Genomic DNA, 111,711 nt, shown 5'->3' with positions numbered 1-111,711 from the left:
AGCTCCTGCTGGCTGCTGATGGAAAGCAAAGCCAGGGTCAGTGCCTACTGCCGGATGCTGCAGCAGGGATGGCAGCCGGGGGGCCCCCCCAACAGCCTAGGGCCGCTCTGCCCCCCTGGAGAGGCCTCACTACAGCCCTTTCCTCTCCCCCGTCCCCACTCATTGACTGTGGAAACCCAGCCTCATGAGTTCTGTTTGTCTGAAGAAGCATCGTTGGCAGGAAAAATTATCAAACTAAGCTCATGCTGTTAGTCAGGCCCTCCTCCTACTCTGTGCATCTTTATTTTTTTACTGAAAAAAAAAATACAGTAAACACTCGGATGAGAATATTAATCCGTGGAGATTGCCCTCCTCAGCATTCACTGTACAAGGTCTTTTTATATTTGCTTTTTTAAAAGAAAAAACACAAATATATATTTTTTGACGGCGAAAACCTGGACACACACGTTTTTGTAAAAATCACACATGCTTGTTACAAATGCATTCAAGCAGTGAAGAAAAGTACACAAATGTGTGTAAAGAAAATCACTGTAGTCCAACCCTCCAGAAATTAGCAACAGCAGCATCAGGCACACATCCTTCAAGACACAGAAGCAAACAGAAGATCAAAAATATTTCGTAAAAATGGGATCCTCCTCTTGATGCTAATTTTAATCTTAATAAATAATAGTGCATTAATAATTTTACTAGAAACTGAAGGAATTGCTGGATTTCAGAAATATATCTTGTCACACATCAATATCATTTCCCAAAAGGTCTCTTTAACATTAGAAGTGTGTGAAAAGCCGGGTGCGGTGGCTCACGCCTGTAATCCCAGAACTTTGGGAGACCGAGGCAGGCAGATTATCTGAGGTTAGGAGTTTGAGACCAGCTGACTAACATGGCGAAACCCTGTCTCTACTAAAAATACAAAAATTAGCCGGCCGTGGTGGCAGGCACCTGTAATCCCAGCTACTGGGGAGGCTGAGGCAGGAGAATCGCTTGAATCCGGGAGGCGGGGGTTGCAGTGAGCCAAGATCGTGGCACTGCACTACAGCCTGGGGGATAGGCCGAGACTCTGTCTCCAAAAAAAAAAGAAGAAGAAAAGGAAGAAGAAAGAAGAAGACGAAGAAGAGGAAGAAGAAGGAAGAAGAAACATTAAGTCTGAAGTCCTTAATGGATTTTAATGTGATTTTTAACTCCTTGAATCAGTTTTGATTGGGGGTGTCTATTGACAAATATGGACATTGATTCTCCATCACTTCCCGTTGCCTGGCTTCCAACTATGGATTTTTTTTTTTTTTTTTTTTTTTTTGAGATTTTTCAGTCTGTCACCTCAGGCTAGAGAGTAGTGACGCGATCTCGGTTTACTGCAACCTCTGCCTCCCAGGTTCAAGTGATTCTGCTGCCTCAGCCTCCCAAGTAGCTGGGACTACAGGTACACACACCACCATACCCGGGTAAGTTTTGTTTTGTATTTTTAGTTAGCAGCGTTGCCACTTGGCAGCTGTCATCTTGGGCAAGCTAGGTGACTTCTTAAAGCCTTGGTTTTGCATCTGCAAACTGGGAGCCTCTTACCTGAGCTGTGAGTCAGCTGTTGTGGGAGTGGTGGCCTCTTACCCTCTTGTGGGCGCAGCCTCTGAGCTGTGGATTTGTCCTGCAGCAGGGCAGTGGTGGCCTCTGAGATAGTGCCTTCAATCATCTTTAAGGTCTTTGGGTTAAAATGGTGAGAGCTGGCGGGGACAGCAGAGGGTAAGGAAGACTTTTGAAGATGGGTGGGCGAACCCCAAATAAGGGAGCAACGCAAGACTCAAGAGAACAAAAAGCATACGGCCCGGGAGGATGGGCTCTTGGTTCCTTGGTATCCCCTGGAACAGTGCCCAGCCCTGAGCCACTAGTCACTAGTTGTTAGGACGTGAGCCCCGCGTGCTGGGCAGTGCAGGGCTGTGTGGTCAGCCTGCCCATCCACATGCATGAGGGACAGATGGACACAGCCAGAATATGGGGCAGCCCTGGCCTCAGCAAGAGAAGGATGCAGAGAAGAAGGGTGCTCTACAGGCAGGAAGACAACTGAGGTGTGGTCATGCCTCCCTCCTCCTGGATAGGAGACAGTGCCTTGAGTTCGGGCATTAGAAGTGGGAGGCAGCCAGGTGGGAGCCCACAGGAGGCAAATCGTACAGAGTAAACAAGGAAGGAACAATGAAGGATCCTGGAGAATAGTGAGAAAAAACCCAGAGTTGGGGCCGGGCCCGGTGGCTCACACCTATAATTCCAGCATTATGGGAGGCCAAGACGGGTGGATCACTTGAGGTCAGGAGTGTGAGACCAGCCTGGCCAACATGGCGAAACCCCATCCCTACACATAACAAATTATTTATTTGCTCCCACATCCACAGCTTGGAGGTTGCCCCCACAAGAGGGTAAGAGGCCACCACTCCCACAACAGCTCAGGAAAGAGGCTCCCAGTTTGCAGATGCAAAACCAAGGCTTTAAGAAGTCACCTCGCTTGCCCGAGATGACAGCTGCCAAGTGGCAACGCTGCTAGAGTCTGCCTGAGCCCTTGGTGCACTCCCTTAACCAGCAGCGGCTCCAGGGAGAGGAAGAGCTGACACTGGGCAAACCCGCAGCTCCAGCCACCAGCAGCCGACCCATCGCTGGACGCTGTGTTACATCTCCAGCCTGTATCAGGCCCCCACGGCCCCCAGGTCAGGACTCCAGCCAAGACTGGGATCCAGTTTCCCCGGCTCTGGCTTCTCCCACAGGAAGCATCTACCTGCTGAGCCACAGCAGATAGTATTATTCAGTTGGGGCAGGAGCTGTCACCAAGGCCTGCTGGCTGCCACCAAATCTCGGAGACTAAAACGATGTCTGCCAATCCCGAGAGCAGGTCCAGGGGTAACTTTTATTTTTATTGCCTGGGCTGCTCTATTGTCCTCTTGCTTTATTCTCTTTGTGAATTTAATTATGGGGGGCACATAGCTGAGGCTTGTCCACCTTCTCACTTCTTCTCACTTCTACCCCAAAGGGAAGGCAGTTTGTTAAGGGTGAATTTTCTCCCCTTGGATTTCTATTTATGTGTAAAAACTACCTTGGGCCGGGTGTGGTGGCTCACACCTGTAATCCCAGCACTTTGGGAGGCCGAGGCAGGAGGATCACTTGAGGTCAGGAGTTTGAGACCAACCTGACTCACATGGTGAAACCCCATCTCTACTAAAAATACAAAAAATTAGCTGGGCGTGGTAGTGCATGCCTGTAGTCCCAGCTACTTGGGAAGCTGAGGTGGGAGAATCGCTTGAACCCGGGAGCCAAGATTGCGCCACTGCACTCCAACCTGGGTGACAGAGTGAGACTCTGTCTCAGACAAACAAAAAAATTAATCATGTAACCAAAAACAACTCGTTGGCTACTGAAATAAAATATATATGTATATGTAATATTCTAATGAAAAAAATATAAAATAAAAATAAAACAACCCAGTAAGTACAAATTTCTTTGTAATGAAAGACAAATGCTGATATAATTCAAATCACAATAACAGCCAATGGCCTAAGAAAGAAAGGAAGGGAGGGTTTAGAAGACTCAAGATAGCCCAGGCGCAGGTGGAGGCCCAGAAAATCTTTAGGTCAGGAGAAAGGAGTGAACCTCAGGTCACTTGCTATGTAGGCAGCTGCAGGGATGCAGGGCACCCACCTTGAGAGAAAAGAAAGGCTGCCCTGGACTGGAGGCCACGACACCAGACCTCGAAATTCTCCTTCTAGGAGATTTGGGCCCCTGTGTATTAGTCTGTTTTTACGTTGCTGATAAAGACATAACCGAGATTGTGTATTTTATTTTGTTTTGTCTTGTTTTATTTTATTTTTTTGAGACAGAGTCTCACTCTGTTGCCCAGGCTGGTGTGCAAGGTGCAGTCTTGGTTCACTGCAACCTGTGCCTCCTGGGTTCAAGCAATTCTCCTGCCTCAGCCTCCCCAGTAGAGTAGCTGGGACTACAGGTGTGCGCCACCACACCCAGCTAATTTTTGTATTTTTAGTAGAGCCAGGGTTTCACCTTGTTGGCCATGGCTGGTCTCAAACTCTTGACCTCAAGTGATCCGCCCACCTCAGCCACCCAAAGTGCTGGGATTACAGGTGTGAGCCACCCCACCAGGCCCAGACTGAGTAATTTATAAAGCAAAAGAGGTTTAATGAACTCATAGTTCTACGTGGCTGGGGAGGCCTCACAATCATGGCAGAAGACAAGAGGCACATCTTACATGGTGGCAGGCAAGAGAGAATGAGAGCCAAGTGAAAGGGGAAACCCCTTATAAAATCATCAGATCTCGTGAGACTCACAACTGTGAGAACAGTACTGGGGAAACCACGCCCATGATTCAATGACCTCCCACCGGGTCTCTCCTACAACACTTGGGAATTCTGGGAGCTACAAGGCAAGATGAGATTTGGGTGAGGACACAGCCAAACCATATCACCCTGGTTCTAAACTCTCCCTCTCCAAGCCACTAGATTTCCATGCCACACCTCACTTTGATCCTGAATTTTGGCCATCACTTTCTATATTTCCCAGGACTCCTTTGGTTGCAAGGGACAGAAACCCAACTCGAACTAAATTTAAAAATGAAAAAATAAAAATAAAAAAAGGAAATGTCCTGGCCCTTCTCCTTGGAAGCCCCAGGGGTGGAAACAGCTTCAGCAGAGCTGGGTCCAGGGACATTAAGCAACGTCGCCAGGAAACTGTGAGTTCAGCTCCCTTTGCATTCGTGTTGCCAGATTGAGCAAGTCAATCTTCAAGATGCCTAGTTAAGTTTGAATTTCAGGTAAAGAACAAATACAATTTTCATGTAAGTATGTCCTTTGCAACATTTGTGACATTCTTATACTAAAAATTATCTGCCGTTTATTTGAACTTCAAATGTTCTTAGGTGTCCTCTGTTTTATCTGGCAGCTCCACCGTCTGTATCGGCCATTTTCTTGCCTCCTGCGTTTGGCTTTTCTTGTAAGGGAAAACGGCTCCAAACAGCTCTCAGCGTCCTGATGGCCCAAGATGCCAGAGGAAGAGAGGCCATCCAGCTGCATGGCTGCGCCTTGGGCATCCCAGGGAGGCCCTGGCTGGGTCTGTTGTGGATGCCGTGGCTGCAACATTGGGAAGCCCCTGGGGTGCCTTCTCACTTCCCCCAACCCCAGCAGCCTCCTCCCTCCCACACCAATTCTTGGGTAGGACTGGTTGAGAGTTTCTCAGTCTTTGTCGAGGGCTGTGCCAAGGCAATTTCAAGCCTGGCTGTGCTCCCTCTTCCAATCGGATTCTGCCCAGAACCCCTCCCCACGGGGATTCTGGTAGGGTTCACGTCTGAAGCGATCACTTGCTGGATGGGGATGGGGGCCGGTTGTCCAGCCCTGGGGTGTTGCACGGCCCTGGGTGAGATGCTCCCAGAAGGAAATGCTGAGCACAGAACCACACGGATCCATGCAGGGGCTGGAGGTGAAAGTTCCGAGGGATCCCGGGAACTTGTCACTAAGCGTCTACCAGGCCATAGAAATCAGGACGGCCTAGTGAACAGAAAAAACAACTTTAGCAGTTGTGATTCCATGTTCCAGGGAAGGGAATATCCACCCAAAAGTTTTTCTAATCATAAAGTTATTTCAGAAGCAAGTCATGCCCCAAGAAAACCACGCCGAGGGGTGCATTTATAACAGCCTCACAGGGAGTCGGCTCCAACGCCCACCTGTGTTGAGAGCAAAGTTTGCAGGAGACTGAGGTGGGAGGGGAAGCATCTTCCTGCTCTCGAAAATCAGCACGGGCCGCAGTGCTTCACTTCCTCAGCTCCCCCACCGCAGGCTGCTAAAATGACCCCGAATGCCTCAGAAATCTCAGGGCCACCGCAGCCTCTCCACTCTCAGCCATGGTTCGATTCCTTGTAAATATTAAGACTTCATGTGCTGCTGTGGGGGATTTTCACCAAGTCCTAAAATGCGGTGTAGAGGTTCCAGGGAAGAGGAAGCAAGTGACATTCCTGGCCCGCTCGGATGCCAGGAGACGAGCCACGAGCTCTGCAGACGCCGAAAGTTTGCTCATGTGAGGCGGGAGGTGCCAAGGGTTGGGCCTCAGGTCATGCAGAGGCCAACTGTGGGCCAGGGTCCCAGCGTCAGCCTCCCCCACACCTCCCAGGGCTGTGTTGAACCCTGGAGAGAGAGAGCGAGAGAGAGAGAGAGACAGACAGACAGACAGAGCGAGAGAGAGCTAGCATGAAGGCTTGTCGGAGGCCTGACTCCCCAAGGCCAGACCCTGAGGCCTCGAAGGTCAGCCAAGAAGTTGACCAAGCCAAGAAGTGCTGAGACTTGGAGCCACAGGGCCAGTGGGGCACCATCTCCCCAGAGCAAAAACCGTACCCCAAGAATTGAAGGGAACTATTATTTTTACTCTGAAACGTTCTGGAGCAGAACGCAAAATTCCATCCCTTTCAAACAGAAAACACAAGACTTCAAAGCTATTCCCACTTGAGGTGGGTGAGGGTGCTTTTGGGGAAGAGTTTGACAGTCGTTTCCTGGGCATTGGGCAATGATCAGAGGGTGTCTCCCTCGGGAGGGGTCCAGTCAGGCCTGGCTACACCGGGATGGTCAGTGAGGCAGGGCTGGGTGAGGAGCGGCGGCTCCTCCTCAAGTCAACCTTTCATTCATTCATTCATTCAGCAAATGGCAGCCGCGGGGTAGGCAGCCATGCACACATGAGTCCTTGCCCGCTGCCCTCTCTTTCCATTCCAGACCGTGATTGATCCGTGCACGCCCCCGCTCCCCGCCCCGCCCCGCCCCGCCCCCGGCAGCGGGCAAGGACCCACGACTCATCCCCTGGCCTCCCTCTGGCTAAGTGCTTGTCGACTGAGTCAACGACTGAATCAGCCGCGGTTGTCAGGGCTCAGCGGGACTGAGCGCTGCTGCCTGTGGGCGTTTCCTCCTCATGTGTTTTTTATCAGCAGCAGCAGATACAGGATCCCCGTGCCCAGGGGTTGCCTCTGCGTGCTCACTTTGCCCCGCACTCTGCCGACATCCCTGCTCCATCCAACCCGCAGATGGAGCGGTTTCCTTCGAGCCCCAGGCCTGTCCAAACACACGCCGGTGCTGGGCTTTCCCTGTGGCACGTTTTCTACCCTCTCTGTAGGCAGGAAGGAGCAAGCACATGGAGGGAGCCCTGTTGTCCTTGGCCTTTCCAGGACTCCTGGGAGGAGACAGCACCCTGTAAGGCTAAGAGTTGAACTCTGGAGTCAGAAAGGTCTGAGTTCAAATCCCACCCCTGCTGCTGAGAGTGGCACAGGACAGTTTCACCGCTGCGAGCTTCTTCCTCCTCTGTGAACTGAAGAATAAACCCTGCTTTCCAGAAAAGAGGCGCACAGTGAGGCCTTTATCGTAGAGCCCACGATGAGCTCCCAGGGTCTGAGCGAGAGACCCGCAGCACCGCTTGGTGGGGGCAGGGCCATGTGTCTGTGTGTGCACCTGTTCATCTGCTCACCGCAGGCTCTCACATGCCAGAGGCTTTGTCTTCTACAAAGATGACCAAGACATGGCCCTGCACTCAGGAAGTGACAGGCAAGGAGCGCTCTCAGGGGTGGCAGATGTCGTGAGAGCCTTTTTGACGGAACCACAGGGCTCTGGGCAGAGACTGCAGTTCTGTGGTGAGGGAAGGAGATTGGGGAGTCAGGAACGATCTCCATCATGCGGGGGCCTCAAATTAGAAGTTCAGCAAGTGCCACTGACTGATTTCACATCCCACCACAAGTATTTATTGAGCACTTATTGTGTGACAGGCACTGTGCTTGGTGCTGGGATAGATAAGGTGGTAGCACAAAGGAAGACCGTGTCTGGGGCTCCTGGCCTGGTGGGGAAAGTGATGGCAGCCCCAAGGGGCAGGGCCAGGCTGGGCCATGTGGAGGATGCTGGGGGACTGCCTGGCAGGGGCACCCGCCCGCCCTGGGGATCAGCACAGAACATGATTCCATCCTGATGGAAAAGATGTTTCGGCTGGGAGCAGAAAGATGAGGAAGGCGCTGTTGTGTGGCATGCGGCCAGCTGCTTCCCCTCTCTGGGCCTTGGTCTCCTCACCCACAAGCAGAGGGACTTGGAGCTCTGCTCTCTCAGGTTCCGGTGGCTCTGATGGGATGTGACACCCATGACATTCCCAAGGGCTGAGAGGATCTCCTGCTACTTGATAACCTGGTAGCCCTGTGAAAGCTCAGGCCTCTGTCAATGTAGGAATCAAGGCTGTGGAGGAGATTAGCAGCAGTCCAGCCAAGGGCCGGGCCCTGCTCAGCATACCTCCTCTGCACTGGCATTACCTGCATGCCCCAGTCCTGCCACAACTGCACACTCCACCTCCCAACCTGAGCCCCAGGGCCCCAGGGCCCTCTGAGAGGAGGCAGAGCTTCTCTCTTGGCCTTTGCTGCAGCTCCGCGCTCTCCCCAGCTGGCCCAGGAGCCAGATGGGATCCGGCCGAGTTGCAGAACCACCGTGAACCTTCCTGTAGTCCTCAGCCGGGGACCCGAGGAGCACAGGCTGACGGCCTGATGCGGCTTCCAGACAGAGCTCAGCCCACTCTTGGGAAGTGCCAGCTGCCTGGGTGGTCTGGTATCAGAATGAAATCCAGAGGCCAGAAGGAGCCCGGGGTTCAAATTGCCACCAATTTCCTGAAAGTTCCTCTAGAGCTCCAGGCAAACCCACCAGTTGAGTGTGGAAAATAACAGACCCCTCACTTAAAACCAGATGTCAGCATCTGTCTTGAACCAGCCTAGGGAGACAGAGGCCTCCTGCTCCCTCCTTTTCCTCTTCCTCTCCCTCCCCCTCCCCTTTCCCCTCCCCCTCCCCTCTCCCCCTTCCCCCTCCCCCTCCTAGTCCTCCTCCTCTCCCCCTTCCAACTCTGCAACCAGGTCAGCCACGACCTCTGGCCACACAACAGACCCTCTGCAAAGGAAACAACTTCTTAGCTGGCACCTAAAAATATTGACGTGTGTTTTTCTTTAAATAGGAAACTCACTCACTCCACCCCAGTGCTCCTCTTTCTGGATTCTGAGTGGGCACCCTGGGACCTCACCCAGACTCAGCCGCCCCCTCACTGAGCCACCTCGGTTCGGAGGGATGGAGCCATTCAGGATGCAGGAGGGAGTGGGGCTTGTCCACTCCTGAGAGAGGTCTCCTGGGGCAGGGTGGGAGTGGGGCTGGCCGGATATCCCAAAGCCCATTCATCCAGAGAGGGATGGCCTCCGATCAAGGAATGGGGTGTCTCTGTGGCACATATAAATCAGAGGATGAGGTGGTCATGGTTACCAGATGATCCATAAAACAAGAAGAGTGACAGGGGCCAGGCACAGTGGCTCATGCCTGGAATCCCAACACTTTGGTAGGCCAAGGTGGAAGGATCCCTTGAGGCCAGGAGTTTGAGACCAACCTGGGCAACATAGAAAGACCCTGTCTCTACAAAAAAAAAAAAAAAAAAAAAAAGCTAGCTGGGCATGGTGGCATGTGTCTGTAGTCTACAGGCACTAATTGGGATTCTGAGGTGGGAGGATCACTTGAGCCCAGGAATTGGAGGCTGCGGTGAGCTAGGATCATGCCACTGCACTGCAGCCTGGGTGATTCTACCACTGCACTGCAACCTGCCTCTAAACAAAGAAAAAAAAGAAAAGGAAGAGGGTGACAGGGAGGCTCTGATGCCTCAAGCAGGCAGGCCTTGCCCAGATCTTCAGGGCTTACTGAGCTTACCCCGCCCCAGATCCCCACTTGGGCCTGTATGAAAAGCAAGTCAATGGACAGTGGCCAGGGCAGGAGCATCTCCTTCTGGGTTGGGTGCCAAGGCCGTGAGCTCTGCCTGAGAGGAGAGGCCCCTGGGCCCGGTGGCTCTACTCCTGCATCTGTGGCTGGCCTCATAAGGGCCCTTGAGCTCACACAGGCCCCTGCAGCTGGGAGCCCTGCTTGATAACGAGGCACAGCCATGCGATAGGAACTAGGGAGAGACCCTGACGCGCTGACGGGAGCCATCTCCAAGTCAGGCTGTTGGGGAAAGAGGAAAGAGGCAGCCCTGTGTGTGGTGTGAGGTACCTATCTTGGAGAGCACAGGTGGTTCTGAAAGCTCTGGGCAACGCCCAGGAAGCTGGCCAGAGGGTGACCACTGGAGAGGGGAATGGAGATTCCTTTTATACTGTCGGAATCTCCTTTTCTCGATTTGTTTTGCGTTTTCATCCAATAATGCATGCTGCTCAGATCTGAATGTTTGTGTTCCCTCCAACCCCCAAATTCCTCTGCTGAAATCCTAACCCCCAAGGTGGTGGTATTAGGAGGGAGGAGCTTTGGGAGGTGATGAGATCATCACGGTGGAGCCCTTAGGATGGGATTTAGTGCACTTGTGAATGTGGCCCCAGAGAGCTCCCTCACTCCTCCACCACACGGGGTCACACAAAAAGAAGCCAGCCCTCAGGGAACAACAAATCTGCCAGCACCTTCACCTTGGACTTCCCAGCCTCCAGAACTGTGAGAAATAAAATTTATGTCATATATTTATCTTTTGCTTATAAGCTACCCAGTTTACAGTACTTTGTTACAGCAGCCTGGATGGACTAAGACACATACAAATAGTTTTTTAAATGTCAGAGTGTTACAAGTAAAACAAAACAAAAAAAAAACCCCAACCACTTCCTACCCCACCCCTTCCCACACCCAACTGCTACACCCAAGAGGTGACAACTTCCTATTCTTTTTAGCTGTTCTGATATTTACCGCTGTTATTTCTCAATAGTCTGCTTATGCTTCTGTTTCATAATCTTTTCATTTCTGGCATTACCTAAATGTCTGAAATCTAACAGGCTACATAGAATAATGATTAAGATGCTGACTTCTGAGCCAGATTACCTGGGTTCAATTCCAGGTGCTGCCACTTACTAGCTGTGCAACCCTGAACAAGTCACTAATCTGTGCCTCAGTTTCCTTATCTATGACATGGAATCGTAGTACCTACACCATAGGGCTCATGTGAGGATTAAAGGAGTTTACACATGTAAGTATTTATTCTGTGCTTGGAACATAATAAACTCTCAATTGAGTGTTGGCACTATTATTATTATTACTATTAACTTCCAGGTACGAGAGATGAGGAGTCACACTCTTCTTCCAACTTCATGGTATGGTTGTATTACAACTTTTGGTTAAATCAATATTCATCGTATTATTATCAGTATATAAATATTGTTTACAGCTGAGCCATGTAGTGTACTATGATTAAATTTCCTTTCTAGTTTATTTTTTGCTCTGTTTTTCCTGTATGTAATTATTGCTGTGTCTTTTAATTTCCTAACATGAGTTTTTCCCTTCAAATCACTGACAGAATTGTGACTTTTCTGTCAATATAACCAGTACATAAGGTCACCCATTGATTCCACTTCTGGAGCCTGTTGGCCTCCTCCTCCTCCCCATTATGATGCCTCTTTGAGCAGGGGTCTAGCATGGCTAAGGGCCAGCCTGAATGGGCACCCAAATCCTGAGTTCCAAATATCTCTCTCCAGTAAAAGCAATGGGCCGCCCTGACTGTGAGTTGCCTGCATGGCAGAAATCATAATCAAAATAATGGACTCCCATAGGGGTTGAGGCTGAGCTTGGGGCTCACTCTGGAGGAAGGAGAGGGGCTCCCTGGTGTGACATGGGTTTGCTTGGGGTCCATGGCACAGAGAGAGACTTTACGAACAGTTCTACTTCCAGTCTTGGAATTTAAACCTAAAACACTAAGACTAATTTCTAATTTCTGTTGCCCGCTAGTTCTGGGCCTTGAACAAGTCACTTAGGTCTGCATGCCTCAGTTTCCCCACTCAGCCATCATGGGTGTTTCAGGATCATCCACTCCCCCAAGTGCTGGCATTGGAGGATTTTGTGATTTGGGGGCTGCCCAGCTCATGTTCCAGGTGGGTAGGGGAAGCATTGGTCCACTGCTGCCTGCCTCTGGGGAGGGGGTCTGTAAGGAAACTTCCAGAAGCTGGGAATGTATGGTTCTTTTGCTATAAGGAGAGGGAGGGGAGGGCAGTCGATGTTGGGGTCCAGGGCTGATGGAAAATACACTCCTCCTGCCTTTCAGCTCTCGGGTGAACTGCAAAGGTATCAATAGAATAACAGAGTGAATCCAAATACAGTAGAAGGAAGGAATAATAGAAAATATTACAAACAATGAAATGGAATATGAAGAAATAGTAGAGAAGATCAATAAAGCAAAAAATGATGATTTTAAAGACTAAAACAGAACATTCACACTTGGCAAACTTGATCAACTACAAAGACAGAAAAACAAAGAGAGAGAGAAATGCAAACAGTATTAGAAATGAAAAATGGGAGCTAAATATAGAGACAATAGAAAATATAAAGATCGAAAGAATAGACCATGAAAAACTTCTTTATGGCAATACACTTGAAAACATATATTCTAATAAACAGGGATGCCCAGTATACATATGATATACACATTCTACACTTGTGGCATGACTAGAAATCAGCATAGAGTCCAGGTTGAGTCTGGCTTCCTAGAATGGAAATTCATTCAATTAATATTTATGGATACATACTGCATACTTTTAATTGTGCTAGTGCTAACTTTTTTTTTTTTTTTTTTTTTGAGACAGAGTCTCACTCTGTCACCCAGGCTGGAGTGCAGTGGTGTGATCTTGGCTCACTGCAACCTCAGCCTCCAGGGTTCAAGCGATTCTCCTGCCTCAGCCTCCTGAGTAGCTGGGACTACAGGCATGTGCCACCACGCCTGGCTAATGTTTGTATTTTTGGAAGAGACAGGGTTTCACTATGTTGGTCAGGCTGGTCTTGAACTCCTGACCTCGTGATCCACCCACCTTGGCCTCCCAAAGTGCTGGCATTACAGGCGTGAGCCACCATACCCAGCCTAACATATTTTTATAAATGAGATAGACATTAAACAAATCAGTAAAAGAAATAAGTATTAACAATTTTGGTAAGTGCAGTATAGGAAAAGTGAGAGTGTTTGACAGGGAACCTAATCTTACTAGGGCAAAGGGCAGATCAGCAAAGGTTACTTGAAAAAGTGATATTTAAGCTGTGACCTCAGTGAGTAGAAATAATCCGGGTTAGAAGGTGGTACAGAGTCTAAATACAGAGGAGAAAGAAAGCGATATATGAAAGCAGTCTGATACGAAGGATCAACCGGGGATCAGAGGGTGCAAAGGTAGAAAGGTGTGTGACTCGGTGTGATCAGAGGGGGGCCCATGGGAACCATGGGGAAAGTGAGCGGCAGAGGGTCCTGTCCCAGAATCCTCTTCTGTGGCCATGGCAGGGCCAGCGTGTGTCGCCCCATAGTGAAGGTTGGCAGGTACGTGTATGTCCTTCCACAGGAGCCTAATGCCAACCTTGGCAGGGTCCCCTGGAGACGGTTTCCTGAAGGCCACCTCAGAAGGCCGGGGCTGGGGCCCATTAGACCTACAGACTCCCAAGGTCCTCCTTTGGTTTTTCACCTGCTGTCTCTTCGTTTCCACTTGACTCAGTTCTGCTCAAGGAAATGTCTCAATTTGTTCAACAAACATTGTTTGAGGACAGTAGAAGATTATATTAGTGTTCAGATGTTTACTGTCCCCCCACCCAGTGGAACAGCGTTCTTCTCCACCCCATGGCCTGGGACTCGACCACAGGACTTGTTTTGCAAAGCCACTGGAAGTGAATGGATGGGACTGAAGCCAAATTGAAATGCACTCGCTCCAACAGGCTTTTCTTCTCCTCCTCTACCATCGCAGGGAGAGCTTTCAGGCCTCCCACCGCCCTTCAGCCCAAGCCCCAGGATGAACACATGCAGAGCCGTTCTGTGGGCCAAGCCCAGGCAGCCTCCATGCCAAAGCAGTCACCCAGTCAAGCCCAGGGGGACCTGCTGAGCCCCCTCCAGCCACCCTGCAGAAATGAGAGTGAGAACAAATGGTTTGAAGCCACTGAGTTTGGGGGTGGTTTGTTCCACAGCAATGGATGACTGACACAAGGGACTACCACGGGTCACGGTCCCACCCACATAAGCCTTGGGAGTTCACTGGGAAGCAAAGGCAGACCCTCATGAAATGAACAGTCTGGCGAGATGTAGATTAACGAAAAAATCAGACAAGTAAGTGTGAAAATCACCCCTATGACAAGTGCAATGAGGGGGTTCATGGGAGCATGTGCCATAGGAGCAGTGAGCAAGTCAGACCACAGAGAGTCTGTGGCCACAGAAGGTTTTTGGACTCTATTTTAAAAGCGGTGAGTGGGGGTCTGAAATGTGCATTTTGCAAAGATCATTTCTGCTATTGAGTGGGAAACAGATTGGGAGGGGCTGTGAATGCCAGGAGGTGGATGAGGAGGCTCGGCAGTCATCTAGGTGAGAGGCGATGGTGGTACGTGGCTGACAAGGTCAAGATCAAGGTGTGGGCAGGGCTGTGCTCTCTCTGAAGGCTCTAGGGGAGGATCCTTCCTTGCCACTTTCAGCTTCTGATGGTTGTGGGCAATCGTTGGCATTCTTTGGCTTGTAATGCCTCACTCCAATCTCTGTATCTCTTCTCCGTGTTTCCATGTTCAAATCTCCCTCCTCTTATAAAAAGGACACCTGTCATTAGATTAAGGCCTGTCCTAATCCAGTATAGCCTCATCTTAACTTGGTTATGTCTGCAAATACCCTATTTCCAAATAAGGTCGTATTCACAGGTTCCAGGTGGACATGAATTTTGGGGGAACACTCTTCAACCCAGTACAGAGTGGCATGGGGTGGGGGCAGAAGATGTGACAGCGTGAACAGTGTTGGGGGTTACTTGAGAAGGGGAAATGAATGGAATGTGGGAGGGGGCCACCGGTGGGCCATCTGGTGCCCTATTCTTTTCTTGACCACATTCTGACCTTTCTTTCTGGCCACGGAGCCACTCCTTAGAGTCAGCGTCTGCTCATTTCCTTGTTGTGCGGTCAGGCTTGTCCCTGACTTGCACAGATCCTTTATTTGGCTATTGTTCTGCCTATGACCGTCACTGGGGCTGCGAAGGGAGCACCTACCCTTTTCTTTGCCACTTGGTACTCCCGGTGCTCTGGGTTCAGAAGAGTCACTCTCAATCTGACCTGGGCCAACGTGCAACTTGGCTTTTGCGTTCAGGGGTTCAAGTCCTGGCCCTACCACTTACTGGCTTGGCGACTCTGGGAGATCTATGTAACCACTTTGTATCTCAGCTTCCCCACCGCAGAGTGGAGATAATCATAGAACCCACCTCATAGAACCCACCTCCTACGAGGGTCACATGAGATAGTCCCTGTACCATACAGAGCACGGTGCCTGGCACATAGCACTCAATAAATTTTAGCTTTGAAAACGTCTATTGTCATTCTATGGGTTTGGATCCCTTAATTATTTCTTCTTCCAAACTGACATCCCCTGAAGAGAAAGATCCAGGACATCCCCACTGAAGCAGCCCTCCCAGAGTCAGCCTCACTGTTTTCAGCTGGAACGTGCCAAGCTCTGTGCAGAAGGGTGGCAGGACAGACTGGGTGTGGTGGCTCACACTTGTAATCCCAACGCTTTAGGAGGCCCAGGCAGGCAGATCACATGAGCTCAGGAGTTTGAGACCAGCCTGGCCAACATGGTAAAATCCCATCTCTACTAAAAATACAAAATTAGCCAGGCGTGGTGGCGGGTGCCCCTAGCCCCAATTCCTAGGGAGGCTGAGGCAGGGGAATCACTTGCACCCGGGAGGTGGAGGTTGCAGTGAGCCAAGATCATGCCACTGCACTCTAGCCTGGGCAATAGAGGGAGACTCCATCTGAGAAAAAAGAAGGGTGGCAGGACTGACGCTCCAAGCTCCTGGAGGTATTTTTCCAGGAATGAGGCAGAATGGGAGGTGATTCACTCTCATTCTCCAAACTGGTCCTTCATGGGATCAACGCTAACTTTAAAACCCAGCACAGAGCAAGGCATACAACTTACATCCAGTAAATGCTTGCTGAATGAATGAGGCAGTTGATCCTCTGGCTGGGGACGGGGCATCCTGAGATGAGGATGGAGCAGAGAAGCTGGACCTGTCAGTTTGGCCTCTTTATCAAGGTGTTGACCAAACACAGCAAGCTCTGTGGTGGGGAACAGGAGGGTGAGATGTGTCCCTGACTATTGGAAATCTCTGATCTGTTATTTGAGACAGAAAGGTGAACTTTTCTAGAATATTTATATAGATTCTTAAAATTTGAACTGAAGCCACTGAATACAGGTCTTTCTCCCTCTCTAAGTTTTTAAAAAAAGACCACAGAGCAAACTTACATAAAATGATTATTTGTTAACACTGTTACCAACTGGAATGATCTCATTTATTGTTTACTATTGGTCTCTCCCACTGAAATGGAAATTCTCTAAGGCCCAGAGCCTGGTCCATATTGTTTATCGCTCTCCAGCATGCAGAATAGCACTGTTCCATATTTATTTATTAGGTTCCTAAATTTTTAATAAAAATAAATACTGAGGGATCAAATAATAAATACTTGGAGGGGATTTTGCTTTGATTGTTTAATGGAGTTTTACTACATTAATACTACTAAAATTAATTATATTATAACGTATATTCAAGATGTCCCATGGATAAAGATAAACTGAAATACTGTTAAAAGCAACTGGTGAAGATTTAAGATAGGCACCAATATCACAGCCTGCTCACTATTACTTCACTGTGTTTTTGAAGAACTTTGCAATAGTTATTGTCCCAAACCCAAGATCATCTCTTTATTATTTTTTTATCAAAGTCATAGGAACTCTTTCCAAGCCTGTTTATCATCTAATGTCTCATTTAAATCTCCCCAAAACTTTGCTCTGAATCTTTTCCTTTATTCGTGATTAACAATGTCTGATAGAGCTATAGTGCAATATCATGCTTTGCCAGCAGGCGTCGCTGTCTGACAATATGTGATCCGGTGTGAGCACTACAATAGTTTATGACCAAATGATCTACAAAATGAATCAATGTACTAAATTAGGGAATATTATGAGATCAAAATTCTGTAAGTAGTTGGCTGTGATGGCTCATGCCTATAATCCCAGTACTTCGGGAGGCCAAGGCAGGAAGGTCACTTGAGCCCAGAAGTTCAAGACCAGCCTGGGCAACATGGTAAAACCCTGTCTCTATTTTTTTTTAATTAACATATAAAGCACTCTACTTCTGTTTTGCATCATGAGATAAGTATACGTCTTATGCTAAGGATGCATAATAGATGTAAATTTAATTAATATGCTCCAGTGTTCTTTATGTTCTGGTGGATCTTGCTACAATTCTGTGTTGTGGATCCCAGGCTTTAAAAAAAAAAAAAAAATCTATTATCTTGAAAATTCTCAAAATCCTTGATTTCATTCCAGCACAATTAATTGTGCTCAATTAATGTTTGTTGAATGATTGCACCACCTCCCCAAATTCTGGGGAAATGTGTAGAGCAGTTCCACAGATGAGAACAGGAAATCTCAGAAAGGTTAAATAACTTGCTCAAGGTCACATAGCTGATGAATGGCAGAGCTGGGGGTTGCATTGGGTTTGTCTATTACCAAATCCTTTGCACATTCGCTCCAGTTGGCAAAAGGGACTCGGAGAAGATGGCAGCCCTTAACACTTGTGAGGGCAGGAGGATTCTGCGCTAAGAGCTCAAGGCTCAGAACCATCATCAGAAAAAGTAGCTGATGCTAATTCACCATCTAAGAGTTTCTCTTCACCATTTCCCGGAGACAGATTAAAGACAGGAGCAAATTGTGCTGATGCAAGTAATAAAATGTGTGTGGGGGTGGGGTGGAGTTGGGGGGGTTGGGGGTGACATCACTGGGAGCTCAGAGCCACCTCCCTCCCGACTCACCCCTGCAGTACACAGATCCTTGAAGAAGTCCTGAGTCACCCTTCAAACTTTTGGATAGTATCTATCAGCTTATGTCACAATGTTGCAAGATTGTGTATCTTTTTTTTTTTTTTTTAACAAACAATAGTATCAGCATGCTAGGGTGATTCTGGGCCCTTCTGACACATAACCTGGCCTCCAGGATTGCTCAACATTGCCCCATGCCGCAGCAGTCACTGCCGGCTGACCAGCTTTCCATCATCCGGCCAACCTGCCCAGCGACCTGGAGGAGAGGAGGTCCACTCCCCAGGGGTTCTTCTGGGAAATTTAGGTCAGCGGGATCTAATTATTCAACTGGATCAGAGCTGAGATTTCCAGATTAACGCCGAAGGGGGGTGGGGTGGGGGTGCTGAAGACTTTTCATCAGGAACTGTCTTTCAGGGCCTTAAATATCAAAGCTGAGTCTCTAGCTCCAAAGTGCCCCAGTCTGCCCTGGAAGCTTCCCAGATGGTAAGAGGTGAGGCCTGGAGGAGATCCTCTTAGGAAAGCTGACACACCATGGCCCCAGACCACGTGGCCGTAGCACCAGCCCCATGAGATGACAGTGCCTGGTAGAGGCCACACACACAGTGAATAACCCACCAAACAGGGCTACTCTCCCAAGGAGGAGAAATGAACCCATCAGAGGCAGCTGTGATTTTTCAGCAATGACTGCAGTGGGCTGCACCCCATGGGCCTGTCCCAGAGGCTCTCACCAGTCTCCCAAGTAAACAACAGTTCTCAAACTACAGAGTGGCTGGAGGGGGTCATATGCTCTTTTTTTTTTTTTTTCTTTTATTTGAGACGGAGTCTTACTCTGTCTCCCAGGCTGGAGTGCAGTGGCTCGATCTCAGCTTACTGCAAGCTCCGCCTCCCGGGTTTACGCCATTCTCCTGCCTCAGCCTCCCGAGTCGCTGGGAAATTTTTTTGTTTGTTTGTTTGTTTTTAAGTAGAGACAGAGTTTCACCATGTTAGCCAGGATGGTCTGGATCTCCTGACCTTGTGATCTGCCCACCTCAGCCTCCCAAAGTGCTGGGATTACAGGCGTGACTCATGCTGTTTTAAAATTATTATTATTACTGTTTTTTTTTTTTTTTTGAGATGGAGTCTTGCTCTGTTGCCCAGGCTGGAGTGCACAGGTACAGTGTTGGCTCACTGCAACGTCTACCTCCTAGGTTCAAGAGATTCTCCTGCCTCAGCCTCCCGAGTACCTGGGATCACAGGCACGCACCACCACACCCAGCTAATTTTTGTATTTGCAGTAGAGATGGAGTGTTGCCATGTTGGCCAGGCTGGTCCTGAACTCCTTTTGTGTGTGTGTGTTTGTGTGTGTGTGCGTGTGCGTGTGTGTGTGTGACGGAGTCTCGCTCTGCCACCCAGGCTGGAGTGCAGTGGCGCAATCTCGGCTCACTGCAATCTCCGCCTCCTGGGTTCACGCCATTCTCCTGCCTCAACCTCCCAAATAGCTGGGTTTTGCAGGTGCCCGCCACCATGCCCGGCTAATTTTTTATATTTGTAGCAGAGATGGGGTTTCATTGTGTTAGCCAGGATGGTTTTGATCTCCTGACCTCATGATCCACCCGCCTCGACCTCCCAAAGTGCTGGGATTACAGGTGTGAGCCACCGTGCACGGCCAATTATTATTATTATTATTTAATTTTTGTGCTGAGTCTGTGTCTTGCTCTGTTGCCCGGGCTGGTCTTGAACTCTTGGGTTTAAGTGATCTGCCTGCCTCAGCCACCCAAAGTGTGGGGATTAAGGGCGTGAGAGCCACCACATCCAGCCTCAAGTGCTCTTTTAACTGGGAAGCACCCCTAAGCTGCTGGCCATGGCTGCCCACCTGACCAGTCTGGGTTCAGCATTCCTAAACCGCTGGCACCTGGAAAGTCAGAATGCCCACTCAGGCCCGCCCAGCCCAGGGCAGTCGGTTGAGTCTCCGTATTCCTATTCTGAGTTCAAACAAAGCTAAACTAAACTGATTTTCAGCACCGTAAGATGGGAGACATCAAACTTTGTAATCTCACAGTTCAGTTGGGTTCCAAGCTCTGGACAGCTGGCCTCGGGCCAGGCACTGTTTCCTCTTTACAGTGAGGGTGATACTAGTCCCGCCTTCACTGTATTGGGTTATGGTAAAGACCCAATAACTACGGTAGCCCCACTATTTGTTTCGACTTCCCCAGAAAGGCTAACTCCTCACCGTTTTCAATGGACACTACACAGCGAGGGGTGGGGAATGCAAGACAATTTTGCTCTCCAAACAATAATGTCTTTAAAATCTTCCCAGTCCCAAGTGACTGCTCTGCTCGGGGAAGGGGCAGGAAAATTCCTTGGACGAGCTAGAGCCACAGGACAAGTCCTCAGAGGCTGGGACCTGTTCAGGGAGCAGCCCTGCGGATGCCAGGTGCCCGCGCTCTCAGGGTCTCGAGGTCCGAGGCCCTCGTCCCCGTGGACACCGAAACGTGCGGGGCTGAAACAGCGCTGCAGGAGGCTCCCTGGACCCCCTGGCGGCCGCCCACCCGTCCCCGCTGGGCACTTCAGAGGAACCCGGCGAGGCCTTGCTCGGGATTACTGGGACAACCCCACTCTCCGCGAAGATTTCTCCTTCTCGTAAGACCCCCGCCCCCACTCCAGCCTCCCGCGGCTGCAACCCAGGCCCTGCGCCACGCGTTTCCCAAAGACGCCTCCGGAGGGACCAGAGCTTCGGGCTGGCAACACCAAGGCGGTGACTCGGGAGAGGGCGGCGGACTAAGGGGGCGAAGGGGGCGGCAGAGCGAGCGTCGGGCTTACGCGACCCGCGCCCCGCGCCCCCTGCCTTCCATGCAGTGTTGAGTGGTCTGTGCGCCCGAGGCCGGGGGCGGGGCGGGGCGGGGCGGGGCGGGGCGGGGCAGGGACAGGGGACGGCCCCACCCACCGGCGCTTTTCTCTTTTTTTCACTTTAAAGCCGTCGGTTGATTTTCTCCTCCGCACAGAAGTCGCGCTCGGGCAGCCTGCGCGCTCGCAGCAGGAACCAGGCTCCAGGCGCCGGCGCCGGGGCCGCGGGGAGGAGGCGACTTCGCTCCCTGCGGCGGGCGCGGCCCGGGCGCCCGAGCCTCCTCGGCCTTGGAGAGCAGCGGCGGCGGCGGCACCCCGGGCGCGGTAGGCGGCGCGGGGCACCTGGGACCCGATGGGTGGGCGTCCGGCCCGGGCGGGGGGCGCGGGGGCCCGGGCGGGGGCGGACGCGGGGATCGCGGCGCTGGGGGACCGAGTGGGTGGCGCGGGGCCGGGCGCGGGGGAGCGGGTGGGGTACGGGATGGGGACTCGGGGCGCGGCTCCTCCCGCGGTGGCTTCGGGGGCGCCTGCCTGTCCGCGGATCCAGGGAAAGGGGCCCGGGCCCGCTCCTCGCTGCCGCCGCTGCAGGGCAGGGGTCCCGGGGCGAGGCCCGGCGGCGGTCTCAGGGCGCGGGGACCGTCGCGACGAGTTGCGGTCCCGAGGAGGGGCCGGGGCGCTCCGGGGCCGTTGACCCGTCCCCTCCTTAACCCGGGGGCAGCGGGACCCCGCTGGGCTGAGTTAGTTTCGCTTTTCCCGCCAGTCCGAGTCGGGATTGGCGGCGCGGCCCGGTCCCCCGTCAGGGTGCCCCCACCCTCCCGCAGCACCTCCCCCAGGGAGCCTGCCGGGGACACCCGAGCGCCGCCCTCCCCGCCGCCCCGGAGCCGCCGCAGCTTCTCCCAGCAGCGGAGGGAGAGCCGGAGAGTTGTCAGGAAATCGATTAAATCGGAAAAACAAGGGCGGCCTGGGCCCGCGGGAGGACTCGCGGATGGGTCACCGTCCCCGGGCGTGTGCGGGGCTCGTGGCGTCCAGGTTCCGGTGAGGGGTGAGGACGGGACCGGACGGGACAGCCCCCAGGGGAGGGTGCGGGTCTGCAGGAAGAGCGGGTGTCTCTGAGAGTGCATCTGCGTGTGTGTTTGTGCGTGTCCTTGTGAATATGTACCTGCGTATGAGTGTATTTGTGTGTTCATGTGTGTATGTCTCTAAGTGCATCTGTGTATGTATGTGTCTTTGAGTGTGTGTCTGAGTGAGTCTGTGTGTCTGTCAATGTGTGCCTGAGACTCTGAGTGACTGTGTGTGTGTCTCTGTGTATTTGTGTGTGCCTCTGTACGTCTGTGTGTGTCTTGAGTGTGTGTGTGTGAGTTGTGTATATGTCTTTGGCTGTGTGTCTCTGCAAGTTTGTGTCTCTGAGTGTGTGTCTGTGCAAATGTGTGTCTCTGTGTCTTTGTGTGTGTGTGTGTCGTTGTGTGTCTTTGTGTGTCCGCACGTGTGTCTCTGTGTCTCTGTGTCTGTGTCTCTGAGTGTGTCTGTGTATGTGTGGGTGTCCGAGTGTGTGTCTGTGTGTCTTTGTGAGTGTGTCTGTGTGTGTGTGTGTCTCTGTGAGTGTGTGTGGGGACCATGCCGGAGGACCTCTGGTTCCTAGGTGCTGCTCCTCGTGGTGATTTCTTTGCTTTGTTCTGGATAGCTGGGAGTGCTGGGCCACAGACACCTCACTAGGCCAGCCCTGCTGGTGCCCCTGAGGAGAGTGCAGGCTCTTCCTCCCTCCATTTCTCTGAAAATGAACTACACAGTTTGGGGGTGAGTTGGCAGGGGCTGCTTCCTGAGTGAGTAATATTTAATTAAACACTCCAGTCTGTAGCATCAGAAACTGGTCATGAGTTGAGTTTTAACAGGTGTTCATGGTAAAAGCGCCATCCCTGGTGACTAAGGTTTGGTGTCCTTGGAAGAATTTTCTTGTTGCGGGGGGCTGGGCCCACAACTTCATTTCTCATTGTGGGGTGTGAGGAAAACAGCAAGCAAGGAAGGGGATGAGGGCCTCTCCCTTCTGCCCTGCCCCCTCCTCAGACCCCCCTCCCAGTGGTGGAAAGCCCTGGGCTAAGCATGAGCGGCACAGGTGGTGGTCTCTCCCCACTGAGGAATTTTGGAGTCAGAGAAGCCCTGTCTTACTGTCTAGGCCAACCTGTCCTTTCCCAGCAGAGGCCCAGAGAGGGTGGTTCACTTACCCAGATTGCACAGCCAGGGCTATGGACCAAGACTCCCCAGTCCTGAAACTGTTGCTGTTGGTTACTGTCCCCAGCACTGAGGTCATGGGCCAGGCACTTCATGTCTCCCCAGCTGTGAAGTGATGGGCTGGATTAGATCATTTAAAGCACTCCTGCTCTCTTATAGCTGCTTTTCTTCTGCAGGGAGCATTTTACCCAGTAGATGGAGTGTGTGTGTGTGTGTGTGTGTGTGTGTGTGTGTGTGTGTGTGGGTGGGGAGGTGTGGAGTGGACTAAGGCAATCACTTTACAAGTCTTCCTTTTCCAGCCTGGCTACCACCGTAGCAGCAGAAAAAACAAAAGCAGTAGCACATTGGCCCCAGTGGCTCAGACAGCCCCGAGCAGGGAGCAAACCCAGTGCCATGCCGGCTTCAGGGAGGCCAGGCCCTGGGAAGAATCAGTGGGTTTCAGGGCCCTTAGGAAGGAGTGGTCCTGCCTGGGGCCCCGGTGATGTCACTTTGGAGCTGGGTGAGGCCGTTTCTTGGGCTGCTCCAGTAAGGCTGGATCCGCCCTTCAGTGGGTTCCTCTGGGCTGCTGCAAAAAACTCACCCCCTTGGAATCATCACAGATGTTTAATTTCTCCACCAGAGCTGGGGAATGGGGTGGGGTCCCAGCTCGTGGAAGCCAGCGTTGCCCTCCCACCCCCATGGTATGTGCCGTGCTCCCTTCCTGCACCTGCCCCTCCTCCTGGGTGGATGGAAACTTGCCTGCAGACGCATTTTCAAATTTAGCAAAACCTCTGATTCTCATGGTGTTCATGAGTTCATCTGGGCATTTTGCATCAGTTCTTCTCAAGAAATAGGTTGTGGCTGGTGTGCATGATTCAGTTTATCTTTTTGTTCTGAAAAATTTTATCAGACGAAAGCACAAGGTCAGGTACAGGTGTGCCTCAGTCTGCCCCGGGGTGTGTTACCTTCTCCCCAACCCCCAACACTCGATCAATGAAATTCAGACTCTAAGGCACTTTGATTTTGGACTTTCAATGAGTGCTCTCCCCTCCCCCAGTTATCTGATAACATCTCCCCCAGTCTAAAGTTCCACTGGCAGCCAGGTGCCAGGCTCTGTGCTACAGAGTGCTTTATGGACGTGACTTTGAGTCCTAAGCATAATAATAGTGGGAAATGGTTTCATGGTTTCACAGTGCATGTGAGTGCTGGCTCTGACCTGAGTCCTTGACACGTTGACTCATGGGCTTCCTAAGGACCCTGGGAAGTGGGTTCTGCCTCCATGTCCATTCTCCTGAGGCTTGGAATGGGCAGGTAACTTGGCTAAGGTCTCGCTGCAAGGGAATGGTAGAGCCAAAACTCGAATCCAGATTTGGCACCCAAGTCCTTTGCCAGTGCAGTTTGTCACTTCCACCACCTGAGCCTTTTCTTCAAGAAGTATGTGCTTATTTTTTAAATGAAATGTTTTGTTATTATGGAAAATATCAAAAATACCAAAGTTAGAAGCAGAGTATGATGAGCCCCCAGGTTTCCTCACCTTGCATGCACACACATACTCACATATGCACATACATACTTATGCTCGCAGAAGACGCGCACATATGTACACACACATACACAAACATATGCATGCACACTTACATATGCACACACATACATGCACACATACACACACACGCTGGGTTATTTTGAAGCGCGTACAAGATGTCAGGTCATCCGTAGCTTCTTCCTAAGAAGCATTTAAAGGAAGCATCAAGTCTCAAAGAGGTTGACTGTTACTTTATGCAGGGCAAGAGTCAGGAGATGTACATCCATTCTGACTTGGACTTGAGGCTCCTTCCTTGCTTGGACAAAGGGAGGATGGCAAAACCCAACAGCTCATTGGGGGATCTGTCCTGCTGCCAACCCCCTGGAACCTTTGGGAAGCTGCCTGTTTGCTTTGTGTTTTAAAAGTTCTGTTCATTGCCCAACGTTAAAAATAAATGAGTCCAGTGGTCATGAGACAGACCACATCAACAACAGGCTTAGGCTCTCGGGGCCTTTCTTGGAGATGGGGAAGAGAATCCGCCAAGGCACAGCCCAGCCTTGCCCGCCATTGAGGTCCAGACCTTGTGCAATGCAGGCATGGGATTTGTGGCAGGGCTGGCTGTCAGGAGATGTGACTGTGAGAATGGTTTGTCAACAACCTCTGCATCTGATCTGAAACTGAGCCTGCCCCTCTTGAATTTACTGCGTAGGCGATGGGTGGAGGAGTCCAAGAGTCTCTGCCACCTTTGGGCATCTCTTGGAAAACTAGGAAGACACTGGGTGATTTGAGCGCAAGATGAAGAAAGTATTAGGATGCAAACCCCACCCTTGAGAAATGACTGCTGAGTAGGAATATAGGATTCCAGGGTTGAAAAAACCTACCTGTGACAAGGGCTTGACAGGTGCCCCAGTTGTGAACACCCCTTGCCAGACAGTCTGAGTGTGGCCGATCTGGTCACACCCTTTCCAAGGTCAGAGTGAGGAGCTGCACTCCACTCCAAGAGAACCACTTGAGTTTTCTAACTGATACAAGCAGACACCAAGGGAGCGTGTGTGGGAGTGGATATCAGGATGTGGAACCAACATAAAGTTGGATCCGGCTGAATTTATGGATATAGGCCCACTAAGCAGAGATTCTGCACTTAATGTTGTAGCTCAGGGAGTTAAGAAGAGATCCATTTGGTTGGTTGACTGGAACATGGATCAAAGAATGACCTGCTGTGAGTGAGTTCGAGTTGCTGGGTCTCCTTTGGTTTAATGTAGAGGTAGGGATTCATAGGCTTAGGTTTCATGTAGAGTTAGGGATTCAAAGACTTAAGGACATTGGAATGCTGGAGTGGATCTGTCACTTAAAAGCTACTCACCCACACTGGGAAGATTCAGAAGACAGATCTTTCACCAATACGTTGAAAGAGAGATTTGTGAGGGGCCCCAGCATCCCTGAAGAGCTCCGTGATCCAGCCCTTACAGTACAGTCACTCAAATGGAAAACTTAAATGCAACGGGAGTAATTGCATTTGGAGTGCAGGGGCCAAGTGGCAGTACTCAGCCATCCAAGGCAAGGTCAGTGTGGTTACCTAATGGACTGCAGAGGCAAAGCTGCAATCAGAATAGTCTGACTTGTGTGGATCTATGGCATTGGATAGTTAATCGTGGTGTTCTTAGAAGTGAAATAGACAGGAAACCTATGAACTTCTTACTTGATCTTATAAGTTACTTGATTCTTTGAAGTTTTCTATATAAGCAGAAACTTACAGGTCAAATGAAAAAGAAGTCTTGGGCCGGGCGTGGTGGCTCACGCCTGTAATCCCAGCACTTTGGGAGGCCGAGACGGGTGGATCACGAGATCAGGAGATCGAGACCATCCTGGCTAACACGGTGAAACCCCGTCTCTACTAAAAAATTCAAAAAACTAGCCGGGCAAGGTGGCAGGCGCCTGTAGTCCCAGCTACTTGGGAGGCTGAGGCAGGAGAATGGCATGAACCCGGGAGGCGGAGCTTGCAGTGAGCCACTGCACTCCAGCCTGGGGGACAGAGCGAGACTCTGTCTTGGAAAAAAAAGAAAAAAGAAAAGAAGTCTTAACTTGAATAAATGAAACAGAAAAATAATTAAAACAGAAAATCACAGCCCTCAATCAGCTTCCCAGGCTTGAGCCAGTTTACACAATTAAGCCCCCCTGAATGAATGAATGAATGAATGAATGAATAAATGAATGAATTGGAGGCTGGGTCCCTTTGAAGAAGGACCTCAGTACACTACAGCAAGTGTATGCTATTAGTCTTCCTCCTAGCCTTCCCCCAAAGGGACCTGTGGCCTTTTACCAGGGTGAATATGCATTGAGGAAAGGGAAATAATTAGACTTTTCAGGGATAACTGGACGCTGAACTGATACTGATTCCAGGACACCGAAAACATCACTGCGGCCCGCCAGTCAGAGAACGGGCTTATGGAGGTCAGGTGATCAATGGAGTTTTAGCTTCGGTCCAACTTGTGGTGGCTCCAGTGGATCCCTGAACCCATCCTGGAGTTATTTCCTGGTTCCAGGTTTGTAATTGACATACTGAGCACCTAGCAGAATCCCCACACTGGTTCCGTAACTTGTGCAGTGAGGGCTATTATGGTGGGAAAGGTCAAAGGGAAACCATAAGCGTTGCCTCTGCCTAGGAAAATAGTACATCAAAAGCAGCATTGCGTCCCTAGTGGAGCTGCAGAGATTAACGCCACCATCAAGGACTTGGAGGATGAGGGCGGTGGTGACCCCCACCACACCCCCATTCAGCTCTCCGATTGGGCCGGCGCAGAAGACAGACGGACTTTGGAAACTGATAGTGGATTATTGTAAACTTAACCAAGTGGTGACTCCACAAATTCACATATCTCTGGTCCCTGGTACTGCATGCAGCTGTTGATCTGGCAAATGCCTTTCTCTTTATACTTGTCCATAAGGCCCACCAGAAGTAGTTTGCTTCCAGCTGATCAGGCCAGCAATGCCCCTTGACGGTCTTGGCTCATGGGTATATCAGCTCTCCAGCCCTGTGTCACAGTTTACTTCACAGTCATCTTGATCACCTTTCCCTTCCACAGATATGCTAGGGCTGGACACAGTGGCTCACTCCTGTAATCCTAGCACTTTTAGCACTTCAGGAGGCTGAGGCAGGAGGATGGCTTGAGCTCAGGAGTTTGAGACCAGCCTGGGCAACATAGTGAGACATCATCTCTATAATTTTTAAATTTTTTTTTTATTTTTTATTTTAGACAGAGTCTCGCTTGATCTTGGTTCACTGCATCCTCTGCCTCCTGGGCTTAAGTGATTATCTTGCTTTAGCCTCTCGAGTAGCTGGGACTACAAGTGCGCACCACCACTCCCAGTCAATTTTTTTTTTTTTTAAGTAGAGATGGGGTTTCACCATCCCTACAAAAAAACTTTTAAAAAAATTACCCAGACATGATGGTGCATGCCTGTGGTCCCAGCTACTTGGGTGGCTGAGGTGGGAGGAACACTTTAGCCTAGGAGGTCAAGACTTGCAGTGAGCAGTGATTGTGCTACTTTACTCCAAGCTGGGCAATAGAGTGAGACCCTGTCTCAAAAAAAAAAAAAAGGTATCTTGCTGGTTCATTGCATTGATGTCATTATGCTTGATTGGACCTAGTGAGCAAGAAGTAGCAACCACTCTGGACTGATTGGTAGGACATATACATGTCAAGTGATGGGAAAGAAATTCGACAGAAATTTGGGGGCCTTCTCCCTTAGTGAAATTTCTTGGGGGCCAGTGGTGTCAGGCCTGTGAAGGTATCCCCTCTAAGGTGAAGAATAAGTTGTTACAGCTTTCCTCCTACAACCAAGAAAGAGGCACAATGCCTAGTGGGCCTATTTGGGTTTTGGAGGCAACACATTCCTCATTTGGGTGTGTTACTCCAGCCCATTTGCTAAGTCACTGTAACGTGTCTAGTTTTGAACGGGGCCCGTCGCAGAAGACTGCAACAGGTCCAGGCTGCTGTGCAGCCTGCTTTGCCACTTGGACCACCAGCGGATCCAGTGGTACTTGAGGTCAGTGGCAGACAGGGAGGCTGCTTAAAGCCTTTGGCAGGCCCCTGTAGATGAATCGCAGTACAGGCCTTGGGATTTTAGAGCAAGGCCCTGCCGTCATCTGCAAATAACTTCATGCCTTTTGAGAGACAGCTCTTGGCCTAATACTGGGCCCTAGTAGAAACTTAACGTTTGACCATCAGCCACGAAGTTGCCATGTGACCTGAGCTGCCCATCATGAAATGGGTGTTGTCTATGATCTGACCCACCAAACCGTATATTGGGCATGTACGGCAGAACGCTCCTGTCAGGTGGAAGTGGTATATATGGGATCAGGTCTCAGCAGGTCCTGAAGGCACAAGGAAGTGACATAAGGAAGTGGTCCAAAGGCCCATGGTTCTTACTTTGCCCACTGCCTTCTCTCTCCAGCCTGTACCTGTGGTCTCCTGGGGAGTTCCCTATGATCAGTTGACAGTGGAAGTGAAGACTCAGCCTGGTTTACAGATGGCTACAGATGACTCTCACTATATGCAGGCACCACCCAAAAGTGGACAGCTGCAGCACTATAGCCCCTTGCTGGGACGTCTCTGAAGGACAGGGGTGAAGGGAAATCCTCCCAGGCAGAGATTCAGGCAGTGCACCTGCTTGTACACCTTGCTTGGAAGGAGAGATGGCCAGATGAGTGATTATATACTGATTCATGGGCTGTGCCTGATGATTTGGCTGGATGGTCAGGGACTTGGGGACTTGGAAAGAATATGATTGGAAGATTGGTGACAAAGAAATCTGGGGGCCTGACATAGTGGCTCACCCCTGTAATCCCAGCACTTTGGCAGGCCAAGGTGGGAGGATTGCTTGAGCCCAAGGAATTCGAGACCAGCCTGGACAACGTAGTGAGACTCCCCGTCCCCCATCTCTAAAAAAAAAAATTAAAAATTAGCTGGGCATGGTAGCTCATGCCTGCAGTCCCAGCTACTTGGGAGGCTGAGGTGGGAGGATCACTTGAGCCTAGGAGGTTGAGGCTGCAGTGAGCTGTGATTGCTCCGGCCTAGGCAACAGAATGAGACCCTGTATCGAAAAACCCAACCAAACAGAAAAGAAATTGGGGGAATATGTATGTGGATAGACCTCCTGAGTGGGCAGAGGACATGAGGTGTGTGGGTAGGATGACCTAGGTGGATTCTAGTCAGCCTCTTTCCCTAGCCACCCCTGTCATCGCCTGATGGGCTCAGGGACAAAGTGGTCATGGTGGCAGAGATGGAGGTGATGCGTGGGCTCAGCAACATGGACTGCCCACTCACCAAAGCCGACCTGGCTGTGGCTACCACTGGGTGCCAGTCTGCCAGCAGCGGAGACTAACACTGAGCTCCAATATGGCCCCATTCGCCAGGATGATCGCTGCACCTGGTCGAAGGCACATTGGACCACTTCTGTTTTGGAAGGGGCAGCATTTTGTCCTTACTGGAACAGGCACTTATTCTGGATACAGATTCGTCTTCCCTGCACATAGTGCTTCTGCCAAAGTCACCATCCATTGATCCACAGAACACCATACCCACTGTCATGCTGTCCACATAGCACTGTTTCCAAGGAACTCACTTCACAACCAAAGAAGTGTGGCAATGGGCTCATGTGCATGGAATTGGCGGGTGAGCGCGAGCCCACTGGTTTCACCTATCACGCTAAGTGGAACTATGACCTTGTTATTGCCTTTATTTGGAAATTAAGTATGACTTAAGATGCCAGTGGGTGCCTATGGGTGCCAGTTGATAAGGGGTAGACCTGTGATGATTGATTTTGGATGTCAACTTGACTAGATTAAGGAATACCCAGATAGATGGTAAAGCATTGATTATTCTCTATGCTTCAGTACACACTGAGCCTGTCCCTTTTCTGCTGACAGGGAAACCCAGTGGTTTGACATTATGTAGAATGATCGGGCTGCCCCAGATGTGTCTGTGAGGGTTTTTTTGGAGGACACTGGCAATTGAGTCACTCAACTGGGTGGAGAGGATCTGCCCTCCATGTGGGCAGGCACCATCCAGTCAGCAGGGGGCCTGGATGAAACAAAAGGCTGGAGGAAGGGCGAATCCCGGCTCTCTGTCCCAGAGCTGGGACGCTCTTCTCCTGCGCTTGGATGTCAGAACTCCAGGTTTTCTGGCCTAGACTCTGGGACTTGTACAAGTGGTCCCCGGAGTCTTTGACCTGGGACTGGGAATGACCGTGTTTCCCACCATCCCGAAGCAGCTGACTTGAAAGAAGGGCAGTAGAGTCTTTTGAAGTTGCAATTACAACGCCAGCTAGGTGACAGTACTTTGTAGGGCTGGGGCAGGGGTCTTCAAAAGGCTGTATGTACTCTGTATCAGCATCCAATATATGGTGCTGGTTTCTACCATAGCCAGGATTCATGGGTCCAGGAATCAAGGGGAGGAAATGGGAGTGGCACCGTGCATCATATCCCCTAGGGACCCACTAGCGAAATTTTTACTTCCTGTTCCTGTGACTTTATGCTCTGCTGGCTTGGAGGTCTTCGTTCCAGAGGGAGGAATGCTCCTCCCAGGAGACACAACAGTGATTCCATTGAACTGGGGGTAAGGCTGCCACCTGGCCACTTTGGGCTCCATGTGCCTCTGGGTCAGTAGGCTGAGAGGGGAGTGATAGTGTTGGCTGTGGAAATTGATCTGGACTACCAAGGGGAAATTAATGTGGACCGCTCCACAATGGGGGTAAGGAAGAGTGTGTCTGGAGTACAGGATACTCCCTAGGGCATCTCTTAGTATTACCATGCCCCGTGATTAAGTCAATGGGAAATTACAAGGATACAATCCAGGCAGGACTGTGAATGACTCAGACCCTTCAGGAATGAATGTTTGGGTCACTCTGCCACTTAAAGAACCACAGCCAGCTGAGGTGCTTGTTGTAGACGAAAGAAACACAGAACAGGACAGAGGGAGGTAATTAAAATAAATACCAGCTCCAACCACGTGACCAGTTACAGAAACAAGGGCAGAATTGCCGGGAGTACTTCCTCCCTATTTTGTTCAGAATACGGTTGTATGCATTTACTTGTATATTAGGCAAATATCAGTTTTCTTTCCTCTCTTACTCCTTATTCTTAGAACATGTGTTGAGTCTATAGCAGTATTTAGGTATTAATTTTACATCATAGTATTTAAGTTATTGAGTATCAGAGGAGAGAGGAGTGAATGGCACTCAAGGACTGTACCCCCTCTCTGGAGAAGGGATTGATGTGTCTTTGGTATGTAGCATAGTAGTGTCATGATAGGTGGAACTATGACCTTGATATTGTCCTTGGAGATTAAGTATGGTTTAAGGAGATGCCAATGGGTGCCAGTTGATAAGGGGTGAACCTGTGATGATTGATTTCAGATATCAACTTGACTAGATTAAGGAATACCTGGATAGATGGTAAAGCATTGATTATTCTCAATGCTTCAGTATACACTGAGCTAATCCCTTTTCTGCGGAAAGGGAAACCCGGTGGTTTGGCATTGTGTAGAATGATCAGGCTGCCCCAGGTGTGTCTGTGAGGGTGGTTTCGGCATTTGAGTCACTCGGCTGGGCAGGGAGGATCTGCCCTCTATGGGGGCAGGCACCGTCCAATCAGCTGGTGGCCTGGATGGAATGAAAAGCTGGAAGAAGGGCGAATCCTGGCTTTCTGTCCCAGAGGTGGGACGTCCTTCTTCTCCTGCAGTCAGATGTCACAACTCTGGGTTCTCTGGCCTTTAGACTCTGGGACTCATACCAGTGGTCCCCAGGGTCTTTGGCCTGGGGCTGAGAATGACCCCACTGGCTTCCCTGGTTCCGAGGCCTTCAGACTTGGCTGAGCCACACTCCTGGCTCCCCTGGGTCTCCAGCTTACAGATGGCCTGTAGTGGGACTCAGCCTCCATAACCGAGCAAGCCAGTTCCCCTAACCCATCCCTTCTCATCTGTCTCTCCCTCTCGATCCTATGGGTTTTGTGTCTCCGGAGAATCCTGGCTAATGCAGTTATGGGCGCCTTAAGAATCTGGTGGAGAGGAGGCTGGAGCTGGAAGGCCAGAGAGATGGCGGTTCATATCCCTGACCTGCCAGTTGGGATGGACGCTGGTGGCATTTCCAAGGTGGCGTGGGTAGGCTTCGGTAACTAGTTGAATGTGGGGTGTAGAGACGGGTGAAGAACTGCAGGTGCCTCAGGTTCCCAGCTAGTTTGGGAGTCATCGTGAGTGATGACCTACAGGCTAGGGGAGTAGGTCCATGGAGGTGCTTTGAACCTGTCCCAAGTCGAAGTGGTCCGAGTGGACATGTCTGGCAACTGGGCTCAACGCTCAAGCAATCCTCCCACCTCAGCCCCCCTAGTAGCTGGGACTATCGGAGCACACCACCACCTCCAGCTAATTTTTAAATTTCTCACAGAGACGGGATCTCCCTATGTTGTCCAGACTGGTCTCAAACTCCTGGGCTCAAGCAATCCTCCCAAAGTGCTAGGATTATGGTCATGAGCCACATGAGCTCACCCTCTGCCTCTTGGGTGCCGCTGCCCTATCCTGGCTTAGAAAGCTCTGGCCATTCCCTAGGCTGCACCTGCCTCCTGCGCCCAGACCCATCTGGCATTGTCTTCCCTACAGGGGCCTCTCCCACCTCTCCCTCTCGCCCTTGTGGCCCATATGCCCCCTCAGGAGAGTCCCTCTCCGCCCTTGTAGCCTCAGTCACTGTCACCTGTATTCTGCTGACCCCATTTCACACTCTTCATGCTGCCTGGTCCCGCCTCGGCTGGCCTGTTCCCACCGGCTGGCCCACACCCCTCTCGCTTCACTTTCCAAAACCGGGTCCCCTCACACCTCCCCTCTTCCCAGGGGTGTCCCCTTCAGCAGGTAGCCCTGCCATCCGTGGTCCACCCTGTCACACAGACACATGCACCCTCAACCATGCCAGGGACAGCTGCTGTTGTAGGCAGCCCAGTGACCTGTGCGCTCCAGGAGGGCAGGACCCGGCCACGTGGCCGTTGTTCACTGCTGAGTCCCCAGTAGTTAGGTCCACAGTAGGTTCTTGGATACCTGTTGGATGAAGGAGTAACGGGAAGACTGGTGGCATATTGGATCCTAGCAGGGTCTGGGAGAGCTTGATGTGGGCCCGGGGTATGGCTTCTGGGGGTGGGGACTCCCCGTCACGGAGCTGGACTGCCAGGTGTTCTGTTCTCAGACGAGACTTCCTTCCATGCCCCCGTGGGAGGTCAGGAACTCTGAACAAGCCTCCATTCTCAGGAGTGGTTAGTGGACCACTTGTCATTCTTGCTTTCGTTCAGACATTTGCCGAGCACCTACTGTATGCAGCCAGTCTGCTGGGGCCGTGGATAAAAAGAATGAGGAAGCTTTCATTGTCTAGTGGGTGAGACAGGCCCATCTCTGCTGATGATAGTGCTCAGGGCATCAGAGGACACCGGTGGCGGGGGTGGCCAGGTTGGAAAGGCAGGAAGGGTGCTGGTGTGTGGCCGAAATGAGCGCAGAGAGGCAGGAGGGCCCACAGACCTGGGGACATTTGTGCAACTGCAAGTAACGTGGGAGAGGGGTTTGTGCTTTAGGGAACGAAGACGTGTTGGGGACACAGCAGTGGTTTTTGAGAATCAGTCAGCAGGCTGGGTCCCAGCTGTGCTCCTACAGCAGGAGGGACCAAGACGTGGGGGCTCCTAGAAGGTGAGCCTTGCCCTTGATCCCTCAGGGCAGGGACTGAGGGCACCTCGGACGATTGCCTGTTGCTATCAACCACCTTCATTGTTTTGGGTGTGTCGAGGGATGGCGGAGCCCGGGGCCTTCCTAGCCGCGTCCTGCGGCAGTCGACTTTTTCGCTCTACGGTTTCCACCACGGAGAGCCTTTGGAGCACAGCAGAGCTGGGGTGGGAGGGATACCAGTTTTCCTTTGTGATGCCCAGCCTGGAGGAGGTGGAGACGGATGGAGTGGAGGGGGCTGTGGGAGGTACATGGGCTGGGGTCCGTCTATAGTGGGGTTAGTGACAATAGCCACCAACCGGATGTGGCATATCTGAGCACGCTTCCAGGTGCTGTGCATGCATGAAGTCATTCATTCGTCATAGCATCAGTGATACCTATAGGGTAGGTACTACCCATTTTACAGATTAAAAAAACTAGGATGGCTCCGGGCCTCCCAGCCACCCAGGGGAAGAGCTGGGAGCTGAGCCCCAGCAACCTGGCTCCCAGTCTTACTCTTCACCACCATTCCCTGCCACAAAGAAGGAGCGAGGAAGAAATGAGCGATCCGAGAGACAGGTCAACAGAGCGGATGTCACTGTGGCTGGGTGAATAGGATGCAGGGGCTGCTGAGAGTCGGAGGTGGTCCCAGGTACATGGGGATGGGTGTCTGAGCTAAATGGAGAGAAAGTCGAGTCAGCTGCAAGATGTCCTGGATATGCAGATGTGCTCTGTGATATTGGCTAATTAGGGTGTCTTTTTTCTTTTTCTTTTTCTTTCTTATTTTCTTTGAGATGGAATCTCGCCCTGTCATTCAGGCTAGGGTGCAGTGGCACAGTCTCAGCTCGCTGCAGCCTCCACCTCCCGGGTTCCAGTGATTCTCCCACCCTAGCCTCCTCGGTAGCTGGGATTACAGGCACCCGCCACCACGCCTGGCTAATTTTTGTATTTTTAGTAGAGACAGGGTTTCACTGTGTTGGCCAGGCTGGCCTCGAACTCCTGAGGTGATCTGCCCACCTCGGCCTCCCAAAGTGCTGGGACTACAGGCGTGAGCCACTGTGCCCAGTTGTCTTTTTTCAATTGAGGTGAAATTCACATCGTATAAAACGAGCCATTTTAAAGTGAACAGTTCAGTGGCGTTTAGTACATTCGCAGTGTTGTGCAACTATCCCCTCTGTCTAGTTCCAAAACATCTTCATCCCCCCAGAGGGAAACCCCATCCACATCAGGCGTCACCTCCCATCCTCCCTCCCCAACCCCTGGGAACCGATCTGTATTCTGACTCAACGGATTTGACTCTGTGCTGGACAGTTCATATAAACAGAACCATACATTGCGTGGCCTTCTGCATCTGACTTGTGGCTAATTAAGTTTTGCACAGAAGATTGAAGCGTTTCCTAAGTGGAAGCTGGATTTCCCGTCCTGGCTCAGTTGTAGAGGCCACGTGAAGGTGGGATGGAAGAGTTGGATCCAAACAGCTTGTCTAAGAGGTTGGCTGGGAAACACGACCACCTGTCTTTTTCTCCATATCCCTCGTCACCAGAGACTCAGCCACTATCCTCTTGGCAGCCAGTGATCTTGTTACTTATTTATATTTTTCCTCATTGATCTATTAAAAATGCCACCTGTTGTCAGTTCCCTTCTGAAGCCCATCAGCCGTTCCCATTGCTCTTATGGTGAACTTGCAAATCCGTGACGTGGTCTTTGGGGTGCGTGTGGCCCCTCCTAGGCTTACCCCGCGCCACTCCCTCCTCGCCGTGGTCCACCTCAACTGTGATGCCAGAGGTATCCCCATGGGGACTGATCCTGAGGCTGGGGATCTGCAACTCATGGCGCTCCTCCTCCTGGGGGGCAGGAACTGTTTCCAGGATTAGTTGCTGACAGGGTTGCAATTTGGTGCCACTTCCAAATCCTGTTAACCTGTCTGGGACCAGAACTTCAGCTTTAGCAAGTTGCTTTCTTAATTCCTTTCCTTCCGGTTTTCCAATACATATCAGGCTCCGAAGGGGGTGGACTGTTTCATTTGACAGAGAGTGTGACAGAAGTGTGCTTAGGAGCTTCCTGCCTGTGCTCTTGGGGCAGTGATGCAGTTGCGCTGACTGGTGGCACCTAGCAAGGGGGCTGTTTGCCCTGGGCCCACCCTTGGCAGGGTCATGGGCACTCCAGCAGTAGGTGCTGCATAACCAGGGCCCCCTGGAGCCACGGTGCACTGACTGTGGGTTGGGGGACAATTTGCAGAAAGGAGACGGGTGGGGTTGCCCCAGGCACGAGAGGAAACCTAAGCTGTCATCATCTGAGGGGCCTTCGACTCCCAACAACTTGTTCCTGCCTCTTCCCTCCCATGCTGGGGCTGGCGTTTAGTTTAGGGTGTCTCAGATCCCATCTGCTGTGAGTGGTAATCAGGCTGGGCACAGTGGCTCACACCTGTAATCCCAGTACTGTGGGAGGCCGAGACGGGTGGATCACCCAAGGTCAGGAGTTCGAGACCAGCCTGACCAACATGGTGAAACCCCGCCTCTACTAAAAATACAAAAATTAGCTGGGCATGGTGGTGCAGGCCTGTAATCCCACTACTTGGGAGGCTGAAGCAGGAGAATTGCTTGAACCCAGGAGATAGAGGTTGCAGTGAGCCAAGATCGTGTCATTGCACTCCAGCCTGGGCAATAGAGTGAGACTCTGTCTCAAATGGATAGGATAGGATAGGATAGGATAGAATAGAATAGAAGTAACTGGGGACCCTGGCCAGTCTCCCTTGGGAGACCCAATTGAACTTCCTGGTCCTTTTGTTTGGCTGTTCCTGGAGCTCTTATCTGTCTTCTTGGGAGTTTGGCTGTAGGTCCTGGGCTTCTGGCTGGGGTAGTTTTGCCTGCTGCCCAGAAGCTCTCCTCAGGTAGGGGATGGTGAGGGGCCTGTGATGATGCCCCTGCACCTGCCCTGGGAAGGCCGCAGAGTCTAGGCCCATCTGTGATGATACCTCTGCACCTGCCCTGGGAAGGTCACAGAGTCTAGGGACCATCTATGATGATGCCTACGCACCTGCCCTGGGAAGGCCGCAGAGTCTAGGGACCATCTGTGATGATGCCTCTGCACCTGCCGTGGGAAGGTCACAGAGTCTAGGGGCCATCTGTGATGATGCCTCTGCACCTGCCGTGGGAAGGCCGCAGAGTCTAGGGACCATCTGTGATGATGCCTCTGCACCTGCCATGGGAAGGTCACAGAGTCTAGGGGCCATCTGTGATGATGCCTCTGCACCTGCCGTGGGAAGGCCGCAGAGTCTAGGGACCATCTGTGATGATGCCTACGCACCTGCCGTGGGAAGGCCGAAGAGTCTAGGGACCATCTGTGATGATGCCTACGCACCTGCCCTGGGAAGGCCGAAGAGTCTAGGCCCATCTGTGATGATGCCTCTGCACCTGCCGTGGGAAGGTCACAGAGTCTAGGGGCCATCTGTGATGATGCCTCTGCACCTGCCGTGGGAAGGCCGCAGAGTCTAGGGACCATCTGTGATGATGCCTACGCACCTGCCGTGGGAAGGCCGAAGAGTCTAGGGACCATCTGTGATGATGCCTATGCACCTGCCCTGGGAAGGCCGAAGAGTCTAGGGACCATCTGTGATGATGCCCCTGCACCTGCCCTGGGAAGGTCACAGAGTCTAGGGACCATCTGTGATGATGCCTCTGCACCTGCCCTGGGAAGGCCGCAGAGTCTAGGGACCATCTGTGATGATGCCTCTGCACCTGCCCTGGGAAGGCCGCAGAGTCTAGGGACCATCTGTGATGATGCCTCTGCACCTGCCGTGGGAAGGCCGCAGAGTCTAGGGGCCATGCTGGTGGGACTTGCCTCTTGGGTTGATCCCAGGAAGCCTCATGCAAACTCAGGATTAAGCACAGGACTCAGACCACAGTGGTTTTTGTGAGGGGCAAGGCATCTCATGTGAGTTTCTTGGGGTGCCTTCCTGGATTTCTAAGGGATGAGCTCCTGGATAGATCAAGAAGACCTGAGGAGCTGGGAACAGTAGCTCATGCCTGTAGTTCCAGCACTTTGGGAGGCTGGGGCAGGCAGATCAGTTGAGGCCAGGAGTTCATGACCAGCCTGGGCAACATGGTGAAACCCTGTCTGTACTAAAAATACAGAAAAATTAGCTGGATGTGATGGTGCATGCCTGTGATCCCAGCTACTCTGGAGGCTGAGGCAGGAGGATCACTTGAGTTTGGGAGGTCAAGGCTGCAGTGAGTTGTGATCGTACCACTGCACTCCAGCCTGGGCAATGGGAGTCAGACCTTGTCTTTAAAAAAAAAAAAAAAAAAAAGATCTGGGCAGCAGAACCTTGTCATCTCCTTCCTCTGCAGATGGGGGTTGGGGGAGATGAGTGTTTCTCCTGTCTGAGGGTCTTCTCATTTGGAGATTTGAAGAAAGCACTAATGGGAAAGGTCGCCTTACATTTGTGAAGCTTGGGGACGTCATCCTAAGGGGGCCACAGCATGCTTAATTTATTCTAATTCCATAATATATAAATTATATGTAAATGTCAGGGTTCTTCTAAAAGCAGTTCGCCATCTTTGGAAAAATGGAATGTTCAAAAAGATAAATATTTTTCCCCCTTCTTCTAGTTGCATCCTATCGGGCCAACTTTGAGCTGTTCGGTGTGAACAGACCCTTTCTTCCCCCACCTCTAGCCTCCCAGGCTCCCTGAAAGCCAAGTCCTCACCCCCACACCACTCTCAGGGGTGTCTAGACAGCGCGGGATAAAGGTTTTTTTTTTTAAATGCCTTCATCATTCAGCCGGTATTCCCTGAATGCCCGCTCTGTCCTGGCTGTCACAGTGCCTACGCCGAGAGAGCCATGCCCAGACAGGGCCGACCCAGGAGGCTGCGTCCGAGCCGAGTCCTGACCCATGACTGGGGTTTCTTTCTCCCCCTTGATGGGTCTCAGTGCGGCTGAGGTTTTGCTTTGCTGTCCGCATTTATGGAGATTTTTAGAATGGAAAATTTCAAACACAGGGCAGAGTAGAGCGACTGGCGTCCTGAACCCCACACCCACACCACCCAGCACCAATAATGTTCACTCGTCTCTTCACCACACACAGGACATCTTCCTTCTGGAAAGACCGATTGGGCTTAGAAATAGCATCAAAGTCCTGGAAAAGGGTCAGACTTGAACCAACCCTGGAGCCAGAGCAGTCTCACTCTTACCTCTTGGCTTTATTTATTTATTTATTTATTTTTGTGTGGGGCAGAGGAGCACTCTGTAGAAGATTTAACTCCACTGCTTCTGGAAAACGGCAGGAGTCGATTCGGGTCAGCACCCAGGATGTTTCTGCCAGGGTTTGCCGAGTGGTAGACGTGAAACGTGGCTTTATCCACCACGTTTTGTGTGTTTGGGATGGGACCTCTATTTTCTCCCTGGAAAGGTGGGTTTGGTGCATCCCCAGGGGGTATGAATTTTCTTGGTGGCACTGAGCCCTGTTTCATCCTCTGCCAGATGAAATAGCTATGCTCAGACAAAGCAAGAAAATGGGACTTTTTCTCTCCTTAAGCCAGTGGCTAAGTATTGAGATACAGGAGCCTTCACGCAGATGACGTTTTTGTCTTGGTGTAACCGTTGGCCCTGCCTGCCTCTTGTCGCCCAGGCTGGAGTGCAGTGGCGTGATCATAGCTCACTGCCCCTCGAACTCCTCAAGTGATCCTCCCTCCTCAGCCTCCTGAGTAGCTGGGACGACAGACACACGCCACCATGCTCGGCTAATTTTTATTTTATTTTAATTAATTAACTTTTTTTTCGAGGCAGAATCTCACTCTGTCACCCAGGCTGCAGTGCAGTGGCGTGATCTCGGCTCACTGCAGCCTCCACCTCCCAGGTTCAAGCAATTCTCCTATTTTATTTTTTAGAGCCGAGGTCTCACTGTGTTGCTCAGGTTGGTCTCGAACCCTTCCTGGACTCGAGCAGTCTTCCCAACTTGGCCTTCCAAAGCTCTGGGATTACAGGCACAAGCCACTGTGCCCGGTCTCTCTGGTTTTTTATGAGACAAAGCAGGGAGTCCCTGACCTTCCTGAATATTGTAGGCAGTAAGCGCTAACACAAGGTTCTTTCATAACAGCCCTGTGGAGGAATTATGCACACGCCATGCAGTTCACCTGTTGTAAGTGTACACATTGATGATTATTAGTGCACACATATGGTCAGGCAGCCATGGACGCCGTCCTAGAATTCATTTCTTCTTCCTACCTCAGCATGCTCTGCGGGCGGAGACTGGGGGAGGGCCGCATTCTCCCAAGTTTCCTGAGTGCTGCTGGTAACACAGTCAGGTGCCGGCTCGGAGTTTTGCTGGACGAGCAGCTCATGAGCTGAATTTTGCAATGATCAGATGATCGTGCATGGACTTATCTCATTAAATTGGCGCGGTTTTGGTTTTCTTTGGGTTTCATTATTATTATTGTTAATTGATTTTTTCAACCTGGTCAGTCTTATTGCAAGAGGGTCGCAGTTTTGGAAGGCGCCTAGGGAAGGCTGCCTGGTTGGAGTTTGGAACTGTGTGGAAGGAGTGGAGGTGAGGTTGCCAGAGGCAGTGCGTGCCGATTGTCCAAAGCCAGGCCCAAGGCCATGTGTCCCTCACAGACACACCTTTTCCCACCGGCTTTAGAACAAGACCAGTTTGCTTGATGTTTACTGAGTGCTTGCTCTGTGCCTGGCACTGTTCTGGGCACTACCCACACATTAACTTATCGACTGCTGCACAGAACCCTGTGTAATGGGGATTACTGTGCCCATTTTACAGATAGGAAAACCAAAGTTTAAAAAAGTCAAGGCTGGGCACGGTGGCTCACGCCTGTAATCCCAGCACTTTGGGAGGCTGAGGCGGGTGAATCATCTGAAGTCAGGAGTTCGGGACCAGCCTGACCAACATGATGAAACCCTGTCTCTACTAAAAAAATGCAAAAATTTAGCCAGACGTAATCCCAGCTACTTGGGAGACTGAGGCAGGAGAATCGCTTGGCCCTGGGAGGCAGAGGCTGCAGTGAGCCAAGGTCGCACCACTGCACTCCAACCTGGGCGACAGATTGAGACTCCATCTCAAAAAAAAAAAAAAAGTGAACAAGACAACTGGAAAATACCCCCAAATGCCCACCTGACATTTTTAGCGTCTCTGCTGGGCGGGGAGTAGATCTGGCCATGCCCCACTAAATCCTTCCTCCCTCCCACCCCCAAGTATACAAGGCAACTCTCTGACTTGGAAAGCTGGAGGACTGCCTGTTTGGCAGTCATCTATCCTGGTACGTTCCTGATGGGAAGACGGGCACCGGGCTGCCTGCTTGTGGGCATCTAGACCCCGACTGCCCACACACCTTCTGCAGACCCAAAGGGCTGAGATCTACACAACGAGGCCGTTCATCACCAAATGGAGAGAGAGGCAGGTTAGCGAAAGGAAGAGCAAGACCCCAAATATTTGCCTCTGCTCTTCATCTAGTAAATCACACGAAGAATTGCAGAAAGTAGCAGCCTCATCCCTGAGTTTCCCTGGGCCAGACTGGGGCATAGGTCTTCTTACATCGTCTTGTTTTTCTCCAGGAAGAATCAGCCTTGAGTGTCAGACTTGAATTACTTATTCCCAAGGGACACTTCCTGTGGCCATTTCTAGTGGCAAGTGTCTGAGATTGTGCCCCTAAATAAAAGTAGGGTTTTAAATTGGGTCACAAACTCACATGCCCCCAGGGGTCGGGAAGGAGGCACAAATGAGGGAGGCAGCCAGCAGGAGACTCCAGGGCAGGGAGAGGACTGCAGCAAAGGGGAACAGCATGTCCTGCACACAGGAGTGGCCTGTCTTACCTGGGGGAGTGGAGTCCTTGGCTCTGTAGTATCCCCTTTGAAGTCAAGAATCCAGACTTTTTAAAATGTTGGCAGATAATGCAGTGGAATTTTTGTTTGTTTGTTTTTAAAGACACAGCATTGCACTGGTTTAAAATACAACATCTGTGGGATGAATCTCCCCTCTCTGTAGAGGTGAGGAGGGCGAGGCTGAGAAGCTCAATGGTGCTGGGACAAGAGCTGTAGCTGCCAGCACCAGGCCTGGCCCTCTGCCTGCCTCCCCATGCCGCATCACGGGCAAAGCAGTAGGGCTGGGAACCAACTCAGCAGATTCCACTGTGACAAGAGACCCCATACTAGCTCCAAGGGACACAGCCCTGTGCCAGTCTCACCCGCCCACCTTCGCTCTCCCGCAGGAGGGCATCTCAGCAGCAGCCAGGACTTTGTGGCTGTCTTTTGGGTGCCAGGCACAAAGCATCTTGTGTCATTGTCTCTTGCAGTCTTTACAGCGCAATACACACACCTTGTGGTTTCTGCTCTCCCCGTTTTAGAGATGAGGAAACCGAGACCTGGAGAGGCCCGAGTCACATGACGGGGTGGGAGTTGAATGTGAATGTGACTCCTGAGCTACAGCTTCTAACCATCGAGTGATGCACACTCTGAGGCCCACGGGGAGATGTGCATGGCACCCTCGGCCTGATGCCAGTGACCTTGCCCTCCACCTGTGGGATGCAGCCTCGCTTCGACCCTCTACCAGGGCATCACGTGCAGCGAAGAACACTGAGTCGGGAGTTGGTGGGGGGCCTCAGGAGCACAGGCAGCCCCACCTACGGAGGGACCGCACTGCTCACAAGGTTGCTGACTAATTCTCTTTGCAAACGGTTCAGTTTCACATGCTTGAGTTTCCAGTAACTATGTGGGTGGATTTGTTTCATTTAAGGGGAAAACAAAACAAAACAAAACATGGAGTTTTCTTTCCCAAGAAGAGGGCTCGCCAATTACGGGTTTCACGCGTGCGGCTCCGGGCATCCTGGTGCAGTTCTGCAGCCAGCGGGGCCTCTTGGCAGACGGGCTCGGAGGTGGAAATTGCTTAGTCATTTGCAAGCCGGGACCAGGTGCCCAAGGTCAGGGAGGTGGTGGGGACGCAGCGGCACAGTGGTCTCCGGGTCCTGCTGAGGGAACCACGGTGGTCCTGTGTTCTTCCTGACTCAGCCTTGCCCTGGGCTGGCAGGGGGCGGGGACCTGGGCGAAGAGGAAGGTGCCAGGTCAGACAGCTGGCCTCCCTGACCCTGGGGCTCCGGCACCCCCAAGAGACCTGGCCTGGGAAGGAGACCCTCCCTGTGGGCGAGTCTCCTGCTTCGGGTGAGTTGGAGATGGGGGTGTCGTTTGGCATGCTAGACTGTGCTAGGGCAGAGGTGAGAGACAGCCCCTGGGGGACAAGGGAGGGGCATGTGTGCACTTGTATTTATGTGTGTGCATATGTGCTTGTGTGTGTGTCTGTGTGTGTGTCCCCACACAGGCTCAACCAGGTGGTACTGGTACTCACCAAGCAGAGCAGACTTTGATGGGCACAAGGGCAGGGTCCTAGGGGGCTGCTGCTGGGCCAGGCATCACCCCTTGAGGTGCGAGATAGTGAGGAGGTGGGGGCTGATCAAAGCGGGTTCAGGGGCTGCCATTTACGAAAGGCTGGTAGCGTTTTGCTACCTTGGAGCCCACCTGTTCCCGCCACCTCGGGGCACAGGCGCAGGCGGTCAGCCGTGACTCCCGGATTCCTGTGGGGTGGCACGGGCCTTTGTCAGGACCGTGGCTGCTTCTCCAGAGGAGACCGCCCCAGAAGCGGCATTGGGTCTAGGTCCGGGGGCCGAAGCAGCTTCGAGCCCAGCTTGAGAGGTGGCTGGCCTTCCGCCTCGGTACTCCCTGCTCCTATTACCTGGCCGGGCCGTGTGACCTCTCTGAGCTTCAGTTTCCATCTGTGAAATGGGGCTATAAGAGTGACCCCGGGTGGAGGGAGCTGCCTCATGCTCTCTTTCTGGTCGCAGAGATCCCAGGCCTGTGGCAGGGCCCGGCCTCACCTCGGATGCACCTTCCTCCTTCCAAGTGGAAACACACTGGAATTTAGAATCCTTAACCTGGCCTGTGAGGGTTTGCTTCCTGTGCTCTTGGGAAGGAAAGAGAGAACTCTCAAATAATATATTATTCTAGGCAGAGGGTGATAAAGGTGATCAGAGGCCGGGCAACGTTCTGGCCTTGGGGATCAGGGTTTACTCTCAGCAGGTGAATCTGGGAAGGCTTCCTGGAGGAGGTGATGCTGAAACTGGGCCTTAGGATGTAGAAGCACTGGAGAGGGAGGAGGAAGGGAAGAAGGGAGTAAATGTCACTGGTGGAAGGTGGCACGTGTGTGCAAAACCACTGGGAGTTTTGATGATAGCCGGTATATAGTAAGTGCTTGAAAAAAGTCATCGCCAGAATCGATCCGACTCCAGGATTTGGTTTAGGTATCTGGGAGAAGGGGTGTAGGGCGTGTGGTAGAGATTTTCAGACCACCAGGTGAGAACAGACAGGTTTTTTGTTTGTTTTTGAGACAGGGTCTTGCTTTGTCACCCAGGCTGGGGACAAAGCTCACTGCAGCTTCTGCCTCCCAGGCTGGGGATCCTCACACCTCAGCCTCTTGAGTAGCTGGGACCACAGGTACGCACTACCATGTCTATATATATATATATACACACACACACACACACACACACACACGCACATATATATATATTTATATTTTGTATTTTGTATTTTTTGTAGAGTTGGGGTTTCACCATGTTGCCAGGCTGGTCTCAAACTCCTGAGCTCAAGCAGTCCACCCTCCTTGGCCTCCCAAAGTGCTGGGATTACAGGTGTGAGTCACCAAGCCTGGCCAGAAAAGACAGTTTCAGAGCCTTATGTAGGTGATTTCCGGTGGTGAGGGAATCAAATTTTTTTTTTTTTTGAGCCACTTAGATTGGCTGGTTGCTTCGGTGGGAGTTTCTTGCTTCGTTGGCCCCCCCATTCGCTCCTCAAGTTTGTTAAGGGCCCCTGTGTGCCAGGCTCAGCCCGAGCATCTGTGGAGCCAGAGGAAGCTGGGTGGACAGTCACAGGTTTGGTGACGCACCAGGTGGGGAGAGGAAGCAGCTGCGCTCATTCCCCTTTCCGGGCAGGTTGGGGAAACCTAGCAATTGTTTTGGGAAGCTGCAGCTTGGGGAGAGATGACGTTTCCTGTGGCCCAGTGAGGGTGGGGCCCTGGGGTCTGGGCTGACAGTGGGCAGTGGGGGAAGGTGGGTGTGGGCACCTGGAGGCCCATGATGCCCCCAGATCCTCCACCAGGGATGCAGCCGGCAGCAGAACAGTGACAGGTCCTCCGCCCGCTTGGGTCTCTGCCCGCCCACGCCTCCCTTGCTGGTCGTCCTCTCCGGCCTCTGCTTCCTTGCTTTCTTGGCTGACAGTGTAGGACCCTGCCTGAGGCACAGCATTTCCAGGCTGCCTTGGGGACAGACAGGGAATGGGGACAGCGTCCTGTCCTATAGCCCCCCTGCCATGTTCCTCTTTGTCCCCAAGGCCACCCTCCTTCCTCCACTCCCACGTTTCCAGCATCCAGGGAAGACCCTGAGTTTGGAATCTGGCTTCCAACCCAGATCCTGGACAAGTTACTCAGCCTCTTTGAGCCTTGGTTTCCACATCTGTAAGAACGGGCGTGAGACTTACCTTGCGGAATCGTGCAGATTGACCAAAGCTAGACTGTGTGGCCAGTGCCTCAGTGGCAGCTGTTTCTACCATTTAGAGGATTGTTCTTCTATCCATTCAGCAATTCGGGCAGCTCACTCAGATCAGGGCCTCTGTCAGGCTCTGGACATACAGCAGGACAGGGGTCCCTGTCTCCAAGGACTCACTGCATGTAGTGGGGGACAGTCACATGAGCTGGTGATTGTAACACAGGGTGACAAAAGAGGAATCCAGCCTGGGGTGTCCTGCAGTGAGTCCTAAAGACGAGGTAGGGCCGGGTGCAGTGGCTCACACCTGTAATCCCAGTACTTTGGGAGGCTGAGGCGGGCACATCACCTGAGGTCAGGAGTTCAAGACCAGCCTGGGCAACATGGCAAAACCTGTCTTTACTAAAAATACAAAAAAATTAGCCAGGCGTGGTGGCGCACACCTGTAATCCCAGCTACTCCAGAGGCTGAGGTGGGAGAATCGCTTGAACCTGGGAGGAGGCAGAGGTTGCAGTGAGCCAAGATCATACCACTACACTCTAGCCTGGGCAACAGAGTGAGACTCCATCTCAAAAAAAAAAAAAAAAAAAAAACCCAAAACAACAGCAACAACAACAAAAGAGGAGGTAGGACCTGGGAAGTGGGGGGACCAGGGGGGTGGCACAGGGAGGGCACCAAGGCAGGCAGCATTGTGGGCTGCAGGTCAGTGTGTGGACACGTGTGCGCTGCCTTGGCTGTGGCATGTTACTCACCAAGGTGGGGAACACACCCAGCCCTCGAGGGTCAGGTGCTTTGCTTCTCCTCCCTCCTCCCTCCTCCTCCCTCCTCCTCCCTCCTGTAGGATCTCGAAGTACAAGGGTGGGAGGAGGCCCCGAGGCCCTGCTGTCCCCGTGCCCTCCTTGTGGGACTCCTGGGCCCTGTGCTCCCCGCTGAAGTTGAGTGGAGGAGGCGGGGAGCGCTTAGGTCAGGCCCTCCGGCCTGCGTGTGCCGTGTCTCATGGTGGCTGATGTTCTGTACCAGGCTGCTATTCCGTTCTGGCTGATGCAGAGGATGCTGCGGGAGGCCAAGCCTGCTCATCTGGCCTGGCCAGATCTGCGACGCAGAGCAGCCCCCAAAGGTCGGCTCCAGTGAAGGGAGGGGACTACAGGGAAGTTGGCCTGGGGTGGCGGGTGACTGGTTCCATGAGTCTTTGGGTGAGCCCTCACATCCACACCTGCTGTTTCTGTGGCCGCTGGAGCTGCTGGCCCAGCCACTCTCCACCTGGCTTCAGGTGGGAGGCAGCCTCCCTGCCTATCCAGCCCCAGACCTCCTGGGAGGACCATAGCTGGCTCCTGAGCTGGCCACCTGCAGGCCTGATCCCCAGGGTCAGAGGCAGGACCCTCACCTTCTCAGAGGGGTGGAGGGGAGTCTGTGCTTCGAACTCACTGGGCCAGGTGTGTGTGCAGCTGCACTCACCTGCTCAGGGCAGGCCGCCAGGGACCCCAGGTGCCCAGGCTTCTGCTTCTCACCGGCCCCACCACCCACTGTAGTTTCTATTTGTCGTCCTCCTAAATTTGCATGGCAGAAACTTCCTTCTACAAATATTTGCGGAGCACCCACTGTGTGCCAAGCATTGTTCTGGGCAGGGGGTTGCAGCTCGACCAAGACAGACTGCAGGGCGGTCATCAGCCATTATTGCCTCTTGGACCAGGACTGTCCTCTGTGTCTGTGTCACCTCCCCCACCCCAGCCAGATGGCTGAAAGCTCCTGGGGACTTTGCTCCTTTCACCTTTCCTCCCCCTGCCCTGCCCCAGGTGTGTGCAGATAGGGGGTAGCCCCATCTCCCCCATTTGATTGGGAGGCCTCTCGAGGGCTGGGAGAAGCCATTTCCCTTGGCGTTCCACAGCACGCTGCTACTGGGATGTTTTGTATATAGTGGCCTCGCTCCGTGCATCTAAGTTATTCCTTGATAGAGGAAGCAAGTAGCCCTCTCTTCCATTTTACGAGTATTTGGAGCAATGGAGCGGGAGAAACTGACTTGCCCCAAATCTCTGATCCTTTTCTAGACGTTGCCCTATCCTGGTGACTTAGGGTCGTGACCGCACCCTGGGCTCGCCTCTCTCGGCTCTGACTGGCCACGACCTTCCTTTTGAAGGTACCTGGAGGGTGGCTCTGTGTTTCTTGCTTCCTGGTGGGGGATTTTTATTTTATGTCACTGGTGGTTTGGAAGCCACAATGTCCTGTACCAGGTTTAGCAGGATGGAGTTAGAGTGAGCTCTGGCCATGAAATGCTGGCCTGATGGGGAGGGGCCAACCCCCCCAACCCCCCCCAGGCCCCAGTGGAAGGCCCCCCTCCCCTGCTTAAAATGCTCCTGAGTCCCTGGCTGCCACTCTCCAGGCCAAGGCAGTGGGAGTTGCTCTGCGGGGGATTCTGGCTGGAAAAGGCAGCCGTGTAATTACAGGTACTGGAAATAGTCCTGTTTCCCTTTCAGCCTTTTCCTCCTTCCCCTCCCCCAAAAAGAAAACAACAACCAAAAAATCCCCCAAAAACACAAAGCTGGAAAAAGCTCTTAAACCTTCTTAGTTTAGTCTGCAGAGGCGTCTCAGGCGGTGGGCCTTAAACATTTACATTCTTTGGGCTTAGCTGACTCTTTCAAGCGTCGAGTTTCTGGGTTGATGGCACATCCAGGATGAAGCAAGAACTCCTTACGGAGAAAGCACGTGTGTGTGTGGTGGAGCTCTAGACGGCCCGATGGCAGGGGGTGGGCGCCGAGCTCCAGGGCCCATTCTTGGGAGAGAGCGGATCCTGTGTGATTTTACGAAACTTGTCCTGACCTGTTATTCATCACCTTGGTGCCTGATAGAGAAGTGTCTCCGCAGTTCTGTTCTCCAGACCTTTACTGAACACTTACTGTGTGCCAGGGATTCCGCTCAGAACACGGAAGAGGGCGTGTGAGAGGCTGATGAGTCAGTGAGGGAGACAGATGCATGGGCAACTTGCTAATGCTATATTTCATCACATCTGAGACCTGTCGACCGTGAGCTTCACCTTTAAAAAAAAAAGAAAATAGTGCTGATTGTCACTGTCATGTGCCCTTGACTCCAGGACCAGGCTGATGGCAGAGATCTTAAGATGTGAATCACATGACTCTGAGTCGCTGGGGGAGGAGGACTCTGAGAGGCTGGGAGACTGGCCGGGGCACTGCAGAGCTCACGGGAGAGGCTCTTCAGTGGCACAAGTATCTCGGGTGGTGCGTTATGGGCAGAGTGGGGCTGGGGAATGTGACAGCAGCAAGATTCATACCCATAGGTGCCGTTGAGGAGTGATCCTGCTCTGGGCTCTCCAGTCACCTATAACCCTGCAGGGGACAACCACAATGTCTGTTTCACAGATGGACCACAACCATCCCCAGGTGGTGTGTACCTGGGAATCGCACTGGGCAGGTGATGTAAATATGTGCGCTCCTGAGCACCCATCCCAAATAAGGGGCTTGAATAGTTCTTTATTAACGACCCACATTCCCGGGACTTAGCTCCTGGTGATCAAGGCTGGCTCCCTCTTTGTCTTGGACTCATCTCTGTGGCTTCTCTTTAATCAGCACTTAAAAATGCAGCAGGCTGAGTAGTGTACCGGCATCGTCTCCTCTAATCCCCACATCATCCCAGTGAGACAGGGCTATTAACCTCAGTTCGCAGGTGGGGAAACAGAGGTTCAGAAAGTCTCTCAGGTTATAGCCGGGTCAGGGCAGAGCTGGGGTTAGAACCAGGGTTGTCAGCTCCAAAGTCTGTGCCTAGCTCTCATTTTTGCATGTTTCAGCAGATTCTCTTTGGTTATTCCTGTCCCGAAAGGCGCCTGCTCACCTGCGCGATCTGTCACCTACTGGGCTCTTGGCCAGAGGCATTTAAAGCCCTAATCTGATGGTTAATTGAGGAGGGATGGCAATCGTGATGAGGGCTCAGGGTTCGTAGCTGATGAGTTTTCTTTCAAGCCCCTGAGAAGTGGCATCGTTGTGGACAGAGGTGGGAGGTGGGCTGGGGAGAAATCTTGGGCCAGCTTCTGGGGAGACCGGGACCACCTGCAGGTTCCACTGTGACTGGAATGTTCTGGAGGCTGAGGAGAGCCAGCACCCAAGGTGGCAGGTGTCGGAGAGGGACGGTGACTTGGAGGTTGGGTCTTGCTCTGGCAGGTCTGATGGTCAGCGGGGGCAGGCAGCCCTGACGTGGAGGGAAGCGCTGTTAGGTCACCAGACACCTCGAGCCCGCACCCACCCCACCCGCCCGGACACTCTTCTCAGCCCCTTTCTTTTGTTGTCTGGCTGCGTCAGACGTCTGGGCTCGCAAGGAGGTTCCTGAATGGGCCTTGGAAATAGGTCACTCCCTTCCCGTGCCGCCAGCACTGACCCAGATGTGACCTTCCCCACAGTGACAGTGTCTGGCTGTCATTCTTTGATGCCAGTGGTGGACGGGCCAGGCGGTCGCCCCTCCCCAGCTCCGGCCTTCGCGGACTTTGCCACCTCTGCAACCGCCTGCCGGACATTCCTTCCCGCTGCCATGTTGGAGAGGGGTATCCACAGGGCCTCTGTCCCCGCACTCAGCCTTTTTGCTCTCATGAAGTACCCTGGCTGGGCTGGTGGCTTTGAGTGTCTGGATGAAACATTCTAGTTCCCGCTGAGCCGAGGGGGGCTGTGGCTCCACTGGGCCCCTCTCTGGCCCCAGCCCCTTGGCGGGGCACTCAGCAGTGGATGTGCCCTCCGTGGAGTCGCTGGGGACTTTCCACATCTCCCCCTGGCTGGCTGTGGAGCCTCCCTCAGGGCCCGTTGGCAGAGATCTCAGGGGATCTCAGAGGGTGCTCAGCCTGGCGCTGGGTACCAAGGCTGACCTTGAAGGTCAGAAGTCAGCGGTGGACTGTGCTGCCCTCATGGAGGCCCGGAGCCCTGTCCACAGGCAGGGACTTCATTGAAGCTCAGTGTTTAATCTTTGTGGAATCCAGATGTGAACGAAGCGGAGAAGGGAGAATGGCAGACGCGCCTCCCTGCATGGAGATGGTCTCGAACACATGGCTGCCCGTGCATCTCCAGGCACCGAGAGCCCATGTTGGGCAGATTCTGGGGATTTGGCCTTTGGAGGTCCCCCAGGTGGCTGGTCCTCCAGGCCTCAGTGAGACAGTGCCATTTTGCTGCCAGTTTCCAGGGTGATGAGGAATACATTTCTTCTGCTGTTGCCCATGGACGTCAGGGGCTGCGCCATGTGGTACCTTGGAACCAGGGCTTTCTCCCATCCCTTCCTCTTGGATCCGCCCTCTCGGTGGCCCATGGGAAATTCAGGGGGTCTTTTCCTGCAGGAAGGAGAGCCAGGGTGCAGACCCGGAGGAGGTGGGCCGCTTGCGGGTGACTACCCAAAGCTCTCCTTCACAGCCCAAACTCGGGCTGCGGAACCCTCCTCGGGCCAGCCTGGTTGCTCTGAGCCTGATTGCTCCGTCACGGCCCCACCTTTTTTCCTAGGTTTTTCAGTCCGTATCTTTTTTGTGTGTGCCAAAGTGGGGAACCATATTTCTGGTAGATAATCTCGTATTTTTCTCCTCCGGCAAGTGGGCGCCTCTGACGTGGCTGGAATGGGCCCTGGCGGGAGGGACTTTGTCTTTATCACCATGTGGAGCCGGCACGTAGTGGGACTCACAGCTCTTCATGGTATGGATGAATCGTGCTCCGATTAGCCGTTGGTGGTGTGCCATCTGCGGCTCTGCTCTGGTGAGTTCCGCTGCTGTCCTGTGGCTCAGCACGTGGTAGGTCCTCAGTGAGGCTGTGATGAGCGTGGGGGCATCTGGTGCCTGGGTGCACGTCCCTGGCTGTCCTCCACGGTGTCTGTCTGTGCCCAGCCTCTGGAGGGTCGGCTCGGAGGGCCGTGGACCCAGGACTCGGTGTGTCTGACGAGGAAACCAGCTTGGGTGGGGAGGGGGAGTCAAGACAAAAGCCTGGTTGTGCCCTCGGAGAAAACCCAAACCTGGGTTTCCCTGAGGCTGAAACTGCCAGTGGCCGGCCTGTCTTGTTCCTATAAAGGGCACTTTGTGTGTGGCTCCTGGCAGGAGGCAGCGGCCAGCCAGCGTCTCCTGGAGCCCAGACTCTCTCTGGGAAGGAGCGCGGCCACCTCCGAGCCACGGCTCACTCTGACAAAAACACTTGTGGCCCTGGACTTCTTAGAGCTGCCACCGGGCCAGACAGTTGTGTTTGGGACAAGTCTGTTCGCCTGGCCGTGGAGCCAGCATGGTCTTGTCGGATCCAGACCAGACACATGCTTTCTTGGAAAACTGAGTGGAGTGGGGGAGCAGGGACACCCGGCTGGTGGATCGGAGGCGCCTGTGAGCAGGTCTGTACTGGGTCTTGCTGCCGCTGCCTCCTGAACGGACAGCTGGTGCGGATGCAGTGGCCGCACTCGGTGGAAGCTGGGACTCCAGAGCTCAGCACGTGGAGTTGGATGAAGCTTCCTCTGTTCTCACTGCAGACTGGGCTTCCCCCAGCCGGGGCGCTGGGTGTCCAAGAAGACCTGTACTCTGCCTCCACCAGTGCAGACGGAGAGCTGTCCCTGCTCCCTGGGTCCTCACCAGCCCTGCACGCTAGGGACAGTCTGGGCTGTGTAAGATTGAGCTCTTGCCACCTTTCGGGAGTGAGTTCTCAAGGAATGAGGGGCCTGGAGGGCAGACCTGGGGCAGGAGAGCTTTGGATCCAGTGGGGAAGGTTCCATAGCAGGTCGGGGACAGAGAGATGGATGCCTGCCCATCTCTTTGGGAAGGTGGTGTGGGAAACCCTAGGCCCTGCTTCTATGGGAGTGGCATTTCTGCAGCGCATGGTGGTGTGGGCAGGTGGCACCGTGGAACAGTCAGTCACTCAGCAGGCATGTATTGAGCACTTACTCTGTGCCAGGCACTGTGCCAGGCCCTGAGGCACAGTGTGAGCAAGACTGAGTTCCAGCCCCTGTGTTCTCATAGGGGGACAGGTCTTGAGCAGATAACCAAGTGAACGCCATTGTGAAGTTCCATGGGGAAGCTCAGAGCGTGGCACGGGGGCAGAGGACGTTTGCCATTTGGGCAGGATGGCTGAGAAAGGCCTCGGTGACGTGGTGACCTCAGAGCAGAGCCGTGAGGGAAGTGGGGGAACGGCCACCTGGGGCCTCAGGCCCAGTGTGCCCAGAGCCAGGCAGAGGACTTGGGAAGTCAGAGATCCTGAGGCAGGAGCTTGTCAGGCGCCAGGAACAGCCAGACCAGTGGGGCAGGCGGGAGAGAATGGGGGAAGGAGGTGACAGAGTGTCCTGGGTCCTGGCCAGGAGGAGTGTGGGCTCCACGAGGTCACAGTGACCTGTCCCACTCCACCTCTGCATGTCCCTTAGTCCATCTGTCCCCAGGAGGGTGGCTGGGCCGGCCGCCGTGTGGGAGGGTCAGGTGGAATGCTCTCGGTGAGGCTGAATTTAGTCTTCCCTGCCTTTCTTTGGTTGGGCTTTGGCGCTCATGAGAAGACTTCTTGAAGAACAAAGAACCATCCCCTGGGACTCTTGGAAAGGTCAGCACCACCCCCAGGCCTGGGCAGGTTGCTTTTCTGATCCTCACTCTCCCTGTGCACTGGAGGTAGAGACACCGAGGGGCCACTCAGACTGGGCCTCATGGAAGCTCTTGGAGTCTCTGCAGGGGCCACAGAAAAGTCAGTGGGTGGTGTTGGAGGGGTCACCTCACACTGCCTGGGCACCGTGGCTAAAGGCGTGACCGGAGGGAATGGGGAGGTAGGAGGTTCACCTCGAGACCGCCAGGATCACGTCTGCATGTGGCCGAATGTTCCCCCTGGTGGACTGGTCAGGGAGGGTTGGGTGGGCTCCGAGTGGGACGTGGGGTGTGAGTCTGAGAGCGCCAAGAAGCTGGGGGACCAGAGGCCTTGCTGTGGCTCCTGTGCCACCTTCCAGAAGGAAGCCACTGAGGCTGAGCCACCCTTGGTCAGCTGCCTCCAGAGAAAAACAGCAGCCTGACCATCCACCGTCTTTCCTCCCCCTGGCCGAGCAGAAATGGCAAGCCCGCCGCTGCTGAGGGGCCTTCCTCATTCCTGCAGTTTAGTCTGTGTTGGTTTAATCGGAAAGGCTTATTGCCTCTGAGTCAAAACACAAAAATCCCCGTGGATGCAGCAGGGTGTTTGCTGCCAAGGGAGCAGCTGGCGCCTTTTTTAGGTGGAGGGGGGGACCCTAACCCCTTCTTTCCTGCTTGCCGCCCTTTTCCAGTCTTCCAGATTGGAAAGGCACCTGGGTCCCGAGAACCCCAGCCTCCTTGCACCTGGGGGTCTTGGCTTAGGGGCAGGTGCTCGGGGCAGGGCATTGGGATGGTTCCTCATTCTTAGATGCGTCTGCTGTCATTTCCTGGGGAAGAGACTAGCACAACCCCCAATGCCCATGGGCAGCACGTCCTAGGGGGTCCCAGGATGGTCCTCTAAGCCCACGGCCTCCGGAGCGGCCACTCACAGGATGATCCACCCAAGTGTGGGCAGCTATTTTTATCTCATCCAGTTTCATTTCTATTTTGGGGATGTGTGTTTTGTAACATATATAATCTATTGATACAGAAGCATGTGAGTATCATGTATGCGTGAGTATCACGTATGCATGGGTATGTATGTCTTTGGCGGGTACACGCTTAAAAGTTGATCGCCAGGCAAGTGCATAACTGAAGCAGGATAGTAGCTTCTGGAAATGAGGTTCTGGGATGTAAAGGGAAGGGGGTGTCACCGGGGGCCCAGGAAAGGCTGCGCCATGGGGAATGCACCTTACGAGGCAGAGCGGGCAGACCGGGAGGGTAGGGTTGGGCATGAGCTGGGCAGATGGCAGGATCTGAGTGCTTGTCTGTGCTTGGGGAGCAGCTGGCCACCCCAGTGCACCAGGATGCAGGCACCTGAGCCAGTAGGACAGAGTCTTGGGGGAGAGATTTGACCCGTTTCTTCACCATTTCCTAAGGCCTCAACCAAGGGTCAGCAAAAGGGCCAGATGGTAACGATTTAGGCTTTGTAGACCATATGGTGTCTGCCGCAACTACTCAAGTCTATTTGTAGCGTGAAAGCAGCCACAGACAACACGTAAGCCCGGCCGTGTGCCAGTCAAAGCTTCACTTCCAGAAGTAGACGGTGGGCCACATTTGGCCCCTGGGCATCATTTGCCCAACTCTGGTCTAGATTTAAGAGGACGGGCCCTAACGGGGCCCAGGACCAGCCTCAGTTTCTCACCAGAGTGCAAGCCCCTGACCTGGGATTGGTGAATGGGGGGCTCCAGTCACACTTGCTCTTTGGGAGGATTTGGGGGCTGTGGCGTGGATGTTTCAGAGAGTTCGCTTAGCTGGAGCAGGTGATGAACGGCCCCATACCTCACACCGGAAACATCTCAGCTCTGCCGCGCACCTTCGCGCCCCCTTCTTTAGAGCCAGACGAACGTGGCTGTCTGAAGGATTCAGTACAGGGGCTGAGGGAGGAGGCAGGGCAGGCCCATCAATAGAATCTCGAAGCAGCTGAGCCCAAAGACATCCGGAGGTCCTCCAAACTGTCATCCTTCATGATGTTGTGCAAAGATGTACTCTGGGAAGAATGTCCCATTTCTTCAAGTTTGGAAACTGCTAGAGTTCAACAGAACCCTTGCGTTTCTGTGCTGCAGGACTTCTCAGAGCCTTTAAGATGCTGATGGGTTTAGGACTCTTTAGGAGGGATGTGATGTTTTCCCAGCTCAGATATGATTTCAGGTGCCTTAAGAATCTGTCAAGGCCACTTCGGGGAAGAGCTGGTTTCTTTCAGTGCTCCGTTTTATAAACAGGGACTCTAAGGCCCGAGAGGTAAACGTCTTATTCGGGGTAACCCAGAGGCTGATGAGCGCGTTGGGATGAGCACCGAGCTCCAGCTCACTACCTCCCTTCTGGCCTGGGAGAGCCGTGGAGCTGACACAGGGCCACAGGTGTCGGGTCCTAGGTGGTGCTTCTGGGCATGTGAAGTTGGTTTTGTCCCAGGAATACCCTGCATCTTTTCAGCTGAAGCTCGCTCTGCATCAGGGCTTCCCAACATGGCACTGTTGACACAGGGCAGGGGAATTGTCGATGTGAGGCCTGTCGGCATTGCTGGGCGTTTAGCAACATCCCTGGCCCCCACCCACCAGACGCCACCCCAACTTGTGATCCCCACGTGTGTCTCCAGACATTGCCAAATCCCCTGGGGTACACTGGGGTAAGGGAGGGAGGGTAGTAAAATCACCCCGGTTGAAAACCACTGCTCTGCCCTAATAGGGGCGGACCCTGCATTTGCTGGAGTTTGCCAGTAAAGGGCAGAAAGACTTGCCAGAACTCTGGCAGATGTGTGGGAGTTCGCTTGGGGGACAGGGTGGCGGGGACGGCCTCCCAAGTGGGAGACCTGAAGATACCTAAGGGCAGTTGTATGAAGCAGCGTGAGGAGCACTGCAGGTGGTTCAGTCTGCACGGGGCCTGAGCGCCGCTGGTTGAGGGGTTTGTGGCTGGGGGGAGATGCAGCTGCAGAGGGAGGAAAGGCGAGATCCTGGATGGGTGGACGGGTGGACAGGTGGACCGGTGGACAGATGGATGGGTGGACGGGCGGACGGGTGGATGGGTGGACAGGTGGATGGGTGGACGGGTGGACGGGTGGATGGGTGGACGGGTGGACGGGTGGACGGGTGGATGGGTGGACGGGTGGATGGGTGGACAGATGGATGGGTGGACAGATGGATGGGTGGACAGGTGGATGGGTGGACAGATGGATGGGTGGACAGATGGATGAGTGGACAGGTGGACGGGTGGACGGGTGGACAGGTGGACGGGTGGACGGGTGGACGGGTGGACAGGTGGATGGGTGGACGGGTGGACAGATGGATGGGTGGACGGGTGGATGAGTGGACGGGTGGACAGATGGACAGGTGGATGGGTGGACAGGTGGATGGGTGGACGGGTGGACAGGTGTGGGTGTCTCGCTCCAGGAACTTCATGCTGAGGGCTGGAGGGCAGTGATGGAGAGGTCAGGGGAGGTGACACACGGTGGTGGGTAGGTCAGGTGAGAGGATCGAGGAAGGGAGTAGGGGAGAGCATTTGGGAAGATGGGCTTGGCCACCCTTCAGAAGTTAGTGCTGGACAGCCTGGCCAACACGGTGAAACCCTGTCTCTACAAAAAAAAAAAATGCAAAACTTAGGCATGGTGGCAGGTGCCTGTAGTCCCAGCTACTCAGGAGGTTGAGGCAGGAGAATCCCTTGAACCAGGATGGGGAGGTTGCAGTGAGCTGAGATCGCACCACTGCACTCCAGCCTGGGTGACAGAGTGAGACCTCGTCCCAAAAACAACAACAACAACAACAACAACAAAGAGAAAAGAAAGAAAAAAAGAAAGAAAGAAGTTAGTGCTGGAGCCCAGGAGACCTCCCAGATCTCGTCGTCGGACAGATGGCGGTGGGGCCATGGGGATGGTGGGCTTGGGTATGGAGGTAGAAGAGAACGTTCTGTGGGTAGTGTGACTCTGCAGACCTTTCTTCTCAAAACTTGGATACTATGAGGCCTTTGGAATCTTTTCTGGGACTGATTCCTAGAGTCCAGGGAGAAAATTGCTGTGGATGACAGGACAGCGGGTTCAGAGTGGCCCAGGAGCAGGTGATTGCACGTTTTTGCAAAGAGGAAAAGGGAAACCTGACCATCTGCTGGGTCTCTTACCTCCATTTTGAGGACACAAGGCGTCTCTTCTCACTGTAGTTTGTCCGAGATCAGTGGCGTAAATAATTCCTAGGTGATTGCTCATCTAGAAGAATCTGAATGACCCCTGATACGTACACATAAAGGTGTACCAGGCTGGGCACAGTGGCTCACACCTGTAATCCCAGCACTTTGGGAGAGTGAGGTGGGCAATCACCTGAGGTCAGGAGTTCGAGAGCAGCCTGGGCAACATGGTGAAACCCCATCTCTACTAAAAATCCAAAATTAGTCGGGCGTGGTGGTGAATGCCCGTAATCTCTGCTACTCGGGAGGCTGAAGCAGGAGAATCGTTTGAACCCGGGAGGCGAATGTTGCAGTGAGCCAAGGTTGTGCCACTGTGCTCCAGCCTGGGCAACAAGAGTGAAACTCCACCTCAAAAAAAAAAAAAAAAAAAATATATATATATATATATGTATCTAATAATAATAATAATAATAATAAAGATTTGCCAGTCTCCTCACTCCTACCACCCCAAGGAAACCACAGTAACGTCCTGCCAGCCAACCTTGTCACGCGGACACACGTATGCCTAACTTCACCTGACACATTCGGGGGAGTATTTTGGGTTTGCCTTTCCTCTTCCCTTCCTCCCCTCCTTTCTCTCTCCCTTCCCAAACTGATGTTAGACTGGAGCATGTCCTTCTGAACTGTTTTTTTAAATCATGGTAAACTATACAAAAACCTAAAATTTACCATCTTAACCATTTAAGACGTGCAGTTCAGTAGTGTGGAGTACATCGCTGGATCGTGCAATCATCATTCTGAGTTTTTTGAGGGACCACCCTACTGTGTGCAGTGGCTACGCCATTTTGCATTTCCATCCATGATACACAAGGGTTCCAGTTTCTCCACATCCTTGCCAACACTTGTAATTTTCTGTGTCTTTTTTTTGCATACTTAAAAAAACCCCATAAATCTTTTATTGAAGGATGATACACCCAGAATAGTTCCATACCTCCCTGCCTGCACTGACCTGTATGTCTGTATCTTTGGGGATGCCATTATTTTATTAGAACGGGCTCTCCTTTCATATTCTTTCATGATCTTCCTGCTGAATGCTTGTGGAAGTGTCTCCAGGCTCACTGATGTGGTTCTACCTCGTCTTTTTTATTGCTGCATAACGACAGTTCATGGTGTAGACATATCAGAGCGGCCTGCCTGAGTGACCTTTGTCAATGACCGTGCACTCGATTTGGAGTGGCAGGAAGTGGCCGCACCTCTGTCATAAACACCTGTTTATGGATCTCCTTCTGCTACTGGTGCTCTTGTTTTTTTGTTTGTTTGTTTGTTTTTGTTTGTTTGTTTTTTGAGACGGAGTCTCGCTCTGTCCCCCAGGCTGGAGTGCGGTGGTGTGATCTCGGCTCACTGCAAACTCAGCCTCCCAGGTTCATGCCATTCTCCTGCCTCAGCCTCCCGAGTAGCTGGGACTATAGGCACCCACCACCATGCCTGGCTAATTTTTTGTATTTTTATAGAGACGGGGTTTCACTGTGTTAGCCAGGATGGTCTCGATCTCCTGACCTCGCGATCCACCCGCCTCAGGCTCCCAAAGTGCTGGGATTACAGGCGTGAGCCACTGCACCTGGCCTTTTTTTTGGTTTTTTTTTTGTTTTTTTTTTTTGAGACGGACTTTCGCTCTTGTTGCCCAGGCTGGAGTACAGTGGTACGATCTCGGCTCACTGCAACCTCTGCCTCCCAGGTTCAAGCGATTCTCTGGCCTGTGTCTCCCGAGTAGCAGGGATTACAGGCGTGCGCCACCATGCCTGGCTAATTTTTTGTATTTTTAGTAGAAATGGGGTTTCATCATGTTGGCCAGGCTGGTCTCGAACTCTTGACCTCAGGTGATCCACTGCCTTGGCCTCCCAAACTGCTGGGATTACAGGCGTGAGTCACCGTGGCCAACCGGCACTCTTGTTCTTATGGGTTCATGCACCAGGGGTGGAATTGTTGGATCAGTTGTCCGTTCATTTCCCCGAAGATACTGGATTCAGATCCCACCAGCCACGTTGGTACTTGCTTTCCGCTTCCTGTAGACAGGAGGCACCATCTCTGTATTGACTCTGTAGCAATCTGGAGGGTGCAACATGCGATCTCATTACTGCTTTTCTTTTATGTCCCTTTGTCTCCTTGGGAGGTTGAGCTTCTTTTCCTGCAAGTTTACTTACTGTTTGCATTTACTTTTTCTCTGTATTGTCTGTTCCAGTCCTCTGGCTATTTGACTATTGTGTAATAAAAGGACCGAAAACAAATGTGCCAAACTGTTGACAGTTTGTTTTGAGTGTTAAAAATATGTGACTCTTTTGTACATCTTTGAATTACAGATTTTCAAAATTTAAAAAAGCCTTGGCCAGGCGAGGTGGCTGATGCCTATAAATCCCAGCACTTTGGGAGGCCAAGGCGGGAGGATTGCTTGAGGCCAGAAGTTTGAGAATAGCCTGGGCAACATAGTGAGACCCCATCTCTACCCCCCCCAAAAAAAAGTCTCAATGGGAGCGTTTTAGGAAGATCTGTTTGAGTGGGCTGAGATCTAAGGGACTTGGAGACTCTTGCAGTGGCCTTGCAAGCGATGACTTAAGCCGTGAGAGTGAAGGTGGGAGTGAGCAATTATGGGGGGAGCAATTTACAACGTTCGGTGCTAATGTGGAAAGCCAAGAAGAGGAGGAATCGAGGGAGATGAGGGGTTTGAATCTGGGTGAACTGGAGGTTGATGATAGAAATTGGCAGCATTGTAGAGGCCAGGAGGGGGCCGTTTGAGTCTACAGGGATGTATGAGTGGAGGCAGGGTCCCCGCTATTTGGGAGCAGTATTTGGTGGACACGTCAAGTTCACAAGCAGACACTCCCTGGCGCCATGAGAGCAAAGGATCCCACGGAGGGAGGCCCTGTGGAGGGAGAGACCCTCCAAAACATCTGTGTGAAAATAGCAGGAAGAACAGGCAGAGGAGCTGGGACAGAACCTTAGAGAGTGACTCACATACTGTCACAAAGCTAGGAGCATTTCAGGCCAAGGGCATGGTGGTATCTTCAGATACAGTTGAGAGGTAGAGAGAGGATGCTTGTTTTTTAGGCCCATTCAATTTCTCGATTAGGAGGTCATGATTTTGCAAGAGCATTTTCCCTGCAGAGTCTAGGCGTGAGGTCAGCTTGCTGCTTCTGCAGCCTGAATGCGTGGAGGGTGACGGAGACCACAGGAAGTGTGGTGGCAGCAGGAGAGGGCATCGGCCGCGGGTGGTCCTGGCCTGGGCCCCATCTTGGGGTCCGTGGCTGAGACTTGGTTTCAGTGCTATCCACCAACAAGTGCTGACTGAGCTCCTGCCCTCATGGGCTGCGTCAGGCACAGCAAACACCCAGGGTCCAAGAATCAGCCTCCCGGGTGCATATTCCACAGAAAAATGGCCAGAAACATGGAACCCACCTTCTTCGGTGAGAACCTTGGTCTGCCCCGTTCAGTGTCTGCTCCCAGAGGGACCAGCACAGCCATGTGTCACTTTCTGGACAGCAGCCCGTCCCCAATTCTTAGCCATCTAGGGCCTGGTCTTATATGCATTTATCTCCTTTTTCAAGTCCACTTCTACTTCCTGCCAATTCTGTCTTCTTGTCAGCTTCTTTTTTTTTTTAAGGCAGAGTCTCACTCTGTCACCCAGGCTGGAGTGCAGTGGTGTGATCTCGGCTCACTGCAACCTCCACCTCCCGGGTTCAGGCGATTCTCCTGCCTCAGCCTCCCAAGTAGCTGGGATTACAGGTACATGCCGCCATGCCCAGCTAATTTTTATATTTTTAGTAGAGACGTGGTTTGGCCATGTTGGGTAAGCTGGTCTTGAACTCTTGACCTCAGGTGATCCGCCCACCTCGGCCTCCCAAAGTGCTGGGATTACAGGCGTGAGCCACCATACCCAGCCCTCCTTGCCAGCTTCCTGAAGTGCCTGCAGTGTGAGCCTGCTGTGAACAGCCTCATCCAGTGTAGGCTGACCCCCAAAGCGGCCCAGGGAAGAGCACAGTCCTTTTTTTTTTTTATTCCAACGGAAAGGAGAAGAGGTTGCCAAAGAGGCCCAAGGAGCCCATGAGCCAAATAAATAGCAACATTCTCCCTCTGCCCAGCTGGTTTTCCTCTCCAGCGTGGCTCCTGGGAAAACAGCTGAAGGTAGAGATGACCTGGCTGTTGACTGGCGTAGAGGCAGGTGGGGCCTGGCCAGGGATGCTCGGCCACATTCCTTCACACTTTTTCACTTTTGTCCCAGTGGCATCAGGACAGAGGGACTCCTTTCATCACCTAATCTCCATATCTCAGGTTTCTGTTTATTTTTATATAAAACAAAGCATTTTTCAATTGTAGCAAATACATGTAACATAAAATTAATGGTTTATTTTATTTATTTTTTGAGACAGAGTCTGTCTCCCAGGCTGGAGTGCAGTGGTGCGATCTCGGCTCATTGCAACTTCCGCCTCCCGGGCTCAAGCAATTCTCCTGCCTCAGCCTCCCGAGTAGCTGGGATTACAGGCACCCGCCACCATGCCTGGCTAATTTTTGTATTTTTAATAGATACAGGGTTGCACCATGTTGGCCAGGCTGGTCTCGAACTCTTGACCTCAGGTGATCCGCCCACCTCAGCCTTCCAAAGTGCTGAGATTACAGGCATGAGCCACCGTGCCTGGCCAATTTTTGTAATTTTAGTAGAGACAGGGTTTCGCCTTGTTGATCAGGCTGGTCTCGAACTTCTGGCCTCAAGTGATCCACCTGTCTCAGCCTCCCAAAGTGCTGGGATTACAGGCGTGAGCCACCATGCCTGGCCAAATTTACCATTTTAAAACCATTTTTAAGAATTCAGTGGCATTAAGTACCTTCATATTGTTGTACAACCATCAGCATTGTCCATCTCCAGAACTTTCTTATCTTCCCCAATGGAAACTCTGTGCCCCATTCCTGACCCCCCATTCCTGCTCCCTGGAGTCCCTGGCAACCACCATTCAATGTTCTGTCTCTATGGATCCGCTTGTCTTAGGTACCTCGTGTAAGTGCAGTCATACAGTATTTGTCTTTTTGTGACTGGCTTACTTTACTTCCTATACCGTGTTCAGGAGTCACTCATATAGCATGTATCAAAATGTCCTTCCGTTTTAAGGCTGAGTAATATTTCATCGTGGGGATGGGCCCCATTTTGCTTTTCCATTCATCTGTCCATGGACACAGGTCGCTTCCACCTTTCGGCCTTTGTGAACAATGCTGCTATGAAGATGGGTGTACAAATACCTGTTCAAGGCCCTGCTTTGCATTTATTTGAGTGAACACCCCGAAGTGGATTTGCTGGGTCATATGGTAATTCTATTTTGAGTTTTTTGAGGAATTGCCATATTGATTTCTACGGGGCCTGTAGAAATTACAATTACAGGCTCACGCCTGTAATCCCTGCACTTTGGGAGGCTGAGGTGGGCAGATCACCTGAGGTCAGGAGTTCAAGACCAGCCTGGCCAACATGGTGAAACGCTGTCTCTACTAAAAATACAAAAATTAACCAGGTGTGGTGGTGAGCACCTGTAATCCCAGTTACTCGGGAGGCTTAGACAGAAGAATCACTTGAACCCAGGAGGCGAAGGTTGCAGTGAGCTGAGATCACACCACCGAACTCCAACCTGGGGTGACAGAGCGAGACTCTGTCTCAAAAAAAAAAAAAAAAAAAAAAACCATTGTGGGACTGGGTGCAGTGGCTCACGCCTGTAATCCCAGCACTTCGGGAGGCCAAGGTGGGAGGGTTACTTAGTCCAGGAGTTCAAGACCAGCCTGAGCGAGATCCCATCTCTACAAAAACTCAAAAACTAGCTGAGCGTGGTGGTGCGTGCCTGTAGTCCCAGGTACTTGGGAGGCTGAGGTGGGAAGATCACTTGAGCCCAGAAGGTTGAGGCTGCAGTGAGCCATGATTGCGCCCCTGCACTCCAGCCTGGGCAACAGGGCAGGACCCTGTCGGTGGCAAAAACAAAGAAAGAATGTTGTCGCTCTCTAGTCCCTTGGTCAGTGGCTGGAAGATGATCTTTGGAGTTTCTACCCTCCGAATGTCATGTGCACACAATAGCCACCACCTAATCCATGAATACATATCAAGTACAAGGTACTCAGGGGTGCCCCATGCCAAGCTGTGTAAGCACCCAGCACTGTTTGAGGACCTATTGTGTGCTGGGAACTGTTAGACTCTTCGTGTCTGTTCATTTTCTTCTCTGAGGCTCTCTGCAGTCTTCCAGGGTAGGCGTTTATTGTTCTCATCTCTGCAGGTGAAAAATGAGCAGCGCTCTCTCATGCTGTTGATTTGAAATGTTATTTCTTGGGTTGTTAACTCACTTTGAATTTGCTGTTTACTGAAAACCAATTTTCTAATTTTTCCTCCTGGTTCTTTACTACTTCCCGCAAAGCGAAAGAAAGAAAGAGGAGTGGGGGATCATCTGCCTGTGTGCATTCAAGGAAGAGTCTGGGGCTGGGGCAGGGGCCGGAGGCCACTGCCTGGGTTTACCCGTAGTGCTGGGCTAGTGAGGACGCAACTCCTGGCCGGCTCGGGCAGGTCCCTCACTCTGAGACAATAAAAGGGCATCGGTTGCTGCATTCAGGGAACCACTGCCCTTCGTTGTCTTATCATTAGGTGGTGGAACTGCACTGCTCCCCGGAAAGAGGGGGACACCAGCCCTCCATCTCCATTTATACTTCTTTCTATAGTCTCTGTCCAGAGACCCAGGGGGGTGTGGGTGAGTTTGGGGAAGGAGCCTTCTGACCTGCCACCTCCCCTTCTGGTGCCTGCTGGTCCCCACTGAGGGGCTGCTCTGCAGCGCTGGGGCCTGACTCCCTATCGTGGCACTCAAGGCCCTTGGCATCTGGCTGCAGACCATGTTTCTAGCTCTCCCTGGCATCATTGCCCCAAATGCTCATGACATTCTAAGAAACTCCTCCATCAGTTCTGCTTGTCCCAGTGGAAAGAGATGACGAGGGGCCTACACGAGAGGGGAAGGGGTGCTTTCTGGTCGTTTCCAGCTGGTTATCCTGGAAACGGTCCATTTATGTTATCAGCACATCGAAGTCAGGATCTGAGCCTCTAATCCCCGGTATTAGCTCCAACTCAACGGCCTCCCCCTCTGAGGTGGTGTGGAGGGCAGGAGTTGGCTCTGAAGACCCTCTAAGAGGTCAAGGCCGGGGGCTTAGCGGGGGGAAGAGGAGAGGGCTCCTGACACTCAAGGGAGGAGTATGGCCAGGGCGGGCACCTCACGCCTGGCCAGCCACCTGCCCACCTAGCCAGTGAGACTGTTCACTCGTTTTAACTTTAAGGTCTCCGTGGTTTGGAGACAGGAAGCCCTCTTTGGGGGGATGGGAGAACAGGGCAAGGCTGGGGGTAGGGGAGAGGTGCACCCTAATCTCACACCCCAGCCCTCTGCGGGCTTTTCTCCCCTTCAGCTGTGAGTGCTGTGCCTCCAGCCTTGCGGAGGTGGGGTCCCCACTTAGGTGCCTTTCTGGGGGTGGCACCCACTCAGAGCCTCAGGCCACCCTCCTGATGGGGACACCCTGGCCACTGGGGCCCTGAGCCAACATCCGTGGAGGCTGCAGAGCCACTGGAAAGGATGAACCGCCCTTCTCCCCGCCTCCCCTCATTCTCCTCATGCTCCCCTACTCTGTCTCTGTCTCTCTCCTGGGAGGAGGCCCCATGAAGCCAGGGCAGCTGCTCTAGCCAGAGACAAGCACGGGGAAAAACGTATCTAAGAGTGCCTTTGGGGGCGGGGGGGTAACTTAAGAGAGTGACCTGGTGTCTCTTCCTGTGCAGAAGGGCTATGGATCTGCTGCTAACACTCTGGCCAAGGTCAGCAACCTGTCTCTGAAAAAAGGCAGGGATGGAGATGCTCCCACCTCCTCAGCTGGGGTGCAGGGAAGAGAGAGCATGGCTTGAATTGGTTCCTGGAAGACACTGAGTGCTCAGATGGGGGAGGGGCCAACATCTCTCCCTGCAGGTCCCCTGTCCTCTCCCTCCTCCCCCAAGACGTGGAGACAGGGAGTTGGTAGGGGGTTATCACTCCGCTCTCCCCTACCCCATTTCTTCAGGCTTCTGCTCAGGGAGACCTGGGACATAGCCAAGACCCCGGCTGTGGGCTCCCTGGGACCCCTTTGTGGGGTGCCCCTGCCCAGGGGAAGACCCTGTCCCCAGGGAGGAGGTTCATGACTGTCTGGGGGCTCTGAGTGTGCTGTGACAGGAGGCAGTTGGGGATCCATGCCCAGGCTATCCTGGCTGTGCCTAAGGCCCCCCAGGACAGCACTTGTGGGGGTCACTGCACCTAAGGCCCCCCAGGACAGCACTTGCTGGGGAGGGCAGGGGGCACAGCCAGATGCTGCCCTGGCCACTCTCCTGCCAGCCCCGGCCTCTCCCAGGAGGAAGTGTACTTTCTCTTTTGCTTGTGAGTTTCTGTTCATTTCAGGACAAGTTGCCTGGGAACCAGAGAGTTGGCCACGGCTGGAAAAGGGTCTGGGAAGGGAATTGTACTGGCTTCACCTTTGAGTCTGGCCCTGCGGGCAGGGCTGGGGTCTTCAGTGCCGCCTTTTGAGGTCTGAGGGGGGCGTCACTTCCCCCATGTGACTTCATGGCTGTGAAACGTGGGTGGCGCGGGCCACAATTCTGCCTTCGCCCCGACTTCCTGGGGGGCGCCCGCCTTGCTCTGCTGTGCTTTCCTGAATGGGATGAGGGGGTCTCCGGGTCTTGGGGAGGGCACAGCAGCCGCAGGACAGGAGTGTGGACACCCTGGCCCCATTCTGGAGAACTCTGGAAAACCTGGCCGATTACCTTGTAATTGTTCCCAGCAGTGAGGAGCGAGTCTGGGCCCGGGAGCGGCCTCCAGTGTTTGTTTTGCCTTCTGGTTCTCCAGGCCAGTGGTAACCAAGGGCCGCTTCCCCTTGGAGACGGTGGAGCTTGCTCGGGCCAGGGCTGACCCAGCCCAGGCAAGGCAGGCCTGGGGACACAGCAGGGAGGCCCCCTACTGCGGGGGCTCCGGAGGTGCTGCCCTCACCCCTCTTCTGTCATTTTTCCCCCAGTGGTGAGGACCTGTGGGGCTTTTCTCCTGGGTCTTTTCCCAGGCACTTGCCTGGAACATTCGAGAACTCCAGATCCCCCGGTAGGTATCTGGGACACCATGAGAACGCTCACTGGCCAGCCACATGTGGGTGGTCTCGGGTGGGGCGTGGACTTCAACTAGGACTCAGGGCCGTGACTGACCGCCAGGCCAGGTTCTGGCAGGACCCAGGGTCCTGAGAGAATTCCGGGGCGAGTTTGGAGCCAAAGGAGAGGTGCTCTGAGACAGCGGCAGTGGAGGCCAACCAGGGAAGGCTCCGTGGAGGAGGGGGCACTGGAAGATCCCACACAGATGGGATTCCTGTCAGGTGGGGTTGTTTGAAGTGAAAAGCACGTCATTATAACTCATGTGGTTCTTAAGAACTAGCAGGGCTGGTGTGGCCACTCGTGTCTAAGGGACCGTTGGAGAAGCTGAGAGGGCCTGTCAGGGGCTTGGAGGGTGGAGAGCGGGGAGCCTGTGAGGAGGGGAGGGGCCTCCAGCAGGGTTGCCCTGACCTCTGTCTTCCCAGACCCCGAGTGATTGACAGCTTCTACAGGGTCTGGGCAAGGGGATCACAGCCTGTTTATGTGCCCCGCCCCCCATTCTTGTGGACCTGGTGGCAGGACAGGGGATGCTGCCTGCTCCTTCCGTGGCACAGGTCGGCCTCTAGATGTGGCTGGTTCAGGTCAGTTGTATTTTAGGATTGACTTGGAGAAGGATGGAAGCCCCTCCGCCTTTTGCTTCTCATGTGTGTTTCCTCCAGCCCCCCACCTCGGGAGGACTCCCACCAACAGCGCTGAACCAGCTGGGCACACGGGTCACCCAGAGGTCTGGGGCCAGTGCCATTCAGGGCTGGTAGCCCGAGACTCTGCATTTCCAGCAAGCTCCTGGGTGATGGTCTGTGGGCTGCCCTAGGGTCACCGGGTGCAGGGCACACAGTGTGACCAGTTCCCTCGCCCCTACAGGAACTGTTCTCAAGAAAGGAGACAGACTCTCCTTGGGCAGGCTCTCACTCCTGTCTGGTTTTCCATTTGGGGGCCTAGAGAAGGGGTGCTGTCAATCAGCAGAGGAGGGGCCTGGTGGGGAGGGCAGGGACACTGGTGTTTGGGGACTGGCCCGAGCCCCGCGGTCTAACTTTCACACGGATTCCTGCCACCGGCCCAGCTGCCGATACAATTAAACCTCAGTGATTCACTGTAGTGCATTTCAAGGCAAGGCGTTGTGTTATGAAAACGTGGGTCCCAGCGGCTTGTTTTGTTGGCAGGTCTTGCTGCCTCAGCAGAAAAGAGGCGCTTTTGATATGGGAACGGAAACTTGGGACCATGTTAGAAATAGTGTGTTCGGCGGAGAGGACGTTGGTCCTCCTCCAGCTGTGGAAACTCCACGCCTGGCGGGAAGACGGCAGCCTGTGGGGCTGGGGAGGGTCCCCACAGCACCTGGGTCTGTGGTCTGAGCCGCCTGTGCTGTGATGTGGCTGGCCTTCCCTGCCACTGAGGGGCGTGGGACGCAACCGTCCCCTGCTCACCCCTCTGCCTGCAAAGGTAACATGCTGCTGTTTTTTATTTTATGGAAAATCCAGCTCGCAGAGGAAATACCTTTCTCAAGGCACCCTGTCTGATGTCGCGGAGCAGCTCTGCCCAGCAAGGCGAGCACATGAAATGCACATTTGTAGTCCTCATGTGTACCTGGCCGCGGTGCGGGGAGGCAGAGCGGGAACGGGAGAAGACTGTCTAGCTCAAAAGGCCAGTCCTGGGCTTCAGTTTCCAACACTGGGCTGACTCTGCCGGGACAAGCAAGTGCCTCTGTTCTTGTCTCTTCCTCTTCCGGCCCTGATTGCTGTCCTGGACTAGCCCATTCAATGGATATTGGGCCAATTTCCCTTTTTTCCAGTTCCCCTTTTTTCCCCTTGTGTTTTCAAAATGTGATAAATGGAATAGGCACACCCCAGATCCAAGTTACTTTTCTGAGAAACTTCCCGCAGCGCTTAGGTCCTGGCCCTCTGGCGTCAGAACAGAGAAGCAGGGCGCACAAACCCCTCCCCACCAGTACACTGCAGACCTATGCCCAAGCTGCCACCGCTTCCCAAGGGCATGGGGGAGGCACTGGGGGAGAGTTCGGAGATGCGGGCAGAACCACCGCCAGCAGCCCCTTCCCCTGAAGCTTTTGCACTCATTGTTCAAATGATTGGATGTTGCCTGCCTCCCCCCCACTAGACAGTAAGCTCCCTGAGGGCAGCAAGTTCTGCCTATTCTGTGTATCCAGTAGGTGCTTAATACTTTTGGAATGAATTCCAGCCCTGAGGCACATTATTTGGACTTGGGTGTTTTCCCACTGTTCACCAGCTGAACATTGCCAGACCATCTCTCGGGTTGGGTCACTTCTGCCGGTGACATCTTGTCCATGTTGTTTGTTCCTTCCAGTTTCCCCTTGGGGAAGATGTTTTCTAGCAGTTCAGGGGAAGGCCTCTTCTCCTTTCCTGAACACTAACCACGTTGGCCTGTGTTTTTGTTTTTGTTTTTGTTTGTTTGTTTGTTTGTTTTTGAGACAGAGTTTCGTTCTTGTTGCCCAGGCTGGAGTGCAATGGTGCAATCTCAGCTCACTGCAACCTCCACCTCCCGGGTTCAAGTGATTCTCCTGCCTCAGCCTCCCAAGTAACTGGAATTACAGGTGTCCACCACCACGTCCAGCCAATTTTGTATTTTTAGTAGAGATGGGGTTTCTCCATGTTGGTCAGGCTGGTCTCAAACTCCCGACCTCAGGTGATCCGCCCACCTCAGCCTCCCAAAGTGCTGGAATTACAGGTGTGAGCCACCGTGCCCAGCCTAGTTGGCCTGTGTTTTTGAATTGGCCACCTTGTTGAGGCACTTAGGGACTGAGAAACAAAACAAGGTCTTGAGAAGCTCATTCTAACCTGTCTTAGGGGCTTAACAGATACTTGTGGGATGGATGAGCAAGCAACTCAGCGCACAGGCCTCAGATGATCGAGTTCTCAGCCGGCTTCCCATGTTCCGTGTGAGCTAGCCTGGCCAGGAGAGGGTCCGTGGGCACGGCTGTGCCAGGCCTGTGAGTGATGATCCCTCCACCTGAGAATGAAGAAATGCAGCCCATGAGAAGAGGTTTGCATAGCGACAAGTCCAGAGACCCTGTGATCAGCCTGGGGCACCCCTAGCTGTGGGCAGACACTCCATGGTACAGCTGATAGTGGCGGTCAGGCTCCAGCATCATCCGTGGGAGAGCACGGAGGATCCCGGGGGCTGGGTGATTCCCTGATAGCAGAAGGTAGGGCCTTTGCCAGTTTGGAGCTTCCTCAGGGTGTCGACCTGCTCAGTGAGAAAGTAGGCGCCTAGGAATCCAAACGTTTCTCTCCTGCCTCATCCTGCCTCATTCCCAGGGTAGGGATCACCCTGACATCGGTTCTCCCATGTCCTCATCCCCCGCCAGCCCGCAGGGTCATCCTCTCCCCAGACCACAGTTTGGGCCCAGGGGTGGAGATGCAGGCACACATCCCGAACTCCGGAGAAACTCGGTCTACAGGTGCTGTCTCGGGGCAGCAAGGGCTGCCAAACCACGGCACTGCACTTTTTCCTTTGGAGAACAGAAAGGGGAAGGGCAGAGGCCTGGCCTGCAGCAATTCTGCTCTCAAAGGCTCTTTACTCCCCACATCTGAGCGTCGTTAACGGTGTCCTTTTGTGTAACTCTGGGCTAACAAGCCCAGTTCAACCAGCCAGGTTGTGCCTCTCTCTGCCCTGCACCCCCATCCACACCCACCCCCTGTCCATGTGGATCTTGGAGAGGTGGACATTTTTCATCCATTTATTTATTTATTTATTTTTTTATTGAGCTGAAATTCACCTAACATTCATCTTTTTCAGAGTACAATTCGGTGGCATTCAGTCCATTCACAATATGGTATATTACCACCTCTGTCTTGTCCCAAAACAGTCTGATCACCCCTAAAAGAGGCTCGAGTCCCAAAACAGTTTCATCACCCCTAAAAGAGACCGCTGCCACTTCCCGTCCCCCTGCTTCCTGGCCCCAGGCAAGCACCAGTCTGCTTTCTGTTTCTATGGATTTACCTATCCTGGTCATTTCATCGAAAGGGAATCATACAATGTGTGGCCTTTTATATCTGGCTTCCTTCACATTAATCTAAAGTTTTTGGGGTTCATTCACACTGTAGCATGCACTAGTACTTTTATGGCTGAATAATATTCCACTGAATGTGTATACCACAATTTGTTTATCCATGCGTCCATCGATGGACATTCGGGCTCATCCATTTGTGTTTTTGCAACAGTAACAAAACAACAGTAAAGGAATTTAAAAGGGAGGGAACTCATAAGCTCATCACTCTAAACACAGCGACATTTTCATTTCTCCAGGCTCCTTTCTACCTCTTTCCTGAGTATGCCGATACAGTTTTTTCTAGGTTTTAGTCTCAGGGCAGATGCAGTTATGACCCTTTTTTCACTTGACATAGGAAACCTTTTCCCTTGCCCTCTTGTACAGAGATCCTTCCCATTATTTATTTTTTTGAGTCTCACTTTGTTGCCTAGGCTGGAGTGCAGTGGCGCAGTCTTGGCTCACTGCAGCCTCAACCTTCTGGACTCAAGCAATCCTCCTACCTCAGCCTCCCAAGTAGCTGAGACTATAGGCATGTACCACTACACCCAGCTAATTTTTGTATTTTTTGTAGAGACAAGGTTTCCCTATGTTATCCAGGCTGGTCTTGAACTCCTGGGCTCAAGAGATCTGTCCACCCCAGCCTCCCAAAGTGCTGGGGTTATAGGTGTGAGCCACCACACCCAGCCCCCATTAGCATTTTTGGTGGGTAATACTCCACTTGCTAGCTGGGGAGGCACTTCCACACTCCTTGCCTTATCCTATATGTGATGAGCTGGTGCCATGCCATTCTGGCCCCCAGGCCTTTCTACTTGCCTGGGAAGTTGAGGATGAATTTATTCACTGCCCTTGAACTTGCTGGGACCCTCCCCTCTTGAGTGTTGACCCGTGTGTTCCAGGTTGATGGAATTGGAGGAGGGAGACCTCTGGCATATAAGAGGAAGTGCCCGAAGGTTACTGTGGCCTGAAAAGTATGTTGAAGTCCTTTTTTTATTCACCACCTGCCTGGGAGGCCCCGGGATTTACCCCTCCCTTGGCATCCTGCTCAGTTCCGTGAAATCCCACACGGGAAATGGTGATTGGGTTGCACAAGGAGGCGCACAGCCTAAGTCCTTTTAGAATCCTCTCAGGTTCATTGGCCGAGATCCAGTCGAGGTCCAGTTGAGAAACCTCCAGTCCAGCTATCTCCACAGACACTCCCCACCACCCTGGGCTTGCCTCAGTCAGTTGCAAATATCAGGAACCTGGAGGTGGGTTACTTGGACACTTGATTTTCTTCTAAAAGTGGATGGTGGGGCGGATGGTCCCGAGGTCCAAGATTTTGAGAGCGGTAAGAGGAGAGGTGGCTGTGAACTAAATTAAAAGAAGCTGCTCTAAGGCCATCCTGTTATGGAGAAATAATTAACTCCCCACACATGACCGTGATTACAGCAAACAGCCTAGATGTCCATCTAGGAGGGAATGTCACCAAAATTATAATAGCACATAATGGGATATTATGCAGCCACTAACATAAATTTCATGGAGGAGCTAATATATTACGATGGAAAAAGCAAACTGTGGATTCGTATCTGCAGTGTGATCTTTTGCTGTAAATAGACTATTCTCATATGCACCAGAATGTTCTAGAAGGACACACCTCTGTGCTTCCCTGGGCAGTAGGTGAGAGGAAACACTATGCTTTTTACATTTCTGTATTGAGATTTCTTATGAGAATGTCTAACATTTGAAATATTTCATATCAAGATAATTTTTTAAAATTCTGGTACAAGTGTAATCCTGATAGTTTTCATTTAATAGAGATCTGAGATTCTAAACTGTTGAGGCATCATTCCTTGAAACCAGTGGTTCTCAATCTCTGGCCTCATCATAGTGCCCTGGAGGGCTCTAGAATTCAGGCCACCCCACGGAGTTTCTGATCCAGAAAGTCTAACGGGGTCAGGAATTTGCATCTCTGAGTTCCCAGGTGATGCTGACTGATGTTGCGGGTTGAGACCCCACTTTGAGAACCACTCCTGTAAAACAGGGCCTTTCCTGTTTTCCTCACTGCCAGATAGAGGGAGGCCTGTGGGTCTGGTGACGGGGCCAAGCAACTTGGGTCACCCCTGTGAGCTGTAGGACCAGCACCTGCCATGGCATTCCCCGGCTGAGTGCTCTCTCCTGCACTTGGCATTCAAGATTCCAAGCTATCAGGTATCCCCCGATAGCCTCAGGTGTTGAGAGGCAGCAAGGGGAGGGCAGGGAGCGGCATGTATGAAGCTCCTACTTTGTGCCTGGAGCTTTAGTTAGGCGATTCTATGGTGAAATCATGAACATTGCCCTTCCTATTCCCCCAGGTGGTTTGAGGGCAGCCGCCTGGGCCTCAGGGGGGAACGCGTGGATGCCCGGCCCCCTGACTCTCACTGGTGATGAGTCCTGAAATCTCTCTGGGTTGATGCTTCCTGAGTCCTCAGATCCTCTCCCCAGCCCCTTCCTGGTTACCCTCCTGCTTATTATCCCTGGAGGGACATGAGGGTGACCCAAGGACCACTCCCAGAGGTGACCTTTGCCAGCTGGCACATCCCACAGAGAGAGGTCAGTGTGTCACTGCCTCCCATTCAGGCCTTGGCACCCTGAAAGCCTGGGTTTGGTTGGATCCCCTGTGTCCAGGAGACTGCCTTGTTGGGGGGAAGTGGCAGACTTTGGATGCACTCCAGCCTCCTCCTCTCAGCCAGGCAACCCTGAGCTCTGGAGTCCCTCGGGAGGCTAGGCTGGAGCAAGGCCCTTCCAGAGAACCAGCTTCTCTGCAGAGCCTCCTCCTGGGAGTCACTGGGCCCACCAGATCCACCCTGCCTCGAGCTCCCGTCTCCTGCCTTCTGGGGAGCTGCTGGGGATCAGAGGGTGAGGAGCACCAGGTCTCTGAGCCTGTCCCGTGGGTATCCTGTTGGTGGCTCTTTTCTTGGAGATGTGGCCGTGGAGCTGCTCTTGGCCCTGCCTTTCTGCCTCCACTCTTTGGGGCGCCCCCACCTCCTGTGTGAACCAGGTGGACCCAGTGTGTGACCCCCAAGACCAGGCAGTGTTGGTGGTCCATAGTCTACGTTTTATTCCCATTGCCGTGGGACAGCATGTCTGCTGCTATCTGGGTCACCTTTCGGGAAGGTTGCTCTTTGTCCCTGGGGTCCCTCCAAGAACTGGCTTCTCGTCTGCACCAGGCACAGTTCGTTGTCCTCGTCACCCTGCCTAGGCTACAGCTGCGATTTATTGTAATTTTCAGTCTCTGTATGAATATCATGCTGGTTTCCCAGGCCGTGGCTCCACTGATTCGAGCCCTCTGAAAGTGCTGTGAGTCATCTGGGCCCTTCCATAGGCGTTTACAGCAGGTGCATTTTGGGTCTTTTGAGGTCAGGGGCTAGAGCTCTGGACCGTGTGGGATTTTCTCTCTAAAATCACTTGTCAGAACTTTCCAGAAGGATCCTGTTGATTCTAGGGGCACAGACTTATTTTTATATCCCTGTTTGAGGGGTCCCTCCTCAAGTTGGCGGTTGGTAGGGTGAGGGGTGGAGGGTGGTAACCACGTGTCACAAGCCCTGCTGGTGGTGGCCCCTTTGCCAGGGGCTCCATGGCCCAGCCAGCACGGAGCATTCCCTGAGCCCTTCCACCACCAAGAGTGTCCCTGCCACTCATGTTCAGGATGCTGGAGGGAGCACAGGAGCCCAGTGAGCAGGCAGAGCCCAGGCGGCGGCTGAGCCAGGCTGCAGAGGTTCATTCTGATAAAATAGCAGATCGCTCGGGGCATGTTTCTCTTGCAGAATCCTGGGCTGCCACCACTGGTGTGTGAGACGGGCGGCAGAGGGAGGGAAGTTACGTGATCTTCAGGTGAAAGGAGGCTTTATAAATAGGTCACCTTGTTCCACATCCTGAATTTCATTCTTTCCCCATCCTGGGGCAAAACAATGGTTTCACTGTTCTGGGGTTAGTCAGACACTGGGGGGAACCGGGCGTAAGGAGGAGCGTGAGTGTCTGCCACTCCCTGGTGACCGACCCACCCCTGTGCATCCCTTACCTGCCCTTTCTGTCTGTTTGTCCCCAGTCGCATTGGCTACATCCCCAAAAGAGGGTGTAGCCGCTCCTTCAACAGACCTCTTCCTAAACACCACCACGAACAGGTAATTTTTAGTGGAAGCGAGGCTCCGGGACAATTGATCTGAAAGCATTTTGGGAGAAGGTGGGGTCTGCAGGGTTGTGGCTTTAATTGAAATGCCACTGGGGGGTTGCAGGCAGGTGCTGTGCAGTCTGGCCTGTCTCAGCCTCTCCCAGGGTCTGCTCTCAGAGCCTCATTCCTCCTCCCCTCCCCTGCCCTGGAGTGGGTCTGTCGGGGCCGGAACAGCCACCGGTGTTTCTGATGGGGCCGCCTCACCTGGCCTTTGCCACGTGCACAGCCGCTGTGCAGCTGCCACCTGGCTGGGTATGGGGACGGACCAGCTGTTCTCTTCTTGTGTTCTGGGTCAGTAGAGAGAGATAGCTGCCCCATTTTTACTGGGCTAATCAAAATCTGTAATTTTGAAGCAGTATAACCGGAAGTCTTGGGATAGATCGCTGTAGACATAATGTCCCTCTTTGGCATGGCCTCAAAGCTTCCCCAGGATTCTCATCCTTTATTTAAATACCCTTCTGCCAGGCTGGGCATGGTGGCTCACACCTGTTATCTGAGCACTTTGGGTGGCCAAGGCAGGAGAATTGCTTGAGCTTGATAGTTAGAGAGCAGCTTGGGCAACGTCGCGAGACCCTGTCTCTTTAAAAGGAAAAAAAGCATTTTAAATGCCCTTCTGCCAGTTATGGATCCTTAACACGTACCTTCATGGATAAAGCATTCAGGACAATAGTGCCTACACATTACGCTGTGCTTGCTTTATAAAAGCAACACAGGTGCAGAACTTGTAGGAATTGCTTTGGGAATAACTTGTTCTTGCAAACATAGTGCGTGAAATCATTGTTTCTCAGCCTTTGATTCTCTTTTGTGTGCTTAAACATCATTTTAGTTTCAAAAGGAATACATGCATTTTAAAAAATTCAATTCAAAGCATTTTTTCCCTCCCACCCACCAGCATTAACCGTTGTGAAAGGTTTGATGTTTATCCTTCTAGACCTTTCTCTGTACCTACAGATAAATGTGCACAGAGAGAATCTTTTTAAATTCTGTTCTTTCAGAAACGGCATCATGATCTGCGTGTTGTTCTGCAATTTGCTTTTAAAAATGTGACAGCATCGCGTTACATTTTCTGTTGCGTCACCACTTTGGAGGGGCTGCATGGAGCTCCATGATGTGGACGAGGTGGGACTCATGCTGTGCCAGCATCTTCACCCTCATGCCCCTGTGCAGGCCTGTAGGGTTTGGTGGACAAGAGCCATGGGTGATTGTTGGGCATTTTGCACATGGACAGGACAGGGACTGCCTCGTTGCACCTGCACACCTAGAAGGCTGTCCCAGTTCAGGATCTGTCCCCCTTCAACACACACCCACGCTGTGTAGGAATGTCCTTTCCCCACATCCTTTGCAGTCCCTGGAACTTTTTTTTTTTTTTTTTTTTTAACAGAATCTCTCTCTGTCGCCCAGGTTCGAGTGCAGTGGCACGATCTCGGCTCACTGCAACCTCCGCCTCCTGGGTTCAAGCGATTCTGCTGCCTCAGCCTCCCAAGTAGCTGGGATTACAGGCACCCTCCACCATGCCCAGTTAATTGTTGTATTTTTTAGTAGAGATGGGGTTTCACCACGTTGGCCAGACTGGTGTCAAACTCCTGACCTCAGGTGATTCACCCACCTCGGCCTCCCACGGTGCTGGGATGACAGGCATGAGCCACCATGGCAACTGTTTTTAACCCTGTGCATGCCACAGCACTGTCTCGCCCCTGTCTCGGTGGTAGTGCTGTGTCTATAGGCATCACATTCCTCTCTGCCTTACATAATGAAAGCAAACTGTGGCTGTATCCAGAAGGCACTCTCCAACCACAGGGGCCTGCCTTGCCTCTCCTACCACTCCAGGCTCCCTCGGCCTTCAGAGAGAATGGCTTCCCTAGATCATTAAAGGCTGAAGACAGGTGCCCTTCACCTGTCCCGGGTCTGGGACTCCCAAGCAGTGCACTTCGGGGATGCTTTTGACTCCTCTCCACCTGCTGGGGATCAGCATTCATTTCCAGGCTTTCTTCCCTGTGGATCTGCAGACCTGGCTGCCCCCGCGTGGAGGAGCCCACGAAACTGGAGGCTTTGCGAGGTTCTTTTCTTCCTTCCTACTAAGATCTGGGGCCCCCAGCAAATCCAAAGATGGCCCCTTCCCTGGACCCAGACAACCTTAAATGGCTGTTCAAAGCTGGCCAAGGGAGTAGGGGCTTTCGGAAGCTCATCTGCTTAGAGCCCAGGCTGCCACCGGGAAATCCAGTACGGACATACAACTCTGGTGGGTGTTTGGGACCCCAACCCACCCCCGTCCCATGGCTGCTCTGGAGACACTGGGTTGAGGGCTTTTGTCCTCAAAGGGTGTAAGGGACATCCCCTTTCACTCATGCAAGAATGTGTGTGTGTGTGTGTGTGTGTGTGTGTGTGTGTGTGTGTGTGTGTGTGTAGTGGTGGGGTATTCCTCCTGCTGGGGGAAGAAGTTCACTGAAGCCAAACCCCAGGGCTTCGTGTCATCTGCTGTCCCTGCAGGTAGCCCCTCCCCCTCCTCCAGAGCTTTTAGTAGCCTTCACTGTGTTGTAGGAAAGGCAGAATCTCCTCCAGGCTGTGTATCCCTCTACAGGGGAAGCCAAGGTGACTCCAGGGCCGGTGGCTGCTCTCTGGCTCTGAGGGTCCGGGCGGTGGTTCCTGCCTCCATCCCATTTTGCACTCCTCTCTGCTTCCCCCAGCCCAGCCCTCCCATGCATGAGACAGACGCTCCCGCCATGTGCTTGACTTTGATATTGGTGACGTGTCCTCTCCCTTTATCCCCCCATCTGCTTGTGGCACGATGGGGCCCGAGCTGTGCCGGGCCAGGACTCGGGGTAGGTGAGTGTGGGGTCAGGGGGTTGTCCCAGCTGAGCTCAACCAGCGAGGCTGAGGGACATGGAGCATGAGAGGCTGAGGCCTTGGTGCCAGCGCCATAGATGCTCGTCAGATTTGACAGCTGATCTCTGACACGAGGCGTGCAGGAGCGTGGGTGTGTGGACGGCTCGCCTGCCTTCCTCCGGAGGAAGCTCTCCACGGGACATGTCCTGAGCAAGTGTCAGGGAACTCGCGTCACACACAATCCGCCACCAGCATCGGCTCTTCGACCCAGATGAGATGCAGCTGTTCTCCGTGACTCACGGCCTCTGGGCCAGTTGTGTGAGGAAGGTCCTTTCGGGAGCTCCCAAGCCACTGTTTTATGGCTGTTTTTCTCTCTTGACCCTTCTTGATCTTTACTTTAATCTGATCTTATGGGAAAATGTTGCTAGGAGTTCCTGACCCAGAGTGACTGGTGAGCTCCCTGCTGCCCATGAGGAGGAGGGTCTTGCAGTTAGAGCTCCTGCACACACAGATGTATACACACAGACACACTCCACACACGCAGACACATGAAGACACACGACATACATGTACATACACGCACACACATATGCATGCATGCACAGCACACACATATGTACACATGAATACATACCACACACATATACACACATCCAGACACACCACACACACAGATACATACACACCTCACATATCTACACACACACATGCATACCGCGCATACATGCACACACATACACATACACACTCTTTCTCCTGGTTGAAATACCCTCACGGCATTCATGCCTGTGATGAGGTAACAGCCTGGTCTTCAGGAAGCACCAGACACTGGACCCCTGCGTGCGACAGCTGACCCTTGCAGCCTGAGGGCTGCGTGCAGTGAGAACTGTCATTATTTAGAGTGAGTAGAGTTTGGTGGGGCAGGAGGGGTACAGGCCAGGAACTGGTTTGTTGTGGGGCTTGGCTGAGACAGTTGTGCAGAGGAGGAGGCAGGTGCGGTCCTGGGGACATGGTGGCTAATGCAAGAATGTGCTTTTGGGGATAAAAACTTTCACTAAGGGAGTGGAGAGCAGGCGCCGCCGGCCAGGGCACTGCCTGGACTGTGACGCCTCTGTTAGTCTCAGCTGCTGCCCTTACTGTCAGTGTGCAGGCACACAGAGTACACGTGTGTGTATGGGTGTACACACGTGTGTGCATGTAGGCATGGGTGCTTGCATGTATGTGGGGGGTGGTGGTGGCAGCAGCAGGGCCACATCTGTCCTCTGCTCTCCTGTTCCAGCCCTGCAGGGCAGTACAAGCCACGCCCTTTGTGGCTTGTACTTTGCTCCTCCGGGGTGGGGATGAAGGCTGAGTCCTCCCACCTCCTGGAAACTCACCAACTGCTCAGCAATGCCAGGCCCCGAAGCTTCTCTGGTGCTGCTGGGCCCCACAAGGCCTAGGCATCTGCATTTGCTTCTCAGAGCAGCAGTAAGTGGGGGTGGTCCCAGAGCGGGGGCCTGTACTGTTCTCCCAGCTCCTGCCTGAAGTGTGGTGCCCAGTGCTGGATGCCCTCCAGGCCCAGGGATGTCCGTCTCGGTCCAGTGTTAATAGGAGCCATCCAGGCACCTGTGAATGTCACTCGGCACCTGTGGGTGGTACACACCCCCCATCCTGAGCACCATGTCCAGGAATTATGGTGATCGTATTAGCAATTTTCCATGGGTTTACAACAGGGGTCGGCAAACTACAGCTCCTGGGCCAAATCTGGCCCACTGTCTATTTTTGTAAATAAAGTTTTATTGAAACACACCTATGCCCATTCATTTACATATTGTCCGGAGGGCCTTAAATAGTTACTATCTGGCCCCTTATGGAAGAAGTTTGCTGACCCCTGGTTTAGAAGGGACCTTAAACTTGGTCTGCCCTAACCCAGCCTTCCAAGTCCTTGGGTCTTGGCCCAAAGGCAGCGTCCCTCTGTTGGGCCAGATGTGGTGACCAGGAAGACGGGAGAACAGTGATCTTTGTTCAGTGAATGGAGCACAGGCTAGGAAATAAATGAAAGTGGAAATGCAGTGACGCCAGCCCCCTCTGGAACACTGTCTCCACTGAGTTTTAGGTAAGTGTGTGACAGATGAACGAGCAGAAGCTTGGAGAAGCTCGGGGTGGATCTTGGTGGCTGGAGCTACTGTCTCGGCGCATGAGCTTGGAAGCTTCAGGAAACAGGGCTGGGGAAGCGCCCGCCGGGCTGCAGTTCCAGGGGAGGTGGCGAGTCCAGCTCCTGGGGACCCACAGGAAGGGTGGATCTGTGCGGCCACATTTTAAAATAGAAGGAGGAGGACGGATGGATGGCTTCAGCGTTCCTGCACAGCAAGGAGGTGGCTAGGTGTGGACAACAGGAAGGTGGGAAGGCACTGTCATCTTTAACCATAGCCTGGACACAGGGCGGGTGACAGATGAGTCAAGAGTAGCCCCAGGGCCACCACAGTGATTGACCGCCTGGGTGGTGACTCAGATGGCAGAAGTGGCCGGGTGGGTGGGCCACATTCCCTGGGGTGCCCTTGTGAGGGAGTCACCCCACAGTGCTGCAGGCCCTTTACCTGCCTGCCCTGCCCAGGGAAAACGTCCCACCCTCTTTCCCCAGCCTCCCTCCTCCCAGGCCCTCCCTCCCACAGACCCCCACCCCTCACCGCCATGTGATCCAAGGCCTGGGCCGGGGTGAGGGGGTAGGGGGAAGGTGGGTGGAGGTGGAGGGGTGGCGGTTCGGGTTAGGTTTAGGGAGCTCAGCCCAGCATTGGTGTTGAGGACTTGCTGGGCCACCTGAGGTGATGGCATCTCAGAACTAGGAGAGCTTGTGGAACCGACCTGGACAGACAGACAGTGGATGTCCCACGTCGGGGTGAAGCCACCCTTTTCTGGTGGCTGTTTCTGGGATGAGGCTGGCCCAGCCTCCAGGGACCCCCCGCCCGCCACACCACCATCCGGCTAATGCCTGCCCCAGCCCCACAGGGCTGTGTCTTAAGTGGAGTCGACGCAGGGCCCCGTCTTAAGCTCTGGCTGGCGGACCCCAGGCCGGCCTGTCCTTATAAATAAAGTTTTCTGGAACTCAGCCACACGCGTTTATTTATGTCCCGTCTGTGGCTGCTTTTGCGCGACAACAGCAGAGACTGTCTGGCCCTCAAAGCCAGGCATTTACTATCTCGCCCATTTCAGAAAAAACTGATCTCCGGTCTCGCTGAGACAGGCATTCTGTGTGTTCAGGCCTGGGTTTATTAGCCCGAGAGCTCCCTCCCCTCCCTCCGCTCCCTCCCCGTCCTTCCCCGTCTCACCCCACTTCACCCTTTCTCCCCCTCTGAGGTGTTGCTCTCCTCGCCTCTTCCCCCCTCAACCTCCCTGTTACGGTCCCTCCTAGCATTTTCAGTTACCTGCTAGAGGACCCCTCCCCGCCACCTTTCTCTCCCACCCTCCCCTCCCTCCCCCAGCCTCCTCCCCACTCTTCCCACCTGCTCCCACACGTGGAGAGAGGGCGGATCTTCCATGACAGACGAGATCCCAGGAGAAAGGTCCTCCCTGCTGCGACAGTTGAGCGGCAGGGGGGCTGTGGAGGGGCTACGCTGCGGGAAGCGCGACATGAACTAGCTCTCTTAGAAAGTAATTCGCGCCCCGTCCTCCCAGAGAGCTGACCTCTGTGCCCACAAGACCCTGCGGAATTGAGAATATGGAGAGGTTCCTGGGCACCAAGCTGGAGGGGGTGTCCAGACAGAGATAGGGGTTGTCCTCTTCGCCCCCACTCCTTGCAGCTCTGACCTCCAGAGCCGCCTCGGCCCGGCCTTCCTACAGCTCAGAAAATGCTCCAGTGGAGGTTGGGGAAGAGGGGAATTCAGGGAAGGCCACACTGGCGCCACATCAGACCTAACTCTCTCCCGCTCCCGCAGCTTGAGGCGCAGGCCCCAAAGCCACGGGGTGCCCCTCTGCAGCAGCATAGAGGGAGTCCTAGAGGTTTCAGTGGCTCCCAGGAGAGGAGATGGAACTGAAAGCTTGAAAATGGGATTTTCCTGGGAGATCATGGATGTGAGGTCACAGTATTCACAGAACTTTCTGGAACCAGGGCGGCCCTCCAGGCTGCAGAGGGTACACCTCCGCTCTAATGGTTTTGCAGACACTGGACACAAGGAGTCCTACCCTGTCTCTGAAGAGATGACCGTGCCCCTGAGATCAAAACCCTCTGTCTGTGGCTGGGCGTGGTGGCTCACGCCTGTCATCCCAGCACTTTGGGAGGCCGAGGTGGGTGAATCACCTGAGCTCAGGAGTTCGAGAGCAGCCTGGACAACATGGTGAAACCTGGCCTCTACTAAATAGAAAAAATTAGCTGGGTGCGGTGGGGGCGCCTGTGATCCCAGCTACTTGGGAGGCAGAGGCAGGAGAATCGCTTGAACCCAGGAAGCGGAGGCTGCAGTGAGATGAGATCGCGCCATTGCACTCCAGCCTGGGCAACAAGAGCAAAACTCCATCTCAAAAAAAAAAAAAAAAAAAAGAACCCTCTGTCTCACATCAGAAAGGGGAGGGCGAGAAGCATGACCTGGCCCCTGAGATAAGGGGGTTGGGCACCAAGGGTTCCCACATGGGAAGTTTCTGCCAGGACCAAACTTCCTGGAGGCCTCGCTGCCCCGGGGACAGGGTCTCATGGGGCCTCTTCCCAGCTAAGAGGGAGCTGGAGGCCAGCCCCACTGCAGAGCCTGGCCTGGCTGGCCCCACACTGAATGGGGAGGCCAGCCCTCTGAGATTCCTGGATTTCCCTGTGTCTGGGAGCCCACGGCCTCCCCCACTCCGGGTTCCTTTGGATTCTCTTTGTCTCCTTTACTTGGGCACCCTAGTAACAAGCGACCCAGCATGACTCTCTCCCGGCAGCCAAGGCTCCGATGGCCTACCGCCCAGGCACCCCCACAGGCTCCTTTAGTACCATTTTCAGCCAGGAGCCTGCCTTGCCTCTGGCCTGGTTGATCCTAGGAGCCTGACCCCAAACCAGGCTGCTCTCCCTGGCCTCTCTGGTCCCTTCCAGAGACCAAGGAGGTTCTTGATGGCAGAAAGAAACTTCTCTCTTGAACGAGGCTCAAATCTTCTGCTGCCTTCTCCTCCTTGGATAGAACTCTTCCTGACCAGCACTTTGGGAGGCCAGGCCAGGTGGATCACTTGAAGTCAGGGAGTTCAAGACCAGCCTGGCCAACATGGTGAAACCCCGTCTCTAGTAAAAGTACAAAAATTAGCCAGGCATGGTGGTGGGTGCCTGTAATCGTAGCTACTCCGGAGGCTGAGGCAGGAGAATCACTTGAACTCAGGAGGTGGAGGTTGCAGTGAGCCGAGATCACACCACTGCATTCCAGCCTGCGTGACAGAGCAAGACTCTGTCTCAAAAAAAAAAAAGAATTCTTCCTGGGCTGCCAGTGGAGAGGATGGGGTAGATGATGCAGTGAGATCTCTCCCCCATCCTGGAGTCCCTGTTCTCCCTCCTGAAGGACCCAGGGAATGGTGAGGCCAGAGAGGAATGAGGCATCTTAGTGTTGGACTCTCCTCCCTAGACGTGCTGTTGAGACCCAGAGGGCGAAACCCTGGCTTCTAGTTGAAGGGTGTGGGCAGGAAAAAGAGGTGGTCAGTCATCTAAGAACTCCTGGGGGTCGGGGGATGAGCCCCCCATGCTGTCTGAATCGAGGCCTGCCCTTGAGAAGAATGTTGCTGGCGGAGGAGGCTCCTGGGGCCCTCCCCGCCAAGCGTACACAGACGCCTGAGTTGAACCGTCCGACTGCACCAGAGAGCCCTTCTCTGGAGTGAATTGGTGGTGCGTCTGCTGGAGGTGGCTGTCACAGAGACAGAGACGGGGAGGAGGAGCTGGGATTGGCATCCTCACAGCCTCTGCTGCTACCTGGGGCTCCACTTCCCCTCTGAACAGCAAGGCAAGGGCCAACCACCTCCCTCTGTTTTGACCAAGCAGATGCCCACTGTCGTGGCTGAGTCCTGGTTCTGTGACACCATGGCCTGCCGTCCTGTGGAACCCTGATGAGGTATTTGGTGGGCATCAGCCGTATGCCTGCACCCAACACAGATGAGGGTGACGCGCAGCCCCCAAGCCCACCTCTCCGTGCAGTCTGCCGGGTGGATGGACAGCCCCTTTCCTTTGTGACAAACTAGCCAGGGAACGGGGGATTTCATTCCACGCCAAGACTCCAGCCTGTCCATGTCAGGCGTGACGGAGCCCAGGTGCAGGCTGCCGGGACGTGCTGATGTGGTCGCCTCGACCTCCGGGTTAACTTTCCCCTTCATCCCGCAGCCCCGCTCACCGGTTGTTTGTCTTTCCGTCCATTAGGCAATACTGAACGCTGTGCAGCTTGCAGAGGTCTCCTGGCAGCCCGCCTTAGGAATTCTGTCTGGCCCCGATCAGAATACTGGAGACGAGACCACGAGATTGATGAGTTTGCCTTGGGAGTCGGTGAGAAGGTGAAACCAGGGCGAACATGGGTCAGAAGGTCACTGGAGGGATCAAGACTGTGGACATGAGGGACCCCACGTACCGGCCCCTGAAGCAGGAGCTCCAGGGTCTGGATTACTGCAAGCCCACCCGGCTGGATCTGCTACTGGACATGCCCCCTGTGTCCTACGACGTCCAGCTGCTGCATTCGTGGAACAACAACGACCGGTCGCTCAACGTCTTCGTGAAGGAAGACGACAAACTCATCTTTCACCGGCATCCGGTGGCCCAGAGCACAGACGCTATCAGGGGCAAAGTCGGGTATACCCGTGGGCTGCACGTGTGGCAGATCACATGGGCTATGAGACAGCGGGGCACACACGCCGTGGTGGGGGTGGCGACGGCAGACGCCCCCCTGCACTCGGTCGGGTACACTACCCTCGTGGGGAATAATCACGAGTCCTGGGGCTGGGATTTGGGGCGCAACCGGCTCTACCATGATGGCAAGAACCAGCCAAGCAAAACATACCCAGCCTTTCTGGAACCAGATGAGACATTCATTGTCCCTGACTCCTTCCTGGTAGCCCTGGACATGGACGATGGGACGCTGAGCTTCATTGTGGATGGACAGTACATGGGAGTGGCTTTTCGGGGACTCAAGGGCAAAAAACTGTATCCTGTAGTGAGTGCCGTCTGGGGCCACTGTGAGATCCGAATGCGCTACTTGAACGGACTCGATCGTAAGTGTCCCCTCTGCTGTCAGAGGCAATGCCCTCTCTCTGTCCCCATGGTCCTGGCTGGGCTTAGGCCAAAAGTTGATACAGTCATTGGAACTAAGGTGTTTTAAAGTTGATATTCCAGTGTATTCAGACCCTCAGAGGCAACTTTTGCATCTGGTTAAGTGAGGAATTCTACCCAGAGTCTGCTAGATTACCTAACGGTGCCTCATGAATGAATGGACAGATGGATGGATGATGGATGATGAATGAATAGGTGGATGAATGATTGGTTGGATGGATGGATGATGAATGGATGGATAGATGAGTGAATAATGGATGGATGAGTGGATAATGAATTGATAGATTAATAGATTAATGTTTGGATTGATAGATAAGTGGTTGAACAAAAGGATGGACGGATGGGTGGATGGGTAGGTAGGTGGGTGGATGAGTGTTTAGATTGATGGATGGATGAGTGGATGAAAAAGTGGATGGATGAATGAGTGGATGGATAAATGAATAGATGGATGGGTGGGTGGGTGGGGGGATGGATGGATAAATGAACAGATGGATGAGTGGGTGGATGGATGGATGGATAAGTGGGTGGATGGATGAGTGGATGGATGGATAAATGAATGGGTGGATGAGTGGGTGGATGGATGAGTGAACAGATGGATGGATGAGTGGTGGATGGATGGATGGATGAGTGGATGGATGGATGGATGGATGGATAAATGAACAGATGGATGGGTGGGTGGGTGGGTGGATGGATGGATAGATGGATGGATAAATGAACAGATGGATGAGTGGGTGGATGGATGAGTGGATGGATGGATGGATGGTTGGTTGGATGGATGGATGGATGGATAAATGAATGGGTGGATAAGTGGGTGGATGGATGGATGGATGAGTGGGTGGATGGATGAGTGGGTGGATGGATGGATGGATGGATGGATGGTTGGTTGGATGGATGGATGGATAAATGAATGGGTGGATGAGTGGGTGGGTGGATGGATGGATGGATGGATGGATGGATGGATGGATGGTTGGATGGATGGATGGATAAATGAATGCGTGGATGAGTGGGTGGATGGATGGATAGATGAGTGGGTGGATGGATGAGTGAACAGATGGGTGGATGAGTGATGGATGGATGGATGAATGAGTGGATGGATAGATGGATGGATAAATAAATGAACAGGTGGATGGGTGGGTGGATGGACGGATGGATGAGTGAACGGATGGATGAGTGGATGGAAAGCAGATAGACTAATGAATTGATGGATAAATGGATAGATGGATGAATTAATGAGTAGGTGGTCTTTGTTTCTCTGGGTGACCTGCCTCCAGGTTTGATCCTCAGTTGACCAAATTCTAGCCCAGTTGCCAGCATATTATCAAGCTGGGGTTGGTAACCTTGGGGATACTAGGGCCTCTCCGGTAAATGAACGCTAGTGACCTCTCGCACTCATTACACAGGCTTAGAGTCTCTCAGAAGCCTGCTGGAGGCTTCTGAGTGGGCTCCTTTGAGATACAGTCCCGAGGGACTTGTTCAGTCATGAATTTGGGGAGGAGCACGCAGATCAGAAACAGGCTGAGTCAACAGCGAACTCCACCTGTCCCTTTGGGAAGGGGAGTGGACTTTCTCAGACTGTGTAAATGCAGCCCATGTGCAGGAACACTGTGCTGGTGTGGGAATGGAGGCTCCATGGCTGCCCAGCTGGGAGCCCGTGGTAGCAGGAGGGCCTGGCATTGCAGAACAGCTCACCCCATGCATGGCCCTCTCTCAGAGCTCCTTGCCTGCATGAGTCCCTTCTACCGCCTGCAAGTCCCACATCGGGAAGCAAGGGGGCTGGAAAACTCCATCTGCCCATGGGCTGACTGTCCTTAAAGGGCAGTTTTGGCTCAGCACCCTGAGTTCTAACCCCACCCTGCAGGCCAGGCAAGAGGCAGAGGGGGGTGAGGCCCCCCACCAGAGGTCAGGAATACAGATGCTGACTCTGTGTTCAAGTCTCCAAGCCTGCAGTTTCTCCTGGAGAAGGAGGTCCTCCTCCTGTTCCTCCTCCCCCACCTCAACCTTTGAAAGATACTGGGGAAAGTGTTGGGGTGGTCAGGCATGTGCAAATGCTTACATATTTCTCTTTGGAAGCCTCCCCACCTCTCTTTTTCTTGGTCCTCTGCTGTGACTTTGATTGTGATGGCAGCGAGTTGACAGCCACACACGACGTCTGTGGTGCAGGCTCCCAGGGCTGCTTGGTCCTCGTCCATGCAGCCTGGTGCCCCTAGGTCATGGGACTCCTGGAAGAGGTGGGTGGCCGGGTCTGCAGCCAGCAGGTAACCTCCCTGGGGAAGTAGTCACCTCGGAACTGAATGAGGGAACCAGCAGAGTGAGGTCTGTGTTTGTCTCCCCAGGTGTCAGAAATGAGTGGCACCACATCCACAGCCAGTTTGCCTCAAGCTGGGATGGGTGTGGATTGGGAGCCCTGCCCAGGACCTAGGATCTTGAGGAGCCCTGGCCCTCAGCCCTGCCTCCCTCCTCCCAGCCAAGGGGTGGTCACGGAGCCAGGGAGGTTAATGTTCATTCTTTGCAGACAGACAGATGAGGAGACTGCCAGGCCTGCTCTTGTTGCCTGGCCACTGAGACCGTGGGGGATCCATGAAGATTTCCAGCCCTGTGTCTTTCAGGAAATGCCCCCAATACTGTCATGAGCTCTGGGTTTGCACAGCTTCATGGTTATATATCCCAGCTCCAATACAGTACACAGACCTCCGGAGTGGCCGGGAGGGCACTGGAGCCTATTTGAACAGAGAGTTCCGCCCACCCACTCCTGGAGGTGCAGACACGTGTCCTGTGAATAGGTGATTTCCTGCTCAGTTAGCTCTGCGTGAGACGGAAGGTTGGATGCGTTCATAAGTTTCCTTGTTTGGAAAATCCTAAAGGTGTTGGGTGAGCGGGAGATACAAGATTGGGAATCAGTATTTGGGAACCGCATCTGTGAACTGGAATCTGGATGGCCACTCCGAGCATCACAGCAGAGCACTATTAGTCAATGACGAGGATGTTTTTTCCTCTCCACCAGAATCAGATGCCCGGCAAGTCCTGCTCAGACATGAACGGGCCCTGGGCCACGTGGTCAGTTGACTTTAGAGGCTCCAGATTGGAAAATAGATGTGGTCGTTCTTGGGACACTGAGCAAAACATTGGAGGGTGGGGCACTGTCACAGCTCCGCTGCAGCATGGCGATAGGGGGAGGTGTGGGTGTTAGCGCTGCCAGCCTCAACCCGCTTAACCCGACACCTCCGGGCGCTTATTGAGGCAGCATCTTGTGTTTTAGAAGTGTCTTTCTGCGGCTGGGCCTGGTGGTTCACACCTGTAATCCCAGCAGTTTGGGAGGCTGAGGCAGGTGGATCACGAGGTCAGTAGTTTGAGAGCAGCCTGCCAACATGGTGAAACCCCGTTTCTACTAAAAATGCAAAAATTAGCCGGGTGTGGTAGTGGATGCCTGTAATCCCAGCTACTCGGGAGGCTGAGGCAGGAGAATTGCTTGAACCCAGGAGGTGGAGGTTGCAGTGAGCCAAGATTGCACCACTGCACTCCAGCCTGGGCAACAGAGCAAGACCCCATCTCTGGGGAAAAAAAGAAAAAAAGTATCATTCTGGCTGCTTTATAGAAATGGACGGCAGGGGCAAGAGTGGCCTCTGAGAGGCCAGGCCAGGGAGGAGCCAGGCTTGTCCTGGTAAGAGGTGATGGGTGCTTGGTCCAGGATGGAAGCCACGGAGGTGGGGCAGGGCCGCCCAGTTCCGGGACTCTTTGGAATGGGCTCATCCATGGACTTGATGTGATGAGAAAGGGAAGCACCAAGGTGACTCGAGGTGTTTGGGTTGAGCAGTTGGAAGGTGGGGGCTGCTGACCCGAGATGGGAAGGCCCGAAGGAGGAGGAGATGTTACATTTGAGACGCTTCTTCGACACATCGAGGGGGCCCTGCGAGCCCAGTCTTGGAAAGCGGTCAGTGGGGGAGTTGTCTGCATATAGGCGGCTTCAGAGCTGCCACCCTGGGCGAGGTCTGGGGCTTTGCTGTCTCTGTCTTGGAAGTGGAGGTAGTTCCAACTCCCTGGGACATGTGGAGAGTCATCAGTGTCCCTGCCACACCTGGGTTCGATGTTAGCGAGGGGCAGCTGTTTGCAGGGCCGCTCAGGCAGTTACCCTGCGTGTGTGCCTGCCCGGGGATCTCCCAGCCCACTGCCCCCTATGGCCTCTTTCCTGCATGCCAGGCAGACCCCGCCCCCCACAGCAGAGTCCCTGCTTCCACACTGAGGCCATGGCCGGGCAGAAGCAGGGGCACTGAGTTCTTGACGTTTCCCCATGCGGTCTCCCCACTGCCCAGCCAGCTGGGGCCACAGGCCCCATGCTCTGATTCCTCCTCAAGGCTTGAGGCACAAGGCCTTGTGCTGAGGATGCAGCCAGAGAGGCTGCTGTGTCATCCTCCTTCTCTTTCCTGGGGGGCAGGAGTGGAGATGGCCATTGCTAAGTGGGGAGACACAGGGCCTGGCCTGTCCCCAGGCCTGCCCGCCACCCTCCCTGGAGATGTGGAAAGGCCTGTTTGCAAGCAGCAGGCTGGCAGGCAGTCCAGGGAGAGCCCCTGACCTCGCGGGTTCTCTGGCTCCACCCGCACTGCTTTGAAGACTCCCACTGAGGAGGCATCTTCCGTGCAGTTCCGCATTTTCGAATTTTCTTTAATGGCTCCCACATGGGTTTGCTGTGGTTTGTCGTGGTTGAAGGTTCAGGGAAGGTCAGCTCGTCTCCTCAAGATCAGCGCCTCCTCCCGGGTGCCTCCTTCCTGCCCTCCACTCCAGCCGGGCTCTGCGGGGAGCTACTCCTCAGGAGACTGATACCCCCGCCACCAGGGCTGGCTGGCCTGCCGGCCTGCGCGCCTGCCCTCCCTCCCTTCCTTCCTTCCATGTTGGGGAGGGGTCGTTCCAGACCCTATTCCCCACGGCCTCCAGAAGGTCTGGTCATATGAGGACCACAGGCTATCAGAGGTCAGGGGGGATAGGGGACCGAGGGTGTCTGATCACCTAGATGGATCTCAGGCGTCCTTCCCCAGTTGACAAGGACAAAGGCTCCACGTTGTGTTTGGCTGTGCTCTTTCATAAGAACTGCTTAGTGTAGAGGAAAATACACACACAATCTATGACGGCCGCCCCACCCGTGACATTCTAGGATCCATGTCCTGGAGCATGGTCCCCACAAGCTGCTTGCAGGGCCAGCCACAGGAGCCATGACAGCTGTCAGTGAGGACAGTGCAGAAGCCGGGGCATTCTCTGATACGGAACGTTTTTCTTTGACCTCACCGTTCCGCAGCGCATTCATTCAGCCCATGAACTGGGCACAGCGCCACACTCTTGATGCTTGAATTGGGTTGAAATCTCTCAGGGAACGGCGAGACAGTCGTGGGCTCTGGGGCTGTGCATGTTCACGTTGGCCACCAGGTAGCCGTTTCTCACAGAAATGTGGAAGCTGGTGCACCGTCTCTTCCAGTTCCTCAGCCTTCTGCTCCCAGAAATAGCTCCTGATTGACTTCCTGATTTCTTTGCTGCTCATTCAGCATTGCACTCTCTCATTCAAAGAAACTATTTAAATGAATGAGCGCCTAAGCTTCCCGGGGATGGGCATAGCAGCCAGAGGCCCCAGGCCACAGGACAGGTGCCCACCCCCTCGGTGGATTTCAGCAGGCACCTGGGTTTGTGGCTGGAGCTGGGTGCAAAGCTGGCAGCCCCCAGTCAAGAGTGTGGAGGTTGGGGAGAACTCCCTGGTCCTGGTAGTGACCAGCTGGAACGGGGGCTGGGCATTTTTTCACGGCGCAAAGCCCACGTCTGTTTCTGTGGCCATGCATTCTTGGTCTCTGCCCAGCCTTTGGAAAGCAGTCAGGCCGGGCCCCATGCGCCATCAGTTTCCTCCTGCAAGATCAAGGAGGCGTGACCTGTTTATGTACTTGAGGCCCCAGAGAACAGACCCATTCACAGGATGCCTGGGTGACTCTGGTCCTATTTTCAGCTCATAACGCATCACTGCAGCCATTCACTGTCGCTTCTGTAGCCCATCTTGGTGGATCCCATGACCCGTCCCTAACTGGTTTATTCAGTAGGATCCAGAGATGGCCAGGCTGTGGCAAGTCCTCCACCCCACACAGCTGCATTCACAGGGGATGGATTGCGCCAGCTGGAGGGCCTCATCCCTTTGGAGTCCATGGCTCTCAGACCTTGGACCCCTAACTCTCACCTCTCCAAGCCCATTTCCCCATCTGTAGGTTGGGGTCACAGTCCCCACCAGGCACACGACTGGTACCCCACAAGCCATGACTGGGGCTGGGGCTGCAGTGTCAGCCACTCAAGGTGCTGGATGGAGCTGGGGGCTCAGGGGCCTCTGCAGTTTAGAAACTTTTTTTTTTCTTTTCTTTTTTTGGAGACGGAGTCTCATTCTGTCGCCCAGGCTGTAGTGCAGTGGCGCGATCTCAGCTCACTGCAACCTGCGCCTCCCAGGTTCAAGCAATCCTCCTACCTCAAACTCCCAAGTAGCTGGGACTACAGCCTTGTACCACCATACCCGGCTAATTTTTGTATTTTTAGTAGAGATGAGGTTTTGCCACGTTGGCCAGGCTGGTCTCAAACTCCTGACCTTAGGTGATTGCCCACCTCGGCCTCCCAAAGTGCTGGGATTACAGGCATGAGCCACCGCACCAGTCCTAGAAACACCGAGGGGGTGGGCACCTGTCCTGTGGCCTGGGGCCTCTGGCTGCTATGCCCATCCCCGGGAAGCTTAGGTGCTCATTCATTTAAATAGGTTGATTTGAAACCCATTACACCAAGAGGGTAGCGACAGAACTCGCTTTCAGCCCTCGCTGCTGCAGCCTGGCAGAGCTCTTGGGCCACATTCAGTGACTCTTGAAGCTTTCTCAGGTGCCTTCCAGCCACCACGGAGAACCCCTCCACCTTCCAGTGGGGGTGAGCCACATCCTCCTGGGAGGGAGCTCAGGGCAGCCCAGGCCCCTTGGCCCCGATGAAGGCCAGATGCAGGCGTGCTCCCAAGCAGAGAAGAGAACACACCTCCAAATTCCCCACTTCTCTGTGGGAAGACGCACTCCTGACCGCCAAGCCAGGCCAGGCCAAGGGCTGCGATAAGCACTTCTGGCCTTCAGAATCTTGGCTGCATGGGGCTTTGGGGAGAATCTGGTCTGGATTCCGTGTCTTACAGATGAGGAAACAAGTCCAGGCAGACAGAGGGATCTGCTCCAGGTCAGGGTCTGGAGTTACCAGGCTGGTGCTTCACCCGAGAGAAACCCAACCCTGTGAACTGCTGGGTGGGGGAACCCAGTCCCGCCCCATCCACGAGGGATCTGTGGGCTCCTGGACCTTAAAGGACCTGAGGTTATTTCGTTCCTCCTTTCATCTCCAAGCAGAGCTCCTCTTAATCATCCTAAGCTGGCCACGAAAGGCCCCTTTCAAAATTCTCCATTAAAAACACTGAACGTTTCAGTTCCTTGTCAGCAGCTGTGGCTGTGACCGTCCATGGAGGATGAAGAGCAGTGGTCCCTCTTCTTTTGTTTGTTTATTTTTTCAGTTTGGGTTTTTGTTGTTGTTGTTGGTGGTGGTGGTGGTGGTGGTGTTGGTTTTTCTGAGACGGAGTCTTGCTCTGTCACCCAGACTGGAGTGCAGTGGTGTGATCTCGGGTCACTGCAACCTCCACCTCCCAGGTTCAAGCGATTCTCCTGCCTCAGCCTCCCGAGTAGCTGGGATTACAGGCCCAGGCCACCATGCCTTGCTCATTTTTGTATACTAATTTTAGTGGAGACGAGGTTTCACTATGTTGGCCAGGCTGGTCTCAAACTCCTGACCTCAGGTAATCCGCTCACCTTGGCCTCCCAAAGTGCTGGGATTACAGGCGTGAGCAACCACACCTGGCCTCTTTTCATTTTTGAGACAAGGTCTCTGTTGCCCAGGCTGGAATATAGTGGCGCGATCACAGCTTACTGCAGCCTTGACCTTCTGGGCTCAACTGATCCTCTCGCCTCAGTCTCCCAAGTCCTGGCTCATTTTTATTTTCTGTAGCGATGAGGTCTCCCTATGTTGTTCAGGCTGGTCTCAAACTCCTGGGCTCAAGCAGTCTTCCGTCCTTCACCTCCCAAAGTGCTGGGATTACAGGTCTGAGCCACTGTGCCTGACCTGGTCCCTCTTCTTTTAAAGCTTGGGGTTTAGTAAATGCATTATCAAGCCTAAGCTTCATTCTTTTATTTTGTAACAGCTTTACTGAGCTATAAATCACATACCGTACAATTCACCCATTAAAGTATCCAGTTCAGTGGCCTCTCGTGTGGTGAGACCTGGGAAACAATTTTAGAACATTTTCATCACCCCAAAAAGAAAGCCTGTGCCCATAAGCAGCCTCTCTCCATTCTGCCATGCCCCACCCATAGTGTTTGGTCTTCAGTAATTGATTTTCATATTTTTGAGACACATTGGTGAATACTGAAGAACTTTAATCCACTTTTTACTGGTAGGATGGAGTTTTGTGGGTTCTTTTAGTTTTGGGGGCTGACTTTATTTTGCTCACAAAGGAGTCTCAAAGTCAAGGGGAGACCCTGGATGAAGCCTCAGATCTGTTGGTTTCAGGGCTTTCCATCTGCAGAACAGCATGGGCGGTCCCTTGAAGGTCCAGGTGTGCTTACTCGTACCTGGTTTCAGGAAAGAGAGCAGAGAGGAGTCTGCCATGGCGAAGCCGGTGAGCAGGGCCACGCAGGCTTCCAAGCTCAGGAACCTTGGAAGGCATGAGTTTCAGACTCCCGAGATCTGAAGCTGCCGGCTCATCTGAGGTGCAGCTGAATGAACACAGCCTCCTTTGTAGGAAGGCAAGGCTGGGCGCTCTGGGAACGCAGGACGGAGGTGCCCAGGAGGCTGCAGCTGCAAGCGCTCTGTAACCCTGGGGCTTGAGGCAGCTCTGCCCAAGTTCCCCTGGCTGTGAGAGGGCCCCATGTGCCTGGGGCAGTTGTGGGGAGAAGGCCGAGGCAGCTCTGGGGGATCAGCTGAAGCTGGGCTGGCATTTCCAGTTTCCTGAGGCCTGAGCTTGGCCTGGACCCTCAGCCTCACTGTCAGACAGAAACACAGACACCCGGGGTTTCTCTGGCTCCGTGTGGCACAGAAATGACGCCTTCAGTCCATGGGGCCAGCCAGGCCTGTCACGTGTGATTCAACACAGGGTTTGCCATGTCTTCATTTGCAGCACGGTTAGTGGCTAAGGGCATGGACACTGGGCCCAGGCTGCCTGGATTCAGATCCCAGCTCTTAACCCTTGGCACACTGGGTGTCCTCTCTGTGCCTGTGTGTCCTCAGTTCTTTTTTCTTTTTTTGGACAGAGTCTCGCTCTGTCACCCAGTTTAGAGTGCAGTGGTGCGATCTCAGCCCACTGCAACCTCCGCCTCCAGGTTCAAGCGATTCTCCTGTCTCAGCCTCCTGAGTAGCTGGGGTTACAGGTGCATACCACCACGCCCAGCTAATTTTTGTATTTTCAGTAGAGACGGGGCTTCACCATATTGGCCAGGCTGGTCTCGAACTCCTGGCCTCAAGTGATCCACCCACCTCGGCCTCCCAAAGTGCTGGGATTGCAGGCATGAGCTACCATGCCCAGCTGGCCTTCAGCTTTAAAATAGAGGTGAGAACGGTATCTGAGAGCAGCTGGTAACAGAAAATGATTCCCTTCCTGAAGCCTGCGTGGGGTCCAGTGCTGGGGCTGCGTGCCGGGAAGAGCTGGCTTCCATGTGCTGCGACCCACAGGCTCCAACGGCGGCTGCTGGCCTGGACAGGCAGAGTCACCAGTGGGGAAGAGCAGGGATGGCCTGGGTTCGACACCTAGCTCCATCTCCTGCCAGCAGGGCGACCCCTGGCAAGTCATTTAGACTCTGTCCCTCAGTTTCCTCATCTGCAAAATGGGGATGAAGGTAATGGTGTCTGTGACTATTAAGCCATTCATAAGAAACCACTGGGAGGATTCAATGAGTGTTAGCAGAGGGCTTGCCCAGGTGCCCAGCCCAGGGTGGGCTCCTGTTGGTAGCTATTCACATGCTAAATTTAAAATGAAAATCAAAGCACTGCATTTTTAATTGTTTCTTTACTGATTTGAATGAATACTAATCAGTGATAATATTGCTGCCGTGGTTAGCGCTGTTTGCTGAACGCCCGCCCAAGCTGCGCTGACCTGCAGTTTCTCTGTCTCCCTAGCCGAGCCGCTGCCGCTCATGGATTTGTGCCGCCGCTCGGTGCGCCTGGCCCTGGGGAAGGAGCGCCTGGGGGAGATCCACACGCTGCCGCTGCCGGCTTCCCTCAAGGCCTACCTCCTCTACCAGTGATGTTCGCCATCGGACCGCCAGCACGACAGCCACCTGGTGCCACCTCACTGAGCCACCCGCTGCTGGGGCCGCCATACCCTGCGCCTTGGACCGGCATCCACAGCCATGGACAGAGGTCCCTGGTCTTCCCTCATCCTCCGTGGCTGCCTCCATGGGACAAGGACCGATTCCAACACAGGCTCCTCTTTCCCCCTTCCCGACATCAGCAGAAGGCAGCGTCCCTGCATGCCGTCCATATACAACCCCTCTTTGAGAAAAGACACAGAGAATAAACTTCTACGAAAGCCCTACGTTGAGCTCCAATCTGCTCTCGGGGTGGGACGGGTGCTCCCCACATCTCTGGGAGAAGGCTGCAGCCACCTGGGGTCCCAGGGTGGTGGGGGTGGCAGGTGGTGCCACAGCTCTGAGAGCAGATACCAGGGGTACTAAGAGGTGCTTAGACAAGGGCTGGTGCCCCGCCATGGGTGCCCAGCCCAGTAGGGCCATGCCATGACAGATAAAGCTCAGGACGTCAGAAACTCACCATGGACCCCAAAGCAGAAACCAAGGACCGTCCACAGGCAAATAAGCACCCAGCATCCCTCCCAGCTGTTGGTGCCCCATACCCTGTATTTATTCTTTTAACAATAACAAAAGCCATTTATTTATTCCATCTAGAAAGGAAACCTTGTTTCAGTCCCCTCTCTCTGGCTGTTCTGTTACTTTCCTCCCACCTGTGCCCTCCCTGGGATGTGTATGCCTTGCCCGCCCTCCCTGGGCACATGTGCACACGTGCCCAGGCACAAGTGTGTCTTTGGGTCCCTTGCCCTGCAGTTTCCAGAGAGCTCTGCTCCAAGTTCCCTAGCAGGCCCTTCAGGGAGGAAGAGCCTCACATGCAGTCTGGGTGTCTTCGTGGGCCCATCTGGAAGGGCTGCAGCAATTCCCCTGGGTCTCCAGGTAGCCAGTTAACTCTTGGGCTCAGGCATCCTTGCACATGGTTGCATTTCTTTAGTCTTCTGTGGGTCTTTTGGTGTGAGTTTGATTTTGCTTTTGCTTTTCTAGCTGAGTTTTCCCAAGTACATCCTCAGAAGCTCTGGGTGTGCCAGAGGACCCCCGGAACTAAGAAGGGAGGGCGAGTGGGTCTCCATTCCCTGAGAAGCTAGGGGCAGAGTCAAGCCTCACAGAAGCCAGCGCAGGTCTCTGCTCAGCACCCCAGCTGGGGCTCCGGGCCCAGGGAAACAGCCCCAGTTGATCCCAACCCCTCTCAGAGCCTCAAGAGGGGTGGCTCGGCTGCCGGCAAGAGAGGGGTGCTCTGTCCCTGGCAACCCCTCCACGTTGCATACCCCAGCACCTGCCACCGCCTTTGCCATTTCTTTGAGCTTGAAGTTAACTCTCTTAAGAGTCTAACTTTAGTTCATTTCTGCACAGGTACAATAGATGACTTTATTTGTTTAAAATGTTTAATATATATACATACATATATATATATTTGTCTGTAAGAATTATGTTTTAAACAGCTGCTGTAGAGTACCTTTTTTTAAGTAAATCTTCCAGTGGAGTATATTTTTTAAAGCACAAAATTGGTGCCAAGACTGGGTGAGAAATGTACATTACCCCCTTATTATTTTGAGGTTTTTGTTTTTTTTTTCCAGGGCAGGGGACCTTATCTGTAAGACTTTCAAAGATTTTCCTCCCTCCTGTTTCAGGTGGGTCACATTCTGGTGAATGTTTCCCTTGTACAGATACCAGCTTATGGCCTTGACTCAGCCGTCCCCACGGATGCTGGGTGACCCTCTAGCTCTCTCTGCATCTCCCACCCCCTGACGCCCTGGGACCCTCGACCCCACCCTTCTTTCCTACCAGCCCAGAGCCTTGTGGCTTGTACAGTTTTGAAACTCCCATTCTATTTTATGATGGTTGGTAATAGTCAGTAACCTAATAAAGGAACGTTTGTTAAAATATCAAACCATTTTTGAGTTCCTTGTTTGTGCCTCGGGGGAGGGGAAGAGACACGGCTGACCCCTCCTGGGTCCAGCCAGCTCCACGGCCCACAGTTTTCAGCAGATGATGGGCCGACTCCCTACCACCCCTTGGCAGAGGGTGAGATGCCAGGTGAAGCCCCAGAGAAGGAGGAGGAGAGTCCTGGAGGGGGGACCCCAGAACAGCCTCATCCCCATTTCAGAAGTTCCTCAGCCTGGCAGCCCAAGCTGCGGAAACTTGCTGAGCCTAACAGAAAGTGATTCTGTGCCTTCGTGGGCACAGCAGGTTGGTTTGTGGGGCTGTAGAACTTGAGTTGACTGTGGGCTTTTTAGGAGCAGAGTGTGAGCCATTGTGGGCGTCCTGAGAGTCTAGGGTCTAGGGGAAGGAGCAGGTCCTTCATTCATCTTTGTGTCCCCTGAGGCCGAGTGCACGGTGAGGTTTGCTGAACAGTTGCAGAGTGAACTTGTTTTGCTAGCCACGTGGGCAGAGCCCCCAACAGAAAGGACAGGAAACTCTGGCTTATTTAGGGGATCAATGGGTGATAAAATGACAGTCAAGAAATTTACTAAGATGTGATCCCATGTCACGGCTAGTTTCCAAAGAGTTAGCAAGAGCACATTCAGCTTGCCGTGGGGACGCTTCATTCTCCAGGCGTGCTGGGTCCTGATAGTGCCGTGAAAAGTGCCTGACCTGAGGGCCTAAGATTCCTGGGCCCAAAGACCCATGTTCCTTTCTCTAAGAGCCTCCTGACCAGCTGTCTTTAGACCACACACATCAGCAGCATCTGGGAGGGGATTGAGAAAATGCAGATTCCAGGGTCCCACCTGAGATGTTCCAAGTCAACACTTCTAGGGCCAGGCCCAGGAATATGCATTTCCTGAACTCCCTAGGTGGCCGTGCCTAAGAGAGTTTGGACACCACTATTTGTGACAGTGTCAGCTGTTTTGCAGAGTTGCTGGGTAGAGGGAAATCATTCCATGGTGTCGGTGGGTTGGCCCAATGAGGAGCGTATGCGCTTCTGAGTCAGACCTGGATTCAAATAACTGGCTTTGTGGCCTTGGATGAGCCTCTGGAACACAGCAGTCACTGTAGTGTTGTAGCACTGTAGTGTAGTACCTGTCTCACAGGAAGATAGCAAGGGTAAGATAAGGCTCTCTGAACAGGACCTGGTGTCTTAGCAAGTGTGCAAACGAATGCTTTAAAAGCTCCTGCATTTCTGGAAAATTGCAGTTTCTGGGTTGCGACTTTGTCTTTAAGAATGGACCAGATGTTTGGGCATGGTGGCTCATGCCTGTAATCCCAGCACTTTTGGGATGCCAAGGCGGGCGGATCATGAGGTCAAGAGATGGAGACCATCCTGGCCAACATGGTGAAACCCCGTCTCTACTAAAAATACAAAAATTAGCTAGGCATGGTGGCGCGTGCCTGTAGTCCCAGCTGCTCAGGAGGCTAAGGCAGGAAAATGGCATGAACCCGGGAGGCGGAGGCTCCAGTGAGCCGAGATCACACCACTGCACTCCAGCCTGGGCGACACAGTGAGACTCTGTCCCCTCCAAAAAAAGAATGGACCAGACATTCCTAAACCAACTTCCTGATAATGATCTTTCTTCCCAGGTAAAGTCTCCAAAGGTCAAGGTAGGTATTGGGAAGAGGGACCCCTAGATGCGTTTCCCAGATGCGGTTGTAGGAAAGGGTGGTCTAAAATGATTTTCAGGTTGGAGTTCATGTCTGGGTTGCAGTTGGAACTCCGCTTCCTTTGAAGGGGGCGGCAGGGGAGGAGTGGGGTTGGGGTCAGGCACTGGGGGCGGGGGAGGCACAGGGAAAATCAGGGCCCTTGTGCTGCCAGGAGACTTCTCGGGGAGCAGCGTTTTGTGCCGAAGGGAGTGGGATTAATAAAACCATCTGTGCAGGCTTGGCCCATGTGGTTGTAATTAATCCCCTGCCTTCAAGCAGGTAGCAGACTCTCAGGGCTTGGCCATAGATGGGAAGAGTCCTCCCGTCCCCACCCTTCAGCACGCAGCTTCCCTCCCGCCTTCTCCACTCCTCAACGAGATGAGGAATGTGGAATTTACTGAACCATAAACTATGCCGGGGGAGCTGGGGAGGGGGCCGAAGACAGAGCAATTAGTTCATGCTCCAGTCCAGACACCCAAACATGGTTGGATTCCAGCTGCAAGGAATATTTGAAATAAATGAGCTGCCCAGGGCCAGGAGTTTGCTGTGTTTTCTGTACGGGGCCATGGCAACCAGGGAGGAAATCGTGAGCTAGGGACTGGGCTCTAGAGTCAACAAATGATGTCCTGGCCCAGCAAACGCAGAGGAAGCCGCTCATGGCTCTCCTCGGGTTTCTCAGGATTCAGCTGCTGGCAGGCAGGACTCGGGCTGACCATCTCCCTGGTGCACTCAGACTGTGGTGTTCTCTCCTGGGTTCTGATTTTTTTTTTTTTTTCTGGTAAGAAAAGAGAAAACGAACTCTTCTCTGGAACCTTTCTTCCTGGGCCAGAGAACAGCTGCTGTTGTTGCTGCCGGGCTGATAATGATTTTCCTGGGTAGAGGAATATGCTCCGTGGGAAAGCTCAGGCTGAGGCAGCTAGCTAGACAGAGGTGGCACTGACCTTGTCTTCCCACCCCACCCCAATCGCAGCCTCTACTGGGTCTGCTTTATAGGCAGGAGAGGCAAAGGTCTCCTCCAGCTCCCTTCCCCGGTGGCGTTTGGAGGTGAACCTTCGAGCTGCCCCCAAGGATGTGTCTTACAAATGCATGTGAGTACCAGGACCTAATTGGGGATTTCACCCTGAAGTTCACAGATGCTCCCTGCATCTGAATCACCCGGGGGAACCTGGGCGGGGGGGTGGGGGGGAAGCAAAATCTTGGTAAGCTTGATATGCAATAGGATGGGCCTGAGAATAGGCATCTTTGAACACCCATAGATAAATCAGTTAACATTGCTCTGAAGGTTTCTGGGGTCCCAGCGTTACGTGCAGCGTTGCATCCATGCAGAGTTGCATGCAGAGCTGCACCTATGCAGACCTCTCTGCTGTATCCTCATGGTCCTTCAGGGTCCTGCCAGGGGCTGAGACCCACAGAAGCTTGGAGACCACGGGTATAAAAGATTCTGTTCGAGTGGCCCTCCCAGCTCTCTCTGCTCTGTGTCTCAGAGCACAGGCACTCCGAGAGCTACAGATCAATGCATCAATGCCAGGCACAAAAACTTCTCACCCAGGCACAAAAGTGCTCGTCTTAGGAATGAACAAAGTAGATCCAAGGGAGAAATACTGGAGTCCAGGTAGGGAAACCTTGAGCTCTAGCCTTTAGCCTGTTTCCCCAAGGAAATTAGACTCTGGAAAGCTGAACCAGGAGCTTGGAGACAACATTCGGGTCTACAAGCCACGGCCGACGCAAGACCCTTCCAGCAGGGCCATCCCCACGGGAACCGCTCAAGGGTATTTCCCACAACCTCAGCACAGCATGTAGGGACAAGGGCCTCGTCAACCCAGCTATGTGCCTCTCGGAGTATGTCTTCCTCTCGCTTTACAGCCTAAGAAGCAAACATTTTAATCCTGGGCCCTACCTTTCGCAAGATGTTCAGCTTTGCCAATGATTTCTGTTAAGCAAAGTGGGGCCGCCAGGGTTTCTGATGCCTACAGGTGGAGTCAACTCCAGTGGAAAAGGAACCCCACCTTCCAGGCTGGCCATGTGTGGAGACTGAGTGACTGGGGAGAAGGGGCCTGGCTTCAAGACTGACGCCCGGCTTCCTCCTTCCTGTCCAGGATGCTAACTTTAAAGCCTGGAGCCTTGGCGTCTCCATCTGTGAAATGGGAACAGTACTTTCCTCCCAGCAGGGCCACTGAGACCCATATGCTTAGGGCTGGGCACATCAGGGCCTGAGCCCAGGGTATTCCTATCTCTCCCTTTGATTTGTAATTAAGGTGAAATTCACATAATATCAAATTCACTGTTTTGAAGTGCGCACATCAGTGTGGCGTGTAGTGCATTCGCAATGTTGCGCAACTGTCACCTCTATCTAGTTCAAAACATTATCATCACCCCCAATGGGTACCTCACACCCATTAGGCAGCCATTCCTCATTCCGCTCCCCTAGGCCCTGGCAACCACTAATCTACTTTCTGTCTCGATTTGCCTATTCTGGACATTTCTTATCAATGGTATCAAACAATAGGTGACCCTCTGGGTCTGGCGTCTTTCATTGCCAATTGGCTTTTTAAGGAGCTGCTCCCTGGCCCCTCCCCCGTGACTTCCCTGTGTCTTCGTTTCCTTATTTCATCAAATGGGAGAACGTTTTCCTCTTCTTAGGGTTGTGAGAATTAAGCAAGCCATGTATGTAAAGTGCTTAGAACGCTGGTCACTGGTCACAGGAAGTAATCAATAAAAATAGCTAGCATAATTACTCCTCCATCCCCAGGGCACCCAGAGACCCTTGTGTATGCTCCTAAACTCACTGAAGTCGCCTAGTCCATGAATGACCCTTTCCTAGAGTGCGCCTTGCAGGGAAATCGCCTGGGCCCAGGGGCCTCAGTTTATCAGATCCGGTTTTCTAAAAACCAGTCTGGTCACCAGGGCTAGCAGAGTTGGGTGGTTAAGAGCTCTGTGGCCTCGTGCGCCTCCTCTGATCCCTAGTTTCCAAACTATATTCATTTCCTGGGGCTGCTATAACCAAGTACCACACACTGGGTGACTTAAAACAATGCACATTTATTCTCTCCCCACTATGGAGGCCAGAAGTCCAAAATCAAGGTGTGGGCAGGCCTACACTCCCTCCAGAAGTTCTAGCAGAAGATCCGGCCTATGGCCGGGCGCAGTGGCTCACATCTGTAATCCCAGCACTTTGGGAGGCCGAGCTGGGTGGACCACTTGAGGCCGGGAGCTCGAGACCAGCCTGGCCAACATGGCAAAACCTCGTCTCTATTAAAAATACAAAAACTTAACTAAAAATACAAAAAATTAGCTGGGTGTGGTGGTGTGCACACACACACACTGGTGTAATCCCAGCCACTCGGGAGGCTGAGGCACAAGAATCACTTGAACCTGGGAGGCAGAGGTTTCAGTGAGCTGAGATTGTGCCAGTGCACCTCAGCCTGGACAACAGAGTGAGATTGTGTCTCAAAATAATAATAATAAACGTGATTAAAAAAGAAAAAAGAAGATCCGTCCTGGTCTCTTCCAGTTTCTGGCGGCTTTAGACTGTATGGCCTGTGGCTTGTGGCTGCATAGCTCCAATCTCTGCCTCTATCTTCTCATGGCCTCCTCCCCTCTGTGCCTCCGTCTGTCTTGTAAGAACACTTGTCACTGGATTTAGGGCCCACCCAGATAATCTGGCATGATCTCATCTCAAGATCCTTAAATCAATGACATCTGCTAAAACCCTTTCTCCAAATAAGGTCACCTTCACAGTTTTCAGGATTAGGACAAGACATACCTGTGGGGTCCTAATTAGGGAAAAGGAGTCAGGCTGGCGGGACCAAGGGGAAGCAAAATGATAAAGCAGATAAGCTGTAAATCTGTCTTTCTTCATGGTCCAGGACACAGCGCCCTCCTGCGCAAATAACTCTCAATCTTCCTGGGCCCAGCTATCCCCAGACCCTCAACTGATAGGAAAATACAGGTTAGCTCACTGCAACCTTGGCATTTAAGTACTACACAAAGCCGTCTTCAGCACATGGCAAAGCACCATCCTGTAAAATCCCAGCAAGCCTTTCTCTCATTGCAATCAGCTCCTTTCTTGCTGATCTGCCCATTGCACCCTTGCAACATATTGCCATATTTTCTCTAATAAATTTGCCTTTCTTTACCTACAATTGTCTTGATAAATTCTTTTTTCTTTTTTCTTTTTTTTTTTTTTGAGGCAGAGTCTCACTTTTTCACCCAGGCTGGACTGCAGCGGTGCTATCTCGGCTCACTGCAAGCTCCGCCCCCCGGGTTCACGCCATTCTTCTGCCTCAGCCTCCCAAGTAGCTGGGACTACAGGTGCCACCACCACGCCCGGCTAATTTTTTGTATTTTTTAGTAGAGACGGGGTTTCACCGTGTTAGCCAGAATGGTCTCGATCTCCTGACCTCATGATCTACCCGCCTCGGCCTCCCAAAGTGCTGGGATTACAGGCGTGAGCCACCACACCCGGCCCCAGTAAATTCTTCTTAACCTCACGCCACTGACTTGGGGAGCCACCATGCATCCCTCCACACACACCTTCAGAGCAGAGTGCATAATGGTACCCGCTCCTGGAGTGGCCATGAAGACTGATGAAACCATGCAGGTAGAAAAGAGCCCAGCACCAGGCCGATGGTGGGTGCTGCCCAACAGGCAATGACTCCCATCCTTATTCGCGACATGCCATCTGCCTCCTGCCCTGGCCTCTTGCAGCCAGTCTCCTGAGACCAGATTTGCTCTAGAATTAATTGGTCGATGTTCTAAGAGATGAGTATCAAGGGCTTGCTTAGAAGCCACAGGACCAGGCTCGGACCAGAAACTTGTTCGACAGAGGACTTGGACTCTTCTCTTGATCTCTCCTTGACAGGCTACAATGAGTGGGTTCTGGGCCCTGCGAAGGGTGGGCATTGCCCAGGAGTCACTGGAAATAGGGGCTAAGCTCAAGACATCATGCCCCAAGTGCCAAGCATCGCCTCCCCCCATCTTTCACTGAGACAGACGGATGAAGCTTGCGTCCCTGCAGCTTCTGCAGCCAGGCCTGCTCTGAATTCATCGTACAAGGAAATGGAATGTGAGCCCCAGGCTATTTAAAGAGCCAGGGAGACTGGGGGCTCGGCGGGGGCCCAGCCAAGCCAGGGTGCCTCGGATCGGCACAGGGCTCCTCTGTGCACATGGTTTGATTTACAGGAGGGCTGCGAGTGACTCCAACTTCAGACAGAGAACTATTTGAAGCAGCTGCCAGATGTTGTGTCTGAAATGGGTTTTTACAACTTGCTTACTGGTTAGCAGCCTGCCTCCCGCCAGAGTTCAGCTTGCCCCGGCGGGTTCAGGGTCCTGGCACTGGCCCACAGGCCTTTGCTCAGCAGCCTGATCCCTCCTGTTCAGCCCGAGTCTGTTCTGCCTCGAGTGCACCGGGGGTGGGTACCTGGTTTCTGAAGCATCCCACCTTCCTGGGGTGGTGTTGGGACCCCGATTTCGGTACATCCTTCAGGCACCCTAAGAATGCTCTGGAATGTTCTGTCTGAGCTCACTGCAGGATCCTCTGGGAGAGGCAGAAATTTCACAAACAGCTTTCAATGAGGCACCCCTTGGAGCAGATAGATCTTCCACAGCAAGACTGTCCCCAACCCCTTGAGCATGGCCTGGGAGGTGTGGCACGGACTGGCAGGTCCTGTTCTTCCATCCCAGTCCCTCCCACTCATTTCACTTTGGCTGATGCCAGCCTCTTTAATTGGACCATGGAAGGTCACAGGGGACCGGGGTTGGGACCCCAGTTCAGCTAGGGACTTCTGGATGGATCCCAATCCTCTGGAAATCCCAGTGAACCAGGGAAGCTCCAGGCAGGCACCTGTGGAACCAACCTGTGGGTGGAGGCCACTGTGTCCAGGCCAGACCCACCCTGTCAGGGTCGGTGGGATTTCTCCAAGCGAGACTACGGGAGTTCACTTGGAGTTAGAGGGTGTTTCTCAGCCCCTCCCCACTCTGGGGAGACCTGTGGCAAGAGGCACATGACTCAGTGTTCACTTCCTGAGGCCACTTGGAATGGACGTCTCAAAAGGTTTGCTCTGGAGTAAGGCGGGTAACCAGGGAAGCGGGTGGGGCGGGAGGTGGGGCGGGCGAGGCCCAGGACGGAGGAGGTTGTGTAATTAATCTTGTTGCATGTGAAACACATTTGTGTCCGTCCAGGAATCCTGCAAGCGCCAAAGTGGACAGAGTGTTCAGTCCCCTCCCGAAAGCGCCAGAAATGTTTTGTCCACTGGGAAGGAAAACATCCTCTGCTTATGCACTCAAATTTGGCTCTCCCTCGCAGGAGACACCTCGGAGGGCCCGATCTGAGCAGCGGGCCGGTGGCTGCAGGGCAGGGTGTAGGGGGCGTGCAGCCAGCCTCGAGCACCCTGCCTCCCTTTGGGACAAAAGCAGACCCCCCCAGCCTGTGTTTTTGGCAGCCCTGAGGAACTCTTTCTGCACCACCCAGACCCAGCCCCTGCTCCCTTTTTTTGCTTCTGAATCCTTCTGAGAATCAGAAAGAGAGGAGATCATGAGCAGGACACCCTCTCCCAAGAGCCCAGAAATGGTGGTGGAACTTAGCAAGTTCCCGGGCTGGCCTGCTGCAGGGGTGAAGGCTGCAGGAGTGCACAGAAGTGCAGGCCAGGACCCAGGTGGTCTGGGGTTTGGACTCAGAACACCAGCCACCGCTGATCCCAGGACCCTGGACTAGTCACCACCTTAGGAAGCCTCAATTTCCTCTGCCTTCAAGTGGGAATAATGGGGAATAATGACACCTTCCAGCCAAGCCTGTGGCATTGTGAAGATCAAATGAGGTCTGTGTGTGGGGCCATGCCTTGGGAGGCTTCAAAGCCCACTCTCCCCAAGGGTTATTTTTTTTGTTTTGTTTTGTTTTTTGGACATAATTTCACTCTGTCACCCAGGCTGGAGTGCAGTGGTGCAATCTCGGCTCACCGCAAACTCTGCCTCCTGGGTGCAAGTAATTCTTGTGCCTCATCCTCCTGAGTAGCTGGAATTACAGGCACCCGCCACCACGCCCGGCTAGTATTTGTACTATTAGTAGAGATGGGGTTTTGCCATGTTGCCCAGGCTGGTCTCAGACTCCTGACCTCAAGCAGTCCGCCTGCCTTGGCCTCCCGAAGTGCTGGGATTACAGGTGTGAGCCACTGCACCTGGCCCCAAGGTCTTAATCTAATAAAATTTGCTTATGGGAAAGAGAGAAAGAAAAGCATCCCTAGGAATGTCTACGCCTTCTGGAGAAATCCCTCCTTCTGGCCCAGCGGCTTCTCCTCCTGGGTCTCCTGCAGCCATCCCTGGACACTGGGGGCCCTTCCGAGCAACCCCACCCCTAGCTTGCTGGAAGGATGAGCTGGAGATGCCATTTCCCCCGAGGGGAGCCCTGAGGCTGAGGCAGCAGCCCAGCCCAGACACTGCTTCGGAGGACAGCCCTTGAGGACGTCCTGGCCACTTAGGAGCCAGCAAGCGCCTTTCCCTTTCAGGGCCTAGCCCCCAAGTCCGAGAGGTCCTGTCACGGTGGGGCATACAGGTGCTGCTGCAGACCCACAGTCTCCATTGTCCCATTTGGCAAATATATCATGACTCTTTTGTCCGTGCTGGATACGTGTGGACATCCAGATTCAGACTCAGGGCCAGGCGCGGTGGCTTATGCCTGTAATCCCAGCACTTTGGGAGGCCGAGGCGGGCGGATCACCTGAGGCTGGGAGTTCAAGACCAGCCTGACCAACATGGCAAAACCCTGTCTCTCCTAAAAATACAAAACTTAGCCGGGCCTGGTGGCGTGTGCCTGTGATCCCAGCTACTTGGGAGGCTGAGGCAAGAGAATCGCTTGAACCCAAGAGGCAGAGGTTGCAGTGAGCTGAGATAGCACCACTGCACTCCAGCCTAGGCCACAGAGTGAGACTTCATCTCAAAAATATATATATAAAACATAAATAAGTAAAAAATAAGATTCAGACTCGGAAAACCAGGATTCTGAGCAAGGAGTCCAGTGCAGGGCACAGACCAGGAAACACGGGAGAAGGGGTCTCAAGCGACGCAGAGGACGGAGCAATAAACTTTGCCAGGCAATTAGGACAGGGACGTGCTAGCAAGGTTTTGAAGGATGAGTAGGAGTTTGCCAGGGGAGGAAAGTGAGTTCATTTGTTTAGGTTCCTCTGTAAAGTGGGGACCTTGCTGGGTGGTGTTTTGTAAGGTACTGAGAACAGGGCCTGGCACATGGTGCCATTTAAGTGTTGGGTGGATACAGTGACGATGATAGCAGTAATAACATGCTATCTATGCTTACAGCTTCTCTGCCTCCTACGGGCAACACCTTGAAGGTGCCTGAAACCCAGAACTTCAGGTCTCCAGGGCCGTTTATTCTATTTAAGTTCAGAGGTTCTTCTGCCTCCAGGCAGCTACTGGTCTGGGCCCTGACTCTGAATTCCCACTGGGTGCTCCCGTTGTGAAACCCACTAGCAGTCTATATCCCAAGTGTTTTCCCTGGAGAGGCTGGCCCCAGCCTCTCACAGGAAGAACCTGGGCTGGGTGCGGTGGCTGAAGCCTGTAATCCCTGCACTTTGGGAGGCCGAGGCATGCAAATCGCTTGAGCTCAGGAGTTCGAGGCCAGCCTGAGCACCATGGTGAAACCCTGTCTCTACCAAAAAACAAAAACTTACCCGGGTGTGGTTGTGCGCGCCTGTGGTCCCAGCTACTCAGGAGGCTGAGGCAGGAGGATTGCTTGAGTCTGGGAGGCGGAGCTTGCAGTGAACCAAGATTGTGCCATTGCACTCCAGCCTGGCCAACACAGTGAGACCCTGTCTCAAAAAAGAAAAAAAAGAGGCCGGGCGCGGTGGCTCACGCCTGTAATCCCAGCACTTTGGGAGGCCGAGGCGGGCGGATCACAAGGTCAGGAGATCGAGACCACGGTGAAACCCCGTCTCTACTAAAAATACAAAAAATTAGCCGGGCGCGGTTGTGGGCGCCTGTAGTCCCAGCTACTCGGGAGGCTGAGGCAGGAGAATGGCGTGAACCCGGGAGGCGGAGCTTGCAGTGAGCCGAGATCGCACCACTGCACTCCAGCCTGGGCGACAGAGCGAGACTCCGTCTCAAAAAAAAAAAAAAAAGAAAAAAAGAAAAAAAAGAAAGAAAGAAGTCGGAGTTCTTGGAGGCGTGCTGACAAAGACAGATTAAAACCTTTTTCTTTTTAAAATAAATAAATAAAATGTAAAAAAGAAGCAGCCAGGCGTGTTGGCTCACACCTGTAATCCCAGCATTTTGGGAGACCAAGGCAGGTGGATCACCTGAGGTTAGGAGTTCAAGACCAGCCTGGCCAACACGGTGAAACCCCGTCTCTACTAAAATACAAAAATTAGCTGGGCGTAGTGGCGTGCGCCTATAATCCCAGCTACTCAGGAGGTTGAGGTAGAAGAATCGCTTGAACCGGGGAGGCAGAGGTTGCAGTAAGCGGAGATTGCACCACTGTACTCCAGCCTGGGCGACAGGGCAAGACTACGTCTGAAAAAAAAAATTAAAAAGAAAGAAAGAAGAAGAAGAACGTGGGCCTCTATGGGTGGCTCCCTGAGCCCTGCCCTTTGGTTTTTCATTTTTCTGGGAGTAGCCATAGTGGCTGCTTGGAGCCCACTCAGTGCCATGTGGGGCAGCTAGCCCCAGAGTGTCCTGGATCCCAGACCTCCTGTGTGCCTGGAGATCAGCCCCTCAGGCACTCTGAGTGTGCGGTGGGCCAGCCCGGAGATGCTGTACAATGGAGCATTGCTGTGGATGGGAGCAGGACTCAGCACCTCCCAGGCTCCAGAACCGCCAAGAGCAAACCCAGACTGCCATCCTCCTAAATTCATTTCCTGGGAAGGATCCCAGGAGGAGCTGGAGTTTGCTCCTCCCAAGGGTAGTAAGTTCAGAAAAAGAGATCCAGGTAGAAGACCTGGGACTCGGGTGGAAGACAGGGCTACAGTTCTGCTACTCGTTTGTGGGCCTCACCTCTCTCAGCCTCCGTACCTGCCCTCCCAAACAGGCATGATTATAATATTCACATCTTGCCAATAACATAATTCTGAGAACTCGCCCTGTCTAGGAAAAGCAATTTGCATGTATTAATGCATGTAATCCCTTACCAGCTCTCCATGGCAGGTGCTGCTGTGACCCCACAGGCTCAGAAAGGTTCATTCACTTGCTCGAGGTCACACAGCTGGAACTGAAAACCAGGCTTCACTGGTATCAAACCCTGAGGTCTTGACCCTATGCTACGCCACCTCCCTCAGCAGATCCCAGGCAGCTTGCAGGCAGTCAAGGGCTTCCTGAGACCCAGAAGTCTTGCTCTTATACCTTCGGCGCTCACTCACCCCTGCTCTGTGCAGGACAATGTGTTGGGTTCTGAGTGTGGACCCTAGAGACAGAGTGAACTCTGCCCTGGGGCTTTCCTGCCACAGGAATGGGAGGGGTGGTGCTGTGTCCTCTGGTCCCTTGCTTGATCCTGGCACATAGTAGGTGTTCAATAAATGCACATGGGCTGGGCTCGGTGGCTCACGCCTGTAATCCCAGCAGATTGGGAGGCCAAGGCAGGTGGATCACTTGAGGTCAGGAGTTTGAGAGCAGCCTGGCCAACATAGCAAAACTCTGTTTCTACTAAAAATACAAAAAAAAAAAAATTAGTTGGCCCTGTTGGCAAACACCTGTAGTCCCAGCTACTCAGGAGGCTGAGGTGGGAGAATTGCTTGAAACGTGGGAGGCGGAGGTTACAGTGAGCTGAGATCACACCACTGCACTCCAGCCTGGGTGACAGAGCAAGACTCCGTCTCAAAAAAAAAAAAAGGTGTTGGATAAATAAGAAAAGAGGATGGGACAGGAGCAGCTCAGCTGAATGGAGAAAGGCAGGGCTGCAAGCTTGCTCTAGAGGACCTCAGAAAAGAACCCTGGGCTTTGGGCCAGGCGCGGCGGCTCACGCCTGTAATCCCAGCACCTTGGGAGGCTGAGGTGGGTGGATCACCTGAACTCAGGAGTTCGAGACCAGCCTGGCCAACATGGTGAAACCCCATCTCTACTAAAATTACGAAAAATTAGCCAGGCGTGGTGGCAGGCGCCTGTAATCCCAGCTACTTGGGAGGCTGAAACAAGAAAATAGCTTGAACCAGGGAGACAGAGGCTGCAGTGAGCCAACATCGCACTATTGCATTCTAGCCTGGGCAACAAGAGCTAAACTCCATCTCAAAAAACCCTGGGCTTTATCAAAGATGAAGGCTGAGGAGGCCCAGGCCGAGGGAGGAGGCCGGAGGGCAGGTCGGGAGGGAGGACTCCACACTGAGAGCCCGGGCGGCCTTCAGGGCGATGCAGAATGAACTGGCACCTCCAGCCAGGGCCAGGGTAAGGATGGGTACAGGACACGCACCAGGTACCAGGAAGGACGACATTCCTCTCTCCCCTGGCGCAAAGGAGGGGCTGTCTGTGAGTGCTGGGCTCGACATGCCTGCAGAGTTCACTCGGCATGGGCTCTGCTGCCGGTCTGTCTGCTTGTTCTCAGGAGAAGCCAGGACTCAGGCATTCAGACCGCAGCCGGCGCTCCCTGGACACTAGGCACACTCCACCCCAGGCAAGCCTCGGGACCTTGCAGGGGAGCTGCTGCTGTAACTGTTTCTCAGAAGCAGAAACACAGGCTGGGAGGGGCGCCGTGACTTTCTGCTGAAGGGCAGAGCTGCAGCCCAGCGTTCCCTTCCGCTATGCTGGTTCCTGCGGGGAGTGCTGTCTCCCGACCAGGTCTGGGCCCCTCTTCATGCTGCCCAGGCAGTGTCCACACAGAAGCCTTCACTGCAGCTGTTGGCCCCTTGGGAAGGGCTGGGTCAAGGCCACCATTGCTGCCTTCTCTTCCTTCTCTTTCCCAGGAATTGACTTTTCTGTTTGGAGCTGAGAAATGGGTCCCCTGAGGATGCCAGCAGCGAGGGGATCTTCCCAGCCGACCTCCTCCTCTCGTGTTACTCATGCAGGCGAGAACTGTTTTGCTCATTCCCCGTGGGTCACCCTTGGAGTCAGGCTCTGAAGGTAGGAGGCAGCGCGACGGAGGGAAAGGCAGGGTCACAGTGGCTGGCATCGGTGATGTCCTTGTGTGTGTTAGCACTGCCTAACTTCCTTTAGCCCCTCATCCCTGCAGTCCTCACCCTGAGGCGGAGGGTCTGCGCTCATCTCCACTTTATAGATGAAGACACCGGGGCTCAGGGCAGCTAAATGCACAGCGAGGCCACAGGTCAAGCCCAAGCCCATTGTGCTCAGCCCCACAACCCCTGCCTCCCGGGAGCTCCAGGAAAGGGAGGGAGACAGAGTCACCACAGCCCATGGGCTTCCAGGACCCCAGCCTGGGATGCCAGCTGCCAGGGCTTCCCCGAGGGGGGACTCTGGGATGGATTTCCCAGGGGGGACTGAGGGTACCCTGTGCAGAGCAGATGGAGCGAGGGCTCCAAGGAGGGGAAGATGGCCCCGGGGAGGGAGGAATGTCATCTCCAGGCTCGGGGATGCAGACCAGGGAGGTAGGAACTGGCAAGGGGAAAGGTTGACAGCAAGGAAGCCTGAGCCCCGGGGTCCTCCCTTCTCTCACAGGCACTGGGCAGCTCTTTCACTAAGAGAGTATAGCCTGGGCAACATAGGGAGACCCTGTCTCAAAAAAAAAAAAAAAAAAATCAGGCCGGGCACAGTGGCTCACACCTGTAATCCCAGCACTTTGGGAGGCCAAGGCAGGAGGATCACTTGAGCCCAGGAACTCAAGACCAGCCTGAGCAACATGGTGAAACCCCATCTCTACTAAAAATACAAAAATTAGCTGGGCATGGTGGTGGTGCGTGCCTGTAGTCCCAGCTACTCGAGAAGCTGAGGCTCACTTGAGCTGGGGAGGCAGAGGTTTCAGCGAGCCAAGATCGCACCACTCCACTCCAGCCTGAGCGAC

The 111,711-nt window shown here is 53.2% G+C and overlaps 1 protein-coding gene and 2 long non-coding RNA genes across 5 annotated transcripts; 1 reads left to right on the top strand and 2 right to left on the bottom strand.

Moving 5' to 3' along the window:
• The first annotated feature begins 20,924 nt into the window (after positions 1–20,924).
• SPSB1 (splA/ryanodine receptor domain and SOCS box containing 1) lies at positions 20,925–97,080 on the top strand. 3 transcript variants are annotated; one of them, NM_001257717.1, is given in 3 exon segments: positions 20,925–20,987; positions 83,917–84,758; positions 95,008–96,286. In NM_001257717.1, coding segments are annotated over 2 exon segments (822 nt in total). In that variant the 5' UTR covers positions 20,925–20,987; positions 83,917–84,064; the 3' UTR covers positions 95,136–96,286.
• Positions 36,597–46,261, bottom strand: LOC144336576 (uncharacterized). The gene is made up of 3 exons (XR_013408467.1): positions 44,787–46,261; positions 37,751–38,118; positions 36,597–37,265 (listed from the first exon to the last, which is right to left on the bottom strand). It is a non-coding gene; the product is annotated as an uncharacterized LOC144336576 (long non-coding RNA).
• On the bottom strand, positions 50,494–69,467 carry LOC144336583 (uncharacterized). The gene is made up of 3 exons (XR_013408476.1): positions 69,236–69,467; positions 62,466–62,684; positions 50,494–51,697 (listed from the first exon to the last, which is right to left on the bottom strand). It is a non-coding gene; the product is annotated as an uncharacterized LOC144336583 (long non-coding RNA).
• Positions 97,081–111,711: the final 14,631 nt, after the last annotated feature.

This window comes from Macaca mulatta, chromosome 1, assembly GCF_049350105.2.
Source record: "Macaca mulatta isolate MMU2019108-1 chromosome 1, T2T-MMU8v2.0, whole genome shotgun sequence".
In the NCBI taxonomy this organism is placed as follows: Eukaryota; Metazoa; Chordata; class Mammalia; order Primates; family Cercopithecidae; genus Macaca; species Macaca mulatta.
Note: the sequence above shows the minus strand (reverse complement) of the source record. Positions and strands in the feature narration are given on the sequence as shown.

Bases quoted from the DNA above. Each gene is read 5' to 3' on its own strand.
- SPSB1 (XM_077997552.1), top strand. From the start codon at position 84,065: ATGGGTCAGAAGGTCACTGGAGGGATCAAGACTGTGGACATGAGGGAC. The intron at 84,759-95,007 runs GTAAGTGTCCCC...CTGTCTCCCTAG, and splicing joins CTACTTGAACGGACTCGATC to CCGAGCCGCTGCCGCTCATG.